This window comes from Pseudorca crassidens, chromosome 2, assembly GCF_039906515.1.
Source record: "Pseudorca crassidens isolate mPseCra1 chromosome 2, mPseCra1.hap1, whole genome shotgun sequence".
Taxonomy (NCBI): Eukaryota; Metazoa; Chordata; class Mammalia; order Artiodactyla; family Delphinidae; genus Pseudorca; species Pseudorca crassidens.
In genome coordinates this window covers 78,304,260-78,426,155 of record NC_090297.1, presented here as the reverse complement: position 1 = coordinate 78,426,155, position 121,896 = coordinate 78,304,260, and the positions used below count along the sequence as shown (strand labels likewise).

The 121,896-nt window shown below is 40.9% G+C and overlaps 1 protein-coding gene across 4 annotated transcripts; it reads right to left on the bottom strand.

Moving 5' to 3' along the window:
* Nucleotides 1-10,131: 10,131 nt before the first annotated feature.
* Nucleotides 10,132-94,216, bottom strand: LRRC8B (leucine rich repeat containing 8 VRAC subunit B). 4 transcript variants are annotated; one of them, XM_067726834.1, is made up of 6 exons: nt 94,090-94,216; nt 59,477-59,585; nt 54,477-54,532; nt 43,905-44,007; nt 39,235-41,399; nt 10,132-10,291 (listed from the first exon to the last, which is right to left on the bottom strand). In XM_067726834.1, the coding sequence occupies exons 5-6, from the start codon at nt 41,371-41,373 to the stop codon at nt 10,154-10,156; spliced, it is 2,277 nt and encodes a 758-aa protein (XP_067582935.1). In that variant the 5' UTR covers nt 41,374-41,399; nt 43,905-44,007; nt 54,477-54,532; nt 59,477-59,585; nt 94,090-94,216; the 3' UTR covers nt 10,132-10,153. The 4 variants fall into 4 exon arrangements, with proteins under 4 accessions (XP_067582935.1, XP_067582934.1, XP_067582932.1 ...); XM_067726833.1 differs by lacking the exon at nt 10,132-10,291 and adding an exon at nt 19,950-23,481 and having other exon boundaries at nt 94,090-94,214; XM_067726831.1 differs by lacking the exon at nt 10,132-10,291 and adding an exon at nt 23,495-25,067.
* Between the last annotated feature and the right edge of the window lie 27,680 nt (nt 94,217-121,896).

The following is a 121,896-nucleotide window of genomic DNA, read 5'->3' as shown; positions in this document are numbered from 1 at the left end:
GAAGTGCCTTTGTGAAGTTAATGAGGTGACTCATCTGGGCCTCTAGATAGTTTCAGGATAGGGGCTGGACGTCCGAAGGACCAACCATGTAATTCGAGTGTTGGAACTTTGGGCCAGGCTGACCTCTGGGATTGGGGGTGCCTGGAGATTGAGTTCAATCATGAGTCTGATGATTTAATCAATTATGTCTATGCAATGAAACCCCAATAAAAACCCTGGACACTGGAGCTCAGTGGAGCTTCCCAGTTAATGAACTCACAGATGTGCCTGGAGAGTGACATGCCCTGACTCCATGGGGAGAGGACGCTGAAGCTGTGTGCTCTCTCCTAGACCTCATCCTATGCATCTCATTTGGCTGCTCTTGGTTGTATCCAATAAAGTTGTAATCATTGAGCTCAGTGAGTCATTCTAGTGAATTTTCAAAATGAAGGGAGTCATGGAACCCCCAAATTTGTAGCCAGTTGGGTAGAAGAGTGGGTGGCCTAGCGAGCTCCCAAGACTCATGGCTGGCATCTGAAGTGAGGGCGGTCCTGCGGGGGACTTTGCCCTTAACCTGTGGAGTCTGTACCAACTCTGGGTGGTCAGTGTCAGAACTGGGTTGGGGTAGAAAGAGAGCCCACAGTACTGAGAAGCTATTACTGGAAACCTATGGAAACAGATCAAGTTACCAGAGCATGATTTTGTACATCCTAGGTGTAATGGAAAGACTGATTTACTAAAGGCCTCCCCAGGACCACAAAATGATAACTCTGCTTCCTCTAATCTGGCTTACCTGGCACCTGTTAGGATGGCCTCATGGTAGAGAATCATGCCTGTGAGTCATTTAAAGAGAAGAGGAGTCCAAATATTTTGACCAGCCTAGGGCAAGGCATTTGGAATGCATTGTGATCTATGGTCTTAATTCCACAAGGTCCTACCAATGGTTTATTTTGGCAGAAGACAACATAAGTGTCCTTTTCCACTTAGTGCCTCTGAGAAATATTCCACCTAGGCAAGACAACCAAGCCTGGCTGATGAGTTACAAGTAAATAGGGGTGTTATGTACAAGGATCTGGAATTCTCTGTAGTGTCTGCATCCCCAGTAGTAATTCTGAGAAGAATCGAGCTGCTAGTGCTGGTAGTAATAGTTATGGGAGGAGGGAAGGCATTGCCTATTTATTGTTCAACAAGGTATCTGTTTCCAATTTTGCCAGAAAATATAGCAACAAAGGGAAAGAAAAAGAGAAGCCACAGGCACTGAGCACCTATTGCCTACCAGGCTCAGGATGAGTGCTTTCACTTAAGTTAGCTTATTTCATCCTGGTAACCTCGCTGAGGAGGAGGTATCGTCATCTCCACTCTACAGACTCTCAAACTATGGCTCTGAGCTCCCTGAGGTCTCCCAGCTAGTGAGTTAGTAAGCCGACTGGATGCAAATTTAAACTCTACACTCAACTCTACTGCCAAGTTTCCAGCTTTGAGCCTCACCCTGGCAGCCTGAGTTACACTATGGTTTAGGAAAGCAGAGAAAGGTTATCTTTTCACCCTCAACTTGCCTGGAGGTTGGAGAAGAGTGGAGGTGGTTTAATCAATCCTCAACTTAGGCTAGAGTAAGCACCTGAGCCAGTTTTCCCCAGATAAGTCAAAGATTGCCACTGGCAAGCAACACTGAAATCTTTTAGCAACCTTTTCTCTCAGCATTCTCTCTTTTAGGCAAATTGGTGCTAATTCTGGGACAGGTGGCAACAAGCAACCATCACAGCCTCCTAGAGACATCCTTGGTGCAGCTGCCCAGGGACCCCTTCTTGTGTTTAGAACACACCCCCCTCTTCCCCAGATTAACTCTGCCTACTTGTGAGTAGCCAGCAGTGAGTCTGCAAGCAAGAATCCTTGAGGGTGCATCCCTCTGTCCACCAGAAGACCTGCTAGTGGGCTCAACACATGCTGAAACCACAGTGGGAGGATGAGGCTAAGGTTTCGGCACTGTTCAGTGTCTATTTGTCGTTAGGAAGGGGCCCTACCTAGTATGGTTGGCTCAGGATCTAACACTGCAGGGCCTGGAGTAGAGTGCCCAGTCCACTGGTGGCAGAGGCTCAAAGGAGTCAGACAAGACACACTGATCTTCACGGTGGCACTTGGCCACAATCAGGGCAAGTAGCCTAGGACAGCATCTCACCTGTCCAAAATTGTGAACAGACTGGACTGGAGCCTAGGCAGAGTGTAGCCACTCCCAGACAGCACCTAGAGCTGAACAGTCTCCCTCCCGTTTCCTAAGGTTTCACAGCAGTTGATTTCCCATGGAAACAAGCAGAAATCTGTTGTAATCATCGGGCATTTTTAGTTTCCTAATTTGTATGGGAACCTGGAGATACAGACATATGGTACATTCATCATCCCAGAAAGCTACAGCTGAAAGAAAAGCAGTTAAAGCCAGTCTTAAAACTGGAAAGCTTCAGCATATGCCTTCAAATGACTTTCCTTAATCTCAGAGACTGTCAACGGTGCTGCCAAAAGACTTGGTTCTGTTTCAGCTCAGTCCTTCCAGCAGGATTTGCGTTTGAACCTTGGTGTGTGCTTCCCCTGCAGCACAGCACAGCCGGCCAGCTCTTGCGGTTCGATGGGGAGCCCCCTTTCAGTTGCTGAACCAGATTGAGAGGGTGAAATGAGCACTGGCTGAATTCTAATTCTGACCCTGGCACAGACTAGTCCTGTGACCTTAAAACTGAGCTTCTCTGTGCCTCGTTATCCTGCTCTGAGAATTTCATTCAATCATTAGCAAATACTGAATACTTATTGAACATCTGTGGCAGGTACTGTTCTAAGAACTGGGAAGACAGCAGTGAACAAAATAGTGTCCCCACCTTTGTGGAGTTTAGATTCTATTGTGGCGAGATAAACAATAAAAGAGTAGGAGGCATAATATAAGGGTGATAAGGGTTATAATAAAGCAGGGGAAGGGAGTATCTGGGCTGAGCAATTACCAGTTTAAAGTATGTGGGTCAAGGAAGTGCTCACTGGAGAGGAAGCAGCTGAGGAAAGGCTTGAAGGAGGAGTGAGAATGAGCCACGTTGATATCGGAGCATTTGGGTGGAGGCCTTGAGAAGGAGATTACCTGCTGTTGTTGAGGAGTAGCAAGAAGTCCAGGGTGGCCACCCAGCCTATGGTGTTTTGTTATAGCAGCCTGAGTGGACTGACACATAGGCTAGAGTTGGAAAGAGGGTATTTGTGACTAAGGGTGTCAAGAAAGATCATGGGGAAGAGAATATCTGTGCACGTATCGGTTTGGAGAAGCTTTCTGGGCCTCCAAACAGAGAAGACTGTGAAGCTAGAGTTGAGTTGTGCAGTGGAAATTATATCTAGCTTGCAAGGGTGCCCAGGACCTCAAGTAGGACCCAGTGAAACTTACTTCCTTTATCTTAAGGACAAGAACTCTGTATTGTTAATCTTTGTATTCTTAATATGTGCACAATAAATTTACTTGTTTCTAGATTTGAATTTAGTCACTTTATATAGTTCTAAGGTACTAAGGTACTGGAGACTTAAGGGTCAGGTCAGCGTAAAGTTCAGACTTCTGTCTAGAGCAGTTCTACCGAGTAGAAACGTAATGTGAGCCACACAGGTAATTTTAAGTTTTCTAGTATCCACGTTTTACAAAATAAAAAGAAAGCAATGAAGTTGATTTTAATTACATTATTTAACCCTAAACACTCAACTTATAGCCTTTCAACATGTAATCAATATAACACTATTGGTATGTTTTATTGTTTTTCACTAATATTTTGAAATCCAGCATATATTTTATACCTAGAGAACATTTCAATTCAAACTAGCCCCATTTCAAGAGCTTAGTGGCCACATGTGGCTGGTGGCTGTCATACTGGACAGGGTAGTTCTGGTGGCAAAATGGAGGGATTTTCCTCTCTTGCTTTATATTTTTATGAGCCTGGCGTTTGACTGTAGAAATGTGGTGTGTTTTGTCAGTCAGACTCAGATATTACTTGTTCCTTTGCTTTATATAGCAGGCAGTTATGTGGTTCCCTCTCCTGTACGTGTTGCAAACAGGATCTCAAAGTGTCTTTATGCCTTAACCACTTGGAACAGCAAATTGCCCTGCAAGTCTCCTGCTTCACTTGTTCTTACCTCCCACAGGTAGGAACACACCCCAATCAAAACCACGAAGGAAGATCCAATCACAAAGCTTCTGCTGGTGTGGGTGGTCATCCTAATGGCTACATTTAAAAATACTGCCTTTCTCTGATTTTATGTTAAAAATCTCTGTGATGAAAAACATAAAAATGCTGGAGGGGGGCACAAATAACTTAAAATTTATGGCAGGAGATCTTCTAGGCAATGGCATACATAGGAAATAAAAACAAAGGGAAAACTATCCTGAATAACATAGAGCTCACAGAATAAATGGGACTTTAACTTACATTTCAGTTTATAAAAACGACTTCATGTACTTTTGCTGACTTGTTCATGTTTCTAACTTACAGAATTCCTCCCTGACTCCAGAATGTTAATATTGGCGCTTAATGGGGAGGAATACTACGAGGAATCCTGTTCTAAGCACTTTGAATGTATTAATTAATTTAATCCTTATAACAGTCCAATGCCCCTTATCATAAACCTGCAACAGGTTTGACCTATACAAACAAACAAAAACCAAAATAAAATGGTGGTTAGAGGATCAGGGTGGGGGGATAAGATTGATGGTGTTTCAGGGTACAGACTTGTAATGAGCAGTGGATTTGCCATAGAGATCTAATGTACAGTTAATGAATAGAGACAGTAATACTGTACTATAAGTATGTAATGTGATAAATAAATATCACCTTAAATTTACAAAATGTTATCTGTCAAATTTATCCAGTAAATAATAATAAAAAAAAGAAACATTAGAAAACCTCTAACAGGTTTGAATCTCAGCTCTGTCACTTGCTAGTTAGCAAACTCTCTGAGACTCAACTTTCTACTTTGTAAAATATGAATAACAGTGTCTCAATTCACAAGACTGTTGTGCAGATTCACACAGATTAACAAGATTGTTGTGAGGTAGTGTGTGAAATGTACGCAGAACAGTGCTTGACAGTGTAAGGTCTCAATAAACATTACTACTATTATTGGTGACAAATGATTACTTTACAAATCTTGAGGAGAGAGGTTACAGATGTTCTAAGGCAAAGAGGCCGCAGGATTAGACTCTCTTCTTCTAGCCTTTAACAGGCTATTATTAGACAGTGGTTTTCAGCTTCAAGAACCACAATTTCCCCTGTCCATATATTAGAAAGTTTTGGAGTCTATGCTAACATTCAAGGCATTGGAGAACTCTTTCTAGAGTTTCTAAGCCAAGAATGTATTCCAACATCACTGACATTTTAAAAGTAATTTTAAATAGGTATTACATGTACATGATGCAAAATTCAGAGAAAATACAAAAAGATATGCAGAGAAAAGGGTATACAGTGTTATCATTTTTGTGTGTGTGTATCCACCAGAGATACTGTGAATATCCAAGCTTACACACTCTCTCTTTCAAACATTCAATCAGCAAATGCATTCAACTGAGTCTATTGTTTTTACTGAGATACAGTATTGATTAGTGTTTCCCAAGGACACTTTCTTACAGGTGCACAATAGCTACTGACTCTTGGTGATCAGTCTCAGCAAAGGCCCCAGAGAGGTGTCAGTAATCAGGTAAAAGAAGCAAGCAGGGGGTAAGATGAGAGCTCAAGGGAAGAGGGTGAAGCTGGTGAGTGACCCTGGCTGACAGACGTGGCTCTAAGAATTTTAAATGTACTGTCTTACTGAATTTTCCCAACCAGTTATTCTCTCCCATTTTGCAGAGGAGAAAATGGAGGTGTGGAAAGGTTAAGTGACTTGACCAAGGTAACACAGCTAGAAAGTTGGGAAGGCAAGATTCAGACTTAAGTCTGGCAGGTTTCAAAGCCCCAAGCCCAAGGACTTCCACCCTAGGGGAAGGACAAAGGGATCAGGTACCCAGGAGGTTGGAGAGGGGCTGGATTGCCAATTGTTTTAAATGCAGGGAGGGGGACTTCCCTGATGGTACAGTGGTTAAGAATCCACCTGCCAATGCAGGGGACATGGGTTCGAGCCCTGATCCGGGAAGATCCCACATGCCGTGGCGCAACTAAGCCTGTGCGCCACAACTACTGAGCCTGCGCTCTAGAGCCCGCGAGCCACAACTACTGAGCCCATGTGCCACAACTACTGAAGCCTGCGTGCCTAGAGCCTGCGCTGTGCAACAAGAGGAGTCACTGCAACGAGAAGCCCACGCACCGCAACGAAGAGTAGCCCCCGCTCGCCGCAACTAGAGAAAGCCCCCGTGCAGCAATGAAGACCCAACATAGCCAAAAATAAATAAATAAAAGTAAAATAAAATAAATGCAGGGAGGGGTTGGGAGGTGAGATCTGAGAAACTAACAATTATAACATCAAAACAAAACACAATAGGAAGAGACCATAGTCAACAACCCTTCTCTGTCTCAGCACCTCTTCAGACCTGTGGACTTTAAATGTTCACAGAGGTCAGCTCTAAGACAAGCACCCAATAATGGTGACATTTTGTTGGGGAAGATAGACGGTCTATCCTCGGTGCTGCCTTACTCCATCCCCAGAATCTTCACTTCAGAGGCTAAGTGGAAATCAGTTATCATCACTTGAGCACATAACCAAGATTTCTGTAAGTGAAAATTCCTGAAAAAAAATATCTGTTCTTCAGTTCTGGTGGTGGTGCTGCTATAACAAAATGTCACGGACTGGGTGGCTTAAACAACAGACATTTATTTCTCACAGTACCAGAGGCCAGAAGTCCAAGGTCAACATGTCGCCAATTCAGTTCTCATTAAGGGTCCTCTTCCTGGCTTGTAACAGCTGAATTAAGATGGGGAGAGGGAAAGGGAGCTCCACACTCTCTCATCTTATAAGGACACTAATCCCATTGTGGAGGCTCCACCCTCATGACCTCATCTAAACCTAATTACTGCCCAAGGCCCCACCTCCTGACATCATCCCATTGGGGGTTAGGGTTTCAACATCTGCATTCTGGAGGGGACGCTTACACTGAGTCCATAATATTAACAATGACACAATAATGCATGCATACAGAGTTTGGCAGTTGGCACAGAAATTTCACATATATCACCTCATTTACACCTCACATATGTTGTTGGTAAGTTAGTTTTTATTTTCCTTGTTTTAGGGATGAGGAAGCTGAGTTGAGAAGGGTTCAGTGATTTCCCCAAGGTCACCCAACTAGTAAGTGGCAGCAGTGGGGTGCAAATTCAGGTCTTCTAATTCCAAATCCCGTGTTCTTTCAGCTGCATGAGGAATCAGGCCACTCTGCCTCAAGTATTAACAACAGCAACAGTGAAGCAGGAACAACAACTGACGTTTATTTAGTGCCCTACTAAGTGTCATTCTCTTTGAAAACAGGACAGGTACAATTATTCTATTTTACATCCATGAGAAAACCTAAAATTATCAAGATTAAGTCACTTTCCAAGATCACACAGCTACTGCATGACAGAACAAGTATTTGAACCAGGTCTGGTTGAATCTAAAGATTATGTTCTTACTAAATGCTCTGCACTAGTGGCCTTTGAAATGCTCTTTGAAAAACAGTATGTAAGATGAAAATATTCTGTTAGACATATTTATGGAGATTTTAGTCAAAAATGGATTTCTTGCCCTTTAATAGCATTAGAGTCCTACAATGTACTCTATTGAAAGTCCTAGTTTTTAGACACCACAGATGGAGGACAGATGTTTCTTTATGCTCTGAAAGGTCCACTCTATGTAGCTGACCATAATGAGATTGTATCTTTTTCTGAATGTTTCAGAAAAAATGGCATCGGACAGATCATTCCAAATGAAAGCCAAATCAAAGGAGCGACGACATAGATTTGATGAAAACAACAACACAATGTTATTCAGTGGTTTGGGTGGGAACTTTTCATTTCAGAGTTCATTCTGAACCACACAGACATTTTCAGAGGCGCTCTACCCTAAAATTCAGCCTGAAGGCAGAGAAGTGCACGTATGTCTGATGGAGACTTATGTGATGGGGTGGGGTGCCGCAGGTCCGGGTAGTGTGATGCTGAACTTTCTTTCAGTATGATACAGAATTACAGGTAGAATAAAGGCCCTAAGCCGTGGAGAGTGAGTGAAAACTTTGCTGTGAGTTAAGTATGACTATTCATGGAAATGGATGCTTTCTGTGAATTCAAGAGCCATACTTCAGTGCCTGGGCATATTTTAAATGCCCACTCGGGAAGAATAATTAAACCTTTAAGATAATACTTAGGGTAATATGTCATAGCCTTTTTTGTGTTTTGGAGTCACGATTGCAAACTGTGAAAGTCTTTCAGGGCCAATAAATGAGTGCACTTACGGGTTTTTTTAAAATTTTAATTTAATTTAATTAATTAATTTATTTTTGGCTGTGTTGGGTCTTCGTTTCTGTGCGAGGGCTTTCTCTAGCTGCCGCGAGCAGGGGCCACTCTTCATCACGGTGCGCGGTGCGCGGGCCTCTCACTGTCTCGGCCTCTCTTGTTGCGGAGCACAGGCTCCAGACGCGCAGGCTCAGTAGTTGTGGCTCACGGGCCTAGTTGCTCCGCGGCATGTGGGATCTTCCCTGACCAGAGCTCGAACCAGTGTCCCCTGCATCGGCAGGCAGACTCTCAACCACTGTGCCACCAGAGAAGCCCTGCACTTACGTTTTGACCATGCTGATTTCCAGGTTAGGAAGTCCATTTGTATTCCACAGAGAATCATGACATTTCAGAGACTAAAATTGGCCTCAACAGTCACCTAGCTCAATGCTCCTCATTTTACCGAAGAGGAAACCGAAGTGGGCCTAGTCAGGGTTAGTGACATTCTGGAGTCACTTAACAAGCTGGGGGAATATTCCCTGAAGACCTCAAGGACACTAGGTCCAGGTTGTGGTTGTAGACTTGGTTGAGTTTTTGCATAGTATCTAAGAACACAAACTCTGAAATCAGATCTGGATTCTAAACCAGATTTTTTTGTTTACTAACTGTGTGTGTTTTTGTAAAACATTTAACAAAGGCTCAGTTCTCTCATCTGTAGAATGAACATAAGATTTTTATGCTATAACCTCATCATACCCATTATACCCTCAAATCATGTACCCCAAGTTCTATTGAAACTTCCTCAGGCTTGCCCACAAGCCTCCGACAACTTACTGTTTTCACAGTCTGTCCACAGAAGTACCCACTAGCAGTTTCTGGCACATACACTTGTCCTTAAGCTTTCTGGCTGACCCACTGGCCCTGGGATGAGGTTTAGCCAATGCCTGGCTTTCTGCTTTTCATCCATTCTGCGCCTACAATGTGCTGGGCGCTGTACTGGTTGAAGGGGATACAAAGACGAACAAGATTTGGTTTCTGTTGTCGATTTACTGAGGAAGAAATCTATAAATAACTTCACTACGTTATTATAAAGTTCAGGAATAAAAGCACTGAACTTCAGCTTGGGGGAAGGAAGGTGGTCAGAGACAAAATATTTTGTCTTAGTCTTAAAGAATGAATGGAAGTTTGACAGGTAGGTAGGTAGGTAGGTAGGTAGATAGATAGATGATAGACAGTCTTCCGAATTTATACTGAAGGAAGGGACCTCTGATTTAGAGAGCAGCATGGGCAAAGGCATGGAGGTTTGGAAAAGCCTGGCACAGAGGACTGCCGCGCCGTTCCCTGCGCTGGGCCTGTAGGAATGCACATGGGAAGTCCAGCACTGCCCCGAGGATTTGGAATCTGGCCAAAAGCAAACCACTGGGGTCAGGTCACATGGCTGCTTTGTTAAATCCCACAGTGCACCAAAGGGCAAGAACATTAATATTTCCAGTGAGTCACATGTAAATGACTGCCTCTTTCTCAAGGTACTTAAGTGGGGGTGGGGGGCTTCTTCCATACTGGGCTACAGAGTAAAGAGTCAGCACAGTTACATCTCTGATGCTGACGTCATTCCCGTCATGTGGCCTTGGATTTCATTTTCTCAAACTTCTTCTCTCTACAGTTACAAGAGGCAAGACTTCGTTTTTTTTTTTTTTTTTGTGGTACGCGGGCCTCTCACTGCTGTGGCCTCTCCCGCTGCGGAGTACAGGCTCCGGACGCGCAGGCTCAGCGGCCATGGCTCACTGCCCATCCGCTCTGCGGCATGTGGGATCTTCCCAGACCGGGGCACGAACTTGTGTCCCCTGCATCGGCAGACGGACTCCCAACCACTGCGCCACCAGGGAATCCCCAAGACTTCTTTTAATCGCGCTGCCTGGCTGTGAGAGAACAGACAAGAGTGTGACTTAACCAGGGAAGGGGGGATATGTGAGGAGCAGGGCCTTTCCCAGTCCCCCTGTGGTCTGTCCACAGGCCTTCTCTCTATCCCCCCTCCAAGCTTCCCCACACCCTGGTCCTCTCCCCATCAGAAATGGCCCTACTGGGAGGGGAAGACAGAACCCCTAACAGGGCACGGGTGCTGACTTGTCCAAGTGCTGGCCAGGCACCCTGGTTGCCCAGGGCAAAGTGAAAAAAAAGGACAAGGTTTAACGAGCTATGCAATCTTTCTCCAAAACCCACAGCTGGGTTGCACCCGACCCTGCCTGTTCCTTCTCCCCCTACCCTTCCCCATGTGAAGCTGTGTGAACAGTGGGTCCAAGGGCTCTGTCTGTGTCTCTGTCCAGGTGCTGAGCACCACCGCATCTGCCCTCCCCAATGATGTGGAATCCTCACTGGAGTGTGCTGTCCACAGATCTGTGAACTCCTGGTACAGTAAAACACTTTCATGTCAAAAAAAAAAAAAAAAAAAAGAGTGTGACTTGACTTCTCAAAGAAGATTCTGACTGCCCTGTTCTCAGCAGTGCCCTCAGTGCTGGTGGATAAATGCTTCTTACCAATGGGAAACCCAACATGCCTTCCTTTGCACCGTAACTTGTTCACCTGTTTGTTCCCAGGGAGATTAGGATGCTTCCCAGGGCATGGTTTTCTCAGCCATCTCTTGGTTGCCCCTCCTCTTCGTATTAGAAGAGAGAAGAAAGGGAGGAAAGAAAGGGCCCATGTGCTCCTGATGGGTCAGATTCTTCTTGTCCTGGTCTGGGGTACTTTTCTCATTTGGAGGAGAACATGCCCTTCACACATGTCAGCCAGAAGGACGGTCAGACATTCACGGAGAATCTCAAAGCCCTGTGCTGAGGCTCAGGTAGCCATGGACGCTGTCTACACCAGGTTTACAGTCTAGTCAGGAACACAGATGTTAAACAAGTAGTAGTTACCAAGGTAATGGTATCTAGTATTACCAAGGTAATACTGTCTCAAAGTAGAGTGCCAGTTGCCATGAGAACGCACAATGGGGGAACGTAAATCTGGTCAGGCAGGTGATTCCGTGAGGAAGTGAGCATTTAATTGGAGAAGTGGGTGAACCCGAGTTAGTGCAACAAATGGAGCATGGAAGAGCCTTCCAGGCAGAAAGAAATACATGTGTAAAGAGCAAGGTGGAAAAGAGCGTATTTTAAAAGATTTTTTACCACCTTTGGAGGAAAACTCATTAGAGCTAACATGAAGTGAGCACCCACTGGGGATCAGACAAAATGCTAAGCATTGTACATAATTGCCTGGGATACTCCTGAGACCGAGAGGTTTGTTTCCATGATGGTGGGACCCTGTTTGTCTTGTTCCCATTGATCCCACTGTATCCTCAATACCTAAGGCAGGCCCTGGTTAGGAGCAGACACTAAATATTTGTAGAATAGAGTCTACATTTTACAGATGAGGAAACTGAAGCTCAGAGAGATAAGGTTACCCAAATCTTACTGGTAGAGATGAGATACCAGCCCAGGGTGCAGCTGAGAGCCTTACCGGCAGCTGGCTGACAGCCCAGCTCTAAGACAGTGGACTTGCTTTCTCCTCTTCTTCTAGACACAGCAGAGCCAGGTCGAGGCCTGGAGAAGTCCTGAGCTGGGCACCAGAGCACAGAACAGGTACACAGCACACAGCTCCAGGACAGCCCACCATGGGTCTGGTCAGCCTGATGGGCACACAGTCTGCCCTTGAGCTGGTACCCAATTGGGGCTTTACCCTAAATTCAGGGAGGAGCTGACATCTCTCAGTACACCCAAGCCTGGAGGTGTGTCTCTCCAACTGGGAACCTATTAGCTGACCAAACCCTTAGGCCCAGAGTCTCATGAAACAGAAACCCAAAACTGAAAACTTGGAGGCATCTGTTGGTCCCAGATCAGCCTCAGATTTCACACTTTGGTGTTAAAGCCCAAGAGAACCTCCCAGGTCACCTTTGTACCTGTGCAACCTGAGGCCGTTTCTCCTAGTAAGGGAAATGTAGCCAGAGCTGATGAAGGCCCTCCTGGGAATGCTCCTATCTGCCCTGCCCTACGTGGCTCCTCTTCACTGCACACCTGGCTCTCCTCGTGGGGTGCTTGGCAGAGCAACACTTGAAAACCATCCCATCCTCCTTCACTGGCTATTATGCTTTAAGTTCTTCAGCTAATAAAAGACTTGTTCATATGTCATAAAACTGAGTCATTTACAAAGCTAAAAAATAAATGTAGGACATGCTCAAGCTCTTAAGAAAATTACTCATTATTAACCCTCATCAACACTTCCCACTCACTGAGCATCTTATATAGATCCGAATACTGGAGTTGGAAGGCACACCAGGGAACACCTAAGCTCATCCTCTCATCAGCCTCTGTTAGACGGGGACTCTGAGCACATTGGCGTCTTCAGATCACACTGGAAACGGCAGCAGCAAGGGCCAATGCCGAATCCTAGAAGTCACAAGGACCCCATATTCTCTCCCATTATGAGCTGGCCTCTGGCATCCTCAGCATCTCCAAACTCCCGAGCCACAGCTCACCCCAAGAAGCTGATTTCCTGCAGCCCCTCTGGTCAGGAGCTCAGCTGGGGCCTCTGCTGATTATCTGAGGCAGCACCCCAGCCATCTGGCTCATTTCCAGTCTTACCAAAATAATTTTCTGTGGGCGGTCTTTTCTAAGCTGGAGGAGTTAGACTCACCACCAGAAAGAAAAAGGGAGGCGGGCCAGTTTCTTTCATCTTCTAGAAGAATATAAAAAGCAGCTAATGTAATGGTGCGAAGTCACTTGGTAAGTCATCTTTTCTTCCTGAGACAAGCTTGGTGAAGGGGTGGAGTGTCATGTGAGAGCTGCAGTCCCACTGTGTGAAGGGCCTTGGAGGCGGCTGATCTGGGCAGTTCACAGTGGGTCTGACATGCCCCTTGTCTTGAAGGGCAGGCATTCCGTAAAAACCAAGGGGAAATGCCAAGTGAACCAGTGCTTCAGGGAGTGGGTTCTTAGAGCTTGAGGTGAGGCTTTCTCCATGCTTGGCAGTGTGTGTTCAGCTAATAGGCAGAGCCAGGGAGGGACACACCATCGGCTTAGGGTGAGGAGCACAGCTTCTTATCTGTAGCACAGGAGGAATTCAATAAGGACAGCATCACCCGTCCCTCCTCCTCACTCTCCAAACGTCTACATCAGCAGAACGAATTTAGAACCAATTTAGCCTGAACTGTGATTGGTAGTCATTTTGCAAGTCTAAAATGTCTGCCAGCCTCTCCCTATAATAGATCAAGACTCTCAGGGAGTTAAATGAGAACTGCAATTCTGCATAAAACCCAAACCGACTGGGAGCCCCATCTGTACCTTGAAGCAAAAACCAAAATGTTGACAACTCTTTTGAACAGGATGAGGTCTTCTTCATCCATCGTCTCCCACAGGGTTTGAAGTTCAGAATGGCACTCTGTTCTTCTAATGAGAGCACATGTGCTCATAGTTTAGGTTAGGACATTGAAATAAAAACTCTGCTGCTTCAAAAATAACCATGAAGTTTAAAATTACATTAGTCCTTTGGATGAAATTGCTATATTTATACTAAAGGGTGTTTAAAACTGTGTGTTTGTGTATATGTATGTATCTGCATGCATATCAATCTTTTCCCAGAATGCCTTGCACAGTCTAAAGGGCAGAATACTGCATTAGATGTCGAAACCCTAGGCTGTTCTCACGCCACCATCATTTGCTTGTCATATGACCTTGGCAGCGTACACTATACAAAAAGCAGAAACTTGGTGGTACAGGGTCTCCAGTTCAAACCTGGGTCTGCCACATCCTAGCTATCTAATCTAACATATAACGCAATATGTCATTTAACCATCCTGGACCAATTTCTTTTTTCTATAAAATGGAGCATTTTAAACATTCGTGAAGTTACTATGACAAATGCTTTTGTAGTTCTCAGTAATGGTAACTACTGATGGTTCCTTTCAGAGTCTAGTTTTCTTACAAGTGAAATGGGGAAAGAAGCCTCACGTGCTTTGAACCCAGTACTGCATGGGCACAGGAAGAGTTATTATCAGGATGCAGGACGTAACTAAAATGAATGCACCTTGTTGGAGAAGGCACAGGACCTGCAGTTAGGGAGAAGGCCTGGGCTCTTCCACTAGGCTTTGCTTATAGACTATCTGTGCTCCTGAGAGCCAGACCAGAGAGTGGAAAGAGCACTAAACAGGGGGACATGCAGACTTAGGTACCACCTCCCTCAGACAGTGGGTTTGTGATCTCGGACAAGCCATTTAGGCTTTCCTCTTCGGCAAAAGTCTCCATGGTTTCTTCCAATTGGAAAGTCCCACAATTCTAGAATTACATTAGGAGATGAAGGGGGAAAATAAAAAGGATAGGAGGTGACTCTTTGGCTCAGGAGAAGGCAAACTAGGATAGATATGGAATAGGAGGAAGCGCTGGGCGTAAATGTGATAGGAGACCAGTGAGCTCTGAAAACCAGAGCATGATCTGTGAGCCTTCAAACACCCAGGTGGGTGAGAGGGGGTAAAGTGCTAATCTTGGGTGCTGTTTACCTAAACCTCCGAAGAAACCTGTAGGTTAAACAGGATTCCTCTCTGAACAGTCATGAGATGTTGAGAAAGTTATTTTTTTTTATTTTATTTTTTTTTGCGTTACGTGGGCCTCTCACCGTTGCGGCCTCTCCCGCTGCGGAGCACAGGCTCCGCCGGACCAGACGCGCAGGCTCAGCAGCCATGGCTCACGGGCCCAGCCGCTCCGCGGCACGTGGGATCCTCCCGGACCGGGGCATGAACCCGTGTCCCCCGCATCTGCAGGCGCACTTTCAACCACTGCACCACCAGGGAAGCCCGAGAAAGTTATTTTTTCATTTGTTTTCTCATCTGTAAAATGGCAATAACACACCAAATAAAACCTTGTTGGATGGATTGAGACAGCACGCTTGAATAACCTGGGGGAGCACCTGGCCCGTAGCAGGAGGTAAATAATGTTACTGTTGTAATGGATTTCCCCCGATATGACGTTTCTCCCGAGGTGACAGACTCCAAGCTGAAGCAGCAGGGATGAAATGATTAGATTTTTATCTTTCCTCAGTTTGAAGCCATTAATGAGGCTTATGATGTACTGTTCTGCCCAGGTATCACAGGTCCAGCAAATTTCCCTCGGGCATCTTAATGCAGACTGAATCAATGCTCCTTCACTTGGCTACTTCTTCAGGATTTCCCTTTTCACAGAGCAGTTGCCTGAGACTGGTTCAGACTATTACGAAAAGAGTGACAGAATGGCTCTTTTCTCCCCATAATGATCTGAGTAGTTCCTTTATGAAATACTACAGAGGCAATAAGACAAGGATGTGAATCCTAACCCAGTTCAAGGAAAGACTAGAAGGAAACTCTCTTCACATAGGTGGTCCCCCCCAGTGTTTAAACATTTGCCTGGGTACTAATTTACAAGGAGCACCCAATATTATTGGAATAATTGGTAGTAGGTCAGGACCAGTTAACGTGGGTTTTCACATGCCATTCATTAGGTTACCAGCCTAAGGAAAGCAAATTGGTCCTACTTCCATTCAGCACAGTGAATAAGTCTGTTATTTGGAATTTGAAAATTGTGACCGGAAACCACCTTGAAGGAAGGGAGAATCTTGATAACTGAAAGACATTTATTTTTTCAAATACATTCTGACTTTATTCAGCATGTTATATGCAATGGTCCAAATCGATTATTCCTCTTCTGATAAAGTTACCACAACCTGAGGTAACTGAGAAACCATCCTTTCCCTACTAGAATCCCATTGCCTCAGGTTCCTAAGGTTGCAGCACGCCTCGCCAGCGGACAATCACATTCCCCTGGACATTGTGATTTGAAAGACATTTAGTTTTTATTTTTTTTAAGATATTTTTTGATGTGGACCACTTTTTAAAAGTCTTTATTGAATCTGTTACAGTACTGCTTCTGTTTTATGTTTTGGTTTTTTGGCCGCGAGGCGTGTGGGATCTTAGCTCCCCGACCAGGGATCGAACCCGTACTCCCTGCACGGGAAGCACCCCCTGCACTGGAAGGTGAAGTCTTAACGACTGGACTGCCAGGGCAGTCCCCTTGAAAGACATCTATTTTGATGAGTACAAACTAAAACATCTCCCTTGATATGATGGGCATTTAATACTCTCAAAGTTGGAATTTAGTAAAGGGTGATTTGTGTAAGCTTGGAATATGTGGTTAGGACAATGCTAAACAGCCCAGTCAGAGAGAGAGACTGGAGGGTGTAGGGCCTGAGATCTGGGAAGGGCCAAAAGAGTAGGACGCTCTGAGGGGGAAAAAGAGAGGGGAGACCCAGCAGCTGAGAGGCCTGCTCATGAGGCCTGGGAAAAGAGACTGTCTACTGGGAGTGTTTGACAGAAATGCTATGAGGACCCCCTACCTCCACCTGTCTCTCTGCTCAATCATCTTTAAGCTCTACCTTACTCTTGTGAGAGTTTTGCTTTTGGAGAAGGATATAGACAGCTGACATAAAGGTTCATGATTTTTACTAATAGAAAAGCAGTTTCCCGCATCTCTACCAAGTACATATTGAATGAATATTCAAAGCATGTTTAAAGGGGTGACAAATTGTTACCTGCCCAGGGCACCTGCATGTCTGGTCTGGTCCTGGTGCCGGGCACTTCATGGGGTTTTCTAAGTGCATCTCATTTGAGATGGAGTCACTGAGATTCAGTGAGGGCCACTGAATTCTCAAGATCTTACCTTGCGGGGGCTGGGGGCTGCATTTTATAAAGGCAGGGCAAGGACAAACTGAATAAAAGGGGAGGAAATAGGAACCAGGCGAACTTCTATTTGATTTCTTCTCATCTCAGCGGCAGAGGGAGGCAGAGAGTAAAAAACGATGTGCCTGAGCCCTAAATGAATAAACAACAGGCCTGTGTAAAAAGGCAAACAAAATTTAAGGTATTTGTTATAAGAAATAATTTGAAAAGCTTCTCAGCAGCACACAGGCAGTTCTATAGAATCATTGGTATTTAGGAGGCAAGACTTAGAACTCTTGTCTAAATCATGATGAGACAACACAGGGTGAAGAGAGACTTGTATTTTCCAAGTCGAAAAATGACTGCATTTTTCGCATGTTGAAAAATGACTTTTTTCTGATCCTTCGTTGGCATAGTAGATACATATTCCTCTGTAAATATGGGGCTGAGTTCAAGGTCTGGCTTTGTGCTTTTGGATAAACTGCTTTCCTCCGACCTCGGAGATGAGAGGGACACAGAAAACAAGCTAGGAACCTGGATTTCAGAGAATCCACTCATGTCAGAAACTCAAACACGAGCTGCATCTCCAGAGCATCAAATGGTGGCCTCAACAGCACCGACACAGCCTCTGTCTGCACAGCCAGGCCCCCTTCACCGCATGTTTGAAGAGTGATTTTGGAAAGTGGAGGCGAGTGCTGAACAACGTGGAGCCACCCTTGTCCCCATGCTCATGGGGGCAGGTGACTGTCCCGTGGCCTGTTAGACAGGACCCAGCGCCCAAAGCACCTTGCAGTGACGCCTTAGGTCAGGCACTGGCTTCGTTCCCTCAACATATTCCCATTCCTGAGGCATTTAGGGTGAGGGAAAGCCTTGCCTGGGGTATGCATTTCCTGGGAAAAATAGGACCATCTGGTTTCCTTCATCATCTGGTTCAGTCTATAACGAGTTCTGTCCTCCAGCGGAGAAAAGTTCTTACTATCTGCTTTCTAATGTGTTTCCGAAACTGTGTATGTGGTTGAGAGAGTCTTCTATCCAAAAGTTCAAACTATTAGGTGCCTAATTTACTCGATAATTCGAGTGTTTTCTCCCTTTACTAAACCTTCACAACATTTCTTGTCTTGTAGTTTTTTACTTTTTATTTACCTGGTCCACTATTCAATGTTAGTGCGAAACTAACAGTAGATGGAGAAACAGGAGCCAGGAAGAGAGGGAAAGAGATGGGTTGGTTTGTGAACATCAGTCCCCAAGGATGAACACTATTCGACAGATGGACTTATTAGGAGTGACAGATTCCACACCCTCAACGCTCCCCCACAGTGCATTCTAGGATCAATTCAACAGTTTTCAGGGACTTGATAACTTGTGGCCATTGTAGTGTACATTGAAAACTCCTACTACTGTTATGAGATTCGTATGTAAATCTAAACTCCATCATTTGGTGAACAATATAACAGTACAACTGCACAGGAAACCCTGAGAAGGGGAGGGAATCGCTTCTGGAACCTTGGGCACTGATACGTGTATACAGGTAAAATTAGTCCAGTCGACTTCTTCCAACACTGAATCTGTTTTTATTTGCCATTTATTATAAAAATTGAATCTTTATTTTACACGAAAGTTATTTTAAAAACAGTAAAGTTTACCAAAACCTACTGAATCTCAGGCAGAGGGATTTACCACCAAAATGCAGATTTACATGGTAAACCTGAGGGCCAAAATCATTCAACTCAAAACAATCTCACATTTTCTAGTAATCCACTATCAGAAGCGAAAACCAATTATGTACATGTTTCAGAACATGTGGCAAAGACAAAAAAACAAATGCTAGCCTTCACTGTGAAGCTAACCAAAGAAAATGTCTCTACTCAGGATTGGCCCATTATTTTGCTGAGAGTGAAACATTTGAAGAGTTTTAAAATATTTAAGCATAAATATTTAGGTTTATATACAACACATATATACACAAACACATCCATTCTAATTCCATGCCCCTTTGTATTTTTTAAATTGCACCGTCTCTGTTAGAGATAATATATAACATGCAGGAGGCATTCCTAATTGTTTTTTCTCAGCAGCAGTGTTCTATACAAGACAAATGCAAAATTTAAATATGAATTAATTTCAACCAGAAGCCAGCTCGACTCAGTACTTTGGTTCATATGTTCTATGTTAATGCTTTAGGGTTGATGAAATTGTTCATATAAAAAAAAAAAGTTGAAGAGAATGTAGTCCATTACCAAAGGTACTTAGTAGATAGTTCCCAGTGGATGTAGAAGTGATGGACCAAAAACAGGAAGAAACCAATCAAATAGGACTGCAGTTTTTTCACTGCTTCAGCTTTCATATCCAGCTGAAGATAAGAAATAATTATATCCAGGGCATTTTGCAACAGTTACTAGTTTAGGCCATTTCATGTATATAATGTCTTCATAATTCAAAGCAGGATGCAAAATAACTCCTCCCCTCTCCCACCAGCCTTCCTCTTGTTTCCAGAAAGAAATAAACACAGATTCTGATGCAATATACAGTTCCTGAAAACAAAGTGGATTTACAGTTATATGCTCATGCTGCTGGTACAGATGAGGGATCATTGGATCAGCTCTAAACACTGCAGGGATGGGTCAAGGAGAACTATTCAATTAGGCATAATTACAGGCTCTGGCTTCCCCCCAAATAAATACACGCTCAAGTAGTATCGCAAGTTCTCTAGCACAAATATATTTTGTTACTATATAAATTTAAGGAGATGGGTGAGTGGAGAGGGAAAACAAAATACCTTATGTGGATGGGACAATGCTAAGAGAAAGTGACGATGGAAAGAGCATTTGCTTGAAAATACAAGGAAATAAAGCTATAAGTCCACAGAATAATTGTTTGATTATTTTAATGGTTTCTGAACCCATCAATATTATGCAATACTTTAATTCAACATACAAAATTTGAATCATGAGACACTGAAGAACAGAAACAAATATTTTCACTATCAAACAATAATGTTATGCAGATAACTCACTGCAGCTCACCACAGCACACACATTGGAGCTATGCCACAACAATGAGACCTTGAGGATCTCTATTTACCCTGTTTAACACAAACATTTGCTAAGTGACAGTGAAACATGGTGATATCAGAGGAACAATGAAGACTGAGGATGAAGAATGAAAACACCGTATCTATGTGCCACACAGATATACCCTGATGTATGTTAGTGAAGGAACACCACACCTTACAAGGAATGCTCGAAACCACTTAGGTCGCTGACCAAGTTTGAGCATTTAGTTTTAACATTACAACTAAGAGAACAGAATACTCCATGATTACAAGTAAGGAATAAAAAAGAATTAATATCCTAGCATTAACCTACAACCTCTTACAACTTTGGAGAAATATTAAACATATCCAAAACTAATAAATTACATTTTGTATACATGGGGCGTGTGTGTGTCTGTGTGTGTGTGCAAGCTCATCATTGTGTATCTGTGTGTGTGTATGTAAATAAAATGAACCAATGCTAGCATAAGCCTTCAACTTTGTTCTGAATAACATCCATATTTATTTTTTGGAAAATGCACTACACATTCTTGGAAATCAACTAAAGTCTTAAAATTATAATTGAATAAACTTAATTTTCTTCATTTAAAATCCTCTTCCAAATTGAATATCTGCTCCAACATTGCAGTAAAGGTGGCATCAAACATCACAATTTTGTGTGTTAAGTGGTGGTCTCAGAGTTCATGGCCTCAGTGCTGCATCATTTCAAAAGTTACCTAAACACTGGAGTGTAGGATTGAAATAAAAAAGTAAACCTAAAAACTATGGCATGAAGAACAACAGAGTTTGCATTAGTAACCAAACCCTAGTGTTTGGAAAGAAGCTTACAAAACTCATTATTGATCCTGATAGTAACTTGCTTCCAGAAATTTAGAAGGGTGATAAGGAAGGTTTGGCTAGTGACTTCTGCAGGTGAACAGAACTGGTGACTAGCCGGGAGGAGTTGTAGTTTGTCAGGGGAATAGTAGCAAATCTGAAATTTGTTTTAAAAATTCTTCCTTATAGAAGGGGGTAAGATCTTTCATACACATTATGGCTAATTATATGGCCCAAAACATTTAAACATATTTCCATGTATCATATTCATGTTCCAAACATAAGATAATCCTATCCAACACTGGAATCGGTACACATGACAATTCTATTGTGCAACAGAGATGTGAAACATTAAAATGACAAAGAACTCAACATTCAAAAGATTGAAAATAACATAAAACCCTAGATATGGTCAGAACCTGTTTTCTGAAATCCTACAAGAAAGTTTCATCAGTTATGCCTGGCTCCCTGAGAACTTGAATGTTCTGACTAAAGGCAAGTTTTGGTAAGAATTGCATTTTTACACTGTTCTTTGTCATTCAGAATAAACAATAATGTTTTAGGCAGCCTTTGGTGTTTTCTATTTTTTATAGCTATTACTCAAATTTCATTTGATGTGAACAACTCTTTTCTCTGAATGTTAGTCCAGGGGTGTGTGGCAGGTGAGGGAAGCTACATTTTGCCATCATTTAGACTTTCATCTTTCTGGAAGGGACAAAGCAAGAAAAAACATACCATACAACACAATTCCATGTTTACAGTACTCTTTACCCATAGTGTTTTCCAGTTTTGTCTAGGTGCAGTTAATAGATTACTTCATAGTTACATCCAAAATGAGACAGCATCACAATGCCTAGACCCATTAGAGAAAAACACATTGAAAATGTACGTTTCCCCAAAATGAGTCAGTCGATTTTATTCATTTTACAATATGTATGATAATAAAAAGCCAAACACAAAGCTCTTTATAAAAAAGAGCAAAATGTATTCCAGAAAAGTTAGACAAAGGCATGAGATGAATTTCAGTTAACCAGATCTATTTCTTTGTGAGCTCTGAGAACTCATTTTAAGCGCTGAATTTTAAGCTGAGTGTTTTACATTATAATCCTATCTAGAGATCATGCAGATGGAGAAGAAAGTATTTTGCTTAACTCTTACTTAATTTCTACAGAATGCTTTAAAATCAGTTTTAAAGATTCAAATCTGCACCTCTCCCCTCCATCACAGTTTTTGAAGTAATTAAGAATTGTACCCGTACAATAGCACAGCACTAGGGAAGAGAGAGGTAGATGATGTGGCCATCCTCTTACAAAGGAAACCCCCCAAATATTTTAGGGCATGAAACACAAGGCTTTTGTTATCCAAAAGTAATTAGTTGCAGAGTACAAAAACATTTTGGAACAGAATGTGCACAAATATGAGAATCATACGCAGCCAAAACCAAGTATATTAATAGTAAATTCTTAAAGAAAAGGATGTGTTTCTCTGTACCTTACAAAAATTATTCTCACAGATTTTGAATCCAAGATTATACAATAAAAATATTTGTATGTTTACATTTAATATAAAAATGATTAGCAAATAAAAAAGGCTTTGATGATATACAAGAAAAAATTTGAGTATACATTAATTTTTAGGATGCCCCGAGGGTGACATGTCCTAAGTACCCTGCTCCTGTTCTATGCAAAGGCCAAAGGCAGGCACTTTCTCAGGGTTCATCATTGTTGTTAAGAGAAAATCAGATCGAGGAAGACTCAAAACAAGCTGGGACAGGAAGTAAAAATTAAGCCAGAAGGAATTCTGCCTAGCACAATGTACCCTGCCTAAAAATATTTAAGACCATAAATCAAAGACAGTGCTCAGTGTACACATCAAGGGAATTTATGTTGATGAGTTTATGGTCTAGGTGATAAATATCAAAACAGGAAGTCAGTTAAAACAAGTATGCAAATAAGTAATACCTAATCTTCAAAAGATACAAACTGCAATGTAGAGATTCAATAATTTCTTGTCCCCATTCCACCCTCCAAGCGTACTTCTTATATTTCCATAAGTTAAAGATCAATTATTCACAAAACTTTAGTTCAGTGTTAATACTTTTTACCTGTTTAATTTAGGGATAGACACTGAGTTGCTTTAATAAGACATTTGGTTATAGTTAGTCATAATTATCCATTGTTCATCTTTATAACTTAGGTAAATTGAGTTCTCAGATAAAGCCCTGGAGTGTACTTTTAAAAATTATTTTCCTCTTTAGGTCAACATTTATCTAAGCATGTCTGCAAACGTTCTGTTACAGGGGGAGGAAGAGTATTGAGCAAATTCTCCTCAACAATCAGACAGCTCCGTTTGAGGGACTGACATCCTTCCAGTTCAGGAGGAAGTGTTTCCAGGTAATTACCAATGAGCTCCAGATGAGTAAGGTTCGACAGCTCACCCACGTGAGGGGACAAGCTCATCAGGCTATTTTTCCCCAAAAGTAAACACTGCAGCTTTTTGCACTGAAACAGCCCATCTGGTAGCATCTCAATCTGGAAAGGGAAAAAAAGAAGCCAGTAAAACTGTTTTTTGATGGCCTACCATAATACATCTATTTATCTATACCCCTACCTTTTCCCAAAAACATTTCTAGACATTTTACAGAGGTACATATAATAATGATGATACACTTGACGTAGATGGGAAAGATAAAGGAAAAATACGGACATCCTGACATGGAGTCAGGATTGAGGCTACCTTGAACTTCTATAAACCCCTGCTGCATATGCGTGGGCAACAGATTTGGCTCTGAACATTCTAACAAGCAACTCTCAATTCTCAAAGGAAACCTAATCGGTTACATACTCATTGTCCCTGAGATAAAAAACAAATCAGTGGGCTTCCCTGGTGGTGCAGTGGTTGAGAATCTGCCTGCCAATGCAGGGAACACGGGTTCAAGCCCTGGTACGGGAGGATCCCACATGCCGCGGAGCAACTGGGCCCGTGAGCCACAACTACTGAGCCTGCGCGTCTGGAGCCTGTGCTCCGCAATAAGAGAGGCCGCGATAGTGAGTGGCCTGCGCACCGCGACGAAGAGTGGCCCCCGCTTGCCGCAACTAGAGAAAGCCCTCGCACAGAAATGAAGACCCAACACAGCAAAAATAAATAAATTATTTAATAAACTCCTACCCCCAACATCTAAAAAAACCAAAACAAAACAGTGACTGAGGAGAAGTGTAATTATTCTTGAGTCCTAGTCAGAAATCAGGGATATCAAGAGTCCTCATAACGAGTTTACTGTGTGGGATAATGAGCTATACTCTCAAAAACATCCCGAGAACAGACACAAGGCTATTTTTTAGGGTTTCACAGTAGAGACTGAAAACTTTATTCTGTTAAAAAAAAAAAAAGCTGACAGGAGTAGAGACAAGAAGATATGACAGACAATCTATACAATCTATACAGGATATGACAATCTATAGATATAGATATACAATCTATAGATATACAATAGATATAGATACACAATCTATAGATATACAATCCATGCAAGATATGACAATCTATACATGCACATTTCATTCCCCTCTACATACACACTCACGAGTATCTACTCTTCTTCCTGCTCTCTGAGAGTTTCGATTAAGTCATACGGCACAGAGAAATCATTTAAAATACGATGAAGAGCCTGCAATTAGGTCAACTCCTACAACTGCTCAACTGAACTGCTCCCCTATTTGGTGGGAAGGTTGCACTGGAGTTTCTAATGGAGCCACAGTATGTATAGGAAATAGGGTTTATTGGGGAAAGACACGCAGAGAAGGGCTGAGCACACTCAATGTCCTCAGCGCTCATCCTGCCACTGAGGGGCAAGTGCGCTCCAGGAAGAGGTGGATTGCATGCACCCCACCCTGTAACGTTCCCCATATTTATACAGGCCTGGAGCAGGCATCTTTGCAACTATGAAACAATGTAGGCTCCTTTGTTCCAGAAGCGGCTTTGTTAGAAACAGGGATGAAAGGGGCGCTCCAGATTTCAATCTGTTCCTCTGATGGGCTAGTGTAGCCCCACTGAGCCAGTTCTCTGCTGGAACTTCCGGGGCCTTCCAGAACTGTCTCTTCCAAAGGATAAACATTCCCTATACAGCATAAAAAATTGGTCAAATTGCATTCAAAAATGCTCATTATGTTGGAAATTGCCTTCTCCTCCATCACCCACATATACTCTCAGTAATGGCTATCCTTGAAAATAAATCTAATGATCACTGTTGCTAAGTCAGCCATGCATTATAGCTCATCATTCTACACCAAAATACTAGGTATAAGCAAAGGAAAATATCTACCCTTTTATTTCATTCCTTCTTAAGAATGCAGATGAAAAACCATAGATATGTCAATTTCAGTATAGAGATATGAGAGAGATGAGAGACAGAAGAAATGTAACCTCCTTCTGATTAGAGATTGTCTGCAGCTCAAAAGTAGTGTCAGTGACGTACAAGTAGAGGGAATGATCAGTCCTGTGCAGTGTGCTCAGGGTTGAGAGTACCTGCTGGTGCGAAAGGAGTGACTTAGGCAAAGAGGCTGGGAAGAGGGAAGACTTGGCTCACCTGTATTCAGTGAATGCCTGCTGGGAGCCTCATTTTGTGCCAGGTTCCCAGCTAGGTGTTGGGGATAAAGTAGTGAGCAAGACAGATGGGTCTCTCAACCTTGGCATTGTTGACATTTGGGGTGGGATAATTCTTTTTGTGGGGCTGTCCTGTGCATCGTGGAATGTTTTAGCAGCATCCCTGGCCTCTACCTACTAGATGCCAGCGCCACTCCCCTCTCTAGTTGTGATCACTAAAAATGTCTCTTGACTAATGTCTTCCACAGCGTAAAATTGCCCCCATTTGAGAAGCACCGGTCTAAAGGGGGAGAGAAATATGAAACAATTATAGAAATCATTAGTCTACAATGGCTGCTAGAAGAAGAGTGCCTTAACCAGGGCTGCATCAAGGAGTCCCAATCTCCCTTCCTCATTCAGCTTCCAGGCCCCAGCAGGTGCCTTTCTTGATTGCACTGATTTCCTATTGAATGAAGACCCTAAAGCCGTTGTCCTCATTCTCCTTCTGTCTGGCTGTCAACACTACCATGTCTCACCCATCTTCTTTCATCGCTCTCAATTTGTGATTTTAGCTTCTTCTTAGCCCCCAGAGTACAGGCGAGGGATTTCACCAGGCAATGAGAGCGAGCCTCTGGGGTTGGCCCCTCAGTTGTGTCGTAAAAGTGAGTTAAGGACTGTGGTTAGCAGCACACTTCCTGAGCGGTAAGTATCCGTCTCAGGGGCTTTCTCCCAGCATCATCACGCAGCTCAAGCACAGGGCCTTAACTCACGAGGCTGGGGAGCTGTGTTAGAGACTCAAGACTTTCTTTCAAGTCAGCAGTTTTATCTTGAAAAATCGACTTACAAATTTTGCCTGAGCCAATAAATTAAAAAAAAATGTTTAGATAGCATTTATTTATACTGAATTCATTTAGCATGCTCTTTCTTTCTTTCTTTTTTTTTTTTTTTATGGTACGCGGGTCTCTCACTGTTGTGGCCTCTCCCGTTGTGGAGCACAGGCTCCGGATGCACAGGCTCAGCGGCCATGGCTCACAGGCCCAGCTGCTCCGCACCATGTGGGATCTTCCCAGACCAGGGTACGAACCCATGTCCCCTGCATCGGCAGGCGGACTCTCAACCACTGCGCCACCAGGGAAGCCCTAGCATGCTCTTTCTTAAACCATGTAATACATGAGCCAGGAAGGAAAAAAATTCCCCAGTGGACCGCTGATTTCTTCTCAAAAATCAAAAGAAATGTTTACAGACTATCAGATAATAAACTATATAAACAGAATGGTTTTATAGAATAAACTGTATTACATATATTTAATAAACTATGAAATAAACTGAAAAAAAACTCACTATGGTTACATTATCACTCTATATCCTAGAATTTTCTGGCAACCAAATACTTTCAACAAAATGTATTGAAGCCCCCAGAACATCAAAGGAAGGATGGTTCTCATCCTATATTCATGGCTGACATTGATAATTAAATATTCCACTGTTTCTCAGAGGCTGGGACCTCATTTCAGAATTCTTTTCAGTGTCAGATTTCCTATTTTTCTGCCCATTGACACATGCTATCTCAGAACATGTCAACCTGAATCTATAAAATCCAATCATTTCAAGAAGCAAAGCTGAATACTTCCATATCTAAGTGGTAATATCAAAACCAACAAGGAGCACTGCTACATAAATGATCTGCAGAAGGAATTTCTACATTATTCACCTTCTGGCTAAAGTCTTTGAGTTGCATTAAATGCTGAAATAGAGAAACTGGAAGACCTAGGTGTAAATTGGAGTGGTTTTTAAGATTTGAGGGAGGTTATTAAATCCTCCCCCTTTCCTGTGCTTCTCCATCACATTCAACACCATCATAATCCAGTTACACTTTGGCACTGGATAGAGGTGGATGCTGCCTCTTCCTCTCCCATCATCTACACACACCACTGCTTCCCGTGGAACATCATGTGGACTGATGCATCTGAGCTGTAGGAGAAAGAGCACTAGAGCAGGAGCTGGAACATGGGTTCCATCCCAGATCCATCGCTGGGAAGCTTTGGACCTCAGTCAAATTGTTCTGAGCCTCAGTTTCAGTATCAGTAAAGTGAAAGCGGTGGACTAGAACAGAGATTGGCAAAGTTTTTCTCTAAAGGAGCGGAACAGTAAATATTTTAGGTTTTGCAGGCAAGTGGCAAAACTGAAAATATTATGTAGGTACTTACAATAACAAAAGAGAAAACATTTCATACATTTAAGTGATGTAATTAAAAATACAATAACACAATTGAGTACAATTTCTTTGTAATACAGGCCCACTAAGGAGAACAATGCAACTTATTCATGGACACTGAAATTTGAATTTCATATAATTTTCATATGTGATGAAATGATTTTTTCCCCAACCACTTAAAAATTTAAAAACCATTCTTACGTCAGGCTGTGGGAGGATCTGGCTCCCAGGCTGTAGCTTGCTGACCTCAGGACCAATGACCCACAGTGTTCCTTTCAGATACAAGGGTCTCTTAATCTATATTCCTACTTCTCAATCATAATGATTAAACCCTTCCACTGGGTTTTGTTTCTTGATCGTCCTCTCCCAACCCTTGTGTATGCTACAACCAGAGCCTCCTTTGAAGGTACTGATTCAGGCTAACTGGCACTTTCAGGCTCAAGCCTCACCTCAGCTACTATCCAGTGACTCAAACTTGAACTAGACTGGTAGAATTCAAGGCACTCTCCACTCTGACCCACCTTCTAAAGGCTCTCATCTCTTACTACATCTGCCGATGCCTGTTGCAATCCTCTGGGCATGACCTCTATCGTCCTTTCACATTTCCCCAGTCATTGTTCTCAGGAACACTCTTCTCAAGAATTACCATGGAAAAGAACGCCTTGCTCAACTGTGTGTGGCAAACATTGCACACCGTATCTCCCTCTTGGAGAAGCACATGCATGTTCATATGTTAACGTCTCTGAGGAATCCTGCAGCAAAAATATGCTAAAAAATGTTTAATGTTTTTTTGTGATAAAACTTATTACTCTTCAGTGGAGTAAACTCTGGAGTGCCCTCTCAGTGAATGTCTGTCATTTGGGGGGCTGCCCCACATCTTCTATGTCCTGAGAATTCCCTACCTTATCTTGGTGGGACTCTTGGTGGGAAGCAGAGCCCACTTCCAACTAGAGGAACTGAAAACACAAGATCCTTGTGTTCCCAGATAACTTACAGCTCAAGTGTGAGCATTCTTAAGCTCTATCAGGTGCTCAGATATGGGCCTTGTGTCACAAAGCAGCAGAAACCATGAAGAACCGATTTTGTGGGAGGGCAAGGGCCACAGTAGCAGCAGCATCGTTTTCAGGATAGCAATGGTGTGCAGTGCTGGTATGGTCAGTGTCAAGGTATCTTCCTCATTTGACTTTTGTACTATGATTTGGGCTGCATTTCTTTCGCTATCTAACTTTGTGCTTGATTGTTTTCCAAGCTTCATTCTTCAGCCTTTTCAGTGATGAGATACATGACAGCCTTTCAATAAATGTCTTTTCTGCGTAACCCCAGAGTTAGTATTTGTTGCCTCCATCTATAAACCTGACACACTGCCCAAGTCTTTAAAAAAGAAGAGTCTTATATATACACTACCAAATGTAAAATAGCTAGCTAGTGGGAAGCAGCCGCATAGCACAGAGAGATCAGCTCCGTGCTTTGTGTCCACCTAGAGGGGTGGGATAGGAAGGGTGGGAGGGAGACGCAAGAGGGAGAAGATATGGGGATATATGTATATGTATAGCTGATTCACTTTGTTATAAAGCAGAAACTAACACAGCACTGTAAAGCAATTATACTCCAATAAAGCTGTTTAAAAAAAAAAGTCTTTAAAAACTGTTCTTTTAGGAATCTTTACCAACTTCCATTCCAAATGGAGGAATCAACTCACGTTTCTGAGTATATGCACATCTAAGTATTTATGCAGCAGGTTTGATGTCTTATTTTCTAATTTTTATACATATTTTGGTCTACTTCATAGACTCATGAGAACCTTAAGGTTTCAAGAAGGAACCTTGAAATTAGTTAAATCCCTATATGAAACACGAATCCTTAAATCCCTTTAACAATATTCCTACCAAGTGGTTGACAATTTATATCTGGACAGTTTTATTAATAAGAAAATCACTTCTCCCTTCTCAAATGTTCATTCAGTCTTTGGACAGCTTTCTGGGGAAAGATGAGAAATCTCCTGCTTGTCCAAGCTCTAACACTTACAGCTACTCCCAATAAGCTTTCTTTCCTATGTAAGGTCTTCCAAATATTCGAAGACCAATATTGTGGACTATTCTCTCTCCCTTCCCTCCCCAGTACTTCCTATAATTAGGATACACTATACCATCAGAGAGGAACGTTTCATCTGTCTGGTCACTGTCTTCTGAGTTCCAGTTTCTCCACATCCTTAGCAGGTAAGTCTCTTCATAGCTCTGATGAAGTGATCCTAACCCATTCAAAGGTGTCACAGTCATCGTTATGGCCTGGAGGGCGCTCCACAACTGCTGGCTAGCCCACTTCTGAGACAACACAGCCAAAGACACCGTTGTACTTTGGCCATAAACTTTCTTCAGCATAAGACTTTTCATATGCTACAAAGTACCCTTCAAGACAAAATGTGTCTGATACTAACACCTAGTCTCCCTTTTAGCCACAATCAAGAAGTCAGTAAACTTGGTGTCAAAGGTACCAATGATCTTAAAGTTAACATTGAACTACAGAAAGCCGTTAACCTGCTTGTACATTTAGATAATTCATGGCCCGCTGACAATTTAACCAGTCACAACTTTCAAAAATGTATGGAGTGGTCAGGAGGAGCTTCAAGATGGTGGAAGAGTAAGACGCGGAGATCGCCTTCCTCCCCACACATACATCAGAAATACATCTACACGTGGAACAACTCCTACAGAACACCTACTGAACGCTGGCAGAAGACCTCAGACCTCCCAAAAGGCAAGAAACTCCCCACGTACCTGGGTAGGGCAAAAGAAAAAAGGATAAACAGAGACAAAAGAATAGGAACGGGACCTGCACCAGTGAGAGGAAGCTGTGAAGGAGGAAGGGTTTCCACACACTAGAAGCCCCTTCGCGGGCGGAGACTGCGGGTGGCAGAGGGGGAAAGATTCGGCGCCGCGGAGGAGAGCACAGCAACAGAGGTGCGGAGCGCAAAGCGGAGAGATTCCCGCACAGAGGATCAGGGCCGACCGGCACTCACCAGCCCGAGAGGCTTGTCTGCTCACCCGCCGGGCGGGCGGGGCTGGGAGCTGAGGCTCTGGCTTCGGTCGGAGCGCCGGGAGAAGACTGGGGTTGGCGGCGTGAACACAGCCTGCAGGGGGCTAGTGCACCGCGGCTAGCTGGGAGGGAGTCCGGGAAAAAGTCTGGACCTGCCAAGAGCTCCAGAGACGGGAACGAGCCGCGGCTATCAGCGCAGACCCCAGAGATGGGCATGAGATGCTAAGGCTGCTGCGGTCGCCACTAAGACGCCTGTGTGCGAGCACAGGTCACTATCCACACACCCCTTCCGGGGAGCCTGTGCAGCCCGCCACTGCCAGGATCCTGTGATCCAGGGACAACTTTCCCAGGAGAACGCACGGCACGCCTCAGGCTGGTGCAACGTCACAGTGGCCTCTGCCACCGCAGGCTCGCCCCGCACCCGTACCCCTCCCTCCCCCCGGCCTGAGTGAGCCAGAGCCCCCAAATCAGCTGCTACTTTAACCCCGTCCTGTCTGAGCGGAGAACAGACACCCTCAGGTGACCTACATGAAGAATCAGGTCCAAATCCAAAGCTGAACCCCAGGAGCTGTGTGAACCAAAAAGAGAAAGGGAAATCTCTCCCGGCAGCCTCAGAAGCAGCGGATTAAATCTCCACAATTAACTTCATGTACCCTGCATCTGCGGAATACCGGATTAGACAATGAATCATCCCAAATTGAGGAGGTGGGCTTTGGGAGCAATATGTATGCATATATATATATTTTCCCCCCTTTTTGTGTGTGTGTATGTATATGCTTCTGTGTGTGATTTTGTCTGTATAGCTTTGCTTTTACCATTTGTCCTAGGGTTCTGTCTGTCCGTTTTTTTTTTAGTATATATTTTTTTTCTGCGGTACACAGGCCTCTCACTGTTGTGGCCTCTCCCGTTTCAGAGCACAGGCTCTGGATGCGCAGGCTCAGTGGCCATGGCTCACGGGCGTAGCCGCTGCACGGCATGTGGGATCTTCCCGGACCGGGGCACGAACCCATGTCCCCTGGATTGGCAGGCGGACTCTCAACCAGTGCGCCACCAGGGAAGCCCTTTAGTATAGTTTTTAGTGCTTATTATCCTTGGTGGATTTGTTTTTTGGTTTGGTTGCTCTCTTTTTCTTTCTTTTTCTTTTTGATTACTTAAAATTTTTTTATTAATTACTATTTTTATAACTTTATTTTATCTTCTTCTTTCTTTCTTTCCTTCTTTTTTTTCCTCCCTTTTTCCTGAGCCAGGTGGATGACAGGCTCTTGGTGGTCCAGCCAGGAGTCAGGGCTGTGCCTCTGAGGTGGGAGAGCCAACTTCAGGACATTGGTCCACAAGAGACCTCTCAGCTCCACGTAATATCAAACGGGGAAAATCTCCCAGAGATCTCCATCTCAACGCCAAGACCCAGCTCCACTCAACGACCAGCAAGTTCCAGTGCTGGACACCTTATGCCAAACGACTAGCAAGACAGGAACACAACCCCACCCATTAGCAGAGAGGCTGCCTAAAATCGTAATACGGTCACAGACACCCCAAAACACACCACTGGACATGGACCTGCCCACCAGAAAGACAAGATCCAGCCTCATCCACTAGAACACAGGCACTAGTCCCCTCCCCAAGGAAGCCTACACAACCCACTGAACCAACCTTAGCCACTGGGGACAGACACCAAAAACAACGGGAACTACAAACCTGCAGCCTGTGAAAAGGAGACCCCAAACACAGTAAGTTAAGCAAAATGAGAAGACAGAGAAACACACAGCAGATAAAGGAGCAAAAAAACCCACCAGACCTAACAAATGAAGAGGAAATAGACAGTCTACCTGAAAAAGAATTCACAGTAATGATAGTAAAGATGATCCAAAATCTTGGAAATAAAACGGAGAAAATACCAAAAAATGGTTAATAAGGACCTAGAAGAACTAAAGAGCCAATAAACAATGATGAACAACACAATAAATAAAATTAAAAATTCTCTAGAAGGGATCAATAGCAGAATAACTGAGGCAGAAAAACAGGTAAGTGACCTGGAAGATAAAATAGTGGAAATAACTACTGCAGAGCAGAATAAAGAAAGAAGAATGAAAAGAATTGAGGACAGTCTCAGGGACCTCTGGGACAACATTAAACGCACCAACATTCGAATTATAGGGGTCCCAGAAGAAGAAGAGAAAAAGAAAGGGACTGAGAAAATATTTGAAGAGATTATAGTTGAAAACTTCCCTAATATGAGAAAGGAAATAGTTAATCAAGTCCAGGAAGCACAGAGTCCCATACAGGATAAATCCAATGAGAAACACACCAAGACACATATTAATAAAACTATCAAAAATTAAATACAAGGAAAAAATATTAAAAGCAGCAAGGGAAAAACAACAAATAACATACAAGGGAATCGCCATAAGGTTAACAGCTGATCTTTCAGCAGAAACTCTGCAAGCCAGAAGGGACTGGCAGGACATATTTAAAGTGATGAAGGGGAAAAACCTACAACCAAGATTACTCTACCCAGCAAGGATCTCATTCAGATTTGGCGGAGAAATTAAAACCATTACAGACAAGCAAAAGCTAAGAGAATTCAGCACCACCAAACCAGCTTTACAACAAATGCTAAAGGAACTTCTCTAGGCAGGAAACACAAGAGAAGGAAAAGACCTACAATAACAAACCCAAAACAATTAAGACAATGGTAATATTGTCTTAATATGAACATATGTCTTAATATGAACATACATATCAATAATTACCTTAAATGTAAATGGATTAAATGCTCCAACCAAAAGACACAGACTGGCTGAATGGATAAAAAAAAAGACCTGTATACATGCTGTCTAAAGAAACCCACTTCAGACCTAGGGACACATACAGACTGAAAGTGAGGGTACGGAAAAAGATATTCCATGCAAATGAAAGTCAAAAGAAAGCTGGAGCAGCAATTCTCATATCAGACAAAATAGACTTTGAAACAAAGACTATTACAAGAGACAAAAAAGGACACTACATAATGATCAAGGGATCAATCCAAGAAGATATAGCAATTGTAAATATTTATGTACCCAACATAGAAGCACCTCAATACATAAGGCAAATACAGCCATAAAAGGGGAGACTGACAGTAACACAATCATAGTAGGGGATTTTAACACCGCACTTTCACCAATGGACAGATCATACAACATGAAAATAAATAAGGAAACACAAGCTTTAAATGATACATTAAACAAGATGGACTTAATTGATATTTATAGGACATTCCATCCAAAACAACAGAATACACTTTCTTCTCAAGTGCTCATGGAACATTCTGCAGGATAGATCATATCTTGGGTCACAAATCAAGCCTTGGTAAAGTTAAGAAAATTGAAATCGTATCAAGTATCTTTTCTGACCACAATGCTATGAGACTAGATATCAATTACAGGAAAAAATCTGTAAAAAATACAAACACATGGAGGATAAACAATACGCTACTTAATAACCAAGAGATCACTGAAGAATTCAAAGAGAAAATCAAAAAATACCTAGAAACAAATGACAATGAAAACACGACGACCCAAAACCTATGGGATGCAGCAAAAGCAGTTCTAAGAGGGAAGTTTATAGCAATACAATCCTATCTTAAGAAACAAAAAAAATCTCAAATAAACAACGTAACCTTACATCTAAAGCAATCATGGAAAGAAGAACAAAAAACCCCCAAAGATAGCAGAAGGAAAGAAATCATAAAGATCAGATCAGAAATAAATGAAAAAGAAATGAAGGAAACTATAGCAAAGATAAATAAAACTAAAAGCTGGTTCTTTGAGAAGATAAACAAAACTGATAAACCATCAGCCAGACTCATCAAGAAAAAAAGGGAGAAGACTCAAATCAATAGAATTAGAAAAGAAAAAGAAGTAACAACTGACACTGCAGAAATACAAAGGATCATGAGAGATTACTACAAGCAACTACATGCCAATAAAATGGATAACCTGGAAGAAATGGACAAATCCTTAGAAATGCACAACCTTCTCAGATTGAACCAGGAAGAAATAGAAAATACGAACAGATCAATCAAAAGCACTGAAATTGAAACTGTGATTAAAAATCTTCCAACAAACAAAAGCCAAGGACCAGATGGATTCAGAGGCAAATTCTATGAAACATTTAGAGAAGAGCTAACACCTATCCTTCTCAAACTCTTCCAAAATATAGCAGAGGGAGGAACACTCCCAAACTCATTCTACGAGACCACCATCACCCTGATACCAAAATCAGACAAAGATGTCACAAAGAAAGAAAACTACAGGCCAATATCACTGATGAACATAGATGCAAAAATCCTCAAAAAAATACTAGCAAAAAGAATCCAAACAGCACATTAAAAGGATCATAAACCATGATCAAGTGGGGTTTATCCCAGGAATGCAAGGATTCTTCAATATACGCAAATCAACCAATGTGATATAACATATTAACAAAGTGAAGGAGAAAAACCATATGATCATCTCAATAGATGCAGAGAAAGCTTTTGACAAAATTCAACACCGATTTGTGATAAAAAGCCTCTAGAAAGTAGGCACTGAGGGAACTTACCTCAACATAATAAAGGCCATATATGACAAACCCACAGCCAACATCGTCTTCAATGGTGAAAAACTGAAACCATTTCCAATAAGATCAGGAAAAAGAAAAGGTTGTCCACTGTCACCACTATTATTCAACATAGTTTTGGAAGTTTTAGCCACAGCAATCAGAGAAGAAAAAGAAATGAATCCAAAACAGAAAAGAAGAAGTAAAGCTGTCACTGTTTGCAGATGACATGATACTATACATAGAGAATCTTAAAGATGCTACCAGAAAACTACTAGAGCTAATCAACGAATTTGGTAAAGTAGCAGGATACAAAATTAATGCACGGAAATCTCTTGCATTCCTATACATTATTGATGAAGAACCTGAAAGAGAAATTAAGGAAACACTCCCATTTACCACTACAACAAAAAGAATAAAATACCTAGGAATAAACCTACCTAAGGAGACAAACTACCTGTATACAGAAAGCTATAAGACCCTGATGAAAGAAATTAAAGACGACAAAAACAGATGGAGAGATATACCATGTTCTTGGATTGGAAGAATCAACACTGTGAAAATGACTATACTACCCAAAGCAATCTACAGATTCCATGCAATCTCTATCAAACTACCAATGGCATTTTTCACAGAACTAGAACAAAAAATTTCAAAATTCGTATGGAAACACAGAAGACCCCGAATAGCGAAAGCAATCTTGAGAAAGAAAAATGGAGCTGGAGGAATCAGGCTCCTGGACTTCAGACTATACTACAAAGCTACAGTAATCAAGACAGTATGGTACTGGCACAAAAACAGAAATATAGATCAATGGAACAGGTTAGAAAGCCCAGAGATTAACCCACGCACATATGGTTACCTTATATTTGATAAAGGAGGCCAGAATATACAGTGGAGAAAAGACAGCCTCTTCACTAAGTGGTGCTGGAAAAACTGGACAGCTACATGTATAAGAATGAAATTAGAACATTCCCTAACACCATACACAAAAATAAACTCAAAATGGATTAAAGACCTAAAGGTAAGGCCAGACACTATCAAACTTTTAGAGGAAAACATAGGCAGAACACTCTATGACATAAATCACAGCAATATCCTTTTTGACCCACCTCCTAGAGAAATGGAAATAAAAACAAAAATAAACAAATGGGACCTAATGAAACTTAAAAGTCTGCATAGCAAAGGAAACCATCACCAAGACGAAAAGACAACGCTTGGAATGGGAGAAAATATTTGCAAATGAAGCAACTGACAAAGGATTAACCTCCAAAATTTACAAGCAGCTCATGCAACACAATATCAAAAAAACAAACAAACAAATCCAAAAATGGGCAGAAGGTCTTAATAGACATTTCTCCAAAGAAGATACACAGATTGCCAAGAAACACATGAAAGGATGCTCAAAATCACTAATCATTAGAGAAACGCAAATCAAAACTACGAGGTATCACCTAACACCAGTCAGAATTGCCATCATCAAAAAATCTACAAACAATAAATGCTGAAGAGGGTGTGGAGGAAAAGGAACCCTCTTGCACTGTTGGTGGGAATGTTAATTCATACAGCCACTTTGGAGAACAGTATGGAGGTTCCTTACAAAACTGAAAATAGAACTACGATACGACCCAGCAATCCCACTACTGGGCATATACCCTGAGAAAACCATAATTCAAAAAGAGTCATGTACCACAATGTTCATTGCAGCTCTATTTACAATAGCCAGGACATGGAAGCAACCTAAGTGTCCATCGACAGATGAATGGATAAAGAAGATGTGGCACCTATATACAATGGAATATCACTCAGCCATAAAAAAAATGAAATTGAGTTATTTGTAGTGAGGTAGGTGGACGTAGAATGTGTCATACAGAGTGAAGTAAGTCAGAAAGAGAAAAATAAATACCATACGCTCACACATATATATGGAATCTAAAAAAAAAAAAAAAAAGGTTCTGACAAACCTAGGGGCAGGACAGGAATAAAGACACAGATGTAGAGAATGGACTTGAGGACTTGGAGTGGGAAGGGTAAGATGGGACGAAGTGAGAGAGTGGCATGGACATATATACACTATCCAATGTAAAACAGATAGCTAGTGGGAAGCAGCCGCATAGCACAGGGAGATCAGCTGGCTGCTCTGTGACCAACTAGAGGGGTGGGATAGGGAGGGTGGGAGGGAGGGAGATGCACGAGGGAGGAGATATGGGGATATATGTACATGTATAACTGATTCACTTTGTTATAAAAAAAGAATGGGTTGTTGCCTCATGGAGTAACCCTAAGCAGCAGAACTGAAGGGTCTTGGGGTATTATTCTTCCTACATATATTCAGAGATTGCTTAATAAAAGCGTGTTAATCTGTTCACACTGGAAGAAAAAAAAAATTATGGAGTGATTTAACTGTACAGCAACTTGGTGAAACCAATGCCTTTCAAAAGAATTATTTATACTTTTTATTAGAGGTTTAACAACAGAAAAAGTATAACCAAAATACTAATATTAATCAACTGCATAATTAAACAACACTTCTGATAAATCTCTAGACCTGTAGTTTTCAAAGTATGGTCACCAGAGCAGCAGCACCAACTTCACCTGAGATTTTTAGAACTGCAAACTGCAGACCTACTTACTGAATCAGAACTGTGGAGTGGGGCTCAGCAATCTGTGTTTTAACAGGCCCTTCAGGTAATTCTGATGTAAACTGCTAATCTAGATCAACCTTAAAGGGGTTTTAAAACCTCATGATCCTTTAAGAGATGAAGATGTTTTGTTTATTGTATAGTGGGTTCTATCCTTTTACGTATGAGTAAAATCATAGCATTCTAAAAGTCAGTATGAATTGTGCCTCATTCCCCACCTCTCTGGTATTTTTCCAACAATCCATGGTTTCTGAAAATACTGTCTGGTGATTAACATGTTTACTAGCCAACACTATGCTGGTAGCTATACTTAGCATGAAATATGAATTATAAAAAGTCCAGGAGATAGTACCTTTTTGGGTAGAGCAGAAGAAAACGGTTCCCATTTTTAACTAGAGGAGGATCACTTTCATCTTTTGGCAGACCTGATTTCTGACAGGTTTTTTTTTCTTTTTCCCGTATGGATATTACCGTCCTTCTCTTGCCCTTTCAGCCCGCATGATTTTTTGTCTTTTTCCTCCTCCTTCACATTTTAACCTAGGAAACTGCTCATTTATTTTGTTTTTTCTTGTTTCAGCAAAGTTAACTTTTCCTTAACTTGGCTTTACTGTTGCAAATTAAGGTTCATTTTTAAAGCACAGATGCTGGAAAAAGCTTCTAAGGAGCCCTAGTGTTGCATTATAGAACCAGGCCTTTCATTTTGAATTGTCTTTCTAGACATGCATGGACATTTCAAGTCTTTCTTACTGTATCACAAAAAAGACTTATGAATAATTCATGATCACAGTATTTTTAACAAAAAGTCCTCCTATGACAGATTTGGAAAGCTGAAAAGTTTTATGAAACTTTCTAAATACTTAAGACTTTTCCAAAATGAAAGCAAGCCCTGCCATAACTAATTAATTAGTTTAAAACACTTCAATTGTAATGTTTATGTAAAACACAGAGAAAGAGGATAAAGAGAACACTTGTTGAGTACCTACTATGTGCCATGAACTGTGCCAAATGTTTATATATTTTTTCATAAAATCTCCATGACAACTTGTAAATTAGATGAAAAACCGATGCTCAGTGTTTTGATAATTGGTCCATGGTCACATGTCTAGAAGTGGTAGTCAGGCCGAGCTCAGGATGCTTAGTATGACTTAAAGTCCATTATCTTTAACTACATCACACACTGCAACAGCAGATGCTCAAATGACTGGCCAAATAAAGGGCAGAACGGATTTACTTACATTGTTGTTGGTCACAGCAAAGTACTGCAAATTACTCAGATACTGGATTTCTTCTGGAATGAAGGTCAGGTGGTTATAGCTTAGATCCAAATAATGTAGTTTGGTGCATAGGAAAAGCTGCAGGGGCAGATTCTCAATGTTATTATGGTCCAAAGAGAGTTGCTCTAGATTAGATAATGCCCCAATCTGGGCCGGAATATAAGCTATGTTATTGTGCCACAACTTTAAGCAGGAAAGATTCTGGAGATGCTGAAAGCTAATGATCTCTTCCACAGTTTTAAGGTTATTTTCTTTGAGGTTTAACTCATGCAAATTGTTCAGACTGAAAATGGAGTGCGGAATGCGTTCCAGGTCGCAGCTGATCAGCTCCAGGCTTTTCAGATTGACCATCTTTTTCAAGTTGTTCAATACAACCAGCTTGCTCCCCTCGTTATCGAGGGACAACTTCTGCAGCGAAGGCAGGAGGTCTGTAATGACTTGTGGGATCCGGGAGATGCTGCTCTTCAAGTAGAGGGTCCTCAGGTTTTTCAAGTCCTGAAAGCCCTCCAACTGCATGGTACTCACCTGCTCAGGTAGAACACAGCCTGACAGGTAAAGCTCCTTGAGATTCTTCAGATGAAATACCCAGCGTGGAATTTTCCCCATTTCAGTAAATTTCAGGCGGAGGATTTTTAAATTCTCCTCTAGAAAGGCCAGGGCAGGATGGTCGACCACCAGAGACGAATGGTACACGTGGAGCTCCTTGAGGTTGACCAGCTGCGAGACCGCAGAAGGCAGCTTGACCTCAGGGATCAGCTCCAGGCTTAGCACTTCAATTTCTGTCAGCTCAAAGACATTGTCTGGAAGACCGTTTAGCATGAAAAGATGCAGTTCTATCTTGTCCTGGGAATTTTTCACAAGCTTGCTTTTCAGTTTCTCGACCGTCCATTCGTTGTTGAGGTTGATCTGTTTCAGTTTGTTCTCACTGACCTCCGACAGGAATATGGAGAAGCGTTTGGAGTAAAGGGGATCATACTGATCAGCCAGATGCAGAATGAAGGCGAAGTCATTCTTGACATCCGGGATGTCACTGTAGTTGCTTTTTTCTCTCAGCGCCTCAAAAGAATATTGCTTCAGAGAACTCCGCAGCATCCACCACAAGCTGTAGGAGGAGGTAAGACCATAAAGTATAACCAAGATGACATAAAATGAAGCCAGGACCTTAAATATTTCTGCCAAGGAGTAGACACACTGGTAGCGCTTATATCCAGTAAAAGCCTGCACATCCACTGAACAGTCAATTTCAAGAGTAATGTAGGTTAAAAAATACGGAACGTAAGTTATGATGAGGACAAACAAAATGACTTTGACTATTATCTGCTTCAGATACACTCTATAAATGATATCCTTCTGTTCCACGTGCATGCGGAACCTTTTCACTTTTTCAAAGATGGCTTTGGCCTGTTCGCCCTCCTTCTTGTCCAGGACGCTAGAAGTTGGGCTTTCTATGCCAGCTGACTCTAAGCCAGGCTGCGGGTAGGGCAATGACTGCTTGTTGGAATCAACCTCCGCTGAGCACCCTGAGGAAGAAAGCAAAACCTTGGACTTGGAGAGTGTCAGGGGCCTCACTGACTGCTCAGCCACCGTCTCTGACAGGGCACGGGTGGTCCACGGAGAATCGAAGCACTTGTGAAGGATGGCCACAAAATGCTCGAGCCTGGAACTGGTACTGGGGTAGTGCAGCCAAAAGTTGCTGCAGGCTGCGAAGATGAGCGTGTGCAAGAGCACCAGGTAGGGAAAGAACTTTGCGAACCAGTGGAGCTGCTTCTCATAACAGACGGCGTCGATGTAGGAGTACTGCTGTCGGTGGAGGTCGTTCTGGATTCTGAGGGGGAGCGGAAGCGGCGTCCCGGGATCGGAAGACGTGTTCACGCTGGCTTTCAGGATGTCCCAAGGCACGGCGCAGTGATTGTCGAATTCCACCTTACACGGAAGACAGCACAGAACCCTGCTCTGTGTGAGCTGGAGGGCTCCAGCCAGCACGGCCACCAGCAGCATGATCAGGGTGATGTAATACCAAAAGACGTCCCACCACGGTTTTAGGATGTGATAAGACGACTGGGCGTCTGCTAAACATTTTAGCTCTGTTAGTGTAATCATGACTTTCCCTTGTAGGAGGACAGAAACTGGAGGAGGAAAATAAAAGAAAAACCACTGAAGCAAGTACCCCAAATAAGCTTAAACTCTAAGGCTTGTACATAACCAAGTAGGATTTAACTCAGGGGCAAAACCTGGGAAGCAGGGCTGATGATCAAAAGGTATCAAAGTTTCCTGGTTTCATTCAAAACCTTAGGCTATGCCAACTGAGCACTTTAAAGTCCCTTAGATGAGAGACCATTTGGTGACAGCCAGATTGGATCTGTAAAGGTATTTATTTGGTGCAGGACGTGAAGCAACTATCTAGTTTCCTCCTGCATCTTCACTTCATGCTAAGCTACTAAAAACCAGAAGCCGAATTTTCTTCAATCAACATTAGGAAAACTTGTTCTTATGCTACTAATTTCTAACAGCCACATGTTGTACCTTCCAAATGGTCTGAATAAGCTCTCTTTCACATTCCACTCCCCAGTCTGGAGCGTCGGGTACAACCTAAGAGTTGTGTTTCAACCATGACAAGGAACTTCCTTTGAGCAAGCGCTGCTTTATAAAATTATCCCTTAGGATTAGAGGGATGTACCAATTCTATGTTCAGAACAAACTGTGATTTAATACATTATCTCCTTTCCCCCCAAGCTCTTGCTTTGTAACTTACGTTTGCATCCAACTTAGAATATTTAAAAGCTGGCACAAAATGGTAATGGCTTAAAAAATGGATGGGGAAGGAAGCCCCAGTTACAACACTGTGGAAGGGACTCTCTCTCATGTTTAATGTTTTGATGGCAAAGTACTAATAGTATAAATGATTAAGGGCACATGCTATTATTATTTTTGCCTTCAGAAAAACAAGGTGGATTTTGCATTTTCATATTGAAAGTATGCAGACAATGCTCTTTACAGAAATGATTTATGTAGCATTCAGCCTTACCTAAATTGTTTAAAAAATCGTTAACTAGTAAAATCCAGACCACCTATAAGACGGCACAGAGTAAGACAGATAAAAGGAAATATTTGGATTTATAACAATTCTGGTTAAAAAAAATCACAGTAGCATCTTTGCTGGTGGTTCTGCTGCAACCTTCATCCATGGACTTCTCTTACACTTTTTTGAGTCTTAAGTCTTATCTTTCCTGGGTCTGAGTTTCTCTTTCTAGATACCCTAGTACTGGTAGCACCCCCAAGAAAAACTGTTTTGCTCTCATTAGTCTTCCTTCAAGGGAATGGTACCCTGCCTTGAACCCCAGAATCCCATTACAGAGGCTCTGATACCTATGAATAACTGTCTTTTCTTTTGCTGGTCAGCCCTAACATATTCCTGACCATCTGACCCTGAACCCTATACCTTCATGCTCTCCCCCTTGCTAAGGCATCCCAGGATCCTTGATTTTAACTACTAACCTGGAGCACCACTTTCCACCTGCATCCTCTCTGGCCATCATCATATTATATGGATTCAACTTTCTCTTAGGACCTACAGCTTGATTAAATAATTTTCCAGAGTTTCCCTCCCTTACTCTAGTTTAGTGGGTCTATTGCTAACTCTCAACTCCTCCCCTTCTGCTTCAATCCACTGCAGTTAATCATAACTGTGTGTCAAGACAAGACAAAAACCAAAAACAAGAGGATTATATGCGACAGAAAGTCTGGGCTTAGACCCCAAAATAGCATCAACATGATGGGAGGAAAGGAGGGCAGAAATCACTGCTGGATGAACATGTGAAAAATACCTAAGGGTTTTAGTTGACATGAATGCACGCATTAAGCTAATTGTGTCATAGCTATTATGTAAAATATAGCTATATGCTATCTTTATGCTAAATATAGCCATAATATGACTATAATCTGTGGCCATATTAAATCATGAACCCAGATAAAGGGGCAACAATCCTTCTGTGTCTGCCTGGTAAGATCACACCTGGAACCCAACGTTCAGTCATAGGTTAAAAACTAATTGGGCAACAAAATAATCAGGAGCTACTTGTCTACGAACCATTTCCTATGGAGGAACACAGGTAACTGATGATACTCAGCTGAGATAAAAGATGACTAGGGGAACCTGAGAATTTATCTTTACATTTTCGCAGGACTACCTCTTGGATTAAAGAATAAGTGGATTTGTTCCAGAGGCAGAACTAGGTGGGTGCACATTTTAGAAAGTGACATTTTGATTTAATCGGTAGTAGAACATCCATAGAAATAGTTCTGTGAAATAGTTCAGGCCCTTCTCCTACCTGGGCTGACCTGAATAAGATGACCATCCGTCAAGGATGTTGCAAAGGAATTTCTTGTAATGGATAAAGAAAGTGAATGAGATCATCTCTAAGGGCTCTGCCAGCTCAAAGTCTATGGCTTTATTTGTCCCCTCAAAGATGCTGGGAGTTATATTCATTTCAGATACACAACTGAAATTGTAGAAGAATGTAAACACAAACAGCTCTAACGATGAGGGTATTTGACAGACAGCAAATATTTATTCAACAAAGAGCACAAGTCAACATTGGCCAAAACAATATACTTTAAATATTTATACTTACTATAATGAAAAAAAATGAATCCAATAAGTTGACTGTGCTTCAGTCAGGAGGCCTACACCTTTTGAAATTTCTTAGACACACCATCTCTGTGATTGTCTTCATTCTGTGAGAAAGTATAGATATCTTGAAATAGCTGTGGTCATACAAACAAACAAAATTGGAGATACTGTCGTTAGAGACCCTCTCCATCAAAAAACATTACATGGCAAGTGGATTTTCATAGACCAGTTTACTTTTCACACTGGGAGACATTCTGGCAAAGCTATTTATATAAGACCCCATCCACATACCAGATTGCACTCAGCCTCTGAACTTCCTTAACTTACAGAGAAGTTTCTACAGAAATTTAGATGTTAACATATTTTAAAATGCTGTATCTACAACACTTAGATGAACACTTAGCTTCTTCCAAGCAGTCTGCATATGCTAATTTCGCTCATTCAATCCTCATACACAGTTGGTCTTATTTGCATTCATCAGATGGCCTGTCAAACCATATAATTTCTGCACTTTATGATACATCTATCCAAATGAGACTCAGTGCTCTTAAAATTTAGCCTACTGATTCATTAAATACAGTTACAAGTCAATAACTTTTTAAGACACAGCTCAGAAATATGACTGAAATTCTCTGAAATTATGACATTATTAAATGTAGCTACCTTTTATATTAAAACCTATTGGTTTTTGTTTCTCACCTTATAGATTAATATAAGTCATTTTTAGCATCTACTTCAATCATTTGCAATAGCTTAAATTACATATATACTGATTAGTTTGAAATGTGAAAACATTCTAAAACACACAAAATTTTTTTAGTTGGGTGTGAAAATTGCATTTTTTAGTGCCTATGTATCCTCTGAAAACTTGTTGAGAAGGTTTATATATTTGCCTGGAAAACACAATCCTTTTTTGGTTTATTAAGTACTCAAAATCCGGCTCAGAGTACTGACCCCAAATTGTATTTAAGGTATTTTTAGCAATACTCTTGCAACCTTGTCATTTTCAAAGATCAAAGAGTTAGCATGTCTGAAATTTACTTTGGTTTTACCAATCCATGTGTAAAGCCTTCTTTATAATTACTACTGAAGATCAAATTATTTTGCAGGCCAGAAAGCACAGTTAGTGTGTGACAACTCAGCATGTATTAATTCATACTTAGCACCACTGGAATATGAGTTTCTTATTCACAATTCATTTTTAAAAGACTGACAACATACGATACACAACTGCATTTATGTGTAGTTAAGCACAATAAAGACATTTGATCTTTGAAACATTTTACATATTCTTCTACTGCATTGCATCTGTAATGTGCCAGGAAAGAATTTATTGCATAACTCCAGAATGCTACCCAGCTGTCATGATACTTCCTGCACAATACAGTTTCCTTTAGATGTTGCACATATATTTTCTACTTTAAGCACAAAAAGAAAGAAAGTCACAAACCTCCAACTACAGTAATATTTTAAAATAATCAGAATGAGAAACTACTATAACTAACCTGTTAGCAAACCACAACTGACGACAAGTTCGCCATATTTATTCTTTTTCTTATTTTATTTAATTATTATTATTTTTTATTTGGCTGCGTTGGGTCTTCGTTGCTGTGTGTGGGCTTTTCTCTGGTTGCGGTAAGCAGGGCCTACTCTTCATTGCATTGCAGGGGCTTCTCCTGTTGTGGAGCACGGGCTCTAGGCGTGCGGGCTTCAGTAGTTGTGGTACGCAGGCTCAATAGTTGTGGCTCATGGGCTCTAGAGCACTGGCTCTGTAGTTGTGGCGCATGGGCTTAGTTGCTCCACAGCACGTGGGATCTTCCTTGGACCAGGGCTTGAACCCGTGTCCCCTGCATTGGCAGGTGGATTCTTAACCACTGCACCACCAGGGAAGCCCTGCCATATTTATTCTAACTGAGAACTATTTGTAAAGAATTTTTCCTGTTCATCTTTTTAAGAATTATAAACTTTTCCTCTAATCATCTAATTCAGATTTCCTTTGATGACTTCCTCGTCAATCAGAGAACAAATAAAAATCTGTTATTAATAATCTAATATCTGTTTTCCTACTTTCAAAGCACTTTCATTTACATTAATTTGTTTCATACCTACAACAAACCATTAAGATAAATATTTTTCTTCACATTTTATTAACATGGAAAATAAGGCAGGCCCAAAGGAGTTATCTCGTCCAAGGTGACGAAACTGGCAAGAAATAGTAACAACTAGAACCCAGGTCCTCAGGCTAAAATCTTAGGGCTTGTCCACACCAGACCACACTGTCCAGACCATTTAATCCAATTAAGCCAGTCTGAGTTTTTTCAAAAGCTAAAAAAAAGTTGAATATTTAACTCCCTTACCTAACTGCAACGGACTGAATGTTTGTGTCCCTGAAAAATACATATTTTGAAATCCTAATCCCTCAATGTCATAGTATGAGGAGGTGGGGCCTTGGGAGGTGATTAGGTCATGAGGGTGGAGCCCTCGTGAATGGGATTAGTGCCCTTATAAAGGGGACCCCAGAGAGCTCTCCTGCCCCTTCCACTATGTGAGGAAACAGCAAGAACGTGGCCATCTATGAACTAGGAAGTGAGTTCTCATCAGACACAATCTGCTGGTGCCATGATCTTAGACTTCCCAGCCTCCAGAAACTGTGAGAAATAAATGTTTGTTGTTTAAGTTATCCAGTCTGTGGTAGTTTGCTATAGCAGCCTGAAGGGACTAAGACATCAACTTACCCCAACATCTGCATTATAACTGCGTTCCATTTTAATCTTTGAAAGACAAGGATACAAAGGATATAGCTTTCCACAATGTCTCCATTTACATACTATATAATCTGCTTTCTCAGCTAGACTTTTTCTACTGAACATTTTCCACTGAACAATTTAAGACTTTATATAAATATATAGCATCTGGATTTAATGATGTATGAAAAGTCTCAAGCATTCCTATATGTTAAATGATGTTAATTTTTCTAATTGAAGTGCTTAACTGGAGAGTTAGAGCATAACTGTCCTTTGTCGTTACAAAATTTAATACTGTTTGTGTGTCCAGGAAATTTTTTCCAGACCGGATTTTTGCAAACAATGAGGATTCAATCCAAATCAGATCTCTATTTCTAATATACAAATGCACTAAATCAGTTCAAAGAAACAATGTTAAAAGTAAAGGATTTTATGGTCCTAATCCCATTCCTTTAGCTTTTAAACCTCATTAAAAAAATCATAAAAGCTTTTCAAAGCACATGAATTCATCTGACAATCTCACCCCAAAGTCTCTAAGACTGGAACAACAACACTCAAGTTAGCGAGTCTTTACTTCCCACTAGTCCTTGTTTTACTTTGAAAGCATTTCCAAAACAACCAGTGAAAAAATAAACAAATGATGATCAGATGGTATTTAGAGTCATTGTATGATGAGAACTGGATGCTACTTCAAAGCTCTCTGTCTCTGGCCCCAGGCAGGGACACAGCCAAACAATACAGAATGGGGTTTCTCTATACTACTCTCACTGAAAATTGATTTTAAAATCGCCTTACATCCTTTCAAAATGCTTAGTCCTACTTCTCATCAAGATGTTTCTTGGCTCTGGGCTTCCCTGGTGGCGTAGTGGTTAAGAATCCACCTGCCAAAGCAGAGGACACAGGTTCGAGCCCTGGTCCGGGAAGATCCCACATGACGCAGAGCAACTAAGCCCGTGCACCACAACTACTGAGCCTGTGCTCTAGAGCCCACAAGCCACAACTACTGAGCCCGCGTGCCACAACTACTGACGCCCGTGTGCCTAGAGCCTGTGCTCTGCAACAAGAGAAGCCACTGCAATGAGAAGCCCGTGCACCACAACAAAGAGTAGCCCCTGCTCGCCGCAACTAGAGAAAGCCCACACGCAGCAACAAAAGACCCAATGCAGCCAAAATTAAATAAATAAAAATAAATAAATTTATTGAAAAAAAAAGATGTTTCTTGGTTCTAACATATATCTAACTGCAATTTTTTTTGTCTTTCTTTTTTTTGTTTAACATCTTTATTGGAGTATAATTGCTTTACAATGGTGTCTTAGTTTCTGCTTTATAACAAAATAAATCAGCTATACATACACATATATCTCCATATCTCCTCCCTCTTGCGTCTCCCTCCCACCCTCCCCATCCCACCCCTCTAGGTGGTCACAAAGCACCGAGCTCTTTGAGTTCTCTCTCTGAGAAACGATGCGTCAGTATCCAGGATTAATTTGCTCCTTTGCTTTATACTATTATAAATAACCCCCTGAACCACTCTTCAGAGAACTGATGACAATTACTTAGCATTTTTCAAGCACTTAAATGATCACTAGCCAGACACTAGTTTTGAGATCTAGAAGGGAACTAGGATTCATCTAGTAAAGTGTTTCTCTAACATCAATGTTCATAAATCACTGGAGAGCTTATGAAATCACAATGTGATAGGTCCCACCCTCGGAGTTTCTGATTCATTAGGTCTGCATTAGGCCGCAAGAATGTGTATTTCTAACAAATTCCTAGTTGATGTTGCTGGTGCAGAGACCACTTTTTGAGAATCACAAATCTAAGACAGTGGTTCTCAACTTTGGCTTCACATTAGAATCACCTGGGGTACTTTTATAAGAAACTTAAACCCAGGGCCACTCTTAAAGAACACTTTAGTTGGTCTAGGTGAGGCCAGCAATTTTTTTTTTTTTTTTTCAAATCTCCCAGGAGGAGAAAGCTCACAAGATAGATTGGCAATGAAATATCTGGGGAAAATGCCTACCTTTTAAGTCTTCCTGAAGTTTCAGATGTCTAGAGTGCTCCCCACAAACTACAAAGTAACAGCTACCATCAACTACAGGAACCTTCAGAGATTCAGGTGTAAGGTGGGGGAATACTGAGTCACTGAACTAGAGAGATTTGCAGGATGGATTTGAGGAGAAGGATTAGAAACAAGGGGCTTGAAAGGCTATTTCAATCACGTGGGCCAGAAATAATACGGAAAACTTTTGTAATATATTTGAGAAGAAGGCAGTGAATGAAATAGTCACTGTAAATGAAAATTCAATGCCACTTAGCAACATCAAATGTCCTAAGAGAGGTCCATGGAGAAACGGGGTCAAAGGATTCGGATTCTGATCCTGTGGTATTATAGGATCTTCCACAGTTTATAGCACATAGTGTACAGTAAGTATTTGTACAATAAACAACTGAACGTACAAAAATGCAGAAGGCCGAAGAATATTACGTTCACATGTTAGGCAGGGCGTATCTAAGGTGATTAAGCCTTTCCACAGAGAGGCTAGAACTTGGAAGCATATAGATGGGAAGGATTTGGCTAACTATTCTGCATATTCCAAACCTTAATAGCTTAAAATAGTTTTATTTCTTGTGATTCTGTGGGTGGTTCTTTTATTTCCTGGTGTTGGCTGGCACAAAGATGGCTGGAAGGTCCAAAATGTCCTCATTCATCAGGTTGGTAGTTGGTGCTGACTGCTGGCTGGTACTCTGTGTGAGACTTCTTGTGGCTGTTTGAGTGTCCTCGCATAGCTTGGTGGTTGGGTTCTAAAATAGTGCATTCCAAGCAAAGAGATAAAACCTGCAGTTCTTTTATGGGATAGCTCTAAAAGCTACACGGTGTCATGTCCACTATATTCTGTTGGTCAGAGGAGTCAGGTACCAGCCCAGATTCAAGGAAGCAAATGCCTCCTCTCAGTGGGAAAAGTGGCAAAGAATGTGCAGCCGTGCTTAATCCACTGCAGTCTACTCTCTGCCCACAAATGATTTACATTCCTCCCACATGAAAGCCTCACCCTCTGCCAAGTCCCCCAGAAGTTTCATTCTGCTACGGCATCAAGTTCAGGCTTGAAGTCTAGGATCTTGTCCTCTAAATCATGTCCAGGATGCTATGGGACAACACCCTTAAGATTCTTAGAAGCCTTTCTATCTAGCTGAGAAGACGCACTGCCTTAAATCTTTTTGAAGTCTTAATACAGGGTCCTATACCTGTGCCCTGGCTTTTATTTGCACCTTAAGACCAAGTTTTACTGCACTAGTGCTACTCTGGATCTGATCTTTCAACCTGAGGCCATTTCTTACTTTGAAAGAAACAGTTTTATTCACGACCCCAGAAAATTCTGGATTGGAAATATGTCCTCTAAAGTCTACTTAAAATCTGAACCATTTCTTCTATAATTAATCTCTCTCTTACAATACTTTGGTCATAAGTGGTTTAAAAAAGTCAACTGGTACTTCCAATATTCTGCTGGGAAATCTAAGCTAGATCCACAAATCAGTTAGGTTCATTTTTTATCTTCCATGTTACTGTGTCAATCTTGTTAATTTTTTTGTCAATACATAACAAAGGTACCGTTTTATATCCTCCAACAGCAATTTCCTCACTGCTCTTCGAGCCACCATTAAGAATCTTCTTTTTTAAAAACTTTTATTTATTTATTTATTTATGGCTGCATTGGGTCTTCATTGCTGCGTGCAGCCTTTCTCTAGTTGCGGTGAGTGGGGGCTACTCTTCATTGCAGTGCACAGGCTTCTCTTTGCAGTGGCTTCTCTTATTTTGGAGCACAGGCTCTAGGCACACGGGCTTCAGTAGTTGTGGCACACAGGCTCAGTAGTTGTGGCTCACGGGCTCTAGAGCACAGGCTCAGTAGTTGTGGCGCACGGGCTTAGTTGCTCCATGGCATGTGGGATCATCCCAGACCAGGGCTCGAACCCGTGTTCCCTGCATTGGCAGGTGGATTCTTAACCATTGTGCCACCAGGGAAGTCCAATAATCTTCTTACTTCCCCTTCAGGTTCACTGCTACCTGGTCTCAAAGCCAATGCCAGATGTTTTCTTGTGGCAACACCTTCCTTCTAGGTACCAATTTTTGTTTTGGTTCCTTACTGCTATGTAACAAACCATCCCCAAACTTAGCAGCTGAAATAACCATTCATCATTTCTGATGAATCTGTGGGATGATGAGGCAGTTCTGTTTCACATGGTGTTGGCTGGAACGCTGTGATGGCTGGAAGGTCCAAAATGCCTCAGTCACAGGGCTGGCATTTTGGCTGGCTGCTGGTCTGGAGCTCAGCTTGAGCTAATGACCAGGGGCTTTGCCACCCCTCCACATGGCTGTTTAGGCTGCCTCGGAGCAAGGTGACTAAGTTCTAAGTAGGAACGTTACAAGCACACAAAAGCAGAAGCTACAAATCTCCTCAAGGTCCAGCCTTAGAAATTACTCCACACCATTTCTTCCTTTTGATGGGGAGAAAAGGAAACAGATCCAGCCCAGATTCAAAAGGAAGGGAAATAGACTCCATCTCCTGACGGGAAAAATCACAAAGTATTTGCAGCCATCTTTAATCCACTATAGGAAGTTGAGAGCATTTAAGTAGTAGATGGTGCCACAGAAATGAATTAATTCTTTGAAAGCATTTAGTGAGTGAAGAATAGAATCTCTCTCCCCTTTATAACATATCAGATGAGCAAGGACTATCAGACAAGGAACAGTAAAGGGGGATAGAATAGCAGGGTCAGTGAGGTGAAAAAGCAGCACAGTGTTTCTGGAGCACAGAAGTCAAAGGGTTTGACATCATAGTCAAAACAGAGAAACCAAAGGAGAATAGTGATGTAACTATCATTCTGCAGCTTCTAACACAAAGCCGTAGAGTGGAAATGGATCTGTGAAGCAATCAAATAATATGCTAAATATTAGAAAAATTACCCATATCACCTGAAGTCCCAGGAGAAAGTTACTGAATACGACAATTAAGAGCATGTGAACAGCTCTAGAAATCCTAATTAAATTGGAGTTGTTGAACTTTAAGGAACATTGTTTCACTATTCCTTGTTTCTGATGGTTATGAAATACATTGTGCATTTAATTTAGATGGTAATTGTGTTTTTAGAGAAAGACCTCTCAATTCTTTGATGCTTTAAGTAAGCTACCAAATTATCTAGAATACATTTAAAATGAAGAGAAGCTGCAGTCCCATTACTGTAATATTAACACTAGAGCATAAGCCACCAGTGGCTACATAATTCCTAGAATGTGTAAACAGACAGCAATCTCAAACCCTTCTCCACCATCTTCATTGTTTATAAAACCGTTTTCCTGACCCCCTCCCATCACCCTAGAGTCGCAAGCCATAAAGTCGAGCCAAACCCAGTCCCTGTGCAGTCCCTGGGGCATCACACATGCCTCCTTTCAAATGACTAGCTGACAGCACTGATCATCAGCCCATTTGCTTCTACAGTGATTCTTCCACAGGTGACCTACCTTTCACAGGAGCAGAATCCATATGGACTATTTAACCCAAGAAGAAACTGCAGAGATCAGAGTCTAACTCTTCACAAATAAGGAAACTAAATTTCAAAGATGTTCAAGCAGCTTCTCTAGGGTCACAGGGTGGTAGAACATGGGCTCAAGGCCACCTTGCCTAATTTGAAAAGAACTGGGAGGCTGAGAGCATTGCTTCTGGTCACCTAGCCTAAGTAATAATAGGCCAAATAAAACAGGGTTTTGGAACATGAAGTTGCAAAAATAGTCCAGGACATTTCTGTGTTATAATTTTTTTAAAACTATAAATCAAAATGAGATTTTTTTTTTTTAGCTCTGGGACACACAAACCAGTGTATTCTAGAAATACTTAAACATATGATTAAGCCACTAGTCTTAACCCTTTCTCTAAAGTTAACATTTATATACATTCAATTATGGAGGTTAGGACTACAAAGGCATACCAAGGAAATATGAGGCCTTGTTTCTGCTTTCATGGGATTTACAATCCTATTGTGGAGAGAAGACATGCATAGTTGAGAGTTAGCAGCACCATCTTATACTGTCATTTCAGTGCCAAAATGAGTGGGATGATGGCCAAAAGTAAGCAGTGCATTCGGTTCTACACAAACAAAATATCCAAAGAGAATGGGTGAAACATTACTGAGAATGGTAAAGCAGTACTTGTCAAAGGTCAGGATTTAGTCTGTTCATGCAACAAATATTTAGAATGTTTACTATGTGCCAGGCAGAGTTCTAAGTGTTAGGGAAATATAGATGTGCAAGACACAAGATCCCTGCTCTCAGGGACCTTACTGTGTAGTAAGGAAAGAGAGAAAATCAAATCCACACACATGATAAAATCAGAAATGTTATGAAGAATACATAGCTACTTCAGACTGGGGAGTGAGGAAAGCCCTCTTTAGAGGGACTACCATTAGAACACAGATCTAAATGGAGCCTACCAGATGATGATACTGGGGAAGATCATTCCAGCGAGAAGGAGCAAGAAGCTTAGGATGCGTGCAGATCAGAAGGGAGGACACCTGGCTGGAATGTCAGAAGCCTGAGGAAAGTACAGTAACAGAGGGCCTGCAGTCAAGATAAAGAGTTTGGATAGTAAGTAGTATAGGAGTGGTGGAAGAGCCACTGAAGAGTCATAAGGAGAAAAGTAGCTGATCTGTTACTAGCTTTTAAGAATTCACAGTCAACTCAATGAATCAGCAGGGAAATGCGGATATACTCGAGAAGTCCAAGTATCTACCTTCATCTGTAAAAAGAATGGTGTTCAGAATACGGCAGGGGATAGATCTACTGTCCTCACCACTGCTTTACCTGGACTATATGTTCAGAGCTGGGTGACACAGCTTTAAGACATATGTCATATTCACAACACTGGAGAGCCATGCAATTTAATACAGTGTACAGATTAATCATTCATCATGTCAAAGTCAAAAGCTCTGCCACAGAGCTAATTCAAGATTAAACTTCCACAACTGTAAAAGATGAATGATGTTTGCAGGAAGCAACGGGATATAGAACTTGTTTATTTCTGACTTACCTACTCTAGGAAAGCATGGCCATGTTTTCATTACCGAAACATGGCAAACCAATTCTATACATTAAAAATGCTACCCTAGGGACTTCCCTGGTGGCGCAGTGGTTAAGAATCCGCCTGCCAATGCAGGGGACATGGGTTCGAGCCCTGGTCTGGGAAGATCCCACATGCCACGGAGCAAATAAGCCCGTGCACCACAACTACTGAGCCTGCATGCCACAACTACTGAAGCCCACGAGCCCAGAGCCCATGCTCCGCAACAAGGGACGCCACTGCAATGAGAAGCGTGCACCGCAACGAAGAGTAACCCCCGCCCGCCGCAACTAGAGGAAGCCCATGCGCAGCAATGAAGACCCAATGCAGCCAAATTAATTAATTAATTAATTTTTAAAAATGTTACCTTAAACAAAGATCAGAAAAATATAGACATGGAGTCATGGAGTCTAAGTCTCTCATAGACATTTATTATATTCCTTAGATCTTTAATGTTAAAAAATGACAAATATCAAACACATATCCTTTCCTACATACAAAACTAACAAAGGATAGGAAGATGACATTTTACCAAAATGTATACAGATTTAATTTTCTGTTTAATTGGTTTAAAAACATCAAAAGGACTTTACTCAAAACAGCTGTAAGAATAGTAATCTCTTTTTACACACTAAGTATTCAGTACTTATTTGCCCCAAGCTACCAGTGTAATAGTAATTATCTTTACCATGTGTTCACAATTCAGAATATTAATCTTACCCTATGAATGCCTGGTCAACCGGAAACTCTGCAATTAGTTTCTATTTGAAAAATTCCTAAAGAGAAATCATAAACATATTGTTATATTTTATGCATCATAGGACTGCAAGACAATTTATCCACTTATGTGGTTCTAAAGTTTCAAACATCTATAATAACTTTATGAAACATATAAAAGATAACTTTTTTAAAAAGCCACTGCTGTTAAAGAGATCACTTTCTGACCTCTTACAAAAGGTGTCAACTAAAACCCAGGGAGACAAACAAAATCACTGTCACAAGCTACACGTTTAATCCCATCACCATGGCAATTTACAAGGCATAAAATATGACCTTTAAATTTTTAATGAAGAAAGAGGTAAGCATTATGAGGCACCACATTTTATAAATAAAAGATAGAAAAACTCATGGAAAATATCTACGCTTCTTACAGAAAATAGGGAAACATGGGGAAAAAACAACTTAATGTTTAGGATCGTTTTCCCCTTCCAGTTTTGTTTTTGTTTTTGCTGGCCTGCTAGTTTTACACAACTATGCCATTATAAAATTCAGTGTTATGATATTGAGATCTCTTTTTGCCTCATCATTTCTCATAGGCTTTCTCGATGTTGTTGTAGTTTCTTGAAACATCATTTCTGAAGCATAATAGTTCATACATGGCTATGTCATAGGTTACAAAATCATTTCCCTACTGAACCTTATGTTTTCCCTTTTTATTACTAATAATGCTGTAAACATCTCTAACTCTGTTCATATGATTTCCTTTGCATAGACCTCCAAAAGTAAGAGTAATAGATCAAAGAGCATGAACAGTTTAAGGCTTCTGATATATAACATCAAATTACTTCCCAAGAGGATTATACTAATTTTCTCTCCTATAAACAATATGAGGAGGACTCTCACCAGATGTGGGAATCATCATTAAAAATAAAAGTCTTTGCTAATTCCACACATGAAAAGGATCTTGTTGCTTTATTGTGCATTTCTTTGAATTGGGTTGAATGCTTCCCAACATGTTTTAACAATGAGTTTCATTCCTCCTTTCTGTTTCACATTTACCTAAACCAGAGTAATATTTTGCTGAGAAGATATAAATGCAGAACTTAATGAAAGCTCTCTCATAATGACAACTTGTCATCTCAGAGTGCAGCCATTGCTGCCAAGTAAAAAAACAAAATGTAGCTCAGTTTCTTTATCCAGCTTAAAATCACTCAAACTAATTTTGGAAACAACAGCAAACATTATCACCTTTCTTCCTCCCCAGCAGCGAACCAAAGTATAAGTTGCAAGAATGAAATGTGAAAGTACTAAATGGCAACGCTTCTAAGAATAGAAATAAACAGTCCATATTAGGCAAGATCAAAACAGGACTTGGACTGTCAACAGTACTTGTGACAGACCCAGCTGCTGAGGAAGCATCAGTGGGCTCCCCAGCTAGCTATGCTGGATGGGTGTTATAAAACCGGCTTTACCTACCCTCTGAAAAACATTTACTCTCCCCAGGGGCAAGACACAAGATGTGTATTTTCACTGAAAAATTCAATTCCAAGATAACCTAAAAAAATATATCCTGGAAGATTTGGAGATGACAAGCCTAGCACTGAGAGCTCCCTTTCTCAAATAAGAGCTCCTTTCAGAAGGTTCCCAGTGAGGGACACGGAAGGGAATGCTCCCAAGTGACTGTGGATTAAGGAGCAATAGGGGATAATCAGCCTTCTGATAGAAAAACAAAAGGCCAAAAGGCTTTTACTTTGAAAACTGAGAAGTCTGGGTGCTCTTATTTCCTTCTGGTCAGTGGAGACAGTGGAGACTGACAAAACAAACTCCTTTGTAGTAAAAGCAAAGGCCTACTATAAAATTTTAGAATCTGAGAAAGGCTTTCCATTTGGCAGAATTTGTCTTTCAGTGATAGATTCCTTTTTTATTTTTATTTTTATTTTTATTTTTGCGGTACGCGGGCCTCTCGCTGTTGTGGCCTCTCCCGTTGCGGAGCACAGGCTCCAGATGCGCAGGCTCAGCGGTCATGGCTCAGGGGCCCAGCCACTCCGCGGCATGCGGGATCTTCCCGGACCGGGGCACGAACCCCTGTACCCTGCATCGGCAGGCGGACTCTCAACCACTGCGCCACCAGGGAAGCCCTAGATTCCTTTTAAGATTTAGCAAGAAGTCAAGAATCTTTGCAGATCAATATGGCAAGAATCCCTGCAATGTCACACTTATTCAACCTGCCTTGTGCAATTCCATAAGATTAAGGCTTTAGGTTGCGTAAAATTAAAGTATCCTATTTTCATCAATTTGAAAGGTTCAAACTCTGAATACCAGATTTACTTAAGAGAGGGACATTTCACTTCACCATCCGTCCCACCCTAGGATCACTCCATGAATCACCGCCATAAGCCACGCTGACCTCCACAGGCTGCGTTCACTGCTCTTCCATCTGCTTTCTTGGAATACTTTATCAATAGTTCTCTCACACTGTTTTATGACATGTAATAAGCTACTGCCTCAAGTTCCTTGAGGACTGGGGCAGAATCTTATTTACCTATATTCTCAGGATCTATCCCAGTATCTCTTTCCGAGGCTAGGTTAAGCGCCTCGATATTACGGCAGCTTCCCTGTACCAATTCATCAATGGGGTGTTGAAACATCTTTGGAAAGTTAGCTAAATTAAACTAAAATAGTATCTACCAGACTTTTCTCAGGGGTTGTTCAGAATGTGGTTGGAAGGAAAGACAAAGAGACTTCTGGTCAGTTGAGATCCTGGGAACTGGCAGAAGGGGGAACTAGAGGGGCTCTTTGGCTACCCTCCTCCCTCTCATACAGCTCCTGGCTTCTCTTCAAAATGTTGTGGGGCTTCCCTGGTGGCGCAGTGGTTGAGAGTCCGCCTCCCAATGCAGGGGACACGGGTTCGTGCCCCAGTCCGGGAAGATCCCACATGCCACGGAGCGGCTGGGCCTGTGAGCCATGGCTGCTGAGCCTGCGCGTCCGGAGCCTGGGCTCTGCAACGGGAGAGGCCACAAGAGTGAGAGGCCCGCGTACTGCAAAAAAAAAAAAAAAAAAAAACACAAAAAATGTTGTGAACAAATATTTAAAGAATAGCAGTCTGAAGTGACATCAAATCGTTAGCCTGCCCAGAGTGACAAGTTAATAGCCCACCTAGGGGGCTCCCATGTCTCAGTCCTGCCCCTGCGCTCATCGTGAATATTGAGTAAGCAATTATTGAGTGAACCAATAATACCAGATCAGGTTTCCCCACCCAGTTAGGAACCAAGGGTATGGAGGAGCAGGCCCGGCTCTCTGGAAGACCTGTGCACACATCTGCTGTACAGACACGGTGGGCCTGGAAGGGTGATAAGCAAAGCAGTGGGGACAGAGCCTCAGGCGTTGCCACCTGCTGAGATTCAGAGGCAGAGGCTAAGCCTTCACCCTTCAGAAAGAAAGGAGAAAATTTCATATGTGCCAGCTTACTCACCAAACATGACATCTCACAAGTCTGAATGCAGAAGTGCTGCCAAACCCATCCTGACCGGCTACATTATAATGACAGTGAGTCAACGTGAATCAGTGACGGACCAACGCATAAATGCCACAGCAGTCTTAAATGACCTTAATATCATATCAAATTATGATTTCAAAATTCTTCTTTTGTACAAATTAACAGTATAATGCAACAGGAATAAAGCTGGGACCGGCAGAAGCGTCAAGATACCACCCAACAAGGATACTGTGTACCATGCTGTTCTGTGCCCATTTCTTGCCCAGTCCACCTTCCCCCAAGACCACAGGCTCTGGGAAGGTAAGGACTTTGTCACCCAGGGCCTGCCACATATGAGATGCTCCCTAAGTGTCGTAGTTCTGCAACCCTGTATGCTATTATCAAGCTAACAATATTTCAAGTACAGGGATGGTTTCAGTCTCATAAAACCAGTAACTTCTGATCGTGATCACTATAAGGAATGCTATATCTGCTCTACCACATTGCTAACCCAACGACAAAAATCAAATTGCCATGCATTGCAAATCAGACTAGTGTTTACATCAAGCTCATTTCTAACCACAAAACACAAAAGTTTAAGGTTCACCAAGTACTGAATGACCGTTAAACACAAAAGATGTTTAAAATAAACACTGCTACTCACTCAACCCCCTCCCCCCACCCCCAACAAGTAGTTATTCCATACCTGGTGCTTCTTTGGCATCGAGGGAATGGTGAGTGCTCTACCATTTCTATTAAACTGCATCACAAATAGCTGGTCAGATGCCTCCCTGCCTCTCACTATGAGCTCTTAGAAGAGTTCAGTGTGCAAGACAGGAGCTAACACACAAGAAGTTCTCAGTAATTGTCTGTTGAATGGAGAAAGGTGGTGGGAGGTGGAAAGGGGAAAGCTATCATTTTACTGTGCACTTAGTGACGTACATATTATGACCTCAACTCAACGGTGGGAAGGGTGAGGATGGGAGGAACTAAGAAGCTTGCTCAGGCTCAAGCTCACAAAGGAGAAGAATTCACACCATCTGCTACACCACCTCTCCAATAAGCTATGTTAAAAGGAGTTTTACATAGAATGTGACATCGCTTAAAAAAACACCGACAATATCTTTTAGAGAAACTGAAAGGCACAATCTAAAAATCAGATCTATATAGTTTCCCTGTTCATTACTCAGTATTCCATCTAGTGAAACAGAATCAACAACTGCTCCCTCCATCCTGCTTGCCTCTATTAAGTAATGAAGATCAGCGTGAACAGGAGTGCATCCTATTGGCACAACCTCTTACAGAGAAACATTCACCCACCCCGTAACAACAAGAGGAATAACCCAAGTTTAATCTGTATTTAAATGATCTTTTCCATGGGTTTTCTTCCTGGCCTTCCTATTAAAATGTGGTTAAACTAAATTTATGCCACATCACCTAAATAGGACCTTCTTTCTGAATGACTTAATAAAGAAGTATCGCATGTTTTCAATCTGTTAGTTACTTTGTTAGGCTTAGTTCTTACCTGACACTCTTAGGAGGAAGGGAGTATAGCAGGATGGTTAAGATCAAGTTCTGACTGTGTCATTTACCATCTGCTTGATCTTAGGTAAACTCAGTATCAATTTTCTCATCTGTAAAATAGAGATAATAATGGAGTTGTTTCAAGAATTAAACGAGATAACTATAAATCTAATGTTTAGCATAGCAGGAGGTACAAAGTAAATGCTCAAAAATGACAATTTATTAACTGAGTAGTAGGTTTATTTAAAGTGAATTCTTTAAAGGTTGGCTTTAAATTATCCTGTAAAGAGAAACCAGACTGGATATTAGGGGGTTTGGTTTTCCACCCAAGCTAGAGATTTCCATGCCATGTTTTGCAATGTATCACATGACTCCAGTTACTAGAAAGTGTTGTGCAATATAAATATAAATGTAATTTACCTCAATTATTTAATATATGACACACAGGGAAGACCAAGTATCGTGAAGCCAAAACAATACAAGGTGATGCAACATTTTTAAAAAGTTAACCTGTGCAAGTACCCTCTACTTTTTGATGCAATGCCTGTCTTCCCAATCAAGATTCATGCTGCAGACAAGTCCGATATAGCCAGTGTCACCCAAGGCCATGTTTTAAAATCTATAATCACAGATGCACAACAATGTGAATATGCTTCATGCCACAGAACTGTACACTTCAAAATGGTTAAAATCGTAAATTTTATATTACATATATTTTACCACACACAAAAAATCTATCATGTAAAACAGGAAGACTGTTCTGACTGCTTTAAAATGAACACAAAGGGATTACACAAAATAAATATACAGCGGGCCCCCATGTACTAGAAAACATACCAACACATACAAATATTATTTTACTGTGTCCAATTTGCTTTGTCCATAATTCATAGGTTATTAGAATAAATACTAAATATTTCACTATCAATTTTTTTTACCTTTAATTGGAAGGATTTGGGTGGGGGAGATATGTTCTCACTAATTTGCCTAGAAAAGGTGTGGGTCTCTTTTATACTAGATAAACAGCCATATATGAAGCTAACACATTCAAATATCTTCTAGTGACTAGCTACGTAAACACACACATGAGATCTTTTTTTTCTCCTAAAATAACCACTGAAGCACCCACATGTTTACAGCAATCAATAATAACTTGGGATGAATTTGCAAAGTATTTGATCCTCTTGTTAATCTTTTATTTAGAGCTCAATTCAGCAGAAAGCATCTAGGACAGCCTTACAGGGTGCGAGTGGGGTGAGGGAGAGGTTGGTGGTAAGGCAGAGAGATTGTGTGTGTGTGTGTGTGTGTGTGTGTGTGTGTGTGTGTGTGTGTGTGTGTAAGTGGTTAGAGAAGAGACATCATAATCCTTTACCTTAGTCATAGCAGACATACTTATCAGGCACTTACACTAGTCAATCAATCAATCCCGGAGGCTTTCACAATAACACGTATTTTTGTAGGACTGCCTTGTTACTTCCTTGGTCTCTGGATTATGTGTGGTAGAAATGTCCATTCAAGGCACGAGTGAAAAAAGGTAGTGATCCATATCAAATGAGAGACAATTTAATAGCAATAGCTGCTCTGCCTCTCTATAGGGCTATACTGAAGAAGGATGAGGGAATGTAGTAATGAAACAGGATGTTTAAATGAAGGAAAGTAACCATCACCATGGCACACAGAAGACGACTATGAGGCATCACACCCTAACAGAAAGAACCCTGACTAGGTGTCAGGAGACCCGATTTCTACTCTCTACTTTACATCTAACTGACAGTATAGTGTTGGGCAAGTCATCTCACATCATCTGACCTGACTTCCCTCACTTGTCGTGTTCGAGAGACAGACAAATGATAGCTGGACCCTCCACTTCCTGCAATCCACTATCCTGTGAGTTGATTAATTGCTGCTGGAGCTAAGGGAGACACAATCTGAAGAAACTCCTATGGAGTGGTGAGAATCAAGAAGGGCTTTGAAAGAAGAAGGTGACAGCACCAGGAAAAGCATTAACCCGAAGATGGCTGCTGCATGTTTCCTTAGAAAGAGAGCACACTGAATGATCTGCAATTGGAAACTAATAAATTGGGCTTGCCAAAAAGAGTAAAAGTGGGTCATAGCAAGAAAAGAAGGTCATCAGGTCAAGCATATGAGGAAAGCATTGATTTTTAATTGAAGGGAAAAAGGTAAGAGGGAACCTTGGAAGGGTCCTAATACTACCATCTCTCAGGCAGCGGGATTCGCCAGGATTCAGTCACTGACCAGTAGCTTCTCTGCTCATGCACGTGCTCTCCTGGGATGACATCCTCTATTCTTAAGAATTATCCAGGGCTTCCCTGGTGGCGCAGTGGTTAAGAATCTGACTGGCAATGCAGGGGACATGGGTTCAAGCCCTGGTCCGGGAAGATCCCACATGCCTCGGAGCAACTAAGTCCGTGCGCCACAACTACCGAGCCTGCGCTCTAGAGCTCGCAAGCCACAATTACTGAAGCCCTCACACCTAGAGCCCGTGCTCTGCAACAAGAGAAGCACTGCAATGAGAATCCTGTGCACCCCAACGAAGAGTAGGCCCCGCTCCCTGCAACTAGAGTAAGCCCATGCGCGGCAACGAAGACCCAACGCAGCCAAAAATAAATAAATTTAATAAATTTAACAAAAAAGAATATAAAGGAATTATCCACCACCTCCCTGTAGATGATTCCCCAAAATTATATGACAAGCCCAGCTCCCTGATCCTAAACTGCAGAATCATCTCCCCGCTATCTTCCCAGCTATACACTGAGATGTGTAGAAAACAAACTCAGCATGTCCCAAACTGAACCTGCCATTTCTTCTCACACCCACACCAAACCTGCTCTTCCTGAGTGCCTGAGTATTGGAAGCAACATTAACACTGAGAGCTGAATGATGTTGAAGGTTGACAGCAACATCAAGAGCTCAGGCACCTAACCCCAAACCTTCTTTTCCTCTATTTTCTGAAATCAATTGGTTCTTTTCTTAAACTACTCCCTTCTTTTGCATCCCTGCTACCACTGCCTTGGGTGGAGGTTGCCTCATCTTTGAGGAAGACAGCTGAAATATTCTCCTCTCTTCCCTTCCTTCGTCCCATTTCCATGTTGCAGCCAGAGAGCTCTTTCTAAAACACATCACCTCCTGATGTGGTTATTTGTTATTATAAGGACAATGTCTCAGGGAGGTGGTGGGGGGCAGCAGCTGGCACTGGAACACGACGGAAACGAGTGCTATCCAGCTTCTCTTGTGGTTTTATTAGCTCTTGCTATTTCCTTCCCAGGAATGCTAGTGTCTGACCGCAAAAGGCTGGGCAGACTGGACATATTCTGTGATCACTCACTTGAGGACAGCTGGAATTGGAAGAACCACATGGCCACATGGCTCACCCTGGGCACGCACACAACCTCACAAGTTGGATATGGCTGCCTTTAACTTCAGCTCGTGCTGCCCGTGTCATGGATTCTGATACAGTTTGGACTACTGCTGTGAGAGGAAGGAATTTTTAAAGCCTCTGGCTCTGTTTTCATCTACATGTTACTGGTGTCTATGCTCCCAGAGATCAGGCATTTTTACAGAAGTTTTATTCTGCTTCCTGGTCAGCAGCAGTCATTGCTAGGGCAGTCAATTCTGGAAGCATAGAGCCATGATCGCTCCTCCTGCTGAGATGTTGCTCTGTGGATGTCCTGGAGCTGCTTTAGGTAACTGCAAACTGCCCACTTTTTATTTACCTTCATATCTTTTGTTCCCCTAACTCTCCACTCCCCCCACAAGTGAGGGTAAGAGGTAGGGGCTGGTTTTCTCTGCTCCCGGTGTGGAAAATATGCACTGGGACGATTCCCAGGCCCGTCTCCACCGCCATCTGCATGGGCTAAAGCAAACCACTCGCCCAAGTCCAGACCGCCATGTCCTCGACTTCAAAACGTGGCCAATCATACTGGCCCTAAGCTGACAGTAGTGGTAAAAGAAATACTGTGGAAGCATTCTGAAATCATTAAAGGTGCACATAAATGTAATGGGGAACTCATTAGAGAAAACTTTTTTTTTTTTTTTTGCCAGTAATTTTAGAAGAGGATGTTTTTGGCCTTGGAGCATTATCCTAAACTGAAACAAAACAACCCATGGGGGCCTCCCTGGTGGCGCAGCGATTGCGAGTCCGCCTGCCAATGCAGGGGACACGGGTTCGTGCCCCGGTCCGGGAGGATCCCACATGCCGCGGAGCAGCTGGGCCCGTGAGCCATGGCCACTGAGCCTGCGCGTCCGGAGCCTGTGCTCCGCAACGGGAGAAGCCACAACAGTGAGAGGCCCGCGTACCGCAAAAAAAAAAAAACAAAAAAACAAAACAAAGAAAAATAACCCATGAAGTGAGTCTCATTTACACCATCTTGGTTCCAAGGAAACAAAACAGCAAGTGTTACAAGGTCACTGACACTCCCTCACACTTAAGTCCTACTACAAAGTCAGAAAGAATTTTTTTAAAAGGCACAGGGGTCCAAGTAGAAATATGTGACCAAAACACAAAACACAAAACTGGCAGCAGTCTTCTCACTGTGAGAAGATAATAACGCGAGCAGAAAGTTCTTCTCCAAATCCACCTTGCAACGATGGACTGAAAATGGACCATTCACACTATCAACTAGGGATTTAAAAAAGAAAGAAAAAAACAACACCTGCAACCTCTGGCTCACAGTGCCAATGAACTGCAGCCATGCCTGTCTGCCCAACCCAGAGAGGACTTTGAAAACATCACGGTCAGCCAAGACTGCTTATCTCTTCCAGCTCCTATTTTTGCTGGAAGAAGGTGTGGGAAGTAAAGGATTGAGCAAGAGAATTAAGAGAGAAATAGGTCAGTTTCAAAAAAAACCAGCTCTTGTGTCATCGGTGTTTCAGGTAAAAAGTCCACTTTCACCTCAGTGTTAAATCAGTGCTTCATGTTTGCAAGTTGGTTAATGGCTGCTGGTGGTCAAAAACATTGGTTTTCATTTGCTCCTCTGCTGGAGCAGAAAAATGTCTGGTCTCCATTTAGGATAAACATAGTGAGTTGTCTCTTTTTCCGACATTACCTTCTCTGACACCACCTGGGTGTCCTGCGATGCAATCCTATCCTGATACTTAAGTTAGTGCAAGATTCCACAGTTCTAAGTGCTCAGTCCCACAAGACTGCCCCCACTTTAGATGCCAGTCTCAAGTCCCAGTTTACTCAGATTACCCACACTTTTGTTCAACTTAATTACAAATTCAGGGGCTCCCACAACCCCCTCCTCAAGGTTGGTAATTCACTAGAATGACTCACAGAACTCAGGAAAACACTTTAGGTTTACAGGTTTATTGTAAAGGATACAACTCTGCACCAGTCAAACGGAAGAGATGCACAGGGAAAGGTATTTGGTGGTGTGTGTGGGGAGGGTGAGTGGTGGGTGTGGAGCTTTCATGCGCCGTTTGAGTACGCCACCCTCCCAGAACCTCGATATGTTCACTCACCTGGAAGCTCCCACACTCTGTCATTTAGGGGTGTTTCTGGAAGTTTCATTACATAGGCATCATTGATTAAATCACAGGCCATTGGAGACTGAAAATCTCTAGCCCTTACCCCGTCCTCAGAGGTCAGGGGGTAGACTGAAAGTTCTAACCCTCTAGTCACCTGGCTGGTCCCTCTGGCAACCAGTCCTCATCCTGAAGCTCCCTAGGGGCCCATCCAGAGTCACCCCATTAGCATAAAGCCAGGTAGGGCTGAGAGGGGCTCATCATGAGTAATAAAAGATGCTCGTGCCAGGAAATTCCAAGGGTGTTAGGAGCTCTGTGCCAGAAACTGAGGGCAAAGACCAAATATATATGTATTTCTTATTATACCACTCATAGACTCCCACTGCATGAGAATAGTCTTACAGGAGGGCTAATTCTTATTCAAACTAGCTGCAATTTGCAACAGTGCCAAGCAGTCCACTTAGAAGGCCAAGCTCACCTGCAAGGGCCAAATAGAGCAGGCAGTCATTTAAGCCACGGATGTCCTGAGTTAATGACTTAGAGAAGTTACTTCTTAAGGGACCCCTTCTCTGACCAGGCCCTTCACAATGTGTTCTTTTAGTTCTCTATTCCTTGTTTTCACAGCACTTAGCACACACCTTCGTGTAATTGTTCGATTAAGGTTTACTTCTCTCCCACTAAAGTATAAGCTCTATACTTTAGAGACAGATACATGTCTCATGCTCATCATTGTATCCCCAGGGCTTAGTAGGCAGAAGCTGCTAGTAAATATTAAATGAACATTAAAAGAATTAAAATTAGAACCCCCTCCCCCCCCTTGCTTGGAGCAAAGACCAGAACAACTTCCTATAGTGACCACAGTATCTTATCTTCAAATCACCTAATTCCACAAGACATGCAAAGGCCCCTGAATCCTTTAGGAGATAAAGTCTCTATTCCAGCCCTCTCAGAGAAAAGAGATTTAGCTTAGCCATGGCCTTACGAATAATTTGAGGCAGCTCTGGGGATACTGAAGTGATAAGAGTAAGGTCAGGCTTCTAAAAGAACCCACAAAGAACTAATAGGAATCAGGTAGATTGTCCACATTCCAAAGAAGGTGAGTGGTAGGGTTTCTGCACATTGGGTTGGCCCTGGGCTTTAGAATTCAGAGGACTCTGCAGCTTCACTTGGTGTTAGCAAAGAAGAGAAGCCATGTTCTCTCTGGAACTGTGATGGCTTCCCAGGAAACAAAAGCCACATTCCCGGTCTGGAAGTTTAACACATGACTTCTAAACGAGGGTGGGGCTTGGTGTGGCTCAGGGACAAATCCAGCTGCACAGCGTGCATCATCTCCTGTCAGTGACCGAGTTTTCTCCTTTGTGCACAGCAAATGAATCTACGGTTATTTCTTAGCAACAGACTTGAAGGTAGAAGGATTGCCGCAAGAAAGCTAATGGTGTCTTTTCTTCCTGTCTCCATTTTTTTCCCCTAACCCCTACACAAGAAATAACATTTTTCTATTTACATTTGACAACATCTTGTGTTTCCATTGTGGGAAGTCTTATTCACTGAAGGAAGGCAACAACTTAGTCACTGTTAGTTGAACAGAGATAGAAATGAAGAGGGCCCTATGTGCTACCAACTTGTGTCATGGCCAGAGATGGGGTACCGAGAGAGTATAGGAGGACTGTCACATCTTGCATCCACTAAGTGTCCTCAACAATCATGACCTAGCTTCTGCTGGGTGCAAAGCATCATCATCCCAGATTTTGAAAGGGACATAAAGGTGTCAAACTCAAACATGAACTTCAAAAAGACCTTATGCTTTGGTAAATAATGCGTGAATACAAGAAAGATCAAACAAATGGATTACACAGTTATGTTTTAAGGCAATATATGCCAAAGAAATAATGGTCATTGCACAGGTGTTATGAGTTGGACCAAGAAAAATGCATAGGATTTATATAAATGGGAGGTGAAGGGATGAGGGGTAGAAGGGAGGATTAATATTTTTTGTGAAGGAATGAGGAACAAATAAAGAAGGTAGGAGGAAGCCAGGGTGAATTTAAGGAGTTAGTGAAGAGACATGTGTGGGTGGAATGGAAGTTTTGAGACAGTAATAATGGAGATAAGAGTGGAAAGTAGATTTGGGTCAAATAAAGTCTAGAATGTCAGGCTAAGAAGTTTTCAAGACACAGCTCAGCCCTTAGCATATAACAGGTACCTGAGAAATAACTGTTTTGAAATAAAAATATCACTTGTTGAATTAACAGTCATATATTTTTATGAGAGCAGAAAGGAATTTAGATTTGATCACACAAGCAGTAGGGAATCACTGATGGTATCTGAGCAGAGCAATGATGGAAAAAAATACATGTAAGGACATATTAGTGTATATTAGGGAAATTAATTTGAAAGCATCAGGAAGAATTCATTGGAAGGGATTTGAGAATGAGAGCAGGAAGCCTAATTCTATATTAGGGTATATATCAGACCACCTTGTAAAATAAAACATAAAGGACTTCATAATTAAAATATCAAGTAGAAAAGTAGTTATGCTTAAAAAAATTACGCTTTCAGATTAGCCAGTAAAATGATGCAACTGGACAAAACAATTAGATTTTGAGGGAGCAGACTTTTCCTAAAAGTCTTAATTGATGTTTTCAAAAGAGAAGTGGATTTGATTAGGTTTTCTACACTAGATGGTACTTGAAAACTTTGGTAGAAATTAGATGCATTGGGATAAAAATATCAGTTTTAGAATTAGTAGCCAAATATTTCATGCAATGTTATAACACATAAGAATAGTCATTTAAAACACACACACACACACACACACACACACACACACACACAATGGTGCCTGATACACTAGTGGCCATGTTAGATACACCCTAAGCAAGCCATCAGCCCAAGAGTATACCGGGCCTTTCTTTTGGAAAAATCATTAGGCATATGTCACTCACCATGCAATCAAACCTCTGTTTAAAATCAAGTTACAATTACTCTAATTATGGGCCTACATTTCACTTGATTCACAGCTGGTGCCTAATCAAACAGTTCTGTAGGCTTCAACACAAGGTAACTTAATTAAATTCAGTGGGAAAAGTTTTTTTTTTTCCCCTTAAGTTTTCTTTAAGCAACTGACTTACCAATTTAGGCATCAGAAATCTTATTTCTATAAAAATTACTACATGAACTAAATCTAAATCAAACCAAAATGCATCTATTAAAAAACAATACTCACGTCTCATAAACACTTTGTTTAAATATTTCCCAGCAACAGCCTTGTGTGGACAAACCGGGAAGTGAAACCAAATACGATCATATTGTGAAAGCAGAGTAAAATGAAAGAGTACATTTGGAATTAGCTGAAGCACTATTAAGATTTCATTTAAAAACTCATCCCTTGGAAACATCAATTTAATTAAAGCAGTAATAAGAGGAATTGCAAAAGCAGAAGTCTTCATTTTGTTGTCTGGCCATTTCCCTCAATGCGAATGCCTTTTCCTGTGGCCAGGTTGGCTCATCTGAAATGCTAGCGCTTACCTGGTGAATGCAGAACAGGGTTAAGCTATCATTTTCATGCTACTAAGTCAGCCCTGCAACAAAACAATCACAGTCTTTAATGACTTACTTTGGAGAAATGTACCTTTTGCTTCTAAGGTAACAAGCAAATCCCACTTCTCCTAATTGTTTTGCTGGGATTACTGTCATTTCCTGTATTTTACTTTAAATTATAAACTCCTTAAAAACAGGAACCATATTTTACAGTTGGATTAGATTGTTTTTTAACTGAGTATGAAGACTCAGTGACCCAGACATAGCAAGAGTTATAAATATATAACGATTATTCTTATTATTATTCTTATTCTTATTGTTCAAGGATAGTGTCATCAAACAAGACTTGTCACAGTTCATATTTTCCTTCTAGTCAGAATCATAAATCCCTGCACTCCACCACCATATCCCTCATTCCTAGAAGGATGCCTGGGGAAGAGGCAGCTAGAAGATACCTGTGCAAAAACAGAATGAAGTCTCACTATTATTTTTTATTCTTATTTTTGATTTTAAGCAGGATTTGAGTAAGCTTAATATGAGAAATAATGCAATATTTGTACGGGTATTTCTTAGCAATCTAAATAAGGTAGTTCCTAAACTACTTATGACTTCAGCAAGTAATCAGGTACCCCCTGTCAGACACTGCACAAACACAACGCAAATGCGAACATCAGTGCTACTCTGCAGACAAAGCAGACACACTGCTGCTACACACGAGGATGAAATTTAAAGGGAAAAAAACCTATGTAAGTAGTGACATTCATTGGCATGTATATGGGCCTGTATAAACATGTGTGTGTGCATAATAGTATACATAATCATGCGGGTAGGGAATTCGATAAACATTTGCTAGCCTACTCTGTGCAAGAAGTGTATTACTCCTAAGAAGATGAGGCAATTCTATTGCCATCGCGTAAACAGATTGAAGAGACTGCCTCTGGGTCTAACGAGCTCGGCTATGAACCCATAAGTCAGTATGGAGGCAGGCCAGCTGCCTAGGCCGTCTCCTTCCCTCTGCTCACCTCATTTTCTCCTGGTTACCCTCTCACTCCCTGTACTTTCACTCTAGTGCCTGATACTTTATGCTTGTAATTACTGGATTCTCTTGACGGGGGAGAATTTGTTGAACATTTGCTGTGGTGTGGGCTAAATAGGACAAGAAGGAATGACAGTCACTAAATGACAATTTATTTTACTTCTGCATTTCACCTCATATCTACCCTTAAAATACTCAAAGTTAGGGAGACGGGAAACATACACAAAATGAATAGGGAACAGGAATACATATAATCAAGAATTAAACAGCATAGTTGAGACAACAATGAGATACCTCTGCATAATGCTTTCAAGTTTATGGAGCATTTTTTTCCCATAAGTCATTTAAATCACTCACCTGACTTTACGATAAGGATACCAGCTCAGAGAGAAAAAAATAAGCTGCCTAAGTCAGATGTCTGGTGAACAAGAGCTTGATCCCATAACTGACACCAAATATCGTGTTGTTCTCACCATCAGAAGCTGCCTCTCACAAAGGCCAACAATTATAGTTCAGGGAATGGAGAAAGCAGCACAGCTGATGTGCGTCTGAGCCTTTCGGGATATGCAGGAGCTAGATCAGGAAGGGCAAGAGCAGGGAGTCTTGAGTGGGGAAGAGCAATGAGGCAGCAGGTCCCACTGGGGAGGGAATCTTCATAGCCAGAGATGACTTCACAAATAAGTGAGGCACTTAGGACAGTTAGGACTTAAGATTCCAGAATGAAGAGTATGGCTTGACCTGACTCACAAAAGAGAACCATTATAGATTCTAAAACAGAATGCAAGCAATGTTTTAGGAGAAGTAACCTAGTGGGGCATGGGAGATACACTGGGGCAGGAGAAGGGAGGGGAGGCAGAATGGAGGCAAGGGTACCAGGTAGGATCCTACTGCAGTAATTCAATAACTGAGTAGTCAGGACCTGAACAGGGGAGTGTCAGTGAAAATGGCAGGAGTGAATTTAAGTAGCAGTAACAGAAAAAATCGGACACTATTGGCTGATGGGAGAGATGAGGAAAGGAAATAGGAATAAAGTTGGGTGAAAGGCTTGATCATAAAGTGTGAGTTAATATTCCAATATTCATTGGAAGATCAATGAGCAATCTGGTGAATTTGCTCTTTCACTATGAATCAAGGATAATTTACTAACATAATTAAGGTTTTATACCTTTATTAGGGATTTGGTGTAGCTAAGTTTTGACCAAGTACTGCTCTTGGGAGTGAACCCCATGGAAAAGTTGAAGAAGGTGAGGTAAAAAGGCCATTTAGGTTCAGATCATAAAGAGACTTGGGTACCATGCTATGGAATCCATGAAGGTTTTTATACAAGGAAGTGAAATGATCTGGTCAGTGTCAAATTTCAAATTTAGAAGTTTAGTATTTGCTGCTTTGATAGCAGCATGGAGGGTTCATTAGAAGGGGGAATGTACGATATAGGTTAAGAGACCAGATCAATAGTCCAAGGGATAAAAACAAGAAAGAAGGCTTGAACTAAGATGTGACTAAGCATGAGGAGAAGGGGGGATAAAAGCAAATACTTTTAAGCACTTTTAAGTACCATCATTCTTTAGTACTTTCAAGCAGGTACTCTGCTAAATAGTTTATGGGCATGGATTCTAGAGTTACTCAGGTGTTGATCAGGACTGGTGGCAAACTAGATATTAAGCCAAGGCTGAAGGACAAAAGACCACCCTGGTTTTGGCCACAAGGTCAATGGTGAAAATTGGTCAGTGGAGGCTGATGAATGTGGTTTTTAAAAACACTGAGTTTGCAGTACCTGTGGGTCATTTAGGTGATGAGGTCTAGTAGGCAGCTGGAAATGAACTGGAGCCCTGGGGAGAGGAGAACATATGTGTTTGTTAGACTGTTCATTTTTGCTGCTGACCTTGGCCAATGTTGGATTTCAAGGCTTGCACTTGGTAATTTGGAACAGAGAAGTAAACGTAGACTGAGTCCATCTCCTGCATAAAGGAGTTAGTTCACTTAATACTTGCCTTTGTGAATATTTCTATTTAAAGATGAGACAATTTAATTTTTTATGAAGGCAATCAAGTTGACTAAAACATGTCTATATGTTATAAAACACACACACACACACACACACACACACACACACACACATCTCTTTGTGTGGCTTCTACTTGTCTGCCCAACTGGAGGTAAACAGGACTGGAAGATTTTTTTTTTTTGCAGTACGCGGGCCTCTCGCTGTTGTGGCCTCTCCCGTTGCAGAGCACAGGCTCCGGACGCGCAGGCTCAGCGGCCATGGCTCACGGGCCCAGCCGCTCCGCGGCATGTGGGATCCTCCCGGACCGGGGCACGAACCCATGTCCCCTGCATCGGCAGGTGGACTCTCAACCACTGCGCCACCAGGGAAGCCCAGGACTGGAAGATTTTAAATAACTTCCAGGCTCCCTGTTGTAGGTGCTCACTACCATCCTGATCATGAATGGCCAACTCTCTAACAAAATGTGTAAGGGCATATTTTTCATTGTACTTCAGTGTAAAAAAGCTGCTCTCCCATGCTACTTAAACTTCATTTTGTGCTTTAAACCTGCTGGTTGGTTGTAGGAACAGTGAATATATTTAGGTCATCAACAGAGTTAATAGAAACAGGAAGGAATTTCAGATATGGTATGTTTTGTATTTTTATAAATATCAATCTTTCCTTTGCTAGCTTTGATAGAATTGGGAAATGTATCCTTGGGGAATCTAATTCTGAAGAATACTTCTTGTTTTGTTCTTCTCTATGTAATTTATCTCTGTTAAATGTACTATATAATTATTTTGTCTATTTTCTGTGTCTAGGCAGTAAGCTCCAAGAGCACAGACCTTTTATCTGTAAGGTTCAATGATGTATCCCCAGCTTTTAACGCAGATAATAGGAGCTCAATAAATAACTGCTGAGTGAATAAATCACAGTCCTGTGATTACTGTACTTCAAGAACTTGACGTGTTTTTCCTTAGCAATCATGACTCAATCTCCATGTTCCAACTTCTTCTTGAACCATGCTTTCTATTTACATACTCCAGAGAAATTCTTTTAGGACCTGTATCATGGTGGGATCCTGCAGGGCATTGAAGGTTATTGGTACAAAGAAATGAACATGGGGAAAACTGTAGCCAAGTGTCAAAACCTCCTAGGTTCTCCAGGTGATTCCTCTGCGTAGTTCTGTCTTATAAGGAAGAGTTATGATTCTTCTACCCTCCTACCCTGACTTCTGGTTTCCTGATCTCAATTCCTGTTTTCAGCATCTGCTTCAGCTAGACTTCCTTTTGGTATTCTGACCCCAGCTTACCTGAGTTTGACATCTGTTATTTTCATTGCTTGACATTTTGATTTTGTGGGGGGGGGGGGGCGGGGGGGTTAAACCTAGAGAATGGTCTAAGCCTGTATTTCTTACACAACCTAGAAACTCACATAACTTAAAATTATAAGATATTATAGACTACTTTCCCCTCAAGGTTCTTATTGCCCTTCCCTGTCCCCCTTATAAATCTAATAATTTCCGCACCACTCTGTCTGATGGGCTAATCACCGTGACCACTTGCATTCCTTATTCTATATAAATTTTTTTTCTGGTCAACTACATTTGGTAAGTAGGAATTATTATACAATCAAAGACACGAAGAAAACTACTACCATTCTCCAGATGCATATTACGAATGAAATTTAAAAGGACTTCAAACTTAGAAAAAAAGAGATGTATTCTAAGCTACAAATTTATGCTACAAACTATCCATTTGATGTCTAGATATATACTAGAAAAAAATACTGTACTTCTGCACTTTTTTGTGAGATGTAGTCAGTATACAACCTAGGCTATGTGCTTTAAGTCATTGGATTGGGTCTAATTTAATTCATAGGCCAACAATTCCAAACGCATCAATTCTACCAGCAAGCCAATGTTTAGAAAGACTCTCTTCATCTGCAGAGAAGACAATTCACTTGACAGCACTCCTTTCTTGAGAAATGACTCAAATCAGTTAGACTGAAAATAAATCTAGAGGGTACACAGCTGTCATACAGCCCAAAGTAGTCCTCTGAGCAATAACTTGATTCATTTTTCCCTAACTGTACAACTGGTTCTGCAAACAGGATTGCAATCCAACAATGCATTTTTGCCCCACTGTGAAGAGAGAGCTTTTCAGTGCCCGTGTTGGATTCCTTTATACTTACAGGTATGGTAAACTGCACATAGTGATTCCTTGATTTTATTTAATGAGAAACAGACATTTAAGCTCAATAATCTATGTCAACCAGTTACAAATAAGGTCTCTAAAATTAGAGAATAATATTTTATCAATGTTAGCATCAAAGTCTGAGGGACAGACAGGTACCAGATTGCCTCCTGGGTATAGGCAACTTATTTATTTATATTGTAACATTCCTTCATTATTGACTTTTTATTATGGAAAATTTAAAACATACATAAAAGTAGAGAGAGTAGTAGTATAATGAAGCCCATGTGCCCATCACTCTGATACAACCGTCATGATACCCACTCCAACTGGATTATTTGAAACAAATTCTAGACATTATATTTTATCTGGCTTATTTCAGTATGCATCTCCAAAAGGTAAAGAGTTTAAAAAATATAACCACAATATCATAATCATACCCAGTAGTGTGCTGGTAGGTATTTTACAACCAGTTCTCTGGCCAGGGGGGCGGGGAGGGAGGAGGGGGATGGCCCTGATTTGTAGTCTTTGCCAATTTCCGTGGGGTTGATAATAAACGTGCAGCACACATTCAGTACCTCGACTACGCAGAGACATTAGCTACAAATAACCTTAAGAGCACAGATAACAGCAAATTATAGAAAAATTAGTAGGAAGTGATAAATTTTGGGTGTTACTTTTATTTTAATACTTCAAGTTTGTGTAATTTTTTAATGCTTGTGTTTAACAACTGGCTTGCAAAATTCCTGAAAACATAACAATCGTCTCTCGTCAACTCTAGCATACCACTGAATCACATCCAAATAATTAATAATTCCTTAATATTACCAACTATCCAAATTTCTCTCCTATTTTTCCTCAGCAATAGAGAAACATTTTAAGCAGGAAGGAAGAGGGAACTTTGCTTCAGAAAGCTACAGCAAAGAGTTAGGCTTTCTAAACGGTTGGGTGCTTCTGTGTGTAACTGTCTGCTGTTAAAGGCTGTTTCCAGGAGGTTAAATTAGGTGCCGTCATGCATATGTGCCTCTATATTACTGGGCAATCAGCAGTGTTTTTATTTCGCTTTTACTGCCCATTCTCAGGCACACGAGAGAGAGAGTTTGAAAAGGAGTAGAGAAGGAACTTGGCAGATGGGAAAATAAGTCTTTTCCAGGTAAACAACCATAAAATGGAGTGTTCTACAAGAAAGATTCCTAAGATGTGACACCTTCTGTCACACCACTGTTGAAACTCAGTTTGTAAAAGCCCTCTTTAAATGTGCCTTCCAGAACTGAATACGGCATGTCAGGTGTGGTGGCGGCTAAGACACCCCCTAAGTGGGTCTGCTGTCATCCCTGATGAGGATGCCAGGCTGCACTGTGACCCCACCTTCAGCTCATAGTCAAGTCCAACTTAAGTCTCGTAAATGAACTAGTGTCTACCGGCACTCACCCAGACTCCAGAGTGTACATTCATGAACTCCCTCCCACCACCAAATGCGTTTCCAAACTATCTTTCCAACATCATTTCCCACTGCGCCTTTGAACAAACCCTTTATTCCAGATAGGCCAGCCTACCCACCGTCCAAAAATATTACATACCATTTTTATATTTTAAACTTTTTATTATGAAAAAGCCCTAATATAAAAGTATAAATAATAGTATAAGGAAGCCCCATGTACCCTTCACTCAGCTTCAACAATTATCAACTCATATCACACCCATGCCCAGGATTATTTTGAAGCAAATCCTGGACGTATCATTTCACAATTATTTCAGTACTGCATACATTCTGTCCCGTACGTCTCTGCTCAGATATTTCCCTTCCACCCCCTTCACCTTTCCAAATTCTATCTCATCCTGCCAGGCTCAGTTTGGGTCTCACTTCCTACATTGTTTCCACTGAACTTGTCACTTAGTTATATGTCTCCTTGGGCATCTCTCTTATTGCTGTCCTGCTGTTCTGTACCTCCTAAGCTGTATACTCACAATGTCATTAGCCTGGAAAGCAGGAAACTGCTCTCACTACACAGACAGTGCAATGATAATGCTTAGTAGGAAGAGTACTAAAGAATAACAACCTGGTTTTAGAAAGTTTATTAAAATTTGGTACACCAATTTCACACAGCCTATTGACTCAATTGCTTATATGGCAAACGTCTCATGGCATAGAACAGGGTGTGCCCACAAACTATGACAGGCCAGAAAGAACACTAGACATGAAGCTAAAAGAACTATCTCTTCTCCTAGTCCTTCTGTTTGTGTGTCATGTTGGGTTATATTGAGTGACTTCTCAAAGTTCACCTATAAAATAGGAATTAACTGTAGCCATTCTCTCTCTCTCTCTCTCTCTCTCACTGGACTGTCAGAGTCAAATGCGATTATTTATGTAAAGATGGCCTTGTAATTATAAAGCATGTTGTTGATACACATCATTACCGGTAAATGCAGAAACGGCTGGCCATCTGATTTGATAATAAGAAAAACTATTGCTTTGGATCCTGAATATATGAGAATAAATTTAAGCTCTCAACAGGGAAAATGGGAATGTGAAAGATAGTACAGAGATCAGATGGGATTTAGAACCAACAAAATTAACCCTAGAGGAATTCAGGAGCATACCTAGATTGTAGTTCAAACACCACTGCCTTATAATTAAAACAGACCAATTAAAGGACCCTGAAAAAGAGACTGCAAAGGAAGCAAGATATACTGTCAGCTATTTAAGAAAAATTCCTGTTACGTTACTTAAATGAAAAGGCAAAATTCAACATCTGATGCCCTCCTTCAAATAAAACTGCAGAATTATCCCCCAAAATGGCTATAATTCTGAATTTATTTTCTCCTAGGATATTTTCAAAGTCTTTGACTTCTCAACTTTTCCTTTTGCTTTGTCAAAGAACAATCATTACTATCACTCTGCAAACATTTATCATATTATACTAAACACTACTTAAATTACAATAGAATTGAGGTCTCTCCTTCCTCCAGCAGAAAAGAGGATAGATGGCTTTATCAAAAAAATGCTGTTCTGCAACTGACACTGCTAGCTGTCATTGGAGTCCTGTGAGAGACAGGTTCAGCCTATCTAAACCATCCATTAGAATATTAATATTATACGTTTTCTTGCAAGTAAACGAAAATTACAAGGGGTGAGGAAAAGGCTTAAATTTTTTAAAACTCTGGATAATCTAGGCCAATGTAGAAAAAAGGGTTTTTCAACTTTGGACATTAACAGAATTTAGCAATAGTTGGTAAAAACAACAGCTGCTAAGCCTGGTAAACCCACATGAGATTATTAGGTCAAAAATCACAGAAATACAGAGAACATTTCAAAACTCCCAGCACACTGACAACAAAGCACCAAAGTGAAATCTCATTAGGAAAGGAAATGGTTTTAGAAAGAACTTTTTTTTTTATAAGACTGCTGCACCATGTGTAACATCTCTGAGGACTTCACTAGAGAGGAAAAACACAGAATCAAGAGTGAACTACAGAACAGTTTCCTTCCTCTGTTCCCTTTCCCCTCTCATCATTCTCCAATGCACACACCAGGCAACTCTCTGCATCCTTACAACTCATTCTCCATTCACAAAAACACTGATACAGAGATTTAAAAAAAAATCATCATTTTTCAAAAATGAGATCATATTGTTAGAATAAACTTTCTCTCGTCTAGATCACTTTAAGATAAGGAAACTACCAGTCACTGATTCAGTCACCTTCATGCAGAACAGGAAAAGAAACAAAGGAGCTCCAAGGCTTCTAACAGATAAAAATGAGAATTTTATGCTCTCTAGATTTATGTGGCTTCTGAGTATTGTTACCCATGCCAATCAATTATCATGAAAGACTTTTCAAAGTTAAAGTCTACACATCGCAAAATATGCATTAAAAATGTGAAGGACCATACGTTTTTTACTTGTTCATTTGCTGAATAATTCAAGGTTGAATTTCAGAGAATGTGAAGATTGAACAAATTTCAGGCTATAACAAAAACTTAGAGGCTTTTCCAATCTGGTCCTGGGACAGCTATAATTTCTTCTAATTTGTAGTGTTCCTATACAATCAATAACTATATAAAAGTCTAATTTTCCAGCATTAGGTACTTTGACTCTAAAAATAACCAGGAAAAAGTCCATTTAAGCCTAGTTAACTGAAACAACAAATTATAAATCATCAAAAGACAAATCAAGTGGAACCTACCCTAATAGTTCTTCCTAGGTAGATAAGACAAAACAAGCCCAGTGTTTTGTGAGGCCCTTACAAGTAGCTGATGTGAGGATGAAGTAGTCAAGTTCGCTCAGTATATTGTAACACTCAGTTGTGGAAGCTAATGCTCACTCACCACAAGATAACCAACCACATGTAAATATTCTTCTAAGCCCTTTATATCCATTAACTAATTTATGCTCCCAACAACTCCATGAGGTTATCTCCACTTTACAGATGAGGCAACTGAGACAGAGTTATGGGATTTATCTATGCCTGCACAACCAGTAAACTCGTAAGACTGGCAAGAATGTGAATAATCTTCAAAGACATCTCTAAGGGGAATAAAAAGTAGCTCAGCTCAATAAAATGAACAGCACACTAAACGTACACTCATTCATTCACCCCTTCCTTCAGTCATGGGTGTAGCAGGAGGAGTCAGCAAAATGACTAAGGAGAGTGAACTCTTGTCCTGACTAACATCTACCTTATTTGCGAGCTAAGCTACACAGTCTCTCAGAACACCAGCTTAATCGTAAAAATAGACATAGCTCTACCTGGCCTTTCTCCCTTCACATTGATGATAACATCAAATGCAATGGATACTCCTTTCGCCCAGGAGGCTTCAGAAAACAACTGCCCATGAAGGAGGAAACTCCTGGCAAATACAAGCCCTGCTCCCCCCATAAAACCTACCCAACGTGCCCACAGTTTTCAAGCCTTCTGGGAAACAAGGAACTGTCCTGTGTGGAGTGATTACCTGCTTTCCACAGACTTCTCCTGTGCAAAAAGAGTCATTATTCTTCCCACAGAACACACACTACTTCTCCCAAGTCTTCTCTCATTTCTAGTAAGACACTCTACTCATGTTTAGAAGCTGTCTTAATCCATTCGGGCTGCTATCACAAACTCCCATAGACTGGGTGGCTCAATCAACAACATTTATTTCTCACAGTTCTAGAACCTGAGAAGTCCAGTACCAAGGTGCCAGAAGATTCAGTGTCTGGTGAGAGCTCACTTGCTGGTTCACAGAAGGACCTCTTCTCGTTGTGTCCACACATGGTTGGAAGGGCAAGGAGCTCTCGGAGTCTCTTTCGTAAGGGCACTAATCCTATTCTTGAAGGCTCTACCCCCATGACTTAATTACCTCCCAAAGACACCCTCCCCAATACCGTCACCTTAAGGGTTAGGTTTTAACATATGAATTTTGCGGGGGACATACTCAGCCTATAGCAAAGCTATGATTTTTAAAGTTGTGCTAATATAAGTACATTCACTGGTAACCTGAAATTTGAGGATTTGGGGGACTCCATAAATAATCAGAAGGAACTTAGTCCCTTCCTTCTACAAAAAACTGAAAAGTTATAAATTATAGTAAAACTAGTAAAACTTCAGTAAGCATAGATGGACTTATGTAATTACCATGGGATGCTTGTGATGAAAGAAAATGAGAATATGTACTCCTATGACCTCTTCCTCAAGTTTTTTTCATATGAGCCTCCTCTGCTCCATCCCCACTGCCCTACTGGGTCTCCCAACATGACCTCTCACATCTCCAACACATCCTCCACATAACGGCCAGCATCACTTCCCAAAACAAATCCGATGTTACCTTCTGCTTCAAAACCTTCCTTGTGGCTCCTGGGCTCCTCCTGATGAAGCTGAGTGCTGCTTATGGGGTTAAAAATGTATCTCTAAGGCCACCCCAGGCAGAGGCTGAGCCAGAATCAGCACTGGGAGTTCCAACTCCCACTCTAGTCTCCAGTGTTCTCATTCTTGCATTCATGACACAAAGGGGAATAGCTGACTTTGGCAGGGAGGGCTACACTGGGTATATATTTAAAAAACTCAAAGTGTGAGATTGATTCCAAGCATATTTTCACATCAGTGTAAGAGACATTATAGCAGATAAAACTGGCAAAATACTATTTCATCAGGCAAAAAGAAAGGAGCCACATGGCCAAAGAAACAAGATTTTAGAGCCAAAAAGAACTTCAGGCCCTCATGCCACAATGCAACAGACACATAGAATGTTCACCTACTTTAGCTCCAAAAATTTGATTCACATCCCATGACTTTACATACTAAAACATTGTGCTAAAAACTATTTTCCCTCTACATAAAACACAAACATAAAACATAAGTGATGCATAAGTGTTTTATAAGTGATTATAAAACATAATATTCGGGGCTTCCCTGGTGGCGCAGTGGTTGAGATTCCGCCTGCCAATGCAGGGGACGCGGGTTCGTGTCCCAGTCCGGGAGGATCCCACATGCCGCAGAGCGGCTGGGCCCGTGAGCCATGGCTGCTGAGCCTGCGCGTCCAGAGCCTGTGCTCCGCAACGGGAGAGGCCACAACAGTGAGAGGCCCGCGTACCGCAAAAGAAAAATAAATTAATAATAATAATATTCAATTTAAAAATAAGTGTCTGGAAATTGGAATTGGTTAATTGGAATATTTTATTTAATCTTTGGGTATTTCATTATGGGTGTCTAAGAACCTGATACTTGAAGATGTAATATATGAAAGAATGAACATACATGTGGGAAGGTTAAAAACTACCTGTGGGCACCTTCACCCAGATTTTATGGAAAACACTAATTTCCATAATATAGAGAGAATATTTAATTGTAATTCTAAAACAAGCACAAAATAAGTGCACATTAGTTTAACCACTTATTTTTAAAAATTCAATGGATGGGAGCAAATACTGCAAGCTATCAGTAATCAAGACAGATTTGTATTTAATTTTTTAAAATGTCTAATACTGATAAATACTTTGAAGGGAGGAAAACCTAAGCTGGCAAATCTCCTCTACTGAATGATTAAGTTGAACAATACTAACTCAAGCATAGGATTAACAACTGGTAAACCATAAAACCAGCCCAAGATTCCTCCCATGTAATATGCTCCAGTAGATTTGTCTTTTGCAGTGGGGTGACTCTGTGGCATTTATTTCTGTACTACATCCCCTCCACAGGCTCCTAATGCTCTTTGCTCACCTTCATGATTATGGGTAAAGAAAGGTCTGGTGAAGTGTAGAACAATGGGAAAAGTAGGGCCTGAATCAGCTCATAACCCCAGTGCCCCCTCCCAGTTGGGTTGGTCCAGTTCTATCACCAATAAAGAACCACCCATGCCTGAAAAAACCCAGATCCCTTTTTAGCATTGTGAACCATGTAGGAGATGCTTATTATATCTGCTTTGTTCTCTATTTCTACGGTGCCCATCACCATAGCAACAAGGCACACAGATGGAAAAGTAGGCTAGAAATACCTAGAAATGGGGGTGGGGATGGGGACTATGGAAGAAAGGGCCTTTCACTGGTTAAGAGAGAAAAAGGCTAGAACTCTTCTATCAACACAACACTACGGGGCACTTCTAATGGAAAAAGTAGGTCTTCTTTGCAACAACAGAAAGCAGCCTAAAAACTCAATAAATATCAGTGCTTGTAGGAGGTAGAGTGGCTAACTTTTGGAGGTTTTAAAGCCAGGTCTATTTTATTAGAAAATCTTTTGTGCAAATCAAAACCTTTACACAGCATCCAATTTTGGAAATTACACATTAGTTCCGCAGCGTGTATGATTACTACTTAAAATTTTTGGTTATTTTGTTGTACTAAAAGTTGAGACATCTGTTAAGGAAGTGTGGCTGGGAAGATAAGTTGATACAATGAACATTTTCCTGAGAGTGACAAGTTTATCTTCCAAGTTTTTGTACAAAATATCCCCAGAGGAAATCACTGGGTGGAGTGGTGAGGGTGACTGTTGTTTCACCCTAGGGAGTCCCTGTCCCCGTCAAAACTGGGACAAGGTCTTTCCCACCTCCAGGCCCTCTGCTGTCTGTAAGAACATCTTCACACTCCAAGGTCTCTATTTTGGTTTTTGTTTGTCTTTTCCTTTTCTACTGCCAGCCTGAGTCCTCCTTGTTCATAATTTTCTAGGACATTTGGAATGCTTGGGATATTATTTATATTGTTACTGGTCAGGAAATAGAACAAGGAGCCACACTGGCCACATAAGCTACTTGGGGAGGTTTTCTACGTAAATAAAAATGGTGTATATATTAAAAAACAAGAGATGATTTATGGACCAAATTGAGAGAGTTTAACACTAGCAACTTAGAGAGTTTAGCAGAAAAAGCAATGGACAACTTTATGGGAATCTTAGGTCCTTGACTCAGCCGCTAACTAGCTGTGACACTGGATGATTTTTACTTTCCCTTTTTCAACCTTAATGTCTTATCAGTAAAAAGAAAAACTGAGATGGAACAGGGGTATGAACTTGAGGTGTTCTAAGGATGATTTCAAGGCATGTTAAAATGTTATGCATATGTGTGTAGTATTCTGGGAAAGACCCTCAAGGATACCTATAATATAAAAAGGTTAAAAATCGATACTCTGTAAGATCTCTTCCACACAACTCTAGAATACCATGACTTGAATCAACTTACCCAAATAAACTCAAGGCTTTGAGCTCAGACTCAGGTGAGTGTAATACTCAGGTCTTCTCAAAAGTCCTCACCCAAGGGACGCTCTCCCTGACCACCCTGTGTCACTAACCACTACCAGCCGCCAACCGCTCTCTAGCCCTGTACGCTGCTTCATTGTTCATCAGAGCACTCAGTACATGATATTATATGTTGGATTTGCTTATCTTCTATCTTCCCTCCTCTAGGATGTACGCTCCATGCTGTTTTCTTCATTGTTGGATTTATTCTCAGTGCCTGGCAAATATTAAGTGCTCAAAAAATATTGAATAAGTTTTTTCTTAATCCATAAAATGAAGCATGGCAGACCCAAAATTCAAATACATTTTTTTTCTTTTAAAAAATCTGGGGGGGGGGGAGCTTCCCTGGTGGCGCAGTGGTTGAGAGTCCGCCTGCCGATGCAGGGGACGCGGGTTCGTGCCCCGGTCCGGGAAGATCCCACATGCTGCAAGAGCGGCTGGGCCCGTGAGCCATGGCCACTGAGCCTGCGCGTCCGGAGCCTGTGCTCCGTAACGGGAGAGGCCACAACAGTGAGAGGCCCGTGTACTGCAAAAAAAAAAAAAAAAAAAAAAATCTGGGGGCCTGCTAAGAGCAATGTACTCTACTAAGCATTTTGTGAGCGTATCTGTCTTACTTAATCTTCATATGATCACATTAAGGCAAGCTTTTCAATTTTTAGAGCCTTCTATAAAGTAACACATCTGGGAAAAGGAGGCAGGCAACATACTGTAGAAAAAGTTGTTTCATCAGGTACCAGATCTACAGCTAACTTGCAGAGTCTGCTGAGACAAGCCACAATCCCCTTATAAACTCAGTATCCACATTTGTACCCATCTCCCACAGGTCATCAGGAGAATAAACGTGCATATAAATGCTTCAGTATGTTAGAAGTGATGTACAAATGTATAATAGAGTAAGCAATGTGGTGGGGGGTCCCTGTAAAGTGTTTCAGTAGGATATGCTACAAGCTGCTGGGAGAAGGCAAGAGCACAGGGGACATCTGTACAGTGTCCTTACATACAGGGTGTCAAGAGCATCCAGGATCCAGGAGGACCCAATAAAGACTTACTAATCAACGGGAATGATAGCCAGGCTCAACTCCTCTCCCTTCAGAATGCATTACTCTGTAAAGAAAAAAATGTCCCAAACCTAGCCTGGGACCAAACCTTTTTGCATGTAATTCACAACCTCCTCTTGGAAAGAAATTAGCATTCCTGATAAAACACTGCAGAAAACTTTTTTTCAATGGGATTAAGACTTGCTCTTAGAAATCAGTCACCCACTGACCTAGGTGACTGTCAGTCAAGCACCTGGTGATCCTTACCAACATTCTATTTGTATATAGTCTAACAATGCGTATAAAAAATTATGTATTATTTCTAAATATTCTAGGAGAGTTTGAGTGTACATTCCTAAAATGGATAATGGTGATTCTATCACTTTGGTATCAAATTAGCTTCCATCAAATCTTTTTAAAAGAGTGATAAGCTCTAACCATGCTCTTTCCCTTTTGAATGTTTTTGTCCACCAAGAAGAAATCTTTAAATTGGCCTATTGGGGCCTTTTTCCTTAGAGTTGATAGCGAATTTGACTGAAAAGTTTTCTTTAGCACCCAAATCAGTTGATCTTCAAAGTAGGGTAAGGGCTTTGGGGGCTTTTTGTTTTTGGAAAGGAGGAGCACTCTGGTAGAATCTACTTCCAGATCACCAATTAACCCTCGTCTAAAAGTATGTGCTTCAGAACACCTGATGTCCAGCTGGTTCCTTCTGGCCATCTCCCTTTTTTCCCTTTTCACAGTCATCCGCTCCCCACCTTCCACAAGAAAGGTAGACATCTCATTTCTCAGGAGTCTGCTTGTGGTGCATTGCCTTGGGGAGTAAAAATCTCCAGGGCTCCAAGCTGAGGGTCATTTGAAATACCTGTAGGGTTCTAGATGTTAAGAAAGTGATTGACTTTCAAGACTGAGAAATCCTTTTGGGAGTTGGGGAACGTATCCATTTCTTTGCTTCAAACAACACTGGAGGGAGACCCAATCAAGTTGTTAAGACAACAGAACATGGAAAATCATTTTTGTGATCAATCACTAGGTAACTTTTGCCATACACCTCAGGAGTTTAAAAAATAGAGTGGAATTATACTGCCTTCGTTCCCATACACTTACATATGTGGTAAGGTGTCTTACGCATTGACACTTAAAAAGAAGCCTTGATTATGCAGCCTATCTTATTTTAGCAATAAGTTTTACTTATGCATAAGTAAACTCTTTTTAAGCCCCAGGCATCTCACTGAGAAGTTATTTTCCATAAAATTTTACCTATGCTTAATACTTATTCATCAAAATTCTAATATACTTGTTCTGGTCAATCATATATTAGTCAAAATCATAAAAACTCAATCCAAGTGAAATTTTGTTTAACATTTAGAGGCTTATTGTCACAAGAACTTAAAAAAAATATAGTGTGTATATATGTGCATCACAAGAGTATGATAAGGTAATCAATGAAAGATTTTCAAACATAAGACTGTCAAATGGGGATTAGGTTATATAGAAGAAGAATGAAATGAGTTCCACAAGGGAAACAACTATGTAAAAATTCCCAGCTTTTCTAGACCAGCTTGTTTGTGTGTTTTTTAAATGGATGACATGGTAGATATGAAATCACTGTGGTATTTAATTTAGCTTCCACTGGGTACATTAAAAAGAGTGTTTTTTTAAATCAATATTTATAATATCAGAAGTGCCATTTTTTACAACTATAAAAAAATTTAGATATTAACTTTTAAAATGTATGAGGAGAGGACACAGTGTTTCAAAATCCTTTTATGGGGTACTGGACAAAAATCATTATCAGACACTTTATTCTAAACTCCTTTATTCTAAGGACTTCCCTGGTGGTCCAGCAGTTAAGACACCACGCTCCCAATGCAGGGGGCCTGGGTTCAATCCCTGGTCAGGGAACTAGAGCCCACATATCACAACTAAGACCCCATGCAGCCAGATTAAAAAAAAAAAAAGGGCTTCCCTGGTGGCGCAGTGGTTGAGAGTCCGCCTGCCGATGCAGGGGACACGGGTTCGTTCCCCGGTCCAGGAAGATCCCACATGCCGCGGAGCGGCTGGGTCCGTGAGCCATGGCCACTGACCCTGCGTGTCCGGAGCCTGTGCTCCACAACAGGAGAGGCCACAACAGTGAGAGCCCCGCGTACCGCAAAAAAAAAAAAAAAAAAAAAAGTTGCTTCTATCTTGCTGTCCTCTGTGCCCAAGTTTAGTCCCCAAAGCCTGGAATTGAAAGCACCCTTGGGGATCCTAAACTGCCTGTAAGCCAAGAACCTGTGCTGACCATCTAAACTTTTGACTTCTAATAGAAAGAGCCAGAATTATTTCAGTAAAGTCCAAAAGCTGAGTCAAGCATCCCCTGCAAATGGCCAAATCCAGAACTCTAAACACAGTAAACGTTCAGTAAACACTAGCTCATTAACAAAATATTTTGGTCATTCAACTGATATCATTAACAGCATATATACAATAACTCTTCTTCCTACTTCTAACCTTCAAGGAAATCTTTCAGATTTCCAAATACCAGTCAAAAGTACATTATTGAAACAAAGCCCTGGACTAGATAATAAGTATACTGAATTTTATTGCCTAATTCTTTCCCACATATCAGTTTACATGCCAGGTATAATGCCTGGCTCAGGAAGCTCACTCGGGAGATGAACAAAATTCATCCTTTATCATGAAGGAGCACCTAGGAGGAGGCAGAGGCATTCTCTGGCAGAGGGAATATAACAGATGCACAAGCATCAGAGGCAACACAGGGAAGGGATTCAGGAGCTCCTACGAGTGGTAGGCAGAGGGAAGGGTCTGGAATGGTCTTTCACAATAGGTATGCTTGAACTGACTCTTGAAAGATGGGCAGGTGTTTGACAAGGGGATATGAACACAGAGAGAGAAAAGGAAAAAAAAAGCCACGGAGTGAAGCCATCTGGCTACCTTGTACCTTCCTCTGCACTGCAGACAGTTTAGGATGGCTGGTGCATGGGGGTGTTATTGCGCACGCTGTGTCCATGGTGCACGCGTTGGTGATTTAGAAATGACGGGGGTGGGGGAGCGGGGGGCAGTGAGAGGTGAAGCTGGAGAGTTGTAGAAGCAGACAGAGGAAGACTGTATTATATGGCTCTCCAAGGCATTTGGAATCCATCCTTTGGCAAAGCAAGTCATTAAAGGATTATTAAACCAGGTAGTCGTGGTATGAAATTTGCCTTTCACAATGATTATTTTCCTGTTGTGTGAACAGCCAATTTTGTGGGGGGAAGATAGGAAAGACTACAAACTGAACTACCATTTGGAGGCAATTAGCAGCAGTCCTGGAAAAGACTCAAGGCAGTCAAGAGACTGTAAAGGAAGGGCACTGTTGGGAGGTACCTTAAGGGTGTGGCCTCTGGACAAACTGGTCACCATCCTTTAAGGAGCAGTTAAGGGGGGAACAAAGCAAAGAGAAGCCCAGAGTGAGTTCTACGCATTTTAGGGTTATGTACTTGGGTAAATGGTATTGCTATTTGCAAAAATATGGAATCTAAAGATGATTAGCAAGTTTTGGTGGGGGAAAAGGTATCTTTGGTACACCAACTCCAGGCCCTTACTGTTCTATAAGGCAGGTAGCACCGGTGATATCATCCCCATTTTAAGTTCAAAGGGGTAATTTTTTTTTTTGCCCCAAATCACATGTAGCAGTTTGGGGAGTTCACGACATACCAGGCTTAAGGGCAGATATACAAGTGAGCCAAGATCCATGCTTTCACGTAACTTGTATTCTGGCGTGGGCAGGGAGGGAAACAGAAGATAGACAAGCCAGCAAACAATAAACCAAAGCCTGAAAGGCTAGGACGGAGAATGGCAAGGGTACTTTATCTGAGGTGATCAGGGACACTATACCTGAGGTCACTGGAGCTGACCTTCCATTGAGAAGGAAGCAGCTACGCAGATTCATAAGAGAAGAGCGTCCAGGCAGAGAGCAGCAACTGAGAAGCCCCAGAGGTAGGAACAAGGTTGGTGTGCCCTGGAGGAGGAATTCCAAATACTGGCAAGTGGTGAGCGACAGGAAGCCCCAGCTCCAAAGGCATTCCTGGGAGGGCGGAGGTGAAAGCCTTGAGCCCCCTTAGGGCAGTGCTAGCAGAGCATAAATACTCTGGGAACCTGCCCACCAAGCACAGCATTGTGCATCCAGAAACTGCATCATGACTCACACTTTTCGAAGACAAGTCATTGCTCAGTTGCCTATTTCGGCATTGAAATAGGGCCAGGAACAAACTCACTTAGTTTTGCCTAGAGAGATGAACTTTAAAATCTTCAGATGAACAGAATTCATCTGCTCAGAGCAAGAAATAACCTGCAGTCCAATGGCAAGCGATTCTGCCCCCAAGGCTCCGTCATGTCCTCACATGTTACACGGGAGCAGAGCCTCCCAGCCACCCTCCAAGGCCCTCAAAGGGACTAGAGAGGTAACATTTTCCCCAAAGGATGCCCCATGAGCTCAGCTGGAGAGGATAAGGAGAAATGGTACCCCAGTGCCAAGGTGCCAAGCTGGGTCCTGTCAATGAGAGCCTGAAAGCCTTGGAGAGACCGGATGTTCGGCTGCCTGCTGGCTCTGAGATGCGCATCCCAAGCACAGCAGTCCAGCCAGCTCTCTGGCACACACTGCCTACGCCTCCCCTCCTGTGGTCATCTTCCACTGCTGCTTTGTGGTCTACCTATTCTGCCAACATTCCTTCATGTGCCCCCATTCAGCCAAATGCCTTCAAATTCCCCTCGCTAAGGGTGATGCAGATCAACCCTCTGACCCTCTTTGAAAAGATCCTACTTTACAGCCAGTTTTCTCAGATGCATCTGCTTGGTGTATCCAAAAGAAAAAAGTAGCTGAATTTAAAGTCTGTCAATATAGCATGAATAAATTAGAAAAGAATTAAATTGTTCCTGAATTAGGTGACCCCTTTCAGAGGATCACATGGAGAAGTTATATATTATGAACACTTAAAGATGACTCCAAACATTACGGCCGCTTTGGAACGGTGCTGGAAACCTGTGGCACACTCTGATCCCTGCTTAAGGCAGGCTCATCTCACGTCCAAGCTCATTTCAAGCCACACTTCCACAACATCTCTGCTCCCGCTCCCTGGCCAATTTTTGTTCCTAAAGTCACCATACCACCTCCAACCATAAGACGCTTGCACATACTTTCACGACACCTGTATATCTCCTTCCTAATAATGTTGGTAGTAGCAATTTTTCATGTATTTGCAGTGATTGATTCTCCTGTCTCCCCCAGTAACCTGTAACCTCCATGGTGGTATGGACCACGTGCATTTTTGCTTACTGTTGTGTCCCTAGAACCCGGCACGGTGTCTGGCACACAGTAGGTGCTTAACAAATAGCTGCTGGAAAAAAATACTATGAAATATACTCATTGGTGGAACGTTTCTGCTTCTGAGAGTGCATGTGGCAAAAAATCATTCAAATCAAGGCTGGAAAAGGTTAAAGCTGAGCTATTCTGGTTTATATATATATATATATATATATATATATATACACATATATATATATATATATATATACACACACACACATACAGGAAAGACTTTGCTAGGTTTAAACTGATTTTGGGGACAATTCTCAAAAAGTCTGACTAACAATTTAACAATACTCATTTGGATATGTATGGAGGTGACCAATTTTAAAACTTTTTTTAATGGAATAAGAGCTCATTTTCAAAAAGGTTCATCTAGATTAGGCCAAATTAAAAAAGAAAAGCTACCACTTACTTCATCAGGCACAGTTTATTAGGTAATCTACATACATTTTTTTCATTTACTCCTCATATCTGAATCTTACCCCCAGGTTACAGATTAGGAAATTGAGGATGCAAGAGGCATACTGAGTAAGTGGGAGAGCCAGGATTCATACCCAGATCGTTTTGATTCCAAGAGCTATATCTTAAATCTAAGCCACACTATAAGCTAAGAAATAGGTGTGACATTGGGTAATAAGGCGTTGCTCCCTCCCATGATAAGGTACAAGACTACAGTCTAGTACCATCGACTGGGGCCAGTATTTAAAATAGGATTTGGATGCCAACGATGTGGTAGTAGAGAAATGAGACAATTCATGAAAAAGGAATAAGGAGGAATATGAACTAACATTTACTGAAAGCTTGTTTTATGCCAGATACTGGATACTGGATTAGATGCTTTCATGTTAAGAGTTCTTTTAATCCTAAGAATCCTGTGAGATGGATAACAATAGTCAAGAAAAAAAAAAGGTGTAGAATAACAGTGGTGTTCGACTACTCCAATGTTCCTTTCCCCCATCTTACTAAGGATGCGAAAATCCCACGTTTTAGCTGGGCATAAGGTTGTCTCCAGTAAGGACAATATTCCCCAGTCTCTATTCCAGCTAGATGAGGTCATATTGCTAAAGTCTGGTCAATGAGATTTAACAAGAAATGTATGACAGCCTCCAGGAAATTTCCTTAAGAGACCCTGGGCTCTTGCTTTTCCCCATCTTCTTCCCTTCCTTCCATCCTCCCTTCTACACTTGGAACCTGGATGTGATGGCTGACGCTCCACTTAGGACCATGAGATTGAGGGCCTCATTTGATGTTTGCTAGTTCTAAAAGGTGGAACAGCCTAGGTCTCAGAGGACCTGTAAAGTCATAATACCAGCTCTGGACTGTCTCTCTATAAGCTTTTTTTTTTTTAATGTAAAAGAGAAACAAACATCACTTTGTTTAAGCAATTTTTCTCTGAGGTCTCTGTAACTGACAGCTAATCTTAACTAATCCAGCAACTCATCCAAAGTGATAGCGTAGGGTTCAGACCCAGGCTCATCAGTCTGCACAGTTCACGCTCTTAGGCAGAAGCCTGAAGAACTCCTGATTATAATCTGCAATAGACTTGAGGGGGAGATGTAAAAATGCTGAAAAAAATCTGAAAGAAGAAAAGAAGGAAGGTTTGAATATGCTTTCAAATCTGCATACCTGAGACAATCAAAGGGAATATGCTACTCGACAGTAAAAAATTTAGTCTCCATCGTAGATGGGCTGAGGAAGATCTCAGTCACCTACATGGAGCTGGAAGGAGAAGAGAAATAGAAGCTGTGTAGCTAATAATGTCTCTGAAAGATGCTGTTGACCGAGGAGTGGGCATTGTAGAATAGAGCCCTGAAAATGGCCACAGGATGAAACAAACAACAAAGAATTACAAGGAATCCTGAAACTGAAGAAGCAGGAGATGAAGTTCAAAGATACACAGTCTGGAAAGAAACAAGCAGAATCACATGACCCATATCAAGACCAAAAAGGCAAAAGTAAAGGTCAAGGTTGAAGCTCTGACAACTCATTTTAATTCATTTCCTTTACATGGGTTCACAACAGCATTGCAGAAGTGAATTTAAATTGTGTTGCAATTGAGTAGAATCCTAAATAAGAGGAAGTCATAGAACAGGGAGTTTATTATCACCCTTTGTTCTATTTCTAAATGAACAGCACTGAAAAGAACTTAGCAGAGAGATACAGTGATTGGAGTCAGGTCTAATTTTATTTAAGATCAATCTTAACGATCCAGAAAAGGAAAAATAAGTTGTTATGTCTGCCAAAGACATTATTTTAAACACGAGGAAAAAACCTAAGTCATAATAAAGGTGTGTAGGAAGTTTCGAAAATATAGATAGGGAATAAAATGCAAGTGGGCAATAGCAATAAAAGAAAAGGCAGCAATATGAAAACAGACATGACAGAAATTAGAATGCATTTTACAACTGGTTAAAGAAATTCTATACTATAATTGGGCCTCCCAAATTCCTATGAGTGGTCGCAGGTCTGTACTGTTTGCAGAGTAAGCAATACTCCCTGCGTCAGGAGAGCAGTGAGGGACATGCTATATAGGAGGCAATGAAAACCATGCCACCGAGTCTGGAGTTAACACGACAGATTCAGCATACATTTGTTTCTGATAATATCAGTGTAAGCTAGAAGGATGCTGGAAAGAGAAGCAAAAAATAAATTTGGAAATTCAACTTGAGAAACACTAAATGAACATCAGATATTAAATAGGCTATTTTTTATGGGCAGTAAAAAATCAAAAAGGAACATAAAAATACTTGGATACCATCAAAAAAGATTTTAAAATTACAAAAAACTTTTTTATAAATAAAAATTTTGGCTCAAGCAAGAATCTTCTACATATTATTTCCAACCTTCAACTCCAGAAAACAAAACAAAAAAATCACAAATTTCAAACCACTGCAGGAAAATACCCACACAGCCTAAAAAAATGTGGAGGGATAACGGAATATTATTCAGTACTAAAAAGAAAAATTATCAAGCCATGAAAAGACATGGAGGAAACTTAAATGCATAATACTAAGTGCAAGAAGCCAATGTGAAAAGGCTACAGACTGATTCCAACTATAAGACATTTTGGAAAAGGGAAAACTGTGGACACAGTGAAAATATCAGTGGTTGCCAGGGGTTAGGGGGGGCAGGAGGGATGAATAGGAAGATCACAGAGGAGTTTTAGGGCAGTGATAATATGATATAGTATCATACTGATGATATTATAATGGTGGATACATGTTGTTATATATTTGGCCAAACCCATAGCATGTACGACACCAAGAGTGAACCCTAATCTAAACTATGGTCTTTGGGTGATAATGATGTCTCAGTGTAGGTTTATCTATTGTATCAAGTGTACTGACTCTGGTGGGGGATGTTGATAATGGGGGAGGCTATGCATGAATGGGAGCAGGGGGTACATGGGAACTCTCTGCAGTTACTCTCAATTCTGCTCTAAAAAATAAATTCTATTTAAAAAAAAAAAAACTTGAAAGACCTGGTACCCTTTTCCAGTGATATCGATTAGGGCCCTTTTCATTTTAATTAACGTTGGTGCTTTCATTCTGAGGATTTGGAGGAATGAAACAGCAATGGGGAGGGGAATGGTCTTTAAAAAGCAAATCTTAACTAGTCAAATGAAAACACTTCCAATGTGAGAATCTTCCTGTTAGGCTGGACATGTTGGAACACTTTTCCAATTTAAGAAAAAAAGAACGTTTCAAAGAATAGTAAATTTAATTCTAACATGTAGTAGATGGATAGTAGGTGTCATGACTCAACTGTACACTCAGCAACAACACTGTCCCCCTCATTACCTGAACTAAGAGTAACGTCTGATATGTTAGGGGCCCAGTCACTTGTAGGATTGGCTGACATTTTATATTCCTTCAAGGGTGAAGCTGTTGACTATGGAAGCCAGGGGCAAAAGAAAGTCACCTTGGCACTCACAAATCAAAGAGCACTTTCGGTTCTCAGGAGGTGGAAACTCAGCACGTGGAGGGTACTGGAATTTTTAAACAATTATACTGCAGTTTGATTGCTTCTGTGTACTACAACCTGACACTTAGGTTTTAGGAGACCTAACAGTCTGATAAAGGCACATACCATTTCATTTCCTCTTAGAAAGCAGTGTACACTTTGCCTATTTTAAGTTGGTTAACTATTTGCAATTTAAAAATTTCAGGGCTTCCCTGGTGGCGCAGTGGTTGAGAGTCCGCCTGCCGATGCAGGGGACACGGGTTCGTGCCCCGGTCTGGGAAGATCCCACATGCCGCGGAGCGGCTGGGCCCGTGAGCCATGGCCTCTGGGCCTGCGCGTCCGGAGCCTGCGCTCCGCAACGGGAGAGGCCACGGCAGTGAGAGGCCCGCGTACCGCAAAAAAAATCAATAAAAATAAATAAATAAAGTTTTCACACCGATATCTTTTTACGGACTTAAAAAAAAAGTTTTTGGCAAGGCGAATTTATTCAAGGAAGTTCACAGGTAGGTTTTCGTTTTTAAATCAGGTTTATCCTTTTTTTGGGGGGGGTGGGAAGGGGGCTGCTGAGAGGGAGTCTTTCTGACCACAAAGAAGTCTTCCACAAATGTCATCTGACTAAAGGCAACCTATGGACTTTGGGAAGTCAGGTGAGGACACAGAGTGATGAGCCAACACCCAGCCTCCCCCCTTCTGACCTCTCAGCACCTGCTCAACTGCAGCCCAGTAAGGGGAAACTCTTGAATACTCCCTCGAAATGGGTATAGGTTGCTCCCTTCTCCTTCAAACAAACGAATGCCAACACCACCGTTAAACTGTAGGCGAACAATTGTAGATTTCCCACGAGCAGAAAATGTTTGCCAACCAACAGCGCCAGGGTAGGGGGCAAAGGAGAGCGACCCAAGCGCGGACGCCCTCCGGAGAGGTCTGCTCATCTAGGGAGGGCGAGACTCCAGCCCAGGAAACCAGAACCCGGTTTCCGCACCACCCTGAGGACTCACACTCAGGTGCGGCGCCGTGACTGCTGGGGGAGACATGCGACCGCACCGTCGCGCCGCCCACTCCTCCTGCCCCGAATGATCCCAGCACCCAGAAGTCCCTCGGGGGTATCACTTCTAGCCCAGAGACGAGGGAGTGGCAAAACCGCGCCTCATCTCTCTAGCCCAGCCACCTGCCCGCAGGCCCGGCTCGCAGGTGAGGCGCGGACAGGTAACCGCACCTGCTCGGCCACCCCCACCTGCTGCGTCCCCTCACCCGGTCCTCCACCCCCACCAACTGGGTCGGCTCGGCTCCTCCTCGGTGACCAGGGGGGTCTCGCCCCGACCTACCTGCGTGCCTCCGGCCCCGGGATCCGGCGCTCCTCGCGGGGTGCGCCCCGCGCCGCTCCGGGCGCGCCGGCGGCGGCCCCGCGCCCGCACTTCCTTGCTGCCGGCTTCTGCGGGCTCAGCGGGAAGCCCCAGCGCTGCCAGGCTCACCGCCTCCAACCGGCTCCATTGTGACGCGGCGTGTTCCGCCGGCCAATCGGGGCGCGGCGGCGCGAACCGCTGACTAAGTTCGCGGGGGGAGAAGGAGGGGACTGGGCGGAGGCAGGAGGCGGAGGCGTTGGCCGTGCGGCGGCGGTGGCGGCTGAGGAGAAGGAGGAAGGGGAGAAGAGGGCAGCAGCTGCTTCGGTAGTTGCTCCTGCTGTTAAATTTGCAGCAGCCTCGGCCCGAGTGTTTGCCCAGCTTAGGGACTGCGGGGGCCTGTGACTCACCCCTTGCTGATGGAAACAAAGCGCGGCTGCCATCACCCCGGGAGCGCGCCATGTGGCCGCCCGGCCCGCTCGGCTGGGGCTAGAAAAGCGGGGGGCTGTTTTCAAGAGACGGCAGAGGGGCTTAGGGCTATCCAGGTGCACATGCAAGGGACTTTGGAAGTACATTTATGTGTCGGACCACTGCCTTCTCACATGTGCACCCAGAGTAACTTGTTATTTACATAACGTGTTTTGAACCTTAAGGGAAGGCTCGGGTGGAGCTGCGGGAAATCCCTTTACCTTTCCTTATACTGCGTACTTAAGATGCAGGGCCGAGCCGCTGTGTGGCAGTTTACAGTTGTACCAAACTAAGCGGCTTAAGATTCTGGGCCTCCAATAGCATCCGTCTCTCTCAATATGTCGTTATCCTCGGGATGCGGAGGGAACAACGTGATAGAGGGGTCTCGCTTTACTCATAACTAGGCTTTTACTGCTAAGAAACTGCCGGTCTACCCTATCTACTGACCCGCTCTTCTCCCTCTACAGTTAAGTGGGAAAAGTTACAATGTGCCTTACAGAACAAACGAAAAAGTAATCCAAACCCAGGAATTCGGGGGACAAAATTTTTATCATCCTCATTCACCCCCTACTCTCATCCCCACCCCAGATTTAAGTCAGTCTTTTTGCAGACTATCATCCTCAACACTGCGATTCAATTAGGCAACATTTATATCCTTGAGTTGCTATGGCAATCACATTACCATTAAAAACAAATGTATGGGAACCTCCGAAAGGAATAAAATAAAGACTATAAAAGGCTCAGCATTTGGAGCATATCTGATCGTTTTGTATAAATGGGAGTAAAGAAAATGGAACGACTGAGTTATATGAGACCAAGTGGTGTCAGACAGAGACTGTTGAGATTAGGACTACAATTTAAATTACCCCAAAAGGGAATAAGAGGGTTGTCTTTGTGACACCACTGCTCTATTCTCTCCTTGTCCACTCCATTCTGGGTTGGCGGCTGTCTTGGAGGAAAGGCTGAAAGAGCATTTCTTCATTTAGTCATTGATAGAGTCTTTATCGAACTTCTGAGGGTGAGACACTGTGTATGTACAGATCTGTTAAGCTAATTTAGATTTGAATTTGGTCCTCAAACTGCTTACAACCTGGAGAGGAAGATAGAAAATATTCAGAATTAAATATGAAACAAGGAAAATGAGTGCTATGAGAAATACTGATTGGTTGTAAAGTCATGGCATTAAAAATTTTAAATGTCTAATTTTCCATATGTGTCTTTGAATGTTTGGAAAGGCATATTGTCTCCCCTTCCAAAACCGCGAACAGAGAATCCATTCTTCTATCACAGCAATATCACTACTTGTGTGACCTGGAGTAGTAACTTAACATCCTTGGGACTCAGCCTCTTCATCTATAAAATAAGAGATTAAAAACTAGATGATCTGTTAAGATTCCAATTCCAATGAGGGTATGAATAAAAAAGTGACTCCCATGCTTGGTAACCCAAGTCACCATTAGCAGGAAGTTAAAGTGCTCAAGTTCATTAAAACTGTATTAGCTCTGGGTTCATCTCAGATATGTGGCTTATGAATGTATTTATTCCAATTCTCATTACCAAAATCACCCTCCATGGTGACAACATTTATTACTGACACTGAAGAAATTGGGCTTCTGAATTTGTGATATATTGCTTCTGGGAATCCTCCTCTGAAACTGTAGCATCAAACAGGTGTTTCTCTTGTTTCTTCTTCCTTCTGTTTCACTTCATATAAGCTCCTGCTTATATCACAGGAGAAAAATGAATGACCTCAAATGCTGTTCTCGTAGAACTTTAATACTCTGCACATGATTCAAGCTCATAAAGAAGAGTATTTAGTAGTAACTAGAAATTATTGGCCCTGGGTAGGGCTTTTAATGAGAAATAAAAATACTGTTTGACTTTTTATGCCTGTGCCCAGTTTTTCTACTACACTGTAATCTCTTTGAAAGCAGGACGGGTGGAGTCTTGAAATATGCTGTCCTTAGAGGAGTATCTGAAATTCTCTAAGGGACTCTGATCAATTATTTTGATCAGAGAAAGTCAATTATTCTGATCCAAGGAAATTCTAAAAGACTCAGTCACTATTTCCACAGCCAAATTCGTTGAAGTCTAAAATAGTGTTTAAAAGTCCCATCACAGATATTAAGCACTTATGTCACCATCAATATGCTAGACATCGTGGACAATACCAAAAAAGCATCAAACTTTGTCCCTGACCTCAGCAGCTCCTAAGTTAGATGAACACATAGAAAACAATCAAGTGCTACTTATGCCCCAATGAAGAGAGGGATCAGTGCACATGGTAATAGACAAAGTCTCATGAAGAAAGGGAAACTTTAAGTATTGAAAGAGAAGCAAAATTTAGAAAGACTAAATCCTATACCTTTGTCTTATCTACCCCAAATATTGTCTTAAAATGACCAATCAGGGCTCAGTCAATCTCTTTCTGGTAAGCCGAGACTGTCTAGAAGAAGCAGAAGTAGAAATACTCTATTTTCTACAACATCCCATTGAGTAGAATAGCTAGTGGTAGGTTGATCACATTCATATGAAAAAGAGGATGACTATGGACAGCACATGTGGCTGGTTCCTCTGTTGAATGACACAAATAATAGAAATAAAAGGATCACTGCAATTTGGTCATCTGGTTGTTGAACTGCATGACCCACATGAAGTAATCAACTAACTCCTGGGTTTGGCAGGTCCCTTTTGAGCTCATTCCCTGAAAAAAATAATCTGAGTGACATCAGCATTAAGCTATGCTCCATGCGGCTGCCTTGATAAGGGTTCCATTTTCTCTTTGTCTTGAGAATTTTTATGATTAATGGAAGGCAGAATATGATCCAGTATTAACAGTTCTTTTCTAATTCTAAACTGATTTCTGATCATGAAAAATCCTCTATTTCTTTAAATTAATTAAACATTGAATGTCTGCAGTGTATAAAAGAAAGCACTGGACATCTGACAGAGGTGAGGGAGAATACCAAGATAAATATAATAATTCCTTAAAGATATGTACTCTAGTGGAGAAGATTTATCTAGATAGCATATAACATCTTAAAGGGGAGATGAGGTTGGTGGGCTATGTAGGGTTGGAGGAGAATCATACGAACTTGGGTCTGAAGAAGTTTGGCTAGCTTTAAGGTTCTAAATTGAAATATTACTTTTAACTATTTTCTGAGCATTATGGTTCAAGTTTGTTAGTTCTACCAAGACATCAAATCAGAAGAAAAGAACAAGAGCAAGAATGCATTCAGGGTTTTGCATTCTCAGAACGTTTCCCAGAATCCTCCTGGTTCAGCTGTGTATGACTGAGCATATTGTCACTGATAAAGAATTTTTATTTATTTTTGACCAAACACTTCACCATGTTTTCCCAACCTTTTCAATCTCCTGGTTGTAGAGGTTTAACATGAGCTTTCCTTGGGCCTGCGGAAAATTCTGAGAATGACACCTGAGAATGAGCTCAGTAGTGAGAATTCCAAAGATAGGATGAGTAGGACATTGCACATGTTTTTGGAATAAGGTAGCTTGACTAGAAACTAATTGCGCAGGGCCGGCTGTGCACTTCTGTGTGAGTTGATCCTTTATCATGGTCCCAGTATGGAATATTCATGACTAGTTACTCTGTGTTCTTACTACCCACTGTGCTGATTGCCCCCTCTGCCTTAAGTATACACTGCCCTTTCCTTATGAGACAGGGGCTAGGAAGATGACTTTCCAGCCTCTTCTCCAAAGGAAAAACAAGAATTCCTGCAGCAGGATGCCCAACATTCCCAGTTGATCTGTCTTCTGGGAAGATGCCCAAATATTTCTTTGGAAGCTTCCTACGCATCCCATTTAAAGACTTTGTACTGTCATCTGGGTCACATATTGGAATCCACCACACAGCAGCCAGCCAATTATTGACTCTTGTCCCTTTCCCATCCATAAAAAGAAGACTTCTAAGAAAATATTTGCAAGTGAAGCCAGACTGAAAGCTTAGAATTAAAGCAGAGCTGGTGCCCCTCAGCTCCTGCAAAGTGGTCTAAAAAAAGCCTGGAGGAGTTCTGCTAGTGGCTGAGACAATGCTTGCTGAGATCCCTGTGAGGATTCAATCTGTGTTCCCTAAACCATGTTGAAATCTGGTCAAAAAGTTTCCTGGTACTGTAAAAGCAGCTGGTATCTGAGGGTCCCCAGGTCTAACACCAGCCAGACAGTGACTCTCTCCACCAACTCCCACCCTTTTTTTCTCAACAGCTGTCTGTGTATGTGCTTCTGTGTGTGTGTGCTTCTTGGCCTAACATAAGGCCATCTGTTAATTATAATACACATCGAACACTAGCCTTCAATTCTCATATAAAATGATTCTGTAAGAGTAGGAGCTAATATATATATGTGGTTTATTAAGAATTAAAAAAAATAAAAATAAATTGTAAAAGAACAAGATTCAGAGCATTTTAGAGATGGAGGAGAAAGAGATATATGCCAGAAAGAACACAGAACCTGGTGTCTTGGGTTCTACTGGTGGCTCTTCTGGCCATGAGGCCTAGGGCAAGCCACTAACAGTCTAGGCAGGAGTTTCTAATTTCCAATGTGTTTAATATATCTATCCTGGACTGTATAAGGAAAGAAGATAAGTATAGTTCACGTTTCAGATATCTCAGATTTCATTTCATTTTAATCATTTACCATCCAACAAATATTTATTCTGTGCCTACTACATGCAAAACACTATACTGGTTTTTGGGGATACACTGGTCCATGTGATAGATGTGATCTTTGCCCTCCTGGGGTCTATAGACTCCCAGCACGCCTCCAGGGAATATAAGACTGGACATGATGAATCAGTGAGGACTGACTAACCAAACTCTAGTGTGTCCCCACAGCAGCATACTCTCTGGCTTTATCTCCTGAACTCTATGTACCCAAATGCAGACACACCTTTGAATTATCTGCTTCTTCTTCTACTAACTTCTCTCTGCAGACTTCTTTACATCCAATTCACCATCTGCATGAAATTGCTGTTTTTGGAGCATAATAGAGCAATAAGACATGTGCCCTGAAGAAGCTTAAAGTTTTTAAAACTTAAAAAAATAGAGGCAAATAGGTAGCTTGTTATATGAGCAAATATGGGGCCAAGTAGGATCTCCTAATACAGCATATTATCATGGTTCAGAACCTACAAATCAAATACACTTTATAATAGCTGTATATAACTAGGTTACCTTATGAAAAAGAATAGTAAGATAATAAACCAGGTGTCCTTTATCTCATTACAAAATTGAAGGGCAAAGGTAGTCAGGTCTTAAACTGGTAGAGGAAAGAGTGGGTTAAAGTAGGGAAGACTTCTCAGAGAAGTTCAGACCTAATGGGTAAATTACTTAGGGCTCAAAGGAAGCCTGTTGTTTTGATGAGCAGAACAGCTTTTGGTGGTTGACAAAGGCCTCTGTGTAGGTGGGGGAGTTACAGACAGTTTGATTACAAGTAAAGATGAGGCAGAAGCAAACTGAAGGATGAAAACAGATATATGGGTGGGTGGAAATTTATAATTTTATCTCCTTTGAGTGAACTCAATTGTCAAATAAAATTCCTGGATTTCCTTAACTTACTTACCAATTCAATAAGCAGATATAATATTTTGTTCTCTAGGGTTCTCAAGGACAAAATATAATTATAATACAAATAATTTCTATTTATGGACTATTTTATAGTTCATGCAAATTACTCAAATAGTGTATTATAGGCGTTTCTAAACAATATGCTCTTACCTCTATAGTCTGTATACCTAAGAGTGATGGCATCTATTAGCAGTTTCTAGCCTTGCTGAGTCACTCTGTTAATCCTCCTGCAGCTCAGTCATCATTCAGAGGCCCAAAAGGTTGAAAGTTGACAACTGCTTAACTACAGATCCCTAACATCCTCTGGAGGAATGCTGCGAGACTGTGGAACTCAGGAGGGCAAAGGTCACATCCATCACATGGACTAGTGCATCCTCAGAAACAGGTTCAGTGTTTTGAACATAGTAGGCACAAAACAAGTATTTGCTGGGTGATAAATGAAAGAGTGAAATTAAATGAAGTCTGAGACTTCTGAAATGCACATCTTCTCTATCTTGTGTATTCTAGGGTCATCTCAGGATTTAACCCCTAGCTCTGTCCACTTTAGTTCTCATATTTTAACATGTTCTTACTTGATTGAAAAATGAACAAATTTAAAAGACTGGTATTTGGAAGTGGGAAGGAGTATATGGGGGTGAGTCAAGAAGACAAGGGAATGATATACAGGTGGCAACATTCATCAAAGTTAGCTAAAAAAATTACTTATTACAAGATTACTTATTATATTTCTCATGGCTATATATGTCTTCATCTCTTCCTCCTGGTAACATATATATCCACATCGAATTGGGCCACTTTTTCCAACTTGAGTGTCTTGTGACTTTAAAGTGCTATAATATCTTAAGATTTCTTTGATAATTTTTGACCAAAGGATTGGCTTTAGAGATTCTGGAAACCATTTTGCTAGCATAAAGTAACAAGACAGTATAAAGACATGAGTCAGAAAGTCATGACTACCTTTGGAAACAGTTTCTTGAATACAGCATAGTGTAAAAGCAGGGATTCTGGATTAAGACTACTTGGATTCAAATCGTGGCTTTGCCCTTATGAGCTGCTTGACGTTTGTCATTACTTAATTTCTCTGTGCCTTAGTTTTCTTGGAAAATGGGTTGTGAAGATTAAATGAATAGTATGGTTAGAGTAGCTCCAAGTACATAGTAAATCCCATATTAATCTTAGCTTTTGTCATGATCTTGGGGAAGTAATTTACTGGGTTTAGAGTTTCCATGTATAAAATGAGAGGCTTTGACTAGATTATCTCTAAGGCCCTCCTGTACTTACTGTTTTCAAGTGAAGACAGTCCAGGCATTTTTCTACCATATATGTATGTGGTTAGAGATGGGGAAGTGCATGAGTAGTTAGTAAATGCTTTCCTTGACTGATGGAAGACGGGGCTATTGGGAGATTGAGATAAGTTTCTTCACTAGACTCTAAATTCCTTGAGGTTAAGAAGTATATCTTTTCCTCTTCAGGATCCCAAGGACTACCATGGTACCTGAGGGGAGTGAGTGCTCTATAAACCGTTAATGAATGTGGAATAAATGTCTGTGTCTTATGTTCCCAGGTGTGTGGGAATGGAAAAGGGTCATGACTGCTTCCTAAGCCTTTTCTAGCTTAAAGCTACTTACACAAAATATTCAAGAAACATTAGTGCTCTCTACTGGAGATATTCATAGTGCAGGAATTCATGATAGATTGGATTTTTGATGGCAGATTCTGACTTGAGTTCAGAAGTCTTGGATTTTAGAAATGGAATGTAGCAGGTAGACATATTTTGCTGTGTTGCAAGTACAGATTTGGTGTTATGGCATTGAGAATGGCGTGATTTGCACTAAAACCCAAGACTCTTTTCCTTGCCTTGCATTTCTGCCCTTTCTCCAGAGCACTTGTATCTACACATTTGTACAAATGTTGTGTTCTTTCTCATTCATTTTAAATAAAAACAGAGGGGTAGCATTAAATATAATATTAATGTTAAGAAAGTGAAAAGACAACCCACAGAATAGTAGAAAATATTCACAAATCGTATATTTGATAAGAGGCTTGTATTCACAGTATATAAAAACAAAACTCAGCAATAAAAAGAAAAATAACCCAATTTTAAAATGGCAAAGTATTTGAATCAACATTTCTTGGGAAAAAAAAAAAAAGATACTGATGGACAATAAGCACATGAAAAGACGCTCAATATCATTAGTCGTTAGGGAAATGCAAATCAAAATCACAAGGAGATACTACTTCAAACTCATTAGGATGACTAAAATAAAAAGAAAATGAGAGATCTCAGTAAGGATGTGGAGATACTGGAACCTTTATAACATTCCTGGTGGAATTGTAAATTGGTGTATCCACTTTGAAAAACAGCCTGGCAGTTTCTCAAAGTGTTGAACACAGAATTACTATATGACCCATCAATTCTACTCCTAGGAATATATTCAAGAGAATTGAAAACACATGGTCACAAAAAAACCTGTACATGAATGTTCATAGTAGCATTATTCATAATAACCAAAAGGTAGAAACAGCCCAAATGTCTACCAACTGATGAGTGAATAAACAAATTGTGGTATATCCATACAATGGAATATTTTGTGACCATAAGAATAATGAAATATTGATATCTGCTACAACATAAATGAACCTTGGAAACATTATGCTAAATGAAAGAAACCAGTCATGAAATGTTACATAATATGGGATTCGTTTATATGAAATGTCCAGTATAGGTAAATCCACATACACACAAAAGAAGGTTAGTGGTTGCCAGAGGTTGGGGGAGAAGGGACAGAAGGTGACTGCTAATGGGTACAGGGTTTCTTTTGGGGGTGATGAAAATGTTCTGATATTAGATAGTTATGATTGTTGCATAACTCTGTGACTATATGAAAAAAACAGCGAATTGTACACTTTAAAAAGGTGAATTTTGTGAATTGCATCTCAGTATACCTGCTGTTAAACAAAATCAATGTCCTCTAAATATACACAATTCTAGTAACCATAGGACAAAATTTCAGGCTTTGGTGGATCTTTTGAATCTGGACATTGCCCTATAAAGATTTCCTGTAGGGCTACGCCTGTCAAGGGATTTCTGGGTTTTTTTGTTTGCTTTTTTTTAACCAGAGAAATAATCTGAGATTGTGTCTTTTTAATGCCAAAAGAACTGATTAAGAAGTAACAAAAGCAATCTACAGCTTATTTTGGTTTTATCAAATTTAAACTTTTTGCCTTTTATTAAGCAAACTATTAGTTATATTAATTTTTAAAAATAGAAACTATAAAAGAATGAATCCTCTCTCAAGTATTCCCCAAACTGCATTTGGGGTCTTATAATAAATGCTGGCCAGGGCTTAAGGATGATGTGATAGGGGGAACTTTATGTAAGCACACTCACCCCTCTGTATCCACAGGTTCTGCATCTGTGGATTGAATTTTAATTGGCTGTTGATTGAATTCACAAATGCAGAACCTGCAGATATGGAGGACCGACTGTACTATACCATTTTATATAAGGGATTTGAGCATCCATAGATTTTGATATCCATGGCAAGTCCTGGAACTAATACCCTGTGGATACTGAAGGACGACTATATATTTCTCTTTTCATTTCTGTCAGTTTTTCTTTCATATCTTTGGTGCTCTATTGTTAGGTGCACATATGTTTATAGTTGTTATATCTTCCTGATGGATTGATAGTTTTAGCATAATAAAATGTCCCTCCAGCTTTATGCATGGTGCATATGTTTTCATTATTTTACTTTCAATCTATCTGTAATTCTGACAATAACCTGTGTCTCTTGTAGACAGCATATATTTGGATCCTTTTTTTTAACCCAGTCTGACAATCTCTGCTTTTTGATTGGATTGTTTTGTCCATTCACATTTGTTATTAATATAATTGAATTTACACTTCCCATTTAAGTTGTTGTTTTTCTATGTCTCACCTTTATTTTTTTTTGCATTAATGCCTTCTTTTTCATTAATTGAATATTTTCTAATATTGCATTTTAATATCTTTAATGATTTTATTGCTATATATGTTTAGTTGTTTCCTTTAGGGCTTAAGATATACATCTTAACTTATCAAAAAAGGCTTCAGAATTATACCAGCAATTCCAAGGCAATGTAGAAACATCGTTCCCATATAGCTCCATTCTCTTTTCTCTCTTATTGTGGTATTACTGTTATAGGTATTACCTCTATACTGTTATAAACCCAACAATACATTGTTATAATTATTATTACTTTACATAATTTTATGTCTTTTAAAGAAGCTGAGAGAAGAAAGGAGAGCAAGTATATATGTATAGCTTTTGTTATATCAGCCTTCTTATTTATCATTTTAGGTTCTCTGCATTTGTTCCTATGGATTCAAGTTAAGTATCTGATGTCAATTCTTAACCCAGTATGGCTTTATTCTCACCAAACTCCTGTGCTGTTATTGGCAAATATATTAAATTTCTGTATGTTATAGGCCCATCATACAATTAAATATACATTGCTTTACGCTTTTTAAGTGATTAAGAGAAGAAGTGATAAGAAACAGGCATTTATACTCTTTTATAATTACATCATACCTTTATCAGTTCTCTTTGTTGTGTGTGTGCGCGCGCATGTGTGTGTGTGTGTGTGTGTGTGTGTGAGCTTGTGTACGCTCATGCATGTTGTATGTATTCAAATAAGTGTCTGAGGTCACTCCCTTTCAGTCTGAAGGACTTACTTTAGTATTTCTTGTAAGGCAGGTCTGCTAGCAACAGATTATTTCAGTTTTTGTTTATCCTAATATCTTTATTTCACCTTCATTTTTTTGAATGATAAATTTGCTGGATATGGGATTCTTGATTAGCAGTTTTTTAAATCTGAGGACTTAGAATATGTAATCCCATTGCCTCCAGCCCTCTATAGTTTCTGATAAGTCAACTGTTAATCTTATTGGAGTTTCCTTATAAGTGAGGAGTCATTTTTCTGTTGCTGTTTTCAACATTTTCTTTGGAAATTTTACTATGATGTGTCTATTCATGGATCTTTTTTAGTTTATCCTATTTGTAGTTTTTTGAACTTCCTGGTTACGTAGGTTTATATTTTTTCAGTAAATTTGGGAAGTTTTCAGCCATTAATTTTTCAAATATTTTTTCTGCCCCTTTCTCTCTCTTGTTCTTTTTCTGGTACTACCACTACATGTCTGTTGGTATACTTAATAGTGACCCACATTTCTCTGAGGCTTTGTTCATGTTCTCCTCTCTGTTCTTTGAATTACATAACTTCTATTGATCTATTTTCAAGTTCTTTAATTTCATCTTCTGCCAGTTTAAATTTACTACTGAGCCCATCTAGTGAATTTTAAAATTTCAGTTATTTTACTTTTCAACTCCAAAATTTCCATTAGGTTCTTTTAACTAATTGCTATCACTTTATTAATGTTCTCTATGTGATGTGACATTGTCATCATGCTTTCCTCTCTTCTAAAATCATTGTTTCCTTCAGTTCTTTGAACATATTTATAATGGCTTCTTTGAAGTCTTTTTCTGATAAATCTGACATCTGGTCACTCTTACAGGCAGTTTTATTGCTTGCTTCTCTTCTGGTATACAGGTCATATTTTCCTGTTTATTTTTCATGTCTCATAATATGTTTCTGAAAATGAACATTGTAGATAACATATTGCAGCAACTTTGGATACTGGCTCCACCTCTCCCCTCCTCTGGGGCTGGTTGCTGTTGTTAGCTTGTTTAGTTGTTTAGGAACTGACTGGGTTATTTTAGTGAAGTCTATTCCTTGCCCCTCCTCCTCTGCGCACTAAACACATATAAAGTTTGTGATGTTTTTCCTCGGGGGTTCATCCTTGGATGTGCCCAGTCACTCTGGGATAGCAAGGTTTTAGCGGGATTGTTTGTCTGATTACCTGACCATACCCACCTGTGAAACTCCACTAATGGCTGGTTAACTGCTCTATTGTTTGTAACAGTGCCCTGGGGAATAAATTGCTTTACACATTAATCCAATCAAATTCAGGCTCCTTTGAAGTGATAGTTCCTGATAGTCAGTGTTTGAGGTTTATTCAGATTCTAGGAGGGTTCTTGCAGCTGTTTTCTTATTTTTCTCCAGCAACTATTTGTCTTATCATTTAGCCTACATATCCTCAAGTAATTTATCAATCTCCTTCCAATTGCCTCTAACCAACAATTCTACTGTTTTTTTGAAAGTACCCTTAGGCTTGAACTTCACATGCTGTTTCAGATAAAGTTGATTCCTTTGGGGAGAGAATTTGAGCTCTTTGTTCTATGACGGCCTTTATGACGGCCTTTTCTCCCAGGCAAAATCTCTGAGTCACAACTCTGGTGCTGGAGTAAGGAACTATAGCTCAATTCTCTCTAAGTGACACCCCAGATCAAAGAACTAAGTGCTCAGTGGATGTGGGGGCACAGCCCCAGATGTCCTTGTCTTGTTTCCCTTGGCATAAACCCCCTGTCCTCAGGGCTGAGGCAAGAGCAATTGGGACCTTGGTGTCCTACCATGCCCAAGGTAGAACCTTTGTCTCATGAGTGGGAGAAGGGAACCCCCACCTCTTGGCTGCACTTATCCAGAACTTCACCTCAGCAACATGTAGCTGGGGGCAGCATGAGAAATGCTGATGTCTTGTCCCTCCCAGGAAGATAGGCTTCCAATTGGGAGCTGGGGGGAGTCAGAAACTTGTGTTCTCAGCTGTACCAGTCTGGGTGGAGTTCCCATCTCATTGAGCTGGGAATGGTGAGGGATAGTATGGGTCTTGGTTCAAATACCACAGACTCTTGTAGTTTCATGGAGTTTTAGTAAATATACTTGAGTAAATATTTCCTCACGTGCTGTATGCCTATAGGGCCATTTCTATTTTTGTATGCCCACATGGCCAACTACTTTTAAATGGCTGTTTAAAAAATACTTTTCATCAGTTTTGCTGAGGAGTGAGTCTGAGTTGCACACTGTCATGCCAGAAGTGGAACCAAGAAGGAGAAACTGATCCAGTATAGATTAGCATTGTCTTTAGCTGAGTGCTTGAAGTATTTGTGGTTGCTAGTGGAAGGCCTAAGATATATTTGTAATACTACTACTACTACTAATTTTCTTAGGTTAGTATCCCAGAGGCAAAGCCTAAGATAGTAGTTCCTGTAGATGATTGGTTGATTGAGTCCTCTCAGAAGAAATCTTTAGAGAAGTGGTGACATGGGAGAATACAAGTTCCCAGGCATCCCTCAAGGGAGCTGGTATGATCCTGTCTAGCAGCCAACACTCACAGTATCTAAGGATGGATACTGTGTAGTAAAGAGACTCAGAGTAGAGTTCAACAGCAGCTGCTGTAAGAATCTAAATCAACCTCATGAAAGTAATTGTAGTAATAGTAATAAAAATAATATAACAGCTACTTTTACTGGCCACTTTCTGTCTTTTAAGAAAGCTTACACTTACTATCTCTAATTCTCATGACTACACAGTAAATTAGATATGACTCTGTCATTTCTACAGATGAAGAGATCAGACCTGACCTGTTCGAGGTCACTCAGCTTGGTTGTAGACATTAGTCTCAGATGCAACGTGTCTGACTCCAAGGCCTGTCCTCTGTCCATTATCTATACGAAACTGTCCAAGAAGAGGTAAAGAAACAAGGAATGAAAGAAAAATAAAAGGAAAAAACAGAGAAATAGTAAGCAAAAAAGCAGAGGCATGCCTGGGAGTGCATACCAACAGCCCCAGTAGCTATTCATTAGCACAAATACCCTTGGTTTTGGCCTAAGCCTTCTGGAGTCAGCCTCGTCAGGGCTCAACAATGCTGAAATCTCTTGGTTAATATCATCCAAGGAGTGAGAATTTTGGGGAGAATGTACATGGGCCCATTACCCACTCAACATGCTTAAATTATTTGGTTTAACAAGGAGCAGAGCTATTTCTCTAAAACAAGAATCCCACATGGCAATATTTTCCTTCAAATTAATTGGCAGTGGAGAGACTTCAAGTGGCCCTACATACACCCTAAGCCCCGTTGTGGTTCAAGTGCTAAATGTTTAGGTGCTCTGTGAACATCAATTTAAACAGCATCCTGCAGCGATTTATTCCAAAGGAGCCAGATTTTTGTAAATAGAGGATACATGCACCTGGTCTCTTTTCAATAAGTGACAATGTGATATTTCTTAACAAGACTAATGTGAAAGAAGACTTACAGGTCGAGCCATACTCATTGTTATGTGCAATAAATGCTTTCTTTTTACACTGAAGATGTTTCGTGAAGTAGATCGTAGAGATCATTTCAAAGCCTTTCCTTTTTTAGGTTAGGTTAAAGAGAAATTGTCATTCGGTTAGAATACAATTCTACTTAAATGATAAGTTAGGCATCTAACTAAACTGATCTATGCCAGTGAACAGTGTAGTTGAAGTTAGAAATCACTTTCTCACTTTGTCTTGCTAATTTAAAACATATTAGCATATAAGTAACTTTCTCAATAGCACCTGTGACTCCAAATGGTGTGCCATTTGAGTATCCCAGAAATATTGGAAAGTGGTGATTTTTATCTCGAAACAGGAACACTCCTAATCTCCTAAAACAGAAGTTATGCTTTCAGACCTAGAAACACCAATGCAAACTGACAAGTTAATAACTCCAACAACAAAATTACAAAGACTTCATTGGCATATGAATAGTGTGGAAGTTATAACAAACACATTTGAGAAAAATTTAGATTTATTATATTCAAACAAAATCCTTTCAAAGTTTAGTCTCACATCTGCTTTTTCAAAGCCAACCATGATTGGTAACATGATTGAACCATATTTCTAATCCCTTGGGTTTCACATCGTTTTAATTTGTTATGCAAGAATATTTTTTAGCATATGGCATTTCAATATTTTTTAAGGTTTCTTATAGCAGTTTCTAGGAGAGTTTAAAACTAAATTTTCCTTGGAAAATGATTCCTTATCTGTACCAGTAGAAATAGATTCAGAAATCACAGCTGGATTAGGCAGAATACATGAAGCAATGTTACTAATGACTGATATCTGTTGCTAGAGGACCACTTCTGATGTTTAATTCCTTACAAAATCAGACTGATCTGTGATTCACTATTATTTTTTATTATTATTTTGATTTTATGATACAACTAGAACAATGGACAGTACTTTAAGACATAATCCAAGAGGAAAATAACCTGTACTCTGCATACACCAATTTTTAATATTTTTATGTGTTTTCTCTCAGATGTATTCCATTTGCAGTGAATTTTTATCTTCAGTGGCCCTGTATTCGCCTTCAATGCCCCACAAGTCCAGACTCTCGGTGGAGCGGATAAGACCTTCTCCGTGCTTTCAGTCTTATTTCTCCTCTTGCTAACCCTTAAAAGTCTGCCCCAGTTAAATCAATTCAAGAAGTGTCAGTGTCCGACAATAGCTTAATATTTGTTAAAATCAACAGTCACAAAAAGTCATTAAGCATCTACTATGTACTAGGTGAAGTATACGCTTATATTCCATGTTATAACTACACATGCTCATGCACACGCACACACAAACACACCCATCAGGCAGGTCCTTTCCATGGAAAACTAAAATGTAACAATGGCCCTATTATTCCAAAAAAAAATCAAATATTATTCCTGACAAGAGTATGTTTTTATTTTTTTATTTTTATTTTTATTTAAAGGAACTCTTTATTTATTTATTTATTTATGGCTGTGTTGGGTCTTCGTTTCTGTGCGAGACCTTTCTCTAGTTACGGCGAGTGGGGCCCCTCTTCATCGCAGTGCGCGGGCCTCTCACTATCGCGACCTCGCTTGTTGCGGAGCACAGGCTCCAGATGCGCAGGCTCAGTAGTTGTGGCTCACGGGCCTAGTTGCTCCACAGCATGTGGGATCTTCCCGGACAGGGGCACGAACCCGTGTCCCCCGCGTTGGCAGACAGATTCTCAACCACTGCACCACCAGGGAAGCCCAAGAGTATGTTTTTAAATACAAAATATAATAAGTATTATGCAATACTCTTTTTCAAAGTCTATTGACATTGATGAGTAAATATATAATTATAGGCTTACAAAGAACTAAGAAGAGACATATCCCATTTTAGGCAAGATCTTCATATAGGATCCAGAAACCCAGAATTACAAAACAGATTAATTAGGGGTGATTATTTTTTCCAAGCAAGGGTGCCACCTCACATGATTCTTTTAAAGTATGAACTCTGATTTAAAATATTTAATATTTCGATTTTAAAATTTCATATTTGTGCACTAGCTTTACCCGTAATCATTTCAGAGGCATAGATTTACCTCTCTGAGCTACTTCCTGAAAAATATATCCACCTGGACAGAGAGCTAAATTTAGGTCAAATTACTTTTTAAAATTTAAAAACATTGTATTTGATTGTCTTGGAACATTGAAGGTAGAGAAGAAAGAAGCAGAGGTAAGTAATATTTATTTAATATTTAATTTTTCCAGACTCTTTGCAAGGTGCTCTGTGTCCTGCTTAGCATCAACAGTTTTTGAGGTGAGTGTTCCTATTCTTACTTTGTAAATCAGAAACAGAGGCCCACAGATAACCACGGTAATACAGCTAGTAAGGACTGAAAAGAAGTTTACATTCCAGAGCCATAGGACTCCATAGTGCATGCCTTAAAAACAAAAACAAAAACAACCCAGTTTATCAACCATAAAAAAAAGCAACTTAAAAAAGATCCTTGATTTTGGAAGAAAATAGTATGAATATTTTTTGAGTACAAAGGCCCACATTGTTATACTCCAACAACATGTAAATTAACTTTTCTAGTTAGCTTGCTTTAAGGTAAAACAATTTAGGCCCTAGAGAATTGTGGATTTAACCTCTTGAAAAATACTGAAAATTTACCAAGCATGAAGAAAACAATTCATAGCACACTGGCATATTAAATGCTCAGTTTTTATGAGCAAGTCATGCCAAATATAAGGTAATTTTAGCCATTGAAGTCTGTCTTTATGTAAATAGATGTCTGCTCTCACGGGTGCCACCCCGGCAATACAGATGGGCTATTTGTTGCCTGGTGCCAGGCTGTAGAAAGATCTTAGAGTACCACAGATTGGTCTGCTGTTTGAGTTGGAACTGAACCAACTACCATATGATAACTGCAGTCATCTATTTTGATAGTCAGTTCTCTTCATTAGTATTCATTTTTGCTCTGGGGATTCAGCTCTCACACTAAGGGTGGGTCCCTAAAAGCATCTGGTTTCCCCCTTCCATATCACTGGCTTTGGATATTTTATTAATTGCAGTGCGAGTTGGCATCATTTACTAGTTTCAAATACTCTTCAAATGCCATCAGTATAAATAATCCTTTGTTCCTTCTTTGTGAAAAAAAAAAATCACAGGGTTCCGAATCTCTGGCCCATTATGATGCTGTATTTTATTTCATTTTTGATATGGAGTGAGCATAGCCAATCTCTCAGAATGTGGTGAAAGATTTTTACTGCGTGACTACAACATTTTTCTTGTATGATTTCTTTCCATACTGACTTTCCTTTAATCCATCCTGTCTATTCTTGGAACTCCTTCTACTGCTTCTCTCCAACTTTCAACTCTTTTTCAAAGTGATAGATGTCACATCCATGCTACTTCAGAACTTTCATGTATCCATGTTCAAGTAATGCCTTTCACCACCTTTACACTACTATATGAATATGAACCAAGAGGACTCAGGCAACTGAGGGATCTAGGTTATGAAGTGCCTGGTTTATCGTTTTCTTGACCCACCCTACCTCCAGAGTAGGAGTAAAGCTTGGAAAAATACTCAAATTAGATTCATGAAAATTCTGAAGTGGCATAGAGGTGACATCTATTATTCTGAATGAATCCTATACATTAAAAGCATCAGAGTATCCTATAGCATGCCAATTTGGCAGCATACTGAACCCTGCCTCAGAGTCTGCAAGACCTAGAAGCCCCATGAGATACAGAGAATGACAGAACTTCAGATGACACATCAGATGTCAGCACATATGCTGCCCTATCTTATGCAAGCAACTACATTCTGGGTCTTGAGATGGAAACACTAAGATTCATTTATTCCTTGTTCTACTCCTTTATTCACACAAACGTTTATTGATGGCCTACTATGTGCCAAGAACTCTGCTAGGAATAGAGCTCACAATCCTTTTCTTGGCATCATGGTGGTCTTTTCCCTCCTATCCCCACAAATCACAATGGTACCACAGTTAAGTATTTGCCAAGCATCTGTGCTGTGCTAGGTACTGTGCTGGTTATTTACATAGTATCTCTCATCATCATCATAATCTTGCATGGGAGATAGTAATATTCCCACTTTATAACTAAGGAAACTGAGACTCAGAAAGACTAGTTATCTTCTCAAAGTAAGTGGTGGAACCTAGAATCCAAGAACCCTAGTTTGGTTGGACTCCAAACAGCTGTACTACAGCTCTTTTCCCCAATAGGCTGTAGAAAACCCTCCTGCACTGAGAGTTAAGGTGCTCAGCGCGCCAGACCAGACATCTCCCGCAGCACTTTGGAGCAGTTCCAGCTCTTGTCCAATCAGGACTAAGTTCAGGCTTCCTTCCCTCTCTAGGGTTTTGGCAACTGAAGGCTCTTCTCCTGAAACCAGTCTTTTTCTCTTGTGTCTCTTGCCAACGGTTGTCTAGTTGCCTAGTTAGCAGATTCAACTCTTATTTTCCTCTTTATAGCCCTTCTCACCTGTGTATCAACAAATTTAAAGTCATTTGTTCTCACTTGTCTTTCCTTTTTCTAAAATGCACTGTCTTTTCCTCTATGTGGTTAAAGTTTTTCTGTCATTTCCTAGATCTATTTAATGCTTTATTTTCTGGTGAATGTATATATCCAATTATCAATTCTTCCCCCTCCTATCCCGTGCTGCTTCCTTGCAATCTTACTTATCAAGCCTGGTATCTGCTGCTTCTGAGCAAGAAATATTAGGCAAGTTGTCTCACCAGTATGTGCCTCAGTTTCCTCATTTGTACCAGGCAATAGTACCTACTTCATAGAGTTGTTGTAAGAAATAAATAAAATAATACAGTACTTCACAATGATTGGAACTTAGTAAGATATAAATGTTAACTGTTATTATCGTTGAGGTTTAGTAGCGCATGTCAATTCTTTTCATCAGAATAGGCTCATAGGAGGGACTAAGACCTGGCAATAAACCCACCCACAGGGGAGCTGGCACCTGAGGCATGTGCTGGGCTGGAGGTTTAAGCTGTTGGGTAAGCACATGCTTTCTGACTTTCTGAGGGCTGAGTCAGATTCAGTCAGGCAAATAGTTGGTAACAGAATTGACAATGATGTAGCAGGGAGTTCTGGCATTTGAGAAGATACAGCAGTGAAGACTTGAAGATTTGTCAAGTGATATGAAGGCTAGGTTCTCCAGGCTGATTTCCAGGACAGGCCCCCAATCCTTTGGAAAGGACCTTTGAAAGAAGTCCCGGTAAGGAACTGGAATATAGGCGAGTAATCAAGAACTTGGAGATGGTCAGAAGCCAACTGTAAGCCACGGAGGTAGATGTGGGACTTGGGAATGCAGTGAAGGTCCAGAGTCAGATTCAGAATAGAATAGAATAGAATAGAATAGAATAGAATAGAATAGAGCAGAATGAAATAGAACAGAGCAACATGGGGCTCTGGGACGAGGGGCTGGGGCAGTCCTAGGCCAGGACTAGGGACCCAGCCAGCTGGTGAGGACTTGGATCCAGACCCAGCGATTCTGGGTAGGGATAGATATAGAGATGAGAAACCAGGCTGAGCTGGATCCTTTATAAATCTAATATTTTATTAGTCTATATTAGATTTAGACACCCTGAGAGTTTAGATAAGTATGTATATGTAGGTATCTTGATTTGGTGTTAATTAACTTCTTATTCTGCTACTACTGCGAAGTATCATAGAAATAATGAAAAATAGATGTGAAGGTGATTTTTAAGTTTGCGGGCCCCTCACTGTTGTGGCCTTTCCTGTTGCGGAGCACAGGCTCTGGACGCGCAGGCTCAGCGGCCATGGCTCACAGGCCCAGCCGCTCCGTGGCATGTGGGATCTTCCCAGACCGGGGCACAAACCCTTGTCCACTGCATCGGCAGGCAGACTCTCAACCACTGCGCCACCAGGGATGCCCAAGTTTTTTTTTTTTTTTAAAAGCTTTTTAAATGTAAGGAATTGTGGCTGTTATTTATAATCATATCTTTTCACAACAGCAAGGAAATTTTCCATTTAAATTCTTGTTTTTCTTCATAATCTAGCCTGAATAATATTGCCATTAAAATAAAAACAACTGGTATATTGAATAAGCATAGTTTGAGGGATATAATAAGAAAAGCAATTTTATTTTTGTCTCCCACTGATACTTTAAAGTGTATTCAGTAAGATAAATGTTTTTCCTGCTGCTGGATAAAAGCTCGAGGGGACTTAATGACAGAAAGTCCCATGGTTGCTTTAACTTGCAAAACAGAGCTTGATTCAAAAATTAGAATGTCTAGGCTAAATTTTAGTTTCATTTGTAGGCAAGAATTCCTTCCCCTTTCCTTCCGCCTCCCATCGCTAGCTGTCTCCTTGCAACCTTGTAAGGGAGGGATTATGGGTTGCTTGTCCCACCTAAGCAGCCTCAGGGACAGACAAGAAGAGGACCAGAAAGTTCTTGCTTAACTGGTACTTTCATTCTGTCTCTTTACTCTCTGGGCCTGGTTGATGTTTAAAGCTGACGTTCTCTCTCTGGGGCCATTCTGGATTATTTGACAGCTCACCTGCTGGGCCTCTCTGACCTCCACTCCACAATGTGGGCCATGCCCCTTGTTTGCTGACTACTGGCTCCCTCTTAGCTTCTAGGTTTTCAGCAGTCCACTTAAGCCCAGATTCTGTTGGGATCTCTTGCCATCAGGCCAAAGCCCTGTTTGAACAGATGGGAGCACTTTTAAAATGATTCCAGGATGAGAGTCTACCTGTAGTCAGTCTCTGTTGATGCGCTAACAGCAGCCAATCTCTTGGATGTCTCTGTCCTGATACCTCAGGCCAGCAGCGATAGCATCCAGCCACAGTCCTCAGACTTGTCACACCCCAGTCCAGCTTGCTTCCACAAGTGCGGGGAACACAGATTGTCTCCCAGAGTCTCCTTCAGGATTTCCTCGCCTCATTTGAAGAAGGACAAAGCTCTTTTCCATAGGTAAAACTCCGTTATAATTCCACCCTCTCAATCTGCCCTCAACCATTTATATCATCGAAGTGGGTCAGAGGTTTTAAAGGTACCAAAATTGGTTCTCATAATTTTCTTTGAAAATATATACATGGTCTGGCATCTCACTTTGGAATTCAATATCTATTGTATTGTCATGCATGAGACAAAATTTCCAGTTTGATATCCTACCATATAAACAAAAATGTATCAGTCAAAGAAGCTTCTCAACTATTTATGGGTAGGATACAGAGAAATTAGAGTTCATTAGGCCATAGAATCACTGGGAAAAATAAGAATCCTTACTTATTCTAAGGATTTTAAGCATCCTTACTTATTCTTATACTTGGAGTTCCAAGTCCAAGTATCTCCTGATCATAAGAGAACACGGAAAGTACGCTTGCCCTTTGCTTCCAGTGTACTTGGTATATCACCACTATCATTGCTCTCACCATTGTACTTTTACATTTACTAGATTTAAAGATCCTGGAGAATAAGGACATGTACCTATTTTTCCTTGTATTTTTGGTACCTAGCATAGTATTTGGGATATTGAGGAAACTTAATAAAACTTTATTAAGCTAACTTAAAGAGATATGGATTTCTCCTTGGGCTCTGATGATAACTGGGTGAGTGGCATAGGAATGCGGTATTCCTGTTTCCTAGGCTCCTTATCAGTAAAATGGGGAAACTGCTGTTACGCTAATTAAAAGACGAAAACTATTAAAAATGACCTAAAAACCATTCTGAAAACAAAGTGATTTCTAAATGCTAGTAATTACTTCCATTATGCCCTATCTCTTGCTGCACCATTTCTACAGATGTGCTGTCAAAATGACCTAGAATCTCAGATTTTGCCAGGCTTGTTGGTCGAGGGGGTGACCTCTGTGTTCCTCTACAGGATTTCTTTCTTTCTTTTTTTTAAAATTTTTTGGCCATGGCGCATGCAGCATGCGGGATCTTAGTTCCCCCACCAGGGATCAACCCATGCCCCCCTGCAGTGGGAACATGGAATCTTAACCACTGGACTGCCAGGGAAGTCCCAATATAGGATTTCTTGATTTCACGGTCCTTGATAAGTCTTTATTTATTATGGATAAAATGAAAGAAGCTAAGGCAGCTTTTGAACTGAATTATACTTTTTGTTTTGTTAACCATGAAAGGTCATAGAGTGACATCAGGAGTGGTAGGAATAGCACATAGTCAATTTTTGAAACATCTTTTTTAGAAAAAAAAAAAAAACCTGGAAAACCAAGAGTCCCAGTCTGTTGTTCATTTATGCTTCTATGAAATAGGCCCATCCAATTCAGCATATGTCAATGTATTTCTCATCTAGTGTTATATAAAAAACTACCTCAAACCTTACCAGCTTAAAACAACAAACATATTTATTGTTTCACAGTTTCTGTGGGTCAGAAATCTGTGAAAGGCTTAAGTGGGTGGTGTTTCTCAAAGTTTCTCATGTGGCTTCAATCAAGGTGTCTGCCAGGGCTGGAGTCATCTGCATCTTAACTGGGTCTAGAGAATATGTTTGGTTGACAGCTACAGCTGTTGGCAAGAGGCCTCAGTTACTCTCCTTACCGGTCCTCCATAGGATTGCTCATGACCTGGCTCCCCACACAGTGAGTGGTCTAAGAGAGAGAGAGAGAAAGAGAGGCAGGAAGTGTGGGTGGTGGGTGAGGAGACAGAGGAGAGAAAACGATTCCCAAAACAGAAGCTTTAATTCTTTATAATCTAGTTTTGGAAGGAACATGCCATCACTTCTGCCATATGCTCTTGGTCACACAGACCAACGCTGGTACGGAATGGGAAGGCACTACTCAAAGGTCTGATGCCAGGAGGTGGGGATCACTGGGATTCGAGGAAGCTGGTTATGGTAACGTGTCCTCTGGCCCCCACTGGTTCACTTCCTCTCCTACTCTCACCTCCTCCCATGGCCCCCATTGCAGTATCCAGAATCTCATCATTTAATCAGGTCCAGGTGCGGATGAGGCTCCTTGGGTGTATTTTCTTAGGTATAGTAACCTAGATCTATATATTTGTGAACTAAAGAAACAAGGATCGGGCTTCCCTGGTGACGCAGTGGTTGAGAGTCTGCCTGCCGATGCAGGGGACACGGGTTCGTGCCCCGGTCCGGGAGGATCCCACATGCCGCGGAGCGGCCGGGCCCATGAGCCAGCCACAACAGTGAGAGGCTGGCGTACCACAAAAAAAAAAAAAAAAGAAACAAGGATCTGTCCCTCTCAGTATTACTCAGTCATAAAAAAGAATGAAATAGTGCCATTTGCAATGACATGGATGGACCTAGAGATTGTCATACTGAGTGAAGTAAGTCAGACAGAGAAGAACAACTATTGTATGATATCGCTTATATGTGGAATCTGAAAAAAATGGTACAAATGAACTTATTTACAAAACAGAAACAGAATTACAGATGTAGAAAATATTCTTATGGTTACAGAAAATATTATGGTTACAGAAAATATTATGGTTACAGAAAATCTTATGGTTACAGAAAATATTCTTATGGTTCTTTTGAACTGAATTCTATAATTCAGTTCAAAAGCTGCCTTAGCTTCTTTTCTCCAGGGGAGAAAAGGGGGTGGGGAGGGATACATTGGGAGATTGAGATTGACATATATGCACTACTGTATATATAATAGATAACTAACTAATAAGGACCTACTGTATAGCTCAGGGAACTCTACTCAGTACTCTGTAATGACCTATATGGGAAAAGAATCTAAAAAAAAGTGGATATATGTATATGTATAACTGATTCACTTTGCTGTACAGCAGAAAGTAACACAACATTGTAAATCAACTATACTCCAATAAAAATTAAAAAAAAAAAAAGAATCTGTCCCTCTCAAAACACCCAGTGATCACTGGTGTGAAAAGCACAGGATAACTGCTATAGACATTCCTGTACAAAAAGGGGGAACTGGGAGTCACTGATCAGAGCAGTTATAAAATCCAGTCAGACATGGTAGAAGTTCTTGATTAGGTCTCCAGGCCTGGAAATACTTCATCATGGCTCTCTATGCCTTTCTCTGGCCTTCTGGCATTGCCCTCTGAGCAATGCTTCCTTTGTCATGAAAGATAGTGTGTGTTTACAGCTGAGCAGTTTTCTCAGCCTGCTTCCTTCCAGTGAAATTTTTGTAGTCCAAAGGCCACTTTTCATATTGTACTGATTCTGTCCCTCTCAGGCCAAGCTGATAAGGTTTCTGAATGTGTAATTCTTTTAAAAACATTGTGGATTTTCTGTGAATCTTATTAAGTTGAACCATTAGACAAAAAGCCATACCTACAAATCCTTTCAATGGAGCCCTGGCTCATCCTTGGTTTTTTTCTGAGAAGGCTGAGGAACAATACCCTTAAGCTTTCCAGAGGCCCTATGGTTTGATTGAGAGCATCCGTGATACACACTGTAATTCTCCTCAGAGAGTCTTTTTCTGATTAAATCACACTCTGAGGAACCACCTTTGATGATCCTGAGGTCTAAACAAAAGACTTTTCAGTCTCTGGTTTCATATTTGACCCGTTTCCACTCCCGCCCCCAGCAGTGCTCTGGATTTGTTCTTTGCATAGAAGCTGTTTCTTAATCTTAGGATCATTTGCCATCGTGAAAAGCTAAGAACTTTCAAAATCATTGATTCCTGGCTCCTTTGTGTTTATCAATTCTTCCTTTAGTTTATATCTCTCCTCCTGCCTTCTACTTTAAGCAGCAAAAAGAAGGCAGGTAGCACTTTTAACACTGCTGTTGGAAATCTCTGTGTCACCCAGTTCATTAGTTACATTTTTTTCTTACATTTAACACTTTTCATATAACTATGTGCAACACTGTTTCTGAGCTTTCTGCTATTAAAATGCAAAGCTCTTCTTGATTCTATGTTCCAATAACAGTTGCTTCGCTTTCTTATAAGCCCTCACTCACTGCCTTATCAAACACTACAAGGCATCTATTAACAGCTACTTCAAGGCACTTTAGGCTTTCATTAATGCTCTCTTCAATGCCCATTGCCCAGTTCCTAAGCCATTCCCACATTTTAGATTTTTGTTATTGCAGCATCCCATTTCCAGATACCAAAATCTATACTAGTTATCTATTGTGTACTACACTACTCTCAAACATAACAACTTTAAATAACAAATATTTATTATCCCACTGTTTGCAAAGGAAGCTCGGAGCAGCTTAGCTGGATAGTTCTGACTCAGGATCTCTCACGTGGTTGTAGCTGAGCTATCAGCTGGGCTGCAGTCTTTGGAGGCTCGGGCGGGGTTGGGGTTCATTTTCTAAGCTCATTCCAATGGCTTTTGGCAAGAGGCTTCTGTTCCTCCTTACATGGGCCTCTCCACAGGGCTCCTCATGACATGGCTTCTCCCAGAGTAAGTGATCCAGGAGAGAAAAAGCACATTTGCAAGGAAGAGGCTGCAGGTTTCTTATACTCTAATCTCAGAAGTGAATCCCATCATATCTTCTGTATCCAAATCATTAGATGTTAGTCATTAAAACTAACCTACACTTAAGCTTTACCTCCTGAAGGGAGAAGGTTCAAAGAATTTGTGGGCATACTTTTAAAACCACCACAGGCAACATGCTGACTGGGGAAGACAGTTTTAGATGGTTTTAATTTCTTTGATTCCCAGTAGTCTGATTTTAAGATATAAAATATCTTAAAGTAACCCAATCCCCTAAAAAAGAAGACTTAAGTAATATTAGCTATATACATTAAAGGAATTGGTCATTAAATTTCACAATCTAGTTGAGGCAAAAAAGAAAAGGAAAAAGAAATCTTGCATGTGTGGCTAATTTGTAAAGCATTGACTTCAATGAACTGAGCATATTGTATTAGCAGTGAAAATGGGCAACTCCTACTGATGACTTTATCTTGTGGTTCAGATTTGTGGTTAAATAATATGTGGTCAGAGGTCTTTCATCACCTACCTTGTCATTATATACACTTCCTCTTTGTTGATAGTTAACTTTGAACAATCAATCCAGTCCAATCTAAATAAGTCTTTTTTAGAGAAAATTCATGAATCTGAAAAAATATATAATAAATGATATAACAGCCACAATTAAATATTATTAAAGATATGGAATAGATATAATTGTACCACTTAGAGAGGTACAGAATTGTTATAGAACCTTGCTAATTGTAATTTTCTTTCACCTTTTACATTTTCTTACATAGATGCAGAGCAAGGTAGTGTCAGTTCAATAAATACAGGCAACATTCAATGATCATAAAAGGTTGGAATGGTTCTAGAACAGTTGTATTTTCATATATTGTTCTGGTAGGAACTGGAGTTCACTAGGAGAATTGAGGATAGGAGAAAGAAGCTTATTCCACTCTTCCTTAATATAACCACATGAGCTGTCTGAGTTAAGTATTCAACATCGGGTCCTGAAAATGGAAAAGAGGCCTATACATTAAGTAGAGTTGGCAAACAGGAAAAATACTGCCATTCATTACCTCTTTTTCTTAATTTGCCCTTCTTGGCCCTGGACAGAAAATTGTATGGGATTTGGAGTGGCTGAAGCTAGTGATGAAGATGATGTTAGTGATTTCTCTCTTAGCCCTGAATGGCCATTGATCACAAAGACTTGGAATCAGCTCATTCTGCACCTCACAGCTCCCTTTTGTGGCCAAAACTTAATTTTCTGGCATAATTTCTCTGCTGTTTCTCACAGACCCCTCTTTTAGAGTTACATCGAAAACAAAGGATTATTTCTTACTCTTTACTTACTCCTACAACCAACTCATTAGAAGGCGGAAAACCTAATTATTATGAATTCACCTGCTTTATGTGCTCAACAGTTGTAGAAACCAAGACATCCTTGTCAACACTGACTGGTTGGATTGTTACCATTGCCCTCTTGTACCTAGAGTCCATACAAGACTTTAAGGCTTGTTCTATTGTTGTTTCCTCAATGCATGATAATTATAAGTAGAAATTTATGAAATCCCTGTATAAGTACGTTGACAAAGTCATAATCTTATAGGAGATAATAAAATGGATAAAGTCTCGGGACTTCCCTGATGGTCCAGTGGTTAAGACTCTGCGCTCCCAGTGCAGGGGGCATGGGTTCTATCCCTGGTCGGGGAACTAAGATCCCACATACCATGTGGTGTGGCCAAAAAAAAAAAAAAAGAATAAAATTAATAACTTCCATGATTATGATATTTGTGTATATGGAACAAACTACAGCTACCAGAAGTAGATAATGTCATTAGAAAAGTAAATTAGAATTAGAATAGTATTAGAAAAGACATCTGATGGTGATTTGTAATGGTAATAAAAGAGGAACTTCCTAAACATCAAACTTAAAAGGCTCTAGTGTGCTCATTTTCTAATAGATTTCTATGATTATCATAGCAGAGGCTATGTATCATCATTAATATTTTGTCAGATAATTTTTTTAAATGAATTCACTTTCCACTGTAGAACTATAATAAGCAAAAGTAAAGGAATACTTTTTCCATATTTCCATTTTTAAATTAAAAAATAGAATTAAATATGACAATTCAGAAAAATGAACAAATTATTAGTGTTCAGCTCAATAAA

Coding starts and splice junctions, on each gene's coding strand:
- LRRC8B (XM_067726831.1), bottom strand. CDS start 41,373: ATGATTACACTAACAGAGCTAAAATGTTTAGCAGACGCCCAGTCGTCT. Junction 25,068..39,234: donor TTGCTGTGACCAACAACAAT/GTAAGTAAATCC, acceptor TATGCTGTATAG/GGAATGTTTATCCTTTGGAA.